The 137,557-nt window shown below is 37.8% G+C and overlaps 2 protein-coding genes, 1 long non-coding RNA gene and 2 pseudogenes across 4 annotated transcripts; 1 reads left to right on the top strand and 4 right to left on the bottom strand.

Moving 5' to 3' along the window:
• Window positions 1-18,805: 18,805 nt before the first annotated feature.
• LOC107154051 (sulfotransferase 1C2) lies at window positions 18,806-37,598 on the bottom strand. Of its 2 annotated transcripts, XM_048810255.1 has the most exons (9): window positions 37,456-37,537; window positions 35,176-35,211; window positions 32,264-32,435; window positions 31,706-31,831; window positions 26,354-26,451; window positions 22,036-22,162; window positions 21,443-21,537; window positions 21,138-21,318; window positions 18,806-19,157 (listed from the first exon to the last, which is right to left on the bottom strand). In XM_048810255.1, exons 3-9 carry the CDS (start codon window positions 32,412-32,414, stop codon window positions 19,045-19,047), a joined length of 891 nt encoding a protein of 296 aa, XP_048666212.1. In that variant the 5' UTR covers window positions 32,415-32,435; window positions 35,176-35,211; window positions 37,456-37,537; the 3' UTR covers window positions 18,806-19,044. The 2 variants fall into 2 exon arrangements, with proteins under 2 accessions (XP_048666212.1, XP_015355135.1); XM_015499649.2 differs by lacking the exon at window positions 35,176-35,211 and having other exon boundaries at window positions 37,456-37,598.
• Window positions 36,313-52,604, top strand: LOC125618816. Its single transcript, XR_007350182.1, has 4 exons — window positions 36,313-36,454; window positions 36,705-36,846; window positions 37,348-37,420; window positions 52,267-52,604. It is a non-coding gene; the product is annotated as an uncharacterized LOC125618816 (long non-coding RNA).
• Window positions 52,605-56,285: 3,681 nt separating this feature from the next.
• On the bottom strand, window positions 56,286-57,470 carry LOC107154050 (annotated as a pseudogene).
• Window positions 57,471-64,534: 7,064 nt separating this feature from the next.
• LOC107154048 (sulfotransferase 1C1) lies at window positions 64,535-83,521 on the bottom strand. Its single transcript, XM_015499647.2, has 8 exons — window positions 83,377-83,521; window positions 78,220-78,415; window positions 75,980-76,108; window positions 71,566-71,663; window positions 67,453-67,579; window positions 66,406-66,500; window positions 65,095-65,275; window positions 64,535-64,908 (listed from the first exon to the last, which is right to left on the bottom strand). The coding sequence occupies exons 2-8, from the start codon at window positions 78,389-78,391 to the stop codon at window positions 64,796-64,798; spliced, it is 915 nt and encodes a 304-aa protein (XP_015355133.1). The 5' UTR covers window positions 78,392-78,415; window positions 83,377-83,521; the 3' UTR covers window positions 64,535-64,795.
• Window positions 83,522-92,034: 8,513 nt separating this feature from the next.
• On the bottom strand, window positions 92,035-103,308 carry LOC107154049 (annotated as a pseudogene).
• Between the last annotated feature and the right edge of the window lie 34,249 nt (window positions 103,309-137,557).

Below are 137,557 nucleotides of genomic sequence, written 5' to 3'. Positions count from 1 at the left end.
AAAAAGTACTTAGTACTGTAAAAAGAGGCCATGACTGTATCAGAAGTTCTCTTCATAGAAATGAACTGCTCAGCTGGTGAGTACAGACAGGGAGCTGGGAACTCATGTGTCTGGGAGTAGAGTGTTGCTACCTTGTGTAGCCAGGGACCCACAGAATTAAGTAGCAGTGTAGAAACAAACGGTAATTGGCACAATATTTTTTTCTTAGTCATTTTTACTCTTTTTAAACACTGAGGCTTGTCTCAGCTGGGATCAGTAGGTGCAAAGGAAGAGTTTTGGTAGGTAGCTGAGCCAGTGTTGTGAAGGGAAGGAGCAAGTTCATAGGATCACTGTGGTTGTGGCAGTGGGAAGCAGAATGAGGGGTCCTTTTGGGAAAGTGGGACTCAGGCAGAGGAGACTGGGGCTCTTGGTCAATTTTTTTTTTTCATTTCTGGAGATTCTCACTGTAGGCCTAACATACATGATACTACATTTATTTGTATTTTAAATTCTGTTCATGTTACATGTTTCCTTGGCTTTCAGCATTTATAATCTTTCATAGTTTCATAGATTGAAAATCTCCCTTTGAATGATGCATCCAACTGAACACAGTACTCTAGATTTGATCTGAGCACTAAGAAAGATAGACAATAATTTCTCTTGTTCTAGACTGCCCTATTGCTTGTGACTAAAACATTCAGGGGTCACTCCAGGGTTTTTTGTTGTTGTTGTTTTGAGGTGTGTGTGTGTGTGTGTGTGTGTGTGTGCATAGAGTGTCACAATTCACAGATTAAGTTTTACATTTAACTAATTATTGTTAGGATATTCAGAGAATAAAGAAACACAATCTCTTCCCCCAGAGTAAAAGATAGGAGCTAGGGTACATACTCTAGTTTTACTAATTTTATAGGTTACTTCCTTTACACTGCTGTGATACAATTTTCCGTGGATCTCTATGGTTCTACCCTCTTACAAGAAGTCTGCGTTTGTTCTGGCTTTAGAAGACAATGTCTCTTTCTTAAGGAAAGAAGAGACAGACTTACTGATCATTACTAAAAATTAGAGGATGTTAAGCTCATAGTCCTTTATTCCAATACAGTACACTGCTAAGAATTAGTCTTTTCATTTTCCGTGGGAATCAACTTTTAGGAAAATGCTCTTCCACTTACTACTGCTCTTCTTATGTATAAAATGTTCTTTGTCTCTGACCCCAGAGTCTGGTATCTTCTGCCAGCATCCCTTAAACTATGGCAGGATTAATTGCAAATAGGATAAAAATCTTAAGCCTCAATTCTTGACACATGTCACTCAGAACCCTTTTGCCTCACTTTTACTTGGTCCCTAGTGCAGGGCCCAGGGTCAAGCAGACTTCAGCTCTCTCTTTATAGCATGTTGCCAGGAGGTGGTTGCCATACTTCTTACTTCTTGTTCTAGAACTTCTCCAAAATCCCCTTGCATCAAGAACCTGCTCAGTGTGCATGTATGCACGGCAGGGACATGTTGAAAACTCAGTACTCAGGGAACAGTCACTGGCCCATGTCATAGAATCAGCAAAAGCTAGAGGAAGAGCAGGACTAGGAAAAAGAAGAGGGCTTTTGCCTTGTGGATAGTTAATTGTCGGGTTACTCTCTTCCCCCAAGGAACAGGAAGGGCAACAGAACCCATTCAGAAAATTAGTAATTATATAGGACATTCCATATGTACCCTTTCAATACAAATGGAGAGGCCAAGAAAGCAGTTGGGTACCTGTCTCAAGTTTAGGGGCTATCTAGACCCCTTCTAGAAAATAGGTGATGGGTATTTGTACTGTTTTGGTTTCAATAAAATGGGAGCAAGGTCATCTCCTTAGAATAAGTTTGATTCTCATAGTAAATGGAAAATGCCTGAAACAGTTATTGTGAGAAGTTTGGAGAGTTGATAAATGGGGGCTACACAGGGTCAGCAAGTGTCCAAATGAGGATAGACAGATGACAGTTCTGAAATGAACAGCATAATTTTAAACAAATCTTAACAACTCAAAGATAGGAGGGGATACTGTGCAATTTTATAGTCAGAGAGCAGGCATAGAAAATGATTTTAAAAATGAGTTTCCAGTATGTTGATTGAGGCACCTATGGAATGTCAAATGATAAAACCCAGGTTTGTAAGAACGCAGCTGTAGGTGAGGTCAGAGAAAGAAGGAGAAAGGGACACAATCAATACTAGTAAACTCTGGTAAGAGTTTGGGGGAGGAAAAATAATGTTTCTTTTTTAAATGACTTTTTTGTGTACTGGGAATTGAACCCAGGGGCATTCTACCACTAAGTTATATCACAATCCTTTTTACTTTTTGTTTTGACTAAATTGCCCAGGTTGGCCTGGAGCTTACAACCCTCAGTCTCCTGAGTCACTGGAATTACACTCCTGTGCCACTGTGCCCTGGGATAAAAATTTCTGAGTAATTGATTGATGTTTTCTAGGCATTTGAGTCTATGCTTATTATTTCATTCCATTTATTTATTATAAAAAGATAAGCATATATTATTGACATATTCCTTTTACAAAAGGGGAAACTTTAATTTAGAGAGACTGCGGAACATGCTTAAGATCATGAAGCTTGCAAACAGAAGAGCTAGAAATAAAATCCAGCCTAACTCCAGAAACTGTATTGATATTTTAAGTGTTGTATAATTATTTGAAACTTAGACCTCCAGAGGAAGTGATATGGTGATTTCTTGAAGTCATCCCAGAAGAGTGAGAAATGTCCTACAGGTCTGAATTCTCAGCTTGCCTATTCCCAGCCCTTACTGTCTAAAGGATAGTCAATGCCTGTTCCTACCCTGACCACTGCTCAAAAGAGTGAATTTATTCTGAAGCAATCAGGCTAATTCCTGGAGCTGGGGTACAAAAGGTTTGTGGAGAAGGGTGAACTCTAGAATTCTATTCAATTATGCAGAATGAAGAGGAAATCGATGCTGGCTATGATAATAACTAGGCACCACTCAGTTTGAATAGAAGGAAGCAGGAGGGTTTATGAAATATTAAGGAGGTAAAGTGTCGGTGATGTGCTGTGGAAAAGAGAGGAAGATGTTTTGCCTTGGAAACTGATGGTGTATTTGATAAAATAGGAAACCAAGCAAAATATATTTTATAGTCCAAAGTGATGAGTTCTGTTTTCGATGAGTTGAATTTGAGATGCTAACAGGAATCCAAATAGTAGTTTAATATGCTCAAGAATAAGATTTAGCCTGAAGATACATACCTAAGTGTATAAAAAGAGTTGGAGTCATTTAATGGATGTCTCAAAGAGTGAACAGAAAAAACAAGAACAACAACAATAAAACAAAGAAGCAGCAACAACAAAAGCAAAGAGAAGAATTTAAAAATTCCTGAAGAAGAAGATGAGAGTAAATGAGAAAATACTGCTATAGAGGTAGGAGAAACAATCTGGCATGTTTATTATCAGAGAAGTTGAGGGAGGAGACCATTTCAAAGGATGCAGACAAATCAAGAAAGATATGGACTTAAACCTATTCAGGGCTTTAATGGCAATAAGGACCTCAGAGACTTTGGAAATAACACTTGCAATGGGCTTCTGTGGACCCCATTAAAGTGTGAATGAATGATGAAGAGTTAGAGAAGGTACCTGTCATCAGCTACTTAAAAGAGGAACAGTAAGTATTTATTAAATCAGGAGAGACTTGAGAGTGTTTAAATCCTGAACAGCAGCTCTGATTCAAGGAGCTGACATCGGAGTACACACTTCAATGTCTGCTCTTCTCAAATTCCCATCAGTCTTGAATTCCCTAATCCCCAATACAGCCCAGGATGGGGATTGGGGGAGAGGAAAACAGAAGGAGAGGAAAAGCACAAATGTTCACCCCTTAACAATAGGTGGAAAGAAAATAGATCAAATTAAAATGCATCCGTAGCAGTGGAGTCACTGAAAGGTGGTCGAGCAGTTTAGACCCATGGAGAGAAGGCCAGGCTTGGAATGGCAGCCATTCCGTGGATCCCACAGCTGACCAGTCACCTGAGAAGAAATCCAATACACACAACATCTTCCCACTTACAGATAGTTGGATTAAACCAGAATGAGTAACCTTGTGGTGGGATCTCTTAAGAATCCATCTAGAAAGGTTGTAGAGGAATTGCTACTAGTTATGACCCCTTCTCCCACCCATGAAAAAGGAAAGCAGCGTGGAGCAGACCTGCCCTGGAACTGCTGGCCTCACCCAGTGTTTTACACAGCTCTGTGGGCTCCTGGCAGTTATGGACATGGGAAGTAAGAGCTCAGATCCATGTGGGAAGGCAGTTTTTATCCTAGGCAAAGGAAAGGGAAAATGTCTGGATTGCTTATTTCCTTTGCTGTGCAGAAGCATTTTAATTTGATGATATTCCACTTCTTGATTTTTTATTTTATTACTTGTGCTTTTGGAGTCTTGCTAAGGAAATTGGTCCCTGTGTCAACATGTTGGAATGTTGAGCCTATGTTTTGTTCTAGTACTTGCAGAGTTTCTGGTGTAATTCCTAGATCTTTGATCCACATGGAGTTGACTTAAAGACAGGGTAAGCAATACAGGTCTTGACCTGTATTGTTTCATTTTTTTTACATATGGAGTTCCAGTTTTCTCCCTACCATTTTCTTAGAAGTCCCTTTTCTCCAACAAATGTTTTGGCACATTTGTTTAGTATCAGATAATTGTAGTTATGTGGGTTGATCTCTGTGTCTTCTATTCCATAGGTCTTCATGCCTGTTTTGGTGCCAGTATCATGCTGTTTTTGTTACTATAGCTCTGAAGTATATTTGGAGGTCTGGTATTGTGATGCTGCTCACATCACTCTTTTTGTTCAGGACTGCTTTGACTATTCTGGGCCTCTTATTTTTCTAAATAAATTTTAGAATATTTTTCTAGTTCTGTTAAGAATGTCTTAGATATTTTGATGGGAATTTCTTTGAATCTGTATAGTGCTTTTGATTTATGTCATTTTAATAATATTAATTCTGCCTATAAAGAACATGGAAGGTCTTTGCATCTTCTAAGCTCTTCTTCAATTATTTCTTCAGTGTTCTATAGCTTTCATTATAGAGGTCCTTAACATAGTTTGTTAGATTAATCCCAAAGTATTTTATTTCATTTGAGGTTATTGTTAGTGGAATAGTTATCCTAATTATATTTTCAGTAGGTTTGTTATTGGAGGAGAGGAAAGTGATTGATTTATATATGCTGATCTTGGATCCTGCTACACTTTACTAAATTTGTTTATCAGAGCTAGAAGTCTTCTGTTGAAGTTTCTAAATATCAAATCATTCATCAGCAAATAGAGATAACTTGAGCTCTTCTTATTTGTATTGCCTTAATTTTCTTGTCTTGTCTGAAAAATAGATTTTTCTGCATCTATTGGGATACTCATGTGATTCTTGTACTTAATTTTATTTATGTGATGAATTACACTTGTTGACTTGCATATATTGAACCACCCTGGAATGAAAACTCACTTGATTGTTGTACACTATTTTTTACAAATTTTTTTGGGGGGGTAATGCAGTGTTAATGTTTTACTAACATTTTTGCATCTATGCTCATGAAGGATATTGGCTTGAAATTTTCTTTCCTTGATGTGTCTTTGTTTGGATTTGGTATCAGGATGATACAGTATTTGTAGGATAATGTTGGCAGTGTTTCCTTATTTTTAATTTCATGAAATAATTTCAGGAGGAATTGTATTAATTCTTGTTTATGTGTCTGGCAGAACTTGGTTGAGGATGCATCCAGTCCTGGGCTTTATTTGTTGGAAAGCTTTGGAGACCTGCTTCAATTTCATTACTTGTTACTGATCTGTTTAGATTTTCTTTATCCTTATGGTTCAAATTTTGCATTTGATATATCTCTAGGAATTTGTCAATATCTTCAAAAATTTCTAGAATATTTTCTCCAATAATCATAAATTTTCAAAATAGTTTGATGATCCACTGGATTTTATTGGTATCTACGATGATATTTCCTTTTTCATCTCTAATTTTGTTTATTTGAGTTTGCTTTCTTTTGGTTAATTTGGCTCAGGGTTTATCAATCTTGTTTATCCTTCCAAAAAAACAATTCTTCATTTCATTAATCCTTTGTATTTTTTATTCTCTATTTTACTGATTTTGGCTCTGATTTTAATTATTTTCTGTTTTCTACTGAATTTTCTGTTGATTTGTTCTCCTTTCTCTAAGACCTTGATATATAATTTTAGATTATTTATTCAGTATTATATATTTTTTCTTTCTTGATGTATAAACTTAGTGTTATAAATTTTTCTCTTAGAACCATCTTTATACTTTTACAGAGATTTTGATATGTTCTATCATTTGTTTGCAATTTTTTTTCTATTTTTCCCCTGATTATTTCTGCTATCCATTCACCATTTGCAAGTAGATTATTTAATTTCCAGACATTATAATGATTTCTGTTTTTTATCTTGTCTTTGATTTCTAATTTTGCTCCATTCTCTATCTTTTTCTATTTACTAAGATTTTTTTGTGATTTGAAATACAATCTATTTTGGAAAATGTTCCATGCACTGCAGAGAAGAATATGAATTCAGTCATTGATGGGTGAAATATTCTATAGATGTCTGTTTGGTCCATTTGGTTAACAGTACTTTTAGATCTGAAGCATCTTAGTTTATGTCTGGATGATCTATCTGCTGGTGAGAGAGGTGTGTTGAAGTCACCCAGTATTATTGTATTTTGGTTTATTTGATTTTTAATGTTGAGAAGAGAGTGTTTTCTCTATGTAGATGCACCATTGTTTAGGGCATAAATATTTACAATCATCATGTCCTGGTGTTGGATAATTCCCTTCACCAGTATAAAGTGACATTTGTTGTCTTTTTAAAAATCCTGGCTAATGTTTTTATTTGTTATTTTTAAACATGCAGACTGTAGAGTGTATTTTGACATATTATACATACATGGAGTAAAATCCATTCCAATTAGGACCCCATTCTTGTGATTGTACATAATATGTAGTTACACTGCTGTGTATTCATATATGAGCAAAGGAACAATATGTCCAATTCATTCTACTGTCTTTTCTATTCCCATACCCCTCCCTTCCTTTTATCCCCCTTTATCTAATGTAATGGACTTCTGTTCTTTCCCTCCCTACCCTCCCTTGTTGTGGGTTAGCATCCATGTGTCAGAGAAATCATTCAGCCTTTCGGTTGTTGGGACTGGCTTATTTCACTTAGCATGATATTCTTCATTTCCATTCATTTACTGGAAAATGCCATAATTTCATTCTTTTTTTTTTACTTTTTACTATATTCTTTTTTTAAAAAATTTTTATTGTTGGTTGTTCAAAACATTACATAGTTCTTGATATATCATATTACACACTTTGATTCAAGTGGGTTATGAACAATCAATCAACAAGTACATGAAAAAATGCTCACCATCTCTAGCAGTCAGAGAAATGCAAATCAAAACCACCCTAAGATACCATCTCACTCCAGTAAGATTGGCAGCCATTATGAAGTCAAACAACAACAAGTGCTGGAGAGGATGTGGGGAAAAGGGTACACTTGTACATTGCTGGTGGGACTGCAAATTGGTGCAGCCAATTTGGAAAGCAGTATGGAGATTTCTTGGAAAGCTGGGAATGGAGCCACCATTTGACCCAGCTATTCCCCTTCTTGGTCTATTCCCTGAAGACCTAAAAAGAGCATGCTACAGGGACACTGCTACATCGATGTTCATAGCAGCACAATTCACAATAGCAAGACTGTGGAACCAACCTAGATGCCCTTCAATAGACGAATGGATAAAAAAAATGTGGCATTTATACACAATGGAGTATTACTCTGCATTAAAAAATGACAAAATCATAGAATTTGCAGGGAAATGGATGGCATTAGAGCAGATTATGCTAAGTGAAGCTAGCCAATCCCTAAAAAACAAATGCCAAATGTCTTCTTTGATATAAGGAGAGTAACTAAGAACAGAGTAGGGACGAAGACCATGAGAAGAAGATTAACATTAAACTGGGATGAGAGGTGGGAGGGAAAGGGAGAGAGATGGGAAATTGCATGGAAATGGAAGGAGACCCTCAGGGTTATACAAAATTACATACAAGAGGAAGTGAGGGGAAAGGGAAAAATAATACAAGGGGGAGAAATGATTTACAGTAGAGGGGGTAGAGAGAGAAGAGGGGAGGGGAGGGGAGGGTGGATAGTAGAGGATAGGAAAGGCCGCAGAACACAACAGACACTAGTATGGCAATATGTAAAATGGGAGTTCATAACCCAATTTCATTCTTTTTTATGGCTTCTTTGTCTCTTATGATTAATTTTGGCCTGAAATTTACTTTGTCTGATATGAGAATGGCTACCCCTGCTTGTTTGCAGGTACAGTTTGCATAATATATCTTTTCCCATACTTTTATCTTCAGTCTGTGGGTATCTTTTCCTGGAAAGTGAGTCCCCTGCAAACAACATATTTTGGGGGCTTGTTCTTAAATCCAATCTGCTAATCTATGTCTTTTCATTGAAGAGTTTAGACTATTTACAGTCAATGTTATTATAGGGAATGTTAGGTAGAACTTGACAGAGGCAATACCATTTTGAAATGTATTCCCCATCTTAGAATAAGAGTCACCTCATGGTCACTTTTAATTAACCTGACCTTAAGCCCCAGAAAATACTCTGTCATCATGCAAAGAAACCCAAAATAATACCTCATCATTATACAAAGAAAGGAAATTCCCTTTGTCTAATCCACTGAACTTCTATTTTTCCCATCTCCCTTGTTGTGTGTTAGCATCCACATATCAAACAGAATATTTGAACTTTGGTATTTTGACATTGGCTTTCTTGAATTAGCGTGTAAGTCTCCAGATCATTCCATTGAACCAGCAGAAATCATGAAGTCATTCTTTTTATGGCTGTGTAATATTCCATTGTGCATATACACCACTTTTTCTTTATCCATTAATCTGTTGAAAGGAAAGGAAGGGAGGGATGATAGGAATAGGAAATACAGTTGAATGAATCTGACACAACTTTGTTATGTACATATATGAATACACCACAATGAATGTCCACATCAATGACAACCACAAGTCTGGTATCATAAATAGAATAAGATATACTCCATGTTTATATCAATATGTAAAAATATATGCTCTTGTCATGTATATCTAAAGAGAACAAAATTTTTTTTTTTTTTTAAAAAAGAAGAGTAATTGCTATCTGGAACAGGAATCTTGAAAACACCTGGTTCAACATGAAATAGTGACAATAGTTACCACCTCATAGAATAAAGGTGGCAAACAAAAGGACCCTTCTCTGACACTTGAAATGGCCTAACCAAAAATATCCCCCATTCCCTCATGCCCCTATATCTAACTGAGGCTGTAAAAGAAAGATGGGTCTCAGTCTCCACAGGTGTGTCCCAAATAAACCTATGTTACTGATGAGCCACCTCTCCTCTCTCTTTATTTTCTTCATTCACTTCTTTCTTTCTGTTTGGTGCCAAACCTGGAACGGGTGTTCAAGTTTCCCACCACAAGTGGCTTCATTTTACCTCAACCCGGTCTCTCTATTTTCCCTCTCTCATTCTCCCTTCTCTCCCTCCAGGGGCTCTAGTAGGAACCACTCACATTGCTGGACTTCACATCCACCACTAGCCATCATCGCCTACTGGTTGAGTGATACCACTCCACCTTCATTCCTCTAGATTCCTGGAATCCCCGCTGTGGTTTTTCTCTCTGAAGATACTGTTCCTCTGACTGTTTCTATGACAAATCACAGTTCTGGGTGAGAGAAAAACCCTGCCACCACTGGGTGTCAATGACTTGCTTTCCTTGGGAATGCCCATTGAATGCCTGTGGTTCCATAGGTCATCCTGGAACAACCTTAGAGAAACCAAATTATTTTGTGGACACCTCTTGGTTTGGGCTTTTCTCTCTCCTGGAGTCCTTTGGGGCCCTCTTCAATCCATCTTGTTCATCATGGGACAGATCACATCAAAACCTCCATGAAATAATTCATTGGGGTGCCTTCTCACACATATCCAGACCCTAGGTCTCAAAGACACAGTGAAACCTAAAAGACTCATATTCTTCTGCAGTTCTGCCTGTCCCTAATACAAGATGGCCAATAATAGTCACCAGCTTGAAAATGGCTTTGAATTTGGCTTCCAAATTCTAAGAGATCTTGAAAACTTTCTTCACCACAATGGCAAATGGTCCAACATTCCCAATGTTCAGGTCTTCTGGGATTTCTCCAGACCTTCTCTCTGCCCAAACTACTCTGCCTTTCACTTTCTTCTTCTTAATAAAACACCCCTTCCATTATCCATAACGCCCCTTCTTCCCCTTCATCCCCTCCCTCTGCTCCCTCTGCCTCTCCCTCAGCCACTGATTTTGACCCTGCAGATGAACCGCCTCCCTCTCAGCCACAGAATCAACTCTCTCTTATTCCCATTCTCACCCACCTTACTGCTTCATTCCCTGCAACACAATCACTACCGTGGGCTTATCCCAATGGAAACTTCTGCTCCCTTCAAGGTCCTCCCCCTTCATGAGATAGTAGGAGTACAAGGCATTATATGTGTCCATGTCCTATTAGATGGACAATAGATAGAAGAATTTAGGCTGTTTTGTTTCAGATCCCATCACATTTTGAAAGGAATTCCTACACATTACCCAGTCCTATGACCTCTGTCACGTGGCATGACATTTATGTCATCCTTTCCTCATATCTTTCCTCTGAGGATAAGGATAACATCTTGTCAGCAGCTGGGGCCCCTGCAGACACCCGACACTGCCCAAATTCTGTCAATAACCCCATTAGTACCACATAAGTTCCCAGCACAAACCCTAGCTATCAGATCAATTCTGCTGAAAGCTTGAAGTTAGGTCATCCAATTACCTACATCCTGGCAGGCATGGAAAGGCTGTCCTAAGGCAGTCACCTAGGAAAAGATTAATGAAGTAACTCAAGGCAATGATGAACACCTTGCCCTCTTTATCTCCCAATTCAGAAAGAACCTGACTCAGAAGATGGCAGACTCTGTCTTCATTTAAATTTTATCTCCAGTCTGCCCCAGGTTATCATAAAAAAGTCACCAAAGGGGACACTGGAAATTGGAATGCACTCAGTGAGACTCTTCTCTCTCATATGATCACTTCCAATTCCCACAGGTCCACAGACACAAACCTCAGGTTGGCAAACATCCTTTACCTGATAGTGGACAGACTATCAACAGAGGATTGATGGCTGCTGGACTTATTACCCAACTACTATCACTCAATCCATGATCTGGGTAATGCTGTCAGTATCTGGTGGGCCCATCTCTTTTTTATTGGACATGGGGCAAATCTTGCAGCGCTACCAGAATTTTCTAATTTTCTAAGATTTTTCTAATTTTCTAATTTTTTCTAATTTTCTGAGATTCATTCACCTCTATTGTTAGCATTGGCAGAAAACACAGCACCCTTAGATAAACAGGTGCTTTATTCTGTAACCTATTTGACACTTCATTCTCTCACTTCTTCTTAATTATACCCCAATCCTTAGCACCTAACTTTGGTAGGGACATCCTAACCAAATTCAATGCTCCCATTCATTTTAATTTCCACCAAAAACCACCGTAACTCCCCATACTCCTCTGCCTCCTTTACCCTCTGATGCCGACCAGATGTTCTTCCAGATTCCTCTCTAACATCTCCGTCAATGCTCCTCCAAACCCACTGTGGCCACCCATCACACTCCTGTTAAGAGTTCTCTATAAGGAACCATCTCCTCCCTTTGATAATCCCACATCTTCTCAGACACCAAGGACTTTGAGGCTTTAAATTCATCATTTCTTGCCTTCACAAAGCTAACAGTCTTTGACCCACCAGCTCTCCTCATAACACCCCAATTCTGGCTGTCTAAAACCCCACGGTACTTTCTAACTAGTCCAGGATCTGATTAATCAGGCAGTTGTCCCAAATCATCCTGTAATCCCTAACCTTGTGCTCCACTCTCTCATATTCCCTCAACTACAGCTCACTTCTCAGTCCTTGATCTTCAAGATGCCTGTTTCACTCTCCCATTAGATCACTCTTCTCAGGATCTATGTGCTTTTATGTGGATGGACCCTGATACTGACTTCTCTACCCAGCTGACCTGGATGACCTTCCTCAGGGCTTTAGAGGCAGTTCCCACTTGTGCAGCCAAGCCTAATCTCATGACCTAATTAATCTTAATCTGAAACTCTCTCCTAGTCTCCTTCTGCAGTATATAGATGATCTACTTTTCTGCAGTCCTTTCCATGTTCTTTCTGCTAAACACATTACCTTTCTTTTAAATTTTCTAAATAAATTATGTTACTACACCTCCCCTCACAAGGCCCCAGTGACTCAAACCCAAGTTACCTATTTAGGACTCACTCCTCAGTTTTGCACCATTCCCACTTGTTGAGAGCCACGGCCAGGTCAAGATGGTGCCTGGCATTTTGCCAGAAGGGGCGATTCCTGCTGCCTTGGGTGCCCGCTATTTTTGAGTTCTCGGGGAGTTCTCCTTGAGTTCCCTTGAGCTCTCGCGGAGTTCCTAGAGAGTTCCCGTGGGTTGGTTGAGTTCCGGTTGAGCTCACTCGGAGTTCCTGGAGGGTCGCCTGGGTGGCCTTCGCCTCAGTTCCTTCCTGCTTGAATCTACAAGTGGCTCCACCTCCAGGTTATTTGTGCCCAGCCAGACTGCGGCACCCACTGCCTGTAAACAACTCATTCAGGACCTCCTGTTCTCTACTACCAAATGTGATTTTCTCTCTTTTCTAGAGCTAGCCGGTTATTTCCCCATCTGGGTCCCTAACTTTGGCCTCCTTGCTAAGCCCTTCTATCTGCTTCTCGCAGTGACCTTTCTGAACCACTCGACCCTTCTCTTCCCATTAACACTCCTTTCCAAAAGCTAAAGCAGGCCCTCTTGAAGTCCCCCACTTTGGACTTCCAGACTCAGAATAACCATTTTTTTTTCTCTGTGTCTCCACAGCCCAGATTGTAGCCTTGGGGTTCCTGTCAGATCTTTGAAAATTCCCCCAAGTCAGTGGATTATCTCTCAAAACAGTTAGATGCAGTGATTCAAGGATGGCCCCCTTTTCCAAGGTGCTTGGAGCTGCAGCCCTTTTAGACTCAGAGGACAACAAATTAACTCTATATGAACATATTACTATCTTCTCCTCTCACAACCTAAAGGAACTAAACAGCCATCTCTCTGTCCTACCCCACCCTCACCAATTCAGACTCCAAAAATACATGCTTCCTTTGTAGACAATCCACTGATATCTTTCTAACACTGTAAACCCATAACCCAGGCACCCTCCTACCACTCCTCTCAGATAACAACTCAGACCCCCTTCCCTCTTGCTCATGCCTTGACTTCTAGATACCATGTTCTCTCCCTTTTCCCATAATTTAGACGTTCCTTTACTCAATGTCCCTTCATGGTTTACTGATGGAAGTTCCTTCATAAATCTTCATTCTAATACAGGGTATGCCATAATATCCAAAGATTAGATTATACAGTCAGGGGCCTTACCTCCCCATACCATCTGCCAACAGGCTGACTTAATAGCTTTAACCAATGAACTCACTTTTGCTCAGAGACAGCGAGTAAACATATATACTGACTCCAAGTGTACCTTTCACATTCTTGACTCCCATACCTACTTAAGGCTGCAAAATGGATGGCTGTAGCAGTCACCCATTGCAAAGGACACCAAGCACCAACCAATCCCATAGCCAAAGGCAAGGCATTAGCTGATGCAGCAGCAAAGCAGGCTGCTGACAAGACCCTTCCCCCACTGGTCACCTCTGCTCTTACACGAAGCCTCAAGAAGTCCCCATCACACCCCTCCATACTCCTGTTTTCTCTTCCCTACTCCATCTATTCTGCCTCAGAATATAAAGTGTTTCTAACCTGGGACTCCCCTTAAAAATGGCTGGTTTCTAATAGATCACCAAAAAATTGTTCTCCCTCAGTCCCCAACAGAATCTATTTTTTTGGCTTTCAATTCCTAGTTTCACTCAGGATATTTGCCCCCTTTTACCTACTTGTGGTGGCAAAACCAGACCTCGTTATAAAATGAAATTATAAAAATGTTATGGTAAGAAACCAATTCTGAGGAAAAGGATCAGTTCCCCTCCTCTTCTCTCAGCCTTTCTTCAGGAAACCTAATTCGCCATGGGTCCTTACATTTTGGATTGTAGATAACTGTCTCTATATCCCATACTGCCCCCAATCCCCAGGAAAGGTAGAACGCACAAATGCCCTCCTAAAACTGCACCTGAGCAAACGAATGCTTGAAACTGAACTTACCTGGACCAAGCTTCTCCCTTGGCTCTTCTTCATTTATGAATCCTTCCTGAAAACCCCTCATCTAAGCCCTTTCAAGCTCCTCTATGGCTGTCCCTTTGTGCTCCAGGGTTTTCCTCTTTCTTTGGCCCCTCCTATTCCTGATACTTGGGCAGCCTTACACCTGAGGCAACACCTAAGCAGATAGCATGCAGAACAATTCCTTCCTGAACCTATTGACTATTCAGAGACTCCATTAAAACTACAGCCAGGAGACCTGATGCGGAGAACAGACTCTCTTACTCCCCTTAACCCAAAATGGGCAGGTTCATATCAGGTAGTCCTGACACCACCTGCAGCAGCCAAACTGAAATCCTTCCCACACTGGATACCCAATTCCAAGCTTAAAAAGGTAGCAGCTCACTCATCCCCCCTGAACAACGCACATCCCCAGCAGCCCTCCTTGTTGTATAAAATACTCTTGCTTTTTTCACAAGCCCCACTCCTAGACACTTCCCCCAGATACTCGGAGACCTAAAGGACTGAGATTATGCCTTATAAACTTATGTCTCTTTATTACCCAACTTTTGCCAATTTATTATCCTTACTACCCGGGACATTGCTTGGTATCTATTCCCAGAGCCCCTGAATACTCCAGCTTAAATTTTCAAATCCGTGCATCAACCATGGCTTAAAGGAGCTTATTGGGACTTCTCACATCTTCAGCTTTCCTTCTTCTCTTTCTGCCTCCTTTTTGTCTGGCCTTAATACCTCATTACATGCCTGCACTTATTAAAACCTCTGTTGACCTTCTGGTAAATTCCACTAACATATCCAGTTTCCCCTGCTGGATTTGTTTACCCCCATGAGCCCCAACTCTGTAGCCCAGCCAGTTCCTCTGACCACATGCACCGAGAAGACAGAACAGAATTCAGAGAATCAGCCATACGACACATTCCTTTTTGATATATGACTGCCAAATACTTTGCCTCACACATTACTATCCCCATGACAGGTCAGATGGGTACCCTTACTTAACCCCCTATTTCTCAGACTCTTCTCTGTGTCCCATGCACAGAAGAGGAAATCCCAGCAGCCTTCCTTTCTCTTTCTTTATGTAATCATACCTTTCCTTTCCCCAATCCCACTGCTGAACACAGTACCTAAAAGGGGCCCACAAGCAAACTTATAAGAGCTTTCATTCCCTGTGCTCTTTGGAGTTTACCTATAACCAAAAGCCAGTTCTTATTCTGCCAAGGTAGAGGTCCACTAACCAGTATGCCTCTAATAAACATAAAACCTAAGCCCTACAATGTAGAACACTGAATGCTCCTTCCTCTACCTGGAAAAGTATTCTTAAACCCCCAAACACTAAATTTTAATTGAAAAGTCCCATCTTTTGAACACCAATATTGATCTCCAGCCTCTTGGGGCTGCATACATGGCCACCACCTTTGCCTTTTACCAGGGGTGGATATGGAACCTCAATAGCCTCCAACTAAAACAAGTAGTCTCCTATTACATTTCTGTTGCCTTGACTATCATCAGGGAACCTTCTTCCTATGTGAAAAAAAAAAAAAAACACATCTGTTTACCCACTAACTGTACAGAAACTCGCACCCCAGCCTTTCTCACACCAGTCCTCCTATATTTCACTGAGAAGGGACCCATCCCAATCCCAGTATACACCCTACCCAGACTGAAATGAGCTCTCCCTTTTGCTCCTCTCCTGATATTCGTGGGCATAACTACAGCCGTGGGCACAGGAGTGGCAGGAGTAGGAGTTTCCACCCATCAATTTTGCAGTACTATCTAAAGAAATGGCAGCTAGCCTCAGAGAAATCTCAACCCAACTATTTATGCTTCAGGACCAAAGAGATTTGTTGGCACCAAGTGTCCTCCAAAACAGAGGATATCTAGATTTATTAACCACAGACAAAGGAGGTATCTGTTTCTTCCTACAAGAAACCTGCTGCTTTTACACTAACAAGTCTGGTAAGGAATGGCATTAAAATTAAGAGAACAGGCACCAAGTTGATCAGTACTCCTCCTCATGAACTATGAGATGGCTTTCTCCCCTGGCTATGTTCTCTTGGATAGCCCCTTTTGTCTTCCCAGTTCTCTGTATAATGATTGACCTTGCTATTGGGCCCTCCCTGTTTCAGCTCTTCATCTCCTTGTCACACAGAACCATCAATGCCACCACTAATCACGTGATCCAGAACATCCTTCTGCTGAGTAACAAGAGAACTGCTCAATATCAATGCCTGCAGGAGTCTTCGATTAATGCCCTCTCTCAGCAGGAAGTACTGTGCGAGACATCACTGCCCCCTCTCCTTTCACCCCTCCCTTCACTTCTTTTTCATAAAATTTAAATAAAAGGATGGAATGTTAGATAGAACTTGACACAGGCGACACCATTTTGAAATACATCCCCCATCATAGAATAAGAGTCACCTCATTGTTATTCTGACTTAGCCTGACATTAAACCCCAGACAATATTCTATCATTGCACAAAAAAATCTCAAACAATAATTTATCATCACACAGAAAAAGGAAATTTCTGAGATTGGAATTCTGAAAACACCTAGTTCAACATGAAACAGTGATCACCTCAAAGAATACAGGTGATGACCCAAAGGACCCTTCCCTGACAACCCTCCTAGCAATGGCCCAACCATAAAAATTTCCACACTCCCTCCTGCCCTTATATCTACCCCAGGCTGCAAATGGAAGATAGGTCTCAGTCTCCACTGGGCCCCCATCTGCAGGTTTTTACTGAATAAATGTGTGTGTCAGTGTTAAACTTCCTCTCTTCTCTATTTCCTTCATTTGCTTTTATCCTTACAGGGAGATGGTTTCTATTTCCTGCCATTTTGATTTATTTCTGATGTGTAATTCAGACTTGGTTGTCATTTGATTTTTCTTCTAGTGTAGTGCATCTCTATTCTGGTTTTTATTTTTATTTTTAATTTTTGCTTCATGAAATATTTCATTGTGTATGCTTTGTAGTGCAGGCTTTCTTTCTTGTTATGAATTCTTATAGCTTCTGTTTATTATGGAAGGTTTTACCAGGTGAATCTCTGAATCAATTTGCATACAGAGGTGAATAAGACATAGAACCAAATAACAAAAAAAATATAATCCAGTGAAGATACAGATGATTTTTTAACGTAACAAACATGTTAATTTGAAATTTACATATGTTTAAAGCTATGTGTTTTTAACTGTATGAAATCAATATAAACAATTGTTTAAAAGTTGGGCCAATGGAAGATTCTTTTTTTTTTCCAGAGAGGGATATTTTACCATTGATATTATTTAGAATTGGCAGTGCATGGTGATTGTGTTAGTCAGCTTTCCATTACTGAAACAATTACCTGATACAATCATTTACTTTGATTCAAACTTTTGAAGTTTTAGTCCATGATTGGTTAAACATATTACTTTTAGGTTTCTGGTATGGAGGCAGCATGGTGAGAATGCATGGCAGAGATAAATTGCTCATCTCATGGCTAAGAAGTAAGACAGGAAGAAGAGCCTGGGTTCCCACTATCCTCCTTGAGGGCATATTTCCAGTGACCTGGAGAAGTCCCACTAAGCTTTTCCTCTGGGGGTTCATCACCACACAATAGGGACACACTGGAATCCAAGTCTTTAACACATGGGACTTTGTGGGAAAGTTCAGGTCCAAACTTGAGCAATGATGAAAAGAAATCAGTATTTTATTTGGCTTAGTGCACCCTCTGATTCGGGTCTAAAAGACAAGGGTCAAAGTTTGGAGTTAGTAATTTGAAATGTGCCTTCCTTCCTGTATTCTATGCTTTCATTCGCTCATGCAACAAGTTTGTATTGGCAAGTGCTGTATGCATTAGGCACTGGGAGTAAAATGGTGACTAAGATATGGAACCAAACCCCAAGGGATTTACAATGTAGTGGGATGTACAGATAAGCAATAGGGGAATATATGGGAATTGAGTGCAAAGGACACCTAACTTGGTTAGGAAGTATTCCCCGGAATGTATGGCAGTGAAGCTGAGGCTCAGTTGTCTCCATGTTGAGCACCACACCTGGGCTGACATTGCTGACATCAGTCACTTCCCCTACTTTCTGCCTTCACCAGGATCTAACTTGGGCTCCCGAACACCACCCTCCTGCTGTTTCCTATGTGGCCTAGCACCTTGTCCCTCTTAATCATGTTTTAGACTTCTGACATTCACTCTCTGGCCTTTCCTTTCATTCTCTGCTTACAATCAGGGTGCTCAGAATATATTTTTTCAGGTCTGGCAGCACCAGGGTTGTATCCCTTCCCATTATTTCTCTTCCCATTGTGACCAGGAAGAACCTCCGGATTGAGCAGTGTTCCCCAGTGGTCAGATCAGACATCAGAATTTCATGTTGTTAGTATATATTTTATCTAATATTTGTGTATTTGTTCTCAAGATATTGTTATATTGCACCCTAGAAAATGGATACACTTCCCAAAAGAATGGGGATTATAAAAATCCTTGTAGTATTTAAGTCTTATATTTTACCTAGTTTATTAAGATGTCTTATTCTTAGTTTGGAAAAAATAGAGGAGAAAGTAGGCATTAGGCATGATCCTTTTTGCAAAGCTGTGACATATTGTTCATAATTACAGAGATGGTTTGCACCACAATCATAAACATTTCCAATGTGCTTTCAGAGATTCATCTGGCTGTGGCTGAGGATTGAAGACAGCATTTGTGTTCTTGTCTTCCAACTTTTTATTTACTACCTCCTCAGAGTTCCATGCAGAAGTTTATAGTGATTCCTTTCATCTTCTCCCTATATATTTCATCAAACTTTTCATTCTGGGCCACGGTGAAATGGTTTTTCCAATCCCCCACAGTTCCTAGAAGATGGAAACCAGATAGGAGTTGTCATTCTCTTATGGACAGACTGAGTGGACCCAAGTTAATCAGTGGGGCACCCACATTAGGCTTGGCCTGTCAGTAGCCTGACTCACCCAGTTATCCCTCAATGAACTCCATTCCATCTGCAGCTATCTGCTATGGGAAGCAGCCCTCTGAGGCTCAGTGCAGTAGGATGGGCTTCTAAATCTAATCATGACTGGTACCAGGAGCTGGTGACCCAGAATGACCCAGCCCACCTACGGTAGAGTCACACAGTGGCACTACACAGACATAAAAACAAATGCACTATGGAAATACACCACATGAAGAAATCTCAAGGTGTTATGTTGACCAAAGGCCCCAGACATAAAAAAGTGTACTGCGTGATTCCATATGTATGACATCCAAGAACAAGTAAAATCAATCTACAGGATAGAGATTAGAATAGCAGTTGTCTCTGCAGGTACATATTGATAAAAACAGGATATGAGAGGGTCCCTTTTGGAGTTATGAAAATGATATCTTGATTGGGGTGCTGGTTGTATGGCTACATATATATCAAAGTATGTTAAACTGTATGCTTAAGATCTGAGCATTTTTGTATTTAGATTATATATCAACATAAAAGAATTTGAAAATAGAAGGAGATACTATTTTTCACTAAGCAGTGATTAAAATAATTTTATATTAGAAAATGTTCTTTGTTCTACCAATGTCTCTTCTGAAAAAATTATGTAACAGAAAAGTATCAGGAAATAAGAACTATGCACAAAAATTTTCATTGTGACATTATTCATAAAGATGGAAACTGAAGGCAATGATAACTTCCCTAACACTAGAAAAACAGATGGGTGAATTATGAATGTTTATTATGCCACTTTGATATGACAGAGGACTTCTAAAAGCAGTGAGGGGCTTGGATCTATATGCCTTGCCCTGAAGAGATGTTTCATATTCTGGTGGGCAAATTTGTATAGGATAACTACATATGGTATACATATCTCTGTGTTTGTATGAGACAAAAGGAAGAGTGTGTATAGAAAGGTAGGTATGTAAGGGCCTAAAGAAGGGCTATTTGCAAAATCACCATCAGCTATTTGAAAAGAAATGGAATCATTTGATTTGTTTCAGAAGCATTGAGTACTCTTTTCGATTGGAAAGGGCAATGAAATAATTTCAGTTGCCTACCAAAAAATAAAAGGAAGAAGAAAAGACATTACAAAATAGTATGCAAACCATAGTTCCACTGTTGTGAAAAATAAAAGTCTATGCTTATAAAACAGAGAGCAGAAGAACTTTGGGGTGGTAGCATTTGGAGGAGATTTTCTTTAAAGAGATAATATTGAATTGATTTAACTTTCTATAATTTTAATGGATTATTTCTTACATAAAAGTGATGAAGTTTTTTTTTTTTTTTCCTTGAAAAATATATGCTGGGCCAATTAGAATCCCTCTTTTAAGAATTAGAAGCAAAAAATACCAAGAGGAGGCAGTTCTCAGCAGTAGTTACAGTTGAAAATCATGATGCAGGGCAGGTTTGACATGGTCATGACCAAGGTCTGAGCAGATATTGAGACAGCAGAAACTGTAATGTAAGTTAAAGTTACAACGGGCAGAGAGAGAGGAAATGGGTCATGACCGGAGATATGCATAATGTAGACAGTAGCTGAGCCTTTTAAGTGGTGGGTTCATAGAGCAAAGAGTTGTGACCTCCTGCTGCTTAGGTCCCAGATCATTAGGTAGGTCCAGGAGTCTCTGTGAATTCTTGATCAATAGTTGCTCCTGTCTTTATTCATTGACAAGGCTGCATTTCCTTTGCTAGTCACAGAGCTTTGTCTACTACAACAGGTTCAAGTACCTAGCTTTTTTAGAACCAGGTATCATGAATAGTCAATACATGGCTTTGGAATTAGTGAAACCCAGTATCTTCTTGTCAATGTTACCAGGCAGGCTAAGCATTTGTGACAAGCCCCACAAACCTTTTCTCATGAAGGGGGAAATGGACTGGTCCAGGATAGATTTGGGAACTGTAGAACGATTTGTCATGGGATTTTCCTTCATTTTCTCAAATGATGTCTCTTGGACAATTTTATCTAGCACGGTTTCATCCAAGTTCTTTCCCATGAACTGTGCCACTTTCTGAATTTCATGTTTTGGGTCCTGTGTGAGGGTGACATAGGAATGGAATGGATGAGTTTCAGAAAGCCATGATTCTTTCTCAGAAGTACAGCCCTGCATAGCTTCAAGTTTCTCTGGCCCTGGGTCTAAGTGGTTCTTTACTCACCTTCTTTATGTCCTCATAGAAGAGGAAGAGAACCTGATATCTGTCTTTCTTCCGCCACCATCCTTTCACATGGTCAAACCAGGAGCCCCAACCCACTGTAACAGACACAAAGAGCAGTCTACATAGAAATGGCACAGAACCTTCTGAGGGTCAGGATTTTGTTGATTTGAAGTGTAAAGGGGACAAATTCTGCATCAGATACCTCCTAAGAGTCCTAATCTGTTTGATTTTGATGGTCATGTGGACTGGGACGGGCTTGGGGTTATTTGTCCAAACATGTTACTCAAAGTGTCTTCCTGTTGAGGATGCACAAACATGCGTACCCTCACTGAGATAGCAATCCCTTTGGAATGAGGGTGCCTTAACAGAACCTGTGACCCAGAATAAAGACTTTCTAATCAGGTGGAAGATATTTACTGAGGGCTGTGGGTCTATAGTGGAAAAGCAGCCAAGCTGCTCTACCTGGTCCCCATCCATGGCAGGACTTACCTAAAGAGGAACATAAACTTCTAGAGAATCAAATGTTATGTCTGATTCTCTTGAATCAGTCTCACTAGAATGGGAATACAGGTACATGAAGCATTTTCTTTTACCTTTTCCATCAATGAAGGTTTCAAAATATTCTTCCCAGGTTCCAGGGTCAGGTAGCACTTGATTCATCCTTTGGAAATGGTAGTAGGAAACCATACAGTCTTTGGCATTTCGAGCTACATAAAGGAACTTTAGGGTAAGGAGACAGATGGATGAAAAATGGTATAGAAATGGATTTTCACAAAGTTCACCTGGGTTGAGTCTTCCTGAGGATATCTACACACACCTGTTTAGCACTTTGGAGCTGGCTGTGTGGCTTTGTAACCTCTCACCACTCTCCGTGTATCTTTGCCAATTATACTCTGTTTCCAACCTGGTCCTATTAAGTCTTTAATTAGCTAACCTGATCCCCACGGGTGGCAGGGAGCTAAATCCTCCTTTAGAAAGTATGACCTGTCGTGTGACTAAAAAATGCCACATGCATGTGGATGAGCCTTCTGACAAACTCATCTTGGTTTCCTAGTGAAACAGGATAGCTTCATGGTTAGGGTCTGGACTGTGGAACAAGAAAAGAGTTACTATCTTCCTTCTGGCCTCTCCAACTTTATTATTTCTATCTCTAGTCACTTCAGCTCTGCCCCTACAAAGCATCCTTTTATGTGTCACTTTGACCTCAAATTCAAATCTTCCTCTTCCTAACTTTTCATTTAACCAACTTTTGTCTCATTATTATAAAATGAGTGAGGTAGGTAAATTCACATTGATTGTATCAGCCCCAAAGTGGCCTCTCAACTATCCACCCAGGACCCATGAACAGTTATTTCAGTGCTGTGCTGATTTTCACCGTAAAACAGTGGTTCATAATCAGGGATGATATTTTCCACCAGAAGACATTTATCAATCACCAGAGACATTTTTAGTTGTGACACTGGGACAGTGATGCTGGATTCTAGTGAGTAAAGGTCAGGAATGCTGTACATCACTCTACCATACACAGGAGACAAAACTAAGATTTCATGTCATGCCAATCAGAATGGCAGCCATTATGAAGACAAACAACAATAAGTGTTGGTGAGGATGTGGGGAAAATGGTACACTCATACACTGCTGGTGGGACTGCAAACTGGTGCAGCCAATATGGAAAGCAATATGGAGATTCCTTGGAAAATTGGGAATGGAACCACCATTTGACCTAACTATTCCTCTCCTCGGTCTATACCCAAAGGATTTAAAAACAGCATACTACAGGGACACAGCCACATCAATATTTATAGCAGCACAACTCACAATAGCTAAATTGTGGAACCAACCTAGATGCCCTTCAGTAGATGAATGGATGAAAAAAAAAATGTGGCACTTAGACACCATGGAATTTTCTCAGCAATAAAAGAGAATAAAATCATCGAGTTTGCAGGTAAATGGATAGAGTTGGAGGAGATAATGTTAAATCCCCCCAAAACAAATGCTGAATGTTTTCTCTTATATAAGGAGGCTGACTCATAGTGGGGTACGGAGGGGGAGCATAGGAGGAATAGACGAACTCTAGATAGGGCAGAGGGGTGGGAGGGGAAGGGAGGGGGCACAGGGTTAGAAATGATGGTGGAATGTGATGGTCATCATTATCCAAAGTGCAGGTATGAGGACACAAATTGGTTTGAATATACTTTGTATACAACCAGAGATATGAAAAATTGTGCTCTGTATGTGTAATATGAATTGTAATGTATTCTGCTTTATATATAAATTTTAAAAAATAATAAAAAAATACATAGGAGAGTCCTTCTGCTCCCACCCACATGAAAGAATTATCTGGCTCAAAATATCAGTAGTGCTATATTTATTCATATCAAACTATCTTTTATATTCTCTATTCTGATACTTGGACATTTTGGAACCTTTCTGCTTTTAGAGGGAGTATCCTTTCTAGGAGTGGCTCATTCCAAGGTCTAGTAAATATACAGCCAACCAATCCAGAGCTCACTGTTCCACCTCCTCCTTTATGAAGCTCTCATACTCTGAACCACTATCCACCTGCCCACTCAACACAGGGCAGGTACCTGACAATTAGACACAGCCCTATGCCCCAGAGTCTGCTGAAATCGTTCAAACCACCCAACTCGAAGCCTGCCTCCTTGCGTCTCCTGTCCCCATCCTGCAGAAACTACAATAATGGCTCTTGTACATATTTTTATCTCATCTCTCTGCATCCTGACTGACCTGGTACTTCTCTATATGGCTCTATGTGGCATGCGGTACCTTCTGTTTCTAGGGAACTGTGAGCATAAAACACTCTTCATGACGGTCATTTCTATGTCTGCATTACTTACCACATCCCTTTGAACAAATCCCATTTGTCTTTTAAGCAAAAACAAAACAAAACAAAATTATAAAAAGGGCTGAGATTGAGAAGCCCTCCTTTCAAAGTTGGTTACTCTGCCACTGTTGTCTAAGTTCTCCACCAATGAACACGTTTCTTAAAATATTTAAAAAAAAAAAACACCTGAATTCTTAAGCTTTTAAACCTCAGTTGTCTTTCACTTTACTGTCCCTTGCCAGCTTGTGAATCTCTTCTCATATTTCTGACCTCCAGTCACAAGACTTCATCCCCTCTCCAAGTTCATGAATTTGATATTCATCTGTATTTATACTGCATATTAGCCTATTCTTGGGTTTTAAATTTCAATAACTGACATATATTTCTTTAATAGTTCTGTTTCTAATTATATCTTATACCTGTATTTTAATTTTGATTCAATCTTTCATTTCTTTGTACAACCTATTCTTCCTTCTTTCCTCCTTCCCTTTTTTCTTCTTTCTCTCTTTGTCTCTCTCTCTGTCTTTTTCTTTCCAGTGCTGTAAATGAAACGAGAACTTTGTATGCTAGGAAAACACCCTACTACTTCCCAGACCTCTTCTTTTATTTCTATAGGTGATGAATTGTTAAGTAACGTTCTTGAGGTGTAACTCTGCTGCTTGTTATCTGTCTATCTATCTATCATCTCTATCTCAATCTCAGTATCTTGGCTAATTCTGTATTTTGTAATGTGGGGTGGTGAGCTCAGGTGGGTATCTTGTGGGGCCTGGACAGAAACTGTATTCTTCCAGACCATGTATGTGCCTGCCAGGCATCCTGTGAACAGTGACAGTTATTATATGCTGATTTGACTTATTGTATTTTCTTAAACAGCATAAGGAAGGCCAATTTGAATCTCAAAGTTTTGAGAGAGGAGGACAGTGAGCACACATTCTCAGGGGAGCTAAGAGCAGGCTCAAGACAGGCTCCCTGGGTTGTCCTTCATCTTCTCCACCCACCATTGAGGATTCAACCCTTCAGTATCCCAGTTATTCTCCTTATTCTTCTGGTTCCTTATATCCTTGGCTTTGGCCTTGTGCCTTTGCAGCCATCAAAATTTAAGTTGTTGGGTTATCCAGGTCATCAAATTTCCCCAGACAGATCCAGGCCTAATTTACTTCTCTGAGTTTTATTTCCCTCTTCATTTTTAGAACTTAGGGACTTTCCTTACTTTTAAACCCATCTCAGTTGAACATTTAAAAAGGAAATTCTGCTATGTCCTGCAGCATTCATTGGTTGTATACAAATGTTTTTGTATACAAAACATCATCCTGGAAACAGAAGTGCTCACTCCTTACCCAGATTTTCCAAAAGGAAGCCATTGTATTTGATGTGAGTGCCCCCACCTGCACCCCTGTCATCCTGAAATTGCCTTCTTAGTCATTCCCATCTATTTCCACTGCTGAGAAAACAGTGCCCCATATTCAATTTGTGCTCTTGACTCCCTTTGGTTACCCAGTTCTCATCTTTTGTAGATCAGCAGGCATGTTTTACTGCCCTATGTTGTGACAGAAATTTAACAGGCACTGATGTGGATGATAAATAAAGTACCAGAATGAATAAAACCAGGAGCTCAGGGCTGTGGCCAAGTGCCTACTCAAGAGCATTCGTTGCTCCATCTGTCCATCAACTTTCCCTTTTGAAAAATCTGCAAGGCTTTTTTTTATTCCCCTTTCCCTCTCCCAATGGCCCAGCCTGTGGCCCCCTGTTCTCACTCTTCCTTTCACAGCAAGCCTTGCTCTTCAGAGCAGTGGATCCTCATGCCTCCCCATGTCTTATTCTCTCTAGAAATTCAGTACAGCTTCTGCCTTCACGTCTTGTTAAAACTGTTCACGGGAAGATCCTTGTTGAAACTGTTCACTGAACATAGAATCTTGCATTTTCCCTTACTGTTGAGAAGCTGTCAACCCTTCAGAAGTAGAGGAGAGGTAAAGATATGGAGGAGGAAGTTGTGAACCGGGGTCTGGAGGCCTCACTCTGGGTGGGCTTCCTCTCCTCCTGCCACCAGGTGGCTGAACTGATCCTACCTTGCAGTTGTTTTCCCAGAAAGATGGTGGCAATAACTGAGTAGGAAGGTGAGTCCTTAGTATCCGTGGAGCAGGCATCGCATTGGCTTTTTCCACACCTTTAAAATAATTCAAGAGGATACATCTGTATGGTGTAAGGACTGTGTGGGGACTTATGTCTCAGGCTCTGTCCGGAATGTTTCATTATGCACTTATCTCTCTGTTTGTTTCTTGGCTTTCTTTTGGGATTTCACAGTCATATTACTGATATTACTTTCATTCTGAAGAATGACAACATGATGGCTATAAGGGAGCTTCAAGTTAAGCTACTTCATTACTTCAAAGACAAGGAGATGGACAATTGTATCGTGTTGAAATGGAGCCCATCAGGACCAGAGAGCAGGGCTCTCACCTTCCAGCCAGCTAGAGCCAACCCCATGTGACTGGCCTATGCCCATCACTTTTTCCAACTCTAAAACCAGAGATATTTCCTGGCATGTAAGTCTTGATTTCTACTCTTTCATTTATACCATTATTGGGTACTTGCTGTATGCAATATTGTGTTGAACTGAGGTTTTGGGGAAAAGACAACAAGTAAAGCAAACATCTTCTCTCTAAGGAGTTTCAACTCTAGTGTAGCAATCAGAGGCTCAGGTAAATTGCCAGTGGACAGCCAAAGGAGTCAGTGCTGAAAATCAAAATTGCTCCAAAGATCTGGAGTGAATTGTGTGCTTAGGTGACACAGTTGAATTTGGACCTCTTGTATATGATGGGTGAAGATCCCTCTCCATGAAGGGTCAAGAATGCTGATTGCTGAGGGAGGGTATTTCTAAAATAAAGAAATAAGAAATGACATAAAATAACATGTTACTTTAAATGTGCAGCAGGGAGTTACACTTAGAAGTGGCTTCCACACAAACTCCCATTTTGCTGGCATGGTGTGAGGGCTGGCAGGGGATCAGGTCTCCTGTTCTAAGCCTGTAATCAAAGTGCCCTCAGCTGACTGAGGAGCTAAGCCCTCTTCTCTCAGTGCCTGTTTTTCAAGGATGGGCCTCATCGGGAAGGAAACTGGAGAAGATGCCTCCCTGTGCCTCTTGTCCTTTGTTCTGGGCACACCTGTAAACTATATTTTGCCTTCTAAAAGTGTGGTGCTGGGAGTGTTGTTCTGGATGCCAACTTCCCTCCATTGCTGTCAACCAGGCTCCTGGGCAATCTTTAAGTGTTATGGGAATGGCTGTTCTACTGGCCCTGAGGAGGAGGGAGTCTCTCTGCTAGGTCCCAGGAAAGAGAATGAGAACTGAGCCCTGCAACAGGGAGGGGCCAGGTCTGGAGCTGACATCCGTGTTATGGACAACTTGAAGCATGCAGACCTAGTACTTTCAAATCATGGCTGCTTTTGAGCCACTCCAATTGAGGAACAGTTCTTTTTGGAAGCTTGGCATGATCTCTCATCTCCACAGCTCTTCACATTTTCTCCCCAAACTTTCACTTTAGCATTAGCATTAACACTAACATTCTGATCATCTCAATTTTATTTATGGGGATCTCCAATTAAGTTTTAAGAAATTGGTATCACAATTTCACATAACAACCATCTTAACCTTTTTGTGTGTGTGCCTTGGACTGAACCCAGGACTCGGGCATGCTAAGCACATGTTCTACCACTAAGCTATACTCCGAACCCCATCTACACCATTTCTAAGTATACATTTCAGTGACTTTAAGTATGTTTGCATTGTTGTGTAATTATACATTTCCTGAACTTTTTTATTTTCCCAAACTGAATCTCTGTGCCCTTTAACACTAACTCCACAATTCTTCTCCAAGTCTCTGGCAACCACAATTCTGCTCTCTGTCTCTTTGTATTTGACTACTTTAAGTATTCATATAAGTGGGATCACAGTATGTGTCCTTTTTCATTTGGCTTATTTCACTTAACACGTCTTCGGTGTTCTTCATGTTACAGCATACATCAGAATTGTGTTCCATTGCATGTATATACTACATTTTCTTTGTGCTTGCTTCTCTTGGCTATTGTGACTAGTGCTGCTATAAACTCTGTTTGAGTCCCTGTTTTCAATTCTTTTGGATATCTGTCTAAAAGTGACATTGCTGGATCATGTGGTTCCAACATTTTTTTCTTTAAATAAGAGAGCATTCTAGTACTAAAAAGAAAGTTGGAAAGCCACTTTTAGAGGCCATTAAATTCATACTTCTCAGTAAGGATTCTCAAACTTGCCCTGCCTTTTCTTAGCTCTTCTCTGGTCTCCTGCTCAAACTCTGCCCTTCTGTTCACATGGGTCCCACTGCTCCAGGTCCCCTGTATAGAGGACATGTGTCTTCCCTACTGCTTTCATCTCTATTGAGGTTTGTAGCAGTTTAACTCTGCCTCATATATTTTTTCTAACTCACGAAATTGTTTTTCCTTACTTGTTTTGTGATTTTTGTAATGAGAACTCTTCCTTCTATTGGTCTTCATATTGCACCTACCTTTTAGCTATCATCTCAATTTTGTTTGCCGCCACCCTTCTTGTAGCTCCCTCTTCACTTGTTCCCTGGGGCATCAACTGTTTTATTGTAATCCTGATTAAATAGATGAAACCACATATGTGGTGCTTCAATTTGAATCTATAGGTATCTTCTAAAAGAAGAGGTCCTAGGACGTCCTTATAATGTTCAAACCACTGTACCCCCAGAAGTGGAAATGTCTGGAGAGGCTTTGGAAGAGGCTATGACTGACTAGGTGCACAGACATGAAGGCCAGAAGGAAGGCTGCAGGTTGTTGGACTCTCAGTTCCAACCTGGAGAGCAAGACCCAGGTAATCTGCCAGGAAGTCAGCCCTGCAGGCTGGTCAATTTCTTTCCTGGTATTTGTGGCTGTCATTTTTCTCCTTCCATACCTAATTTAATGCCATCTTCTAATTGGGAAGCCTATCTTCAGTTATTACCACCACTTCCCACAGCCAGATAGCAGCCCTCCTCCTCCTGAACCAGCTCGCCTGGTGGGTTTAGCCCAACTCCAACATAAACTCTTCTTCCAAAGATGGCCTATAGGAGAAAGAGCTTCTGTGGGGTTGGGACTCTGCATAAATCAGTCTGCCAGTTCTTCATTTACACTTTATCCTCTCTCTTTCTCTTATTAGTGCTCCAGGAAATCAGTTATTTCATACCACCCCAGGAATATCCCGCAGTTGCTCAGATCCCTGGTTGGGAAGCACAGTGTTCAAGGGCAGATGGAACTGCCAAGGGCAGATGGACCTGCGCTGCCTTTTAACTCTTTCCTCAGCTCCTTTCTGGTCTCCTGCTCAAACTCTGCCCCTCTGTTCACATGGGTCCCACTGCTCCAGGCCCCCTGTATAGAGGACATGTGTCTTCTCTCTTGCTTTCATCTCTATTGAGGCTATGGAACCCATTTTCATCTCACTGGCAGGGAGCAGGGGACACATGGAGTCAGTCATTTTTGGCCTTCATCATCTGCACTGAGGTCCTAGCCCTGGGATTTGAGCCATATATCATGTGTCTTATGAGAGAAATAGTTCAGCTTGCATTGTGGAAATAGCCCCAGGGAGTACAAAGTTAAATAGCTAATAGTTAAATAGTTCTTGCCTTCAAGGAGCTTGTGGTCTGGCAGAAGAGAGAGGCAATAGTCAACAAGGACAGTAACAGCTGATCATTCTGGTCCCCTCCAGGAGTGCAGTTTGGCCATGCTCCCCTCATTCTGCCCATAGCACTCCATGCTAACCTCTGACTCACCCACTGATTGTGACATACATATTGTCTGCATTTTTCTCTTCCATGGAACCATAACTTATTGAGGGCCAGTGAATGCAAGATGTCTTATGAGCAGTCCAGGGCCTGTAGTGAGTGTTGAACTGAGTGGGTTACTCCTAGATTTCACCTATATGTTGTTCGCACACCCACATGCATGAACATTTTCTCAGTCTTTCCAAATGTATTCCTGTTAGACTCTGTGCTTTTGGTGTGAAATGTCTTTGTACCTGGGATTTGGTCAGAGGGTGGAAGGGACCTTAGGAAGGAGACTGACTAGCTCGTTCATTGCCCAGTGGTGCCCATCCACTCCAGAGGTTTTGACCCTTGACTCACATGTATAAGTCGATGTCATCAGCTACCCTCCTCCTCTCAGGGGCACACCTCACCTCTATGGGCAAAGACTGTCTATCCTGAAATAAAACCACTGCCTGGATGAGTCTCCACTGAGTATTCATCTGTCAGTGGCTGGGAAGAAAAGAAAACCTGAGACTGTTTGTTCCTCCTTGGACTCAGGGCACCTTGATTCATAAAGAACCATCTTGGCTTCCATATGACATGCCAAACTGGGTGATTGGTTACCATGCTTCTTAAAAATTCTACAGCTGCTGGGATGACCTGAGGGAGGCTCTGTCTTGTTTTTTTCTGACTTAGTGATGGGACATTGTGCTCCCCACTGGCAAGAAACCTCATTAGAAATCTTGCTCAGGATTTTCTCTCTCTTTAATCTCCCCAATTGTCAGAGATTAAACAATGGTGACTGGGGCAGGATGTAGAAACAAGATCAAAAGTTGGGCTTGGTTGGTCCAAGGACCAGATGGCACCCTGGGGCAAGTGATTTATCCTGGAGAGGTAGCTGGCAATAATACTTTACAATGATACACCCTGACAGGCACTGTTTCAAGCTTTTTATATGTATTAACTCAGTTAATCCTCACTACTAATTGAGGTAGGTGCTAAATTCTGTGGTTATTTTGTGGCTGAGTAAATTGTAGAGACAGGTTAAATAACTTGGTAAAAGTCATGGGATAAGTGACATAGCCAGAATTTGAACCCCAGTTGTCTAGATTTACCCTACTGTGCAGTCAGAATCAGAGACAAAGAAAAATGGAAGATCTTGATTGCACATGGAATGAATCCCAGTTAGGCAAACAGAGGTTAGCCTGTATAGGGGGTCAGCACCCCACAGATAATTAAGAGATGGAGAACATCAGGCATTGGATTGCAAAGCCAGTGTCACCTACATAGGAACTTAGATCCAGAAGGACCTCAAGGGTATCCTGGCTTGGAGATACACCTGGACAAGGTTACAAGCTCTTCTGCATATCAATCAGACCAGGAACTTCATTTCTTAAAGCATTTGGAAAGGTTTGTTAGACCACCATCAACAGTTTTCTGAGAATTCCAGATTTCCATGCTAGAGTTGCATTGCTTCATTCTCATAGCTCTATTTATTTGTGTTCCCAAGTTTCTATTACATGGATCTCTGTAATGCTCAGCTTTGGGAAGCATCTCTCTCTCTCTCTCTCTCTCTCTCTCTCTGTGTGTGTGTGTGTGTGTGTGTGTGTATCTGTGAACTCTCTGGAGCTCACCAGAGGGACTCACCTGAGGGCTGGGGAGGCCGAGCCCACTCAATGAAAGGGTGGCGGTGTTGGATGATGGCTCGCTGACACTTCTCCACATCTGCATCCTGTTCAATCATGTCCACAATTTCCTGAATCCATGTTGTCCCTGAGGGTCAGAAGAGAAAGACAAGAAGCAGAAAACTATTAGATAATCTTCTTGAAGCTTCCTGAGGAAAAGGATGAAGGGACATGGAGATTGTTATTGGCTTCAAACTCCTCTGGGTCCAGGATCCTGTTTGCCATGAGAGATGGACGTCCATGTGGGACAGACTTTGGGTCTCTATTCTGAGTGGAGCAGCAAAGGAAAAGCTCACAATCACCCAAGAGCAGGGCAGGGCTGAGCACAGTAGGTGGGGCCTCCAGCACTGCTATGCTGCGCCCCTTCCGGGAATCCAGGGATGCCAGGCATCCAAGCCTAAGCCCCCTCCTCGAACAGCAAGGAGCACGTCTTCCATCCTGGGGAGTTCTGACTGATGTGGAAATAGCCTTTCTGACTTAGCAGGGTGAGGTCTCTGCTGTTTCCCTGCCCCACAATCACCGGCTTTCGGGTAAGTACAAATGAGAAGATCGTCCGGCTTGGCCTCAAACTTCTGGATCTGCCTCCAGTTGTCTACAGTGGTACTCTGCAGGGGGATCCCTGCCACCTCTTTCAGTTGTGATTGTTTTTTCAAATCTGAGGTGAGAGCCATAGTATCTTGTGATGGAGAGTCCTTATGGGAAAAGAAAAGAGCTTCCTTAAAAAAAATGGTTTTAAAATACACATAACATGACATTGAACATTTTAGCCATTTTTAATTATATAATTCAGTAGCATTAGTTACTTTCACATTGTTGTGCCCCCATAACTACTACCCACCTTTAGAACATTTTCTTTTTCTTAAATGGAAACACTGTACCCATTAATCACTAACTCCTCATTCCCCATTCTTCAGCCACTGAAAACCACCATTCTACATTCTGTTTCCACAAACACTAGATGTGTTAATTAACTAAAATCATACACTATTTGCCTTTTTGTGAGTGGTCTGTTTAACTTAGCTTAATAGCTTTATGATTAACCCATATTGTGGAATGTTACAGGACTTTCTTCCTTTTCGAAGCTGAATGATCGTCTTTGCTCATGTGCTGTATTTGTTCATCTATTACTTCATCCAGGGATGCTTGGATTGTTTCTACCTTTTGATTATTGTGATTGATGCTGCTATGAAGTTGGGTATATAAATATCTCTTTGAGTTCCCACTGTTCATACTTTGGGGTAAATACATAGAAATGAAATTCCCAAAATTAAACATAATTTTGGGAAAAACCTATTGCACCTTGTTCCATAGTGGTTATATCATTTCAAGTTCTTACTTGCAGTACACAGGGTCCAATTTCTCTATATTCTCACCAACTCATGATGTTTTCTAGGTGTTTAAAATAGCTATCCTGATGAGGATGAGGTTTTATCTTATTGTGGTTTTGATTTGATGTTGAACTTATTCTCATGAGCTAACTGTTCACTTCTTTGTAGAAATGTCTTTTCAAAGTCTTTGCACATTTTTACATTTGTTGTTGGTTGTTTTGAAAGAAGTTGTATTGAAAACAAGGGTTTTAAATGCACAAAAGGAGGAAGACAGAAGTAGTGGGCCATGTTACTCTTGGGATTTCAGAAGATATTTATTAATACCACTATGAGTGAAATGATAATGGTCAAACCCAGCACTTATCAAACACTTTAATTCGTCATGTGTTAGGCTAAATGCCTGTATAAATTAGTTCTTAGTTCTTGCATAATATGAGTGACAGAACTTTAGAGATTAAAGGGTCCTTACAGAAAATGTAACAGCAAACGATTGTTGGAAATTGAATAAAAGAAGCTGGTTCAGTGATTCCATAGAATGGGTGAGGGAACTGGCAGCCCAGCTTGGCCAAACCTAGCTTTCAAATTGCCTTTGCCTCTCACAGAGTCAAACCCCATAGCATGGTTTACATCATGAAATGAAAGACAATTGGACAGTTTATATCTCTCAGTAGAAAACACATTACCTTTGAAGTGGTCCTACCACATACATTGAACCCAAATCAGTAAGCAAATATTGGTTTAAAGGCAATTTATGTTAAAATATATCACAACAATGAAATGAAAATGTAGATCAATATATAAGACCAACAATCAATAAATGGAATTGCGTCAAATTAAAAAAACTTCTGCACAGCAAAAGAAACAATTAAGAACAAAAAGAGAGAAGAAAATCTTTCTAGCTATTCTTCGAATAGGAGTTTATTACGCAGAATATAGATAGAACTCAAAAAACACCAAAACCCAAAATCGAACAACCCAATCAATAGACAAAAATTAATTAAAAATTAATTTAAAAAATTAATTAAAAGACATTTTTTCAAATGAAGAAATGCAAATGGCCAAAAACTATATGAAAAAAAATGTTCAATATCCTTAGCATTCATGGAAATGCAAATCAAAACTACAGTCCAATTAGAATGATAATCATCAAAAATATAAATAATAATACATGCTGTTGAGGTTGTGAGGAAAAAGGTATAGTCACATATTGTAGGCAGGACTGTGAATGAGTACATCCACTTTGGAAATCAGTATGGAGAATCCTCAAAAGGCTGGGAACAGACTCACTCTATGACCAAGCTGCTCTACTAGTTGACTTTTATCCAAAATAATTAAGATCAGCATATTATAGAAATATATCCACACAAATGTTTATAGCAGCACAATTTACAAGCCAAGTTATGGAACCAGTCCAGGTACCTGTCAATAGATGAATGGATAAAGAAAATGTGATCTATCTATCTATCTATCTATCTATCTATCTATCTATCCATCCATCCATCCATCTGTCTATTCACACACACACATACATAAATACAATTGAATTTTACTTAACCATAAATGAAAATGAATTATATTATTTGCTGGTAAATGGACAGAACTGGAGAACCTCTAGCTGAGGGAAATAAGCCAGACTCAGAAAGTCAAGGATCAAAAATTTTCTCTTACATGCAAAATCTAGAGAGAAATAAGCAACTAAAGAAGGGAGAATCTCATGAAAATAGAAGGGAGTACAGTGGAATAGAGGAAGGGAAATTAGGAAAGGGGAGTAACAACAGAATAAAATTAACCCAACTATGTCATGTGCACATATGAATGTATCAAAATGAATTTTACTTTTATGTATAATTATAATGCACCAATTAAAATAAATCAATTAAAAAATGTAAACTACATGAAAGTCTACAGGACAATAATAAACTTACTTCAAATAAATGACAAGACATTTGAAAAAAAAATAAAGAGGAGTGAATATATTTTTTAAAACCACCTAAAAGGACATATTAAAGAAAAGACATGCACAGGAATGTTCACTTAAGTGATTAGACTTTGAAGAAATCTAAAGAAGGGAGCAGAGGATGTAGCTCAGTGGTATAGCACTTGCCTAGTATGCAGGGGACTCCAGGTTTAACCTCCAGCACTGCACAAAAGAAAAAAAAAAGAGTAAAACAATAATAAAAAAGTAAACAAAAAAGAACTTTAAAAAAGGAAGTGATTATCTTAAGTGTCAAGACAGTGGCCACTTCTAAAAAGTTAGAGGACAGAGCAAATGGGGGCTTCTTTTTAAGCTGGCAAGTTTTTATAATATACTGTCCTGGGTGCCAGATACAAGGATGTTTGCTTTATATTCATGTATTAAACTGTGAATTACTGTATTAGAATAGAAATCTAGATAATATCATGGGAAGGGACTGGCACATTCAGACAGAAAAGCAGGTGAAGGCTGTATTAGTCAGCTTGTGTTTTTATTGTAAACTACCTAAGTTAGGTTACTTATAAAGAGGTTTGCTTAGCTTACAGCTCTGGAGGCTGGAAGTCCAAACAACACTGGACAGGCCCTTGCAAGGGTCCACTCAGGTGTAACATACCATAGGGGAAGTATATGTGTATTTCCTGTGTGGTCTCTCTACCTCTCTGAAATTTGATTGTGGGGACTCCATCTTAAGGACCCTAAACTAATCTGATCACTTCCCAAAGGCCCTGCCTCTAAACACTATAGTAAGATAAAGTTTCCACCTTTTTAATATTATACATAATAGTTTGGAGATCAAACTCCTGCATGAGTTGGGGGTGGAGGTGAGGGTTAGGGGACACATTCAAACTTTATCAAAGGATCAGAGGAACAAGGAAGCAAGGTATCTTCATGTTAAATAATTTCTAGAGCTTAGAGCTTTAGGGTGGGGAGTGTATAGAAATGAGCATGGATGATGTTGCAAGGGCCTTTCAGGGTATGCTTTTATTCTAAGGGCAATAGGAGGTCACCAAATAGGGTGAAGCTGGAGACTGCCCAAGGTGACATGTTGCACTTTAGAAAGGTCACACTGGGTGGGGTACTGGAAGGATTGGAATGGAACCCAGTGGGAGAATTCTGCAGCAATTCAGGTGGAGTTGGTGATCATATCTTTGCTTAGTACTGTGGCAGAGGGGACAAGAAGAAGTAAGCAGACTTAAGAGATCTTAATGATTAATGTGAGGTGAAGGGGCGGTGGGGGGAAAGTCAAGCTTGTGAACAGATTTCTGATGGGGTAGCTGGGGAGTCAGAGAATTTGTTGCGAATGGGAGCATTGGAGGGGAGCAGTTTTTGCATGGCTAGGTTCAATTTGAGGGGGAATCTGAGCTGCCTGTGGGTCCTCTATATCTGGAACCCTTAGGCAGGTGTGAAGGTGGGTCTAGAGCTCTGGCCTGGGGATGGAGATTTGAGAATCATTCAGTCAACACATTGATTAACCCTGCTGGGAAAATCGTGAGTGAGGCAGGTGCTGAGGGCTGAGGTGTGGGAGGAGAGTGTGAGAGTCAAGAGGCACTTAGTTCTTAACTGCATTAGACTTATGAATTATGACTTTATATGATGAAATAGCCATATGCATTCAGTAGAAATATTACTTTGAATTTTGAATGTGAATCATTTCCCAGGATTACAGTATGTGGTAAAATCCTCTCATGATGCTGGACAATGGCAAAGAGCCGCAAGTCCCAGTCAACCCCATGATCACAAGAGGAATCAGCTGACACTCTACAGTGTGCTGTGTTGCTGCTGAGCTAGGATGGTTTGGAGGTAGGTTTTATCAATGTATTTTAATCTATTATATTTTTCAATTTATGATAGACTTATCAAGATATAACCCCATCATAAGTCAGCATCTGTGTATGGAAGGGCACCTGGAGCTCAACAGGCCACAATATGCAGGGTGCTGACAAACATGGCTGTCTGAGGACTAGGGAAGTTAAAGATGGGGCTGTCTAATGTGCTGTCATCCCCATGGCCTTACTGTGTTGGAGGCATTCACAGGGCGTGGTGGAACCTGACTGAAGCTCAGGAAAGGGGGTTCAACAGGAGTGTGGATAAAGCTGAGTAGTGCTGGGGAGCAGAGGGCCATGCCATGGAAGGAATTTCCGGCCCTTTTCACCTTCCCTCAGATCCCTTGCTAGGCTGCAGAAGCACTGTCAGAGGAGAGAATATTTCAGGGAGAAAGTTTAGGGAGTAATTACCTAAATTTCTAGATCAAGCAGTTTGACTGGTATCTATCACACACACCTTTCATGCCATTGTTTTCAGTTTCCTTAGGACCTGGCTTGAGTTAACCTATTTGGTAACACCTACATGGCAAAAGATGAAAAAATACAATGAGGTAAGTCCAGCATTTCTTTTGAGCCATATTCTTACCTTCAAGCTCCAGTAGAGAGTCAGCAGCCTTAAGACCTGAGCAAGGGTCAGTAGGCACAGGAATTACATTCCAAGGGAAAGGGTGGTGTTCCCTGGCTATCGCAATCACAGAGGCTCAAATTACCTCTGTGCTGCAGCTGAATGACCTTCAGCAGGTAGAGGCACTTGGGGAGGCTCTCCTATTGGTGTGGTACATTACAGTCATTACTGAAAGAGTCTGGCTGTATAGGGAAAAAACTCTGTTGTCACCTGCCTGACAAAGAATCACCTTTCATTGTACAGTGCTCACTTAACTGTGGCCTTGACTACTCTGCAAATTTCAGCTTTCTTGAGCTGAAAACTCGAGGCTGTCTGGAGGAATGTCTGGCAGCAGCACACCCCTCCTTTTTTTCTATGACCTCCCAGTGACGGCACCTGTGGGCGCCCACAGTTCTGCAGCAGAAGCCAGCACTTCATGGCTCTGGCTCCTCCCTCCAGGATTCTCAGAGAGGCAGAGAATCCACAATGGGCAGGGCCTGGAGTGTACCCAGGCTAGGCTTCAGAGAAAACAGGCACATGGCCTCCAGGTCCTCTCCTTTCTGGTCAGGGTCTGTGTGTGCCTGAGCACCCAGCCCTTGTTAATCATGTAAACCAGCAGCCCAAAGTTGATTTATCTGACTCTCTCCTCTCGCTTCAGTACTGATGCTGCCATGATGTACCGAATCAACAGATTACCAGCCACCCGGTTTTATCATCGTTTCCTAACCTGAATCCCCTTCTTTTCCCTTTAGCTAAAGATAAAGGGGGCTTAAAACCTGTGTGAAGACCGGGTTTACAGGATGCTAGTCCATTATCTTCAGTTTTGCTAGCTTACCAAGTAAATCTTTTTCCTTGCCCCAACAATTTGTCCTCAATTCATTTGACCCTTTTATAAGTGGTGAGTAAATAGACTTGGGTTCATTAATGGGGGGAAATGAAAGAGCTCCAAATAAGTTCCTGCTCCTTTGGTGATTTCTTTAGCCCAAGGTTCACTTTCTGAATCTATGAAATGTAGGAAATGGGGCTAGGATTGTGGCTCGGCAATGGAGAGCTCGCCTAGCACGGGCGGGACCCGGGTACGATCCTAAGCACCACATAAAAAATAAAGGCATTGTGTTGTGTCCATCTACACCTAAAAAAATGAAGGAAATGGTGATTGTCTCCAATTGTTGCTTTAAGCTTAAAAACAATAATGAAAACATCTTTCCTAGCCCATACTGCTTACAAATGTTGGTTCTCCTTTTCTTTCTCCTTGAACAGTATTCATCAACACCTATATGCAGAAAAGATACATCAAAAATCTAGAGTTTAGATATACATTTATTTAACCTTGCCTTATCTTTTAAAAGGCATGCAGTTATGAAGACAGATTATATTTTTGGTGACGTAGGCTACCTGGAAAATCAAACTGGCCATGCATTAAATACTCACTGACTGCTACTCTTCTGTCAACTCCCAACCTTGTTCTGACCTAGTGATTTCTTTCTGGAATTTAAGTGTAACTGAGAGAAGGATTTAGGATTAAAAGAAAGATACACCAAGTCTCAAAGGTACACCGATTCTCACATCTGTGAGCCATTGAAATGCTGAGTGCACTCAGGAATAGTTGTAATTCTTGAACAACATGCCCTTGGCCCTCATCCTTGTAAAATGAGGGAAATTGTCAAGCGCAAGAAAAACTTATGCAAAATTATGTGCTTGTTCCCTGGCTCCACCTCTAGTCCAGCCCCTAGCATAGGCCTCCTATAAATATTAATAACCCACTCCAATAGATTGCTTATTTCCCTCTGGATATAGCCTGCAGTCTCTCTTGGATGTGTATTCTTTGCTTTACCTCAAAGACATCTCTCTTGAGATTGCCCCCATTCTCCCTTGAATGTGTATCTATTTTCCTAAATAAACCTCTGTCTATAACTTTACTTGGCATGTGCTGAAATTCTTTTCCATTATGTATGCCACTGGTGCTGAGTCAGGTTCCCCCTCCCCTCTAGAAATCCTTGGACTCTTCCAGAGAATCTATTCTCCTATGATGTAACTGTGCACCTAGCTGCCTGTCCTGCCAAAGTTTGACATCTTTGACCCTGTACTGACATCAGACATCTCTTTTCCTCTCCTTTTCCAAAGGGGATTTTCTGTGTTTAATTGCAATCTATTTTTTCTTCTACTCTCTTCCCAATTCCCTTATTCCAGTGCTGTCAACACTCAACCTCATTTGATTGACTCAAAAGTTCTTAGGGCTAACTCATGATCTTTCTCTGCAGTTCAAATACCTCATGTCCAATTGTGTAGATGTCTGCAATACCAGAGCCACTTGAATGTATGCCACCCCTCTCTTACCTCATTCCCTTGCCCCATTTCCTTTCAGGTCCTGGGGCTGCCATCTTTCACACCTGAAGCATTACCTTGGATTCCTTGACCTATCTAACAATATCTTTTATCATCACATGTTTATTGAGGACAACTGTAAATAAGAAATAAACCATATAAAGAACTCAAAATGCTTAACACCAATAAAACCCCACAAATAACCCAATCACTAAATAGACTAAGGAACTGAACACACACTACACAGAAGAAGGAATATAATCAATCAACAAATATATGAAAAAATATTCAACATCTCTAGCAATTACTGAAATGCAAACCAAAACTACATTGAGATTTCATCTCTCTCCAGTGAGAATGGCAATATCAAGAATATAAGCATCAGTAAAGTTGATGAGGATGTGGGGGAAAAGGTAAACTCATACATTGCTGGTGGGGCTGCAAATTGGTGTAATTTGGGAAAGCAGTATGGAGATTCCTCAGAAAACTTGGAATGGAACCATCATTTGACCCAGCTATCCCACTCCTTGGTTTATACCCCAAAGACTTAAGATCAGCGTACTACAGTGATGCAGCCACATCCATGTTTATAGCAGCTCAATTTCCAACAGCTAAACTATTGAACCAACCTAGATGGCCTTCAACAGGTGAATGAATAAAGAAACTGTGGTGTATATACAGAATAGAATATTCCTCTGTCTTAAAGAACAACAAAATTATGGCATTTGCAGATAAATGGATGGAGCTGGAGAATATTATTCTAAGCAAAATAAGCCAATCCCAAAGAACCAAAAGCCAAATATTTTCTCTGATATGTGGATGTTAATTCACAATAAGGGAGGAGGCTCTAGGGGAAAATAGAGCTACTTTGGATTAGACAGATAGAAATGAAAGGAGGGAGGGGGTATGGGTGTAGAAAAGAAAGTAGAATGAATTGGACATTATTACCCTATGTGCATATATGATTACATGACCAGTGCAAATGTATATCATGTGCAACCAGAAAAATGAGAAGTTAAACTCCATTTATGTATCATGTGTCAAAATGCATTCTATTGTAATATGTTACTAATTAAAACAAAATTTAAAAATAAAATAAACCCATAGTTTTTAAAATCCCAGAATTTATAGTTTTAAGTACAGCTCTGGTTGCTCCCTCTGCATTCATATCAGTGAACTGGGATATTGCAAAACCTTCTATCAGCTCTCCTTTTCCCCAATCTCTTTCCTCTGATTTTTACCGTGTTCATCATATAAATTAGCTCAGTCCATAGCAGTTACTTCTCATCCTGTATGGCCCAAAGTCTGGTGCTTCCACCTTAATTCAAGGTCTTCTTTAATATGACACCATCCATGGCTGAACTTAGTGTTCCCTGGAGTCATCTTGTAATTTCCTACCTCTTTGCTTCAGTCCTGTTATTCTCCCTATCCAAAATATTCTTAATCAAATTTTATAGAGTCAAATGTATCAGCTTTAAAATCAAATTTTACTTGAAGCCTTTCTCAGATTCTATCTGAAAGTAAACTGTGCTATGAACTAGCTCTTATTTCTTTAAGAAATCACAGTTTTATTGAGGTCTAATTCACATCACCCATTTAAAATAGTTTTAGTTGTAAAACTAAAACTAGTGTAACCATCACTACAATCAATTTTAGAGCATTTTTGTGCGCACTCGCACACACACACACATACACACACAAAGTAAGGAGGAGGAGGAGGAGGAGGAAGATAAGGAGGAGAATAAGAAAGGGGAGGAGGAGGAGGAGGAACAGGAGGAGGTGGCAGAAACCCTGCACCATTTAATGGTTACCCTTCATTGCCCCTATTCGTCAACCTTAGGTAGCCACTAATTTATTTTGTATGTCAATTGACTCGTTTACTGTGAATATTTTATGCATACAAATATAAGTGGAATCATACAGTATGTAGCCTACATATGCTATTACTTGAATGTGTCCCCCAAAGTTTATGTGTTTGAAATGTAATCCCCAGTGCAACAGTTTTGAGAGGTGCGATCTTTAAGTGATTAAGTCTCAATAAGTTGTTATCATAACACTATTGTGTATTGTGAAAGTAAAGTTCATCCCCTCTTGCTCTCTCACATCATGTGATGCCTTCTGCCATGTTATCCCACCACAGGAAAGTCCTCTCTAGTTGTGAGCCCTCGAACTTGGATTTCCATACCTCCAGAGCCATAAAAATATATCTCTATTCTTTACAAATTGCTAGTCTCAGGTATTCTATAATACTAGCACAAAATAGAATAAGATAGCATGTGTAATTTGCCTTTCTTTAATAGCAGTTCCCTCTTTTATTTTAAAGAGAAAATCAACTAACTGCCCAATGCCCCCAGTTTTTCTTAGCTATGCTATTAAAACTTAGGTGGGACTAGATTTAGGGCTCTCTCTCTCTCTCTCTCTCTCTCTCTCTCCCCCCTCCCTCCCTCCATCCCTCCCTTCCTCCCTCCCTTTCTCTGTTCCCTGGCTATCAAGAAACTAGCAGTTTCTTCCACCATACACTCCTGATAAAACGTATTGGCTCACTCCAACCCAATAGATTATGGATTGAAAGCTCTGAAACTGAGGCAATATAGCCTTTTCTCTTTTAAAGTTGATTTATCTCAATTATTTTGTTATAATAATGGGGAAAAAAAAGACTATCACACTGGGTCCTGTACCTTGAAGCTTGACCTTCAGTCTGTATTTCTGGAGGCAAAAGCACCCGGTACTTTCATATATCACATATATCTTTGAAGCTCTGCAAAAGCCTGAAGGAACTCTGGGCCACATCCTTAAAACATTTATAATTCATCTTTTCCTCTAGGAAAATTATTCTGTTATCCTTGAGGTCTCATATTTTAAGTTTTAAGGATAATTTAATTGTTTGGGGTATGGAGTAGTATCATTTGTGTGTGTGTCTATGGTTCCGAGCTTTGAACCCAGGGTCTCATGCATGTAGCCTACGTCTACCACAGAGCTACAATCCCAGCTCATTATCACTTTAAAGGAAAACAATTTTTTTGTTAAAAAAGGTCATCTGAAATTTATTCAGATTTATCTTTTATGTGACTCACAATCCCACCCACCCACATTTCACAATTAATAGCATATTTTATATTCAATATTTAAGTACATTTTATCTATAGGACTAACTCAAAGAAAAGCTGCAAATACATTCTTCGTCTGACTGTCTCTCTGATTACTTACAGTTGGTGTTTAACAGCAAGCAGTGAATCACTAGGTGAGGAAGTTGGGGTCCAGACCCTGGTTTTTCCGAGAGGGCCCTAAGGAGGGCCCTCCTTCAGGGTAATTGACTGCCCTGACCCAAGATTAACTGGCAGCATGGGAAATCAATCACCATTTTCCCAATTACCAAGAGTGTGACCTTATCTTGGCAAAGCATGGCTCGTACATTGCTATAGCTTTCTTCCTCAAGAACTGATGTGTTTCGTATGGCCCTATCAGGACTCTGATTAATGAGTTTACTTTTGCCTACACCTAGGTGCAGAGTCAGGGTTAGATTTCTGTCCTGAATTCATTTTCCAAAGTGGGAGGAACTGATTGCATGAGGGCAATGGAAATCAGGCGAGAGTGAGAGGACAGTGTACTCTCTGCACTTCCTGCCAGAGAGTTTATGGGGCCCATTGGGTATGGCTATTAGTTTAGACATTTGTTCCTAGAACCATGTTTCAGTTATGGAAAGCCAGAAGGTAGTGAAAGCAGGTAAGGAAAGGCCAGGGATTCCATAAAAAAGATGAAGATGATCCCAAAAGACTCTCAAAATAAAAGAGAAAAAAACACAGCATATTGACTACTATCGTCCATTCATTCAGCATTAGTTGATCATCAGCACCATGGTAGGCACTGAAAACACAAAGAAATAAGAATTTTATAAGATCTTTGTATGACTTCTGGAATCTTGGAACCTATGAAATTGTTACTGCTCTCTAAAAATCTTATCACAAAGTGGCCTGTGACCTGTTCAGTCTCAGGGACAGGTAGAAATTCTAAAGTGAAAGGCCGTGTGGAGTCCTGACCAGAGAGAGAATCAGGAGGTATAAGCAGAGGTGACTGCTCTGTAGAAGAGAAAGAGGTAGACAGAGTTCTGAGGGTCCTGTGAGAAGAAGGAATAAGGTACAGGGGCAAGTGTGTGCTTTCTGTTTCTACTTTTTCAAATCTACTTTTCTACTTTTTCGATCTCTAGGTGGCAATCATAGTTTTCTTTCTAAAAATCTTCAAAGTCTTTGCCCTGTACATAGAAGGGATTTTAGTTCATTTTATGTTTCTATAACAAAACATCCAATACTGGCAATGGATAAATAATAAAATTTTATTCAGCTCACATTTCTGAAGTCTGGAAAGCTCAGGAGCAAGGTGCCAGCATCTGGTGAGGGTCTTCTTGCTGCATTGTAACATGGCAGGGGGCATTACATGGTGAGACCCAGCAAGCCTGCAGGATCAGGTCTCTCCCTTTTATAAAGCCATTAATGCCATAAGGGGGCACCTCCTTCATAATCTTATCTATTCTCATTCACCTCCCAAAGGCCTCACCTCCAAATCCATTAGCAAATGAATGTTGGGGTTAAATTTCCAGCACAAGAACTTAATGGGGATAAATTCAAACCTTAACAGTAGAGATCAGAATACATTCATTTACGTGACCAAGTAGTAAATACTTTGATTTTCTGATCAGAGGGTGTCAGGTTGCACCTATATAACTCAGTCATTGCAGTGTAAAAACAGCTGTAAGACAATACTACATGGATGAGTGGGCTGTGCTCCAGTAAAAGTTTATTTACAAAAACAAGTGGCAAGCTGCACTCTGGTACATAGAATAAAGAGTAAATTCTTGAACTTTAAACCACTTTTAGTAAACCTGTCTCTACTTGCATCTCTGATTGCCCCCTCCTTCATATTGTCCTGCCCCCTCCTTCATATTTAAGGCTTTAATGTTGCTTTTTTTGTTTTCTTTTGTAAATGTTTCATTTAGGTCTAATTTACATACCATGGAATTTATCCATTTAAAATGAACAGTTAATGTGTTGAGAGAAGAAATCCCATGCTTATTAGATACCTCCCCTAGCCCTTCCATCAGCCACATAGCTCTTGCCACAACTAATCTATTTTATGACTGTGTAGATTCACCTATTCTGGATATTTCATATAAATAAAATCACATAATAAGTGGCCTTTTGTGACTAGATTCTTTCATAATAATTTTGGAATTTCAATTTCACTGTCTTTTAAAGATTCATCCAGACTGCAGCCTATATCAGGAATTTATTTCTTTTTATGACTGAATAATAATCAATTGCATAAATATTTCGTATTTTGTTAACACATTCACCACTTGATGGAAATTGTTTCCTCTTTATGGTAATGTGAGTAATGCTGCTATATGCATATTTGTGTATGAAGTTTTGTGTGAACATATCCTTTTGGTTGCTTTAAAAAAAATTTTTTGACTCTATACCCAGGAGTGGAATTTCTGGATCATATGGAGCATTAGTCTGTTTTCTATTAATACAACAAAATACCAAGGCTGGATACTTTATAAAGAAATAATGTTCCTGTCTTGTGACCATAGGGCCCAAAGATCATGGAATCAGTCCTCTGGTTGCATGACAACAGAGCAGAGAAATGGAAAGGGAACTCTATGAATACAGAAGGAGCCAAGCATGTGGGGTCGCCTCACTTTATAACATATATCTTTTGAAAGCTAACTCATTCTGAGAGACCAGCATTAGTTTATTCCAATGACCTAATTAGTTTCCACTAGGTTTTACCACTTAAATGTTCCAACAAATTGTAGAAACCAAGATTCTTGCACATGAACCTTTTGGGTACAAACCATAGCAAATATTTGTTGTTTAACTTTTGGAAGGAGTTTCTTTATGCTATTTGCCCAGTTTAGCTGCATCATCTAACACTACATCCTGACTAACACTTTTTATTACCTCTTTTTTACTAGTGAGTATGAAGTAATATCTTTTTTTGTGTGTGTGATGCTGGGAACCCAACCCAGGGCCCTGTACATGCAAGGTGTGCACTCTACTAACTGTGCTATATCCCCAGCCCAATGAAGTGATATCTTATTGTAGTTTGAATCACGTTTTTTTAATGTGATACTCAAGACAATGAGAATTGTTTTCAAATACTGATGGTCATTTTTATAAATTTGGAGAAATGTCTATTCAAGTCTTTTGCTCATTTTTTTAAAGACTGTTATTCTTAACAGTTATATAATTGCATCTATGTATAATCCAGATTATTTTACATGGAAATATATTTCTCTCAGAGGCAAGCAAACCTGTGCCATATAGTATATAAATAAAAAGGGTAATACTACACACTCAAACAAGTATTTTAAATTTTTTTTATTTGTTCTTTTTAGATATACTTGAGAGTAGAGTGTAATTTAATATATTATACATATATGGAATATAACTTAATACACAACCTGAATATAACTTCCCATTCTTAAGGTTGTACATGATGTATAATTTTACTGGTTGTGTATTCATATATGGATATAGGACACATGTCTGAATAAGATAAGTAAATATTTAAAATATTAAAATAAATAAAATATTTTTTTTTAAATTCAAGATTCTGTTAAGAGAGGTTAACACTACAAGCTAAATACACAATTCTGAGTGATTCATATAGTCAGATACTGTTTCTTCTTTCAAAACATTAAGAAATTAACTAAGCCTCAGAAGATATAACTGCCCTCAAGATTTTGATCAAAGTGTTTTTTTTACATTAAAATTCATCATGTGCACAATTAAAATATGTCAAAAAATGCATCTGCAACTCTAGCTGATGTTCATGCTTAGTATGGGTTTATTTGACTAAATTAGATCATTTTAGGGAAAAAGAAGCCAAAACAAAGCATTTACTTTGAAATATATACTAAATAATATATTTATTAAATATATATAATAATAAATATATACTATTATTTCTAATAAAATAATATATATTTTATTAGAAATAATAATTTAAGGTGATAAAGGATTATTTATCATGTGAAAAATAAAGAAAAACATTAGAATGAGCAAACATTTTAAAACAACAAATATGGCAAAAGACACTTGCATTCATTTTTATTATAATTATCAATGATTTTTATTATTTCTACTATATTTCATCAGCTTCTGAAACACCTCCTGAATCACTCCAGTTCACGGCAATATGACCAGACAGGATGGGGCAATGTCATCAGTGAGCTTCTTGTTTATGCTGCTCTTCTATTTTTGTAGCTGAACGCCTTTTTAAATTGCTTCTGGAAGTGCACTTTTGGCATCACTGATTATAGATAGGGTTGGTCGATAACATTTTGGCTTATTAGCAGGCATAACTTATTTTGGAAGTGATGGAGGTATTAATGGAAACTGGACTTGAGGTGGTAGTAGGTGGAATTAGATGGAAGTAGGTGGAATTGGAGTTGGAATTGCCCACAGGTAGCATGATGTCTAAAAGCCTCAGATTTTGTAGAGTTTGGGGTTCTAAGTAATTTTCATTTGCCATAGCTAGCAAAGAGATGATGTCATTAAATTAGGAAACTTGTGATAATAAGTATTTCATAGAATTGACTTTTTCAAGTTATTATTGACTTCTTTGTGAGGTTATGTGGTATGTGTGTGTGTGTGGTGGGTTGGTGTTGGCAGAAGTTTAGAAAATTGCTAAGATCACATGTGCCCTGCTGTCATGGAACTTGCATTTGTGTGGGTTTATATCTATATTGCATATGTGTATTGAAGCAAATAGTTATTAGAATTCCTTGACTGTAAGGAACAGGAAATGGTCATGGTTAAATAAGGAACAAAAATACTTAATAGGAAGGATACGGTATAGTTCTCAAAATGGAGAAAAGAACCAGGACAGAAAATGAGGCAGCTACGGAAATTTAGGGAACTGTATCTAATGGGACAATCTCTCTTCAAATCACTTCTGTCAAAGTGAGTGAGCACCAGATACATTCTGTCTCTGCTCATAATTGAAATTCTGGAGCAGAGAATCTGGCTGGACTGCTTTGGGTCATGTGTTCACACTTTGGCCAGGAAAGGTGGGATTGTCAATTGACAATACCATGAAATTGTGTACATTTAGGGAGGGGTGTTTCCTCAAAGCAAAATCAAGGTGGTGATAACCAAAGGGGAACTGGTTTTGGAAAGGTGAACACGGTATATATGAACCAGAAAGGAACAAGATAAATGCATAAAGAGCGATAACAGAAGGAGGCATATATAAGCACTATGAAGGAAGCTTTTTAAAATTCTGAGGAAAGACGTGCATGTGCACATGTGTGTGTACACACACACACACACACACACACAGTGATTCATCTTGAAAACTTGCACAAAGGAAATGACATTGTTTTCCTTCTAAGAAGACATATTTTATTTATTTTTTCAAGTTGGTAAGCACTTCAGCATTTTATTAGTTAAGATAATCTTGGGGTTAGGACTCATTTTTTAAATTTATTTTTCTCTTTTTCCATATTTTTATGGCTATATTAAAATTCTACCTAATAATGGGATTTGTATGACATGGTTATACATGTATGCAATGTAACAATTTGATTTGGTCAGTGTCATTTTTCAGTACTTCCCCTTTCACTCCTTTCAAAACTCCCTATGGACCATTCCTGTACTCTACAGGTCTCCCTTCTATTTTCATGACATTTGCCCTGTTATGAGTTAGATATGAGGTGTGCCCCCAAAGCTCCTATATTCATGCAGGAATATTCAGAAGTAAAAGAATTGGATTGCAGGAGTAGTAACTTGACCAGTTCACCCAAGTTTGAATGGACAGGGTGGCAACTGTAGGCAGGTGGGACCTGGCTGGAGAAGGTGGGTCAGTAGGGATGTGCCCTAGAAATATAGTTTTATCTTCCCTATGACCCTTTTCCCCTTTCCTATCTCTCATTCCTAGCTGCCATGAATGTAGCAGTGGTCTCCATGAAATTCTCCTGCCATAATGTTCTGCCTCACTTTGGGCCCAGAGCAATGGACTCAGCTGAACATGGATTAAACCTATGGAACTGTGAACAAAAGTAAACTTTCCCGCTTTTAAGGTCTTTTTGACAGAAAAATGCAAAATTTGTTAACATGAAAATTGGTACTAAGAAGCAGTGGCTAACCTGACTATATGATCCAGAATCCTTTGGAGCTTGTTTGGGGGAGAATTTTTAAAAATCTGGAGCTGCAAGCTAGAAAAGCTTTAGAATGCTGTAAATGGAGCTTAATGGGAAATTCGGGTGGGAGCTCTGAATGCAGAGATAAAAACTGCTCATGAGGTTTCAGAGGGAAATAAGGATTCCTTTGGACATTTGACTAGAGTCCATTCATGTTACATTGTGTCAAAGAAGTTGTCACATCCTGCCCATGTTCTGAGACTTCAGGTGAGACTCTATATAAAGACGATAGACATCTTCTTGAGGAAATTTCAAGGCAGCAAAGAATCCAAACAGTGGTGTGGATATTGTCCCCAGCTTTTAGCCAGGTTTACTGTGAAAATTTGGGGCCAGAAATCATATCTGAAGAATTTTAGAAACTTCAGTTTGACTAGACAAGTGCATATAAATCTGTGCTCAAGAAAAATGTGACTTTTAAGGAGATTATGACCACTACAGAGATGTTAAGCACTTTGTACAGACACAATAGGAAAGATGGCTGAGGGCATCTCAGGAATTTGCAAGACAGCACACATTGCCTACTGGATAATGTGGAGGAAAGAAATCCTTTGAGAAAAGATCTTGGTGGCACCCTGCTTTCACCAGGGGGCCTAGGAAATTGTTTCACACGGCTCAGCCATGCAGGACCTAAGATACTGCTGTCATGATTACAGGGGCCCCTGGTACTTCCCCAACTGGTAGCAGACATTAACATCATCTACAGGGTGTCTCTTCTGCTGAAATACAGAATGCTCAAGGTCAGGGCCATGGAAGCTTCCACCAAGATTTCAATGGAATGACTGGGAGGCCAGGCAAAGTGTAGCAGGATCAAAATCCCTATTGGTTGACCATTAAGGGGTGATGCATGAAGTTGTGATCATAACAACAAAGCTGAAATGAAGATCCCAGGAATTAAGAGATGCCTGTAATATGAACTTACCACTGAAAAGATCTTCTGACTGTGCAGAGACTCAGACTATTGAGAACATGTGTGCACTGCAACTAGGAAGACTAAAGAGGCAGGGCTGTCCAAATCTTTTGGAAATCACATCTTACCACCAAGTTTCCCAGATGCCAGAGGTGGAGATATAAGGCTTATTTGTTTGGTTGAGTTTTGGTCGTGTTTTCGTCGTCCCATCACTTTTGTCTCTGTCTATATTTGTCCATTTTGGAATGGAAGATTTACTCTTTGCTTCTGTACATTGGATATATTTAACCTTTTTACTATTTATTTATTTATCTTTTTAAGGTTATGTAATTTTTAAATTTGTTCTAATTAGTTATACATGACAGTAGAATGTATTTTGGACACATCATATATAAATGGAGTGTAACTTCCTCATGGTACATGTTGTAGAATCACACTGATTGTATAATCATATATGCACATTCCTACCCCCATACCCTCACCCCTCTTTACTCCCCTCTGCCTAATCGAAAGTACCTAGTCCCCACTTATCGTGAATTAACAATAAATTTGTTTTTGATCTTTACAATGACTCACAGTCAAGAGTTTTCCTTGAGTCTCAGAGAAGACTTTGGACATGGACTTTTGGAACAATGGTAAATTGTTAAGACTATGAGACTCTTGGAGAGTGAATAAACTCATTTTTGTGTGTGTGTTTTGAGAGAGATGTGAGCTTTGGGGGACCAGGGATACAATGTTATGATTTGGACATGAGTTGTCCCTCAAAAGCTCCTGTGCTAATGCAAGAATATTCAAGATAAAATGATTGTATTATGAGAGCTGTAACCTAATTGGTTCATCCTAGTCTGAATGGACTGACTTGGTAACTATAGGCAGGTGTATCATGGTTGGTGGATCACTAGGGCATGCCCTGAAAGGGTTCATTTTTCCTGTGACCCTTTCAGCTTTTCCTCTCTTTGCCTTCTGAATGCAATGAAGGTAGCTGTGGTCTTCCACCACACTTTTTCTCCATGATACCTACCTCATTTGGGGCCCAAAGCAATTTAGACATGGAATAAACCTATAAAACTTGAGCCAAAATAACTTTCTCTCCTCTACGTTGTTCTTTTCAGTTATTTTGGTCACAATTAGAAAACATTGACTAACAATTCCCTCATTACTTTTTCCCCTTTTTTTCATTTTTTCTAACTTTCATATATAAGAGAAAACATAAAACTTGACATTCTGAATTAGGCTAAATTTACTTAATATATGATCTCAAGTTTCATCCATTTATCTGCAACGTACATGATTTCATTCAGAGAATGTATCTTCTAAGATAGCATATAGATTGTCAGAAAGGATCAAGACAAAGGAATAAAGTTAAGGGGATGGGAAGGTGGAGATCTATTTGGTTAATGGAGACCATTCTTGTTTGATTTCAATGTAGAGCAGCACTTTCCCAAGTATGCTTTTGAAATACTGGCGATAATTGAAACCCTATCAGGAGTCCCACAAGGTCAAAGTAATGTTCATAATAATAAGTTGGCATTTTTCTTTTCACACTCATTCTCTCAGGAATGTGCCCTGGGTTCTTCAGAGCTATATTATATGTGATGATGCCATTATTTTGATGATCAACGAAATGATGGAATAAGTAGTATGTGTTCCTGTGTTTAAAAAAAAAGGTCTCATGGAATTTCTAACATAAAATATATTGATGAACAAAATTTATTTGGACTCCTAAATAATATAATGTCCATAATACTGTGGTAACTTTTCTAATCCTGTTTCAAGGAGCATATGAGTAATCTGATAGCCAATAGGTAACTTTCAAAGTGTTTTGTGTAGCAAAATGGCATATTTGGAGCTTCCTTTAAAGGATAGTATGCTGGAAGACCACCAAATGGGCTGGAGAAACCATTGTGGAGAATGGGAGGGAAGTTACAAGGCTGCTATAGGAGCCCAGGCGAGGGATACATGCTACTGAAGCAGGAATGATAATGGGAAAGAGAAAAACAGCAGGCAAAACATTATGGACAGGTGGCCATTACTGGATGTGATGAACATGGGGCTTGCTAGAGAGTGAGATGTTAAGAATGCACAACTTTGATTGTGGCTCCTTATGATGGTCTATTTTTTATATCAACTTGACTGGGTCATGGGATCCCCAAATATTTGGTCAAACATTATTTTATATATTTCCATTAGGACATTTTTGGATGTGATTAACATTTAGACTGAGTAAAATGGTTTGTATTGGACCTTATCTAATTAGTTAATGGCCTAAATACAACAAAAGGCTAAACCTTATCTGATTAGAAGAGTATTCTTCTATTTCACTCCCCTCCCACCACCATTTTTTTTTTTCTTTTTACAGAGCTGGGCATCAACAGTAGATCTTGTGCATGCTAAGCGAGTTCTCTGCCACTGAACTGCACTACAGCACTCCCTGATGGCCTTGGAAATGGGACTCTTGCAGGCAGTCTTGTGGTCTTTGGACATACTGAGATGTTAGCTCTGTATATTTTGGACTTGCGGCTTTCATGATTGTGTGAATTGCTTGGTTATAATATATATTACATTCACATATGTATGTTTGTACCATGAGTTCTATTTCTCTAGAGAGTAGTTCTTGAAGAACAAATCTTGAGTGAATTTTCTGAATTGCTTCTATGTTTTTGAAAACTGACTCTCTAATATATTGACTTAAAAACATTAATGATTCTCTTTTCAGTAGTAAAGAGAGCATGATAGTCCATGACATGATCTGAATAAAGAGGTATAAAAAAAATCCCCTTTCTAAATTCCTAATCAAGCACAAAAAGCAAGAATCTGGGTGATTACATATATGGTACTTGCAAATATTCTGTTCTAAATTAATGCATATAAAAACATTGCTTCTAATGTTGCTGAACAAAGTGGGGAGAGAAAAAGTTGGGCCCAGGGCTGAGGCCACACAAATCTATCTGAAAGCTTTTCTGTCCTGAGAGAGATTTTTATCTCCCATAGCTGCAGAGTTTATTTTCATTAAAAATCAAACCCAGAATCTTATCCTTTAGGTGATTTAATTACAACTCACATTGAATTACCATCTTCACAGGATGTCTACTCTTAATGTAAGGACATTCATTTAGAAGAAATCAGTTGAATTTGGAAGATAAGTAAAGACTGAAGAACTTAGAGAAAATGAATCCCTAAATTCCAATGATAGTCTTTGCCAGTAGAAGCAACTTCTTCAAAATCATCTGAGGAGTTAACCTTGCATTACCTAAGGAAAAATAATAGCTTCATCCCCACACCAGCCAGTTGTATGGCAAAGGAGTGATCCTCTACTCAGGACCTAACCCTTCATTCCTCATGGTTCTAATCCTATAATTAGAGTCTGAAACCAGAAGGTACCAAGGTTAAGTGCAACATGTGACCCATGAAGAGGTGAACCATACTCCATAAGAACAATTTGAGTTTTCCAGTTTATACAAGAAAATTGAAGTTTACATGTGAAGCAAATATAAGATAGTTCCATGTGAGAAGACATGGAGGAAGACAACAAGGAGGGGAACACACAGTTGGATCTGGCTGAGTTTATTGATATGAGTTTACTAAGTGCAGTTAATTTTAGAGCTTGGGGACTTAGAAAAGGCTTTCAAAGTATATATGGTTGGCTGAAACATGACTTGAAAAATGGCTCACAGTGAATGAGTTAGAAGTGTCAGACCAGTCTTGATTTAATGTAGACATATGGATTGTAAGACTTAGAAGATTTCAATGTCAGAGTGGATTTGTCACTTAAGATCTTGTCACCCATATTTGGAGATATACTTTTCCTGACAACTGTGAGAAACAAATAAGTGAGGGGAGCCCTGGCATTCTTGAGGACTTGGTGATTGCTCTTCTCTGTACACAAGTCAGTATAGTAGGAACCTTGGCCACTGAATTGGGAATTCTGAATTCAGTGAGAGTAACTGAATACCAGGATTGCAGGAGCCAAGTGACAGAAACTAACTGTAAGGTAATGAGTCAAAGCAACAATCAGAAGGGTCTGCCTCATGTAGGACTATGGTGTTGGTTACTTGATCAAGGTGTTCCCTGAAATTAAATAGATAGGACTACTAAATTTATGTTCTGTTTAAGCAGGAAAGTTCTAGGTCAAGTGAACAAATGTCTAACCTGAATTATAGGATTGAAAATTTGTTGTCCCTCAATCAACTCCTAGGCTTGAGTTTGTTTACAGATTCACAATATTTTGAATGGAAGGGAAAGGGCCCTGGTACACTGCCAACATTTATATTGTTAGTGTTTCTCCCAGTATTCCTCAAAGGAACCTATGGTCTTTTATCAGGTTAAATGCAATGAGAAAAAGGAAATAATCAGAAATTTTGGAGACTACTGAACACATGGGCTCTGAACTAAAATTAATCCTAGGAGACTAAGCATCAGTGAGGTCTACCTGTTAGGCATATGGAGGTCCAGGGATCAGTGGAGTTTTACCTCAGTTCTCTCTCCTAGTGGTTTCACTATGTTCACAAACTCATTCTGTGGCTATTACCCTGGCTCTGGCATGTATAACTGGCATAGTCATAATCATCAACTGCAATGATTCCCACAGTGATTTCCTGACCTATGTATTTAGGGCTATTACGATGCAAAATAGTAAGTGTCATACAGTAGAACTGTCCCTTTCTAGAAAAAAGTCACAAGCCAAAAACAGTACCACATTCCTGAAGGGACTGGAGAGTAGTGCCACCATCAAGGACTTGAGAGATGTAAGGAAGGCGATTTCCATATCCTCATTCAACTTTCCTGTTTACCCTGTGCACAAAACAAATGGATCCTTTATATATAACCAGAGATATGAAAAATTGCGCTCTATAAGTGTAATAAGAATTGTAATGAATTTTGCTGACATATATAAATAAATAAATAAATTGGAAAAAAAACAGAAGGATCTTAGAAAATTACAGTGAATTATTCTAAGTTTAACTAGGTATTATCTTCAATTGCAGCTACTATACCAGATTTGGTTTCGTTGCTTGACACATCCTTGGCACATGGTATGCAGTTATTGATTTGAAAAATTTATTTTTATCCATCTCCTGTCAATTAGGTCCACCAGAAAGAGTTTGCTGTTTTCTAGCAAGGCCATAAATACACATTCTCTGTCCTTCCTCAAGGGTATATCAACTCTCTAGTCCTTAGTTTTCACTAGTTTGCAGAAATCTTGATCTCCTTTCCCTTCCATATGATGTTATGCTGGTCCATTCTGTTGATTGGACCTAGCGAAAAGATACTACTTCATACATTTTAAGATAGTTCCATGTGAGAAGGTAGGAAATAATTCTGATGAAAATTCAGATCTTCCTGCTAAAAAAGTTTAGAACACTGCAAAGTGTCGGAGATATGAGGCCTGTTGAGGTATCCCCTCTAAGGTAAAGGGTAATTTGCTGCTCCCTTACAGCCAAAACAATAGAGAAAAAATGCTGAGTAGAGCTCTTGAGATTTTGAAGGCACCATAATTTTTATTTTGATGAGTTATACCAGTCCATATGTTTTTATAGTGTGCTGTATTATTTTATTGTGTACTTCTTCCCTTGTTATTATACAAAACTTGAGGTAACTCAAGAACCGTGAGAGAAACAAGGAGAAAATAAAAAAGAGACGTCTAATGAAGGAATGGAACGCCTGCTAGCCGTAACAAGTACCTGCTCTTATTTGTGGAACTGGAACCTCTCTGACCTAATCAGTCTGTGGGGACATGGGCACATGAACTAGGGAGACAGACATGGGCCTGGTGCTGTGTCTACTCATTTCCAGAAGGCACATGTCTTCTACACCTTTTCTTAAGTGACGGAAGACAAACTACGTGAGAATCCAGTATTTAGATTCTGCCCATTTTGAGGTATTAAATGCATAAGGAAAAGATTACTTATGTCCAAGTAACATGCAAAATATGTTTTTAGGGGCTGGGATTGTGGCTCAGTGGTAGAGTGCTTGCCCAGCATGTGTGAGGCCCTGGGATCTCTCCTCAGCACCACATAAGAATAAATAAATAAAATAAAGATATTGTGTCTGACTACAAATCAAAAATAAATATTAAAAAAATTAAGGGCTGGGGTTGTGGTTCAGTGGTAGAGTGCTTGCCTAGCATGAATGGGGCACAGGGTTCGATCCTCAGCACCGCATAAATGTAAAATAAAGATAATGTGTCCACCTAAAACTTAAGAATAAATATTTAAAAAAATAAAAATATATATTTTTAAACCAACATGGTTAAGTGTTAAGATTTTTAGACATCAGAATATTTATTCACATAATTTTAAAGTCATAGCTAATCGTACTTTATGGTACTGATTTAAGTGATGCAGTTTTCACATTTGTGTCTTTCAGAGAAAAGGTAGATTAGTTGTTCTTGAACAACTCAATGCAGCTTTGCAAGAGGAGACATAGTTTCCAGCATGCTTTATTTTCAGTTCAGACACCTCAATTAGGTTCTTTCTAAATGCTGCCACTGTCTTCTGTTTGAAATTTATAAGCTCTTCTTTTGCAGATTCAGAAAGCTGTTCTAATTTCTCATAGCAATTCTGCTGGTGTTCCTCATTCAACTTGACATCTTTGCTTTTTAACTGGGCCTTATCCAGAGCTTTGTTTGAGTTCTCATAGTCGATGAAACCTTTGGTGCCTCTGTATAAGAGACCCTTCACAGCCTCTATAAGCATGTAATATTGGAGAAGCTCTGTCAACTTTAAATCTTCATCTGATGAGACTCCACCCTCTACTTTCCTAAGGTGTTCAAATTGTTCAGCAACTTCAATAGGTATTTTTTGATGATTGTGGGTTTACCTAAAGCCAGGCTATGCAAGCTGGCTGCAGTGTGAATATAATCATCAGCAACATTTGTATGAGATCTGGTCATTCTGTCTGCTTTAGTACAGGAATCCTTGATCCTGTGGGAATAGTAAATAAGAAAGTTCTCTTGCTGCAAGAAGTCATCCACCTCCTTAACTGCAGGAAAAAGAACCTCATCAGCACTTTTCACCACACTTTTAAAGAAGCCACCAAACATCTCTTTTTTTCCACCTAACACTTAGATCCTTATCGTATTCCAGGAAAACATGAAAGTTGTGATTTACTGAGAACAGAATGAGAAAAAGCTACTAAAGAAATACTTCAAGAGAGGATGTAATCTTCTTAAAGACAGCGAGATACTCAGCTTCCAGTTATTGCTTCATCTTTGCAAATTCTTTTTTGGTCATAGCCCCTCCACCCTCTCCTTGTTTCTGCATCTTTTCTGGAGGACAACTGAAATCTGATTTTGTAGGAGCAGGGAGAATAATAAGCCTAGTCTATGGCTTCAATGAGAGTATCATGTACCCACACAAAGTTTTGATGTTGCCTTGTGACAGAAAACTCTGGGCTCTGAAACGTGGGCTGTGGAGTCTTGGTGTGCACTGTCAACTTGACCTTATCTCTGTCACTGAGTGCATCAGGTATGTCAATCTGAAGTAAGGGTTCAACATTCAGGTGTACAGACACAGACCTCAGGTTGTCATGGTCCTCCTGCTGCTGCAGCTACTCGGGAACCATAGTCTTGGCAATGCAGCTCTAGAGCAGATGCTACCTGGCCTTACTCAGCACCACACAGAGACCACTGAGCAGAGGAGTGCGACATGGAGAGCAGCACTCATGCTCTTCCAGTGAGGTAAACTTTGACAGAGCACAGTCCCTACATTGTTGACCACAAAAGCTTCTGTGTTTGAGTGAGGCCCAGAACAGTATATGCAGTCTGCCTTGCCACATGATCCACCAGATACAATGGTGCTTGAATGGTGCTTGTAATATTGATTCTGTGAATTGCCTTAGGCAGGGCTCTAGGTGAATCATCACTCAGGTCTTCAGGATTTTTGAGCAAGTCACTGTAATCGCCCTCAGAGAACTATCTCCATTTTAGAGATAGGTCTTAGCCTCTCAGAGAGACTGAACATTTAACTATGGGCCACCAAGTTACCATGTGACCTGAGCTGCCCTCACAAACTGCTATAATCTTGGCCCCCCAAGTTATTAGGTTGCATGTGCAGTGCAGCATTGAATGGAAGAGGTATATATGAGATTGGATTGGGCAGGCCCTGATGGTGCAAGTACCATATCTAATGTATTGCCCTAAATGCCTATAGCCCCACAGACTACAATGGAGGCAAGGAAGAACAAGTCTAGGATACAGGAGATCTCCTAGATTTTCTCTTAGTATTATTATACTCTGTGAATATGAATTAGAATGGAAATCTCTTAGTATTATCATGACTTGTGGACATCAATGGGAATTATAACACTTCAATTCAGATTTAGACACTTTGGGATGAATGTTTAGGTCCCCTTCCACACACCAGGTAAAGATATGCTGAGTTCTTTGCTGGAGACAAAAAAGTATATGAAATGGGTAGTGAAAGTAGATACAGTTGACCCTGCATGTCCACAGTTTTTGCATCTTCAGATTAAACAAACCTAGATTGAAAATTGTGTCTATACTGAATATGTACTAACTATTTTTTGTCATTATTCCTTAGACCAAACAGTATACCAATAATTTACAGTGCACTGTCACAGTGTTAGGTATTACACATAATCTAGAGTTGACTTAAAGTACACAGGAGTATAGAGTTTATAGGCAAATACTGCAGCATTTGATGTAAGAGAATTGAACATCCATGGATTTAGGTATTCATGGAGGAATCCTAGAACCAATACCCCTGAGATACATGATCAATTAACACAATTGAGGACTGTAATTGTGTATGTTTGTGTATTCTCCCCTCTCTATATATTGTGTTCATATTCTTCCTTCCCATTTATTAACATGAGACATTTTGCCTTTATACCATAGTATTTAAGCATTTTAAGCTTTATATCATAGTATTTAAAATATTGGACATCAACAACAAGAACACTCAAGGAAACATTGCTCTCTTGAACAGCAAGTGGAAATCACCTGTGGTTCTCCCAGCTTGGATGACAAAAAGGAATTCACAACTCTGCGCTGGCAGGTCAATCTCACATGTGCTGCTTCTGCTGTGCCTCAGTATGACCAGCCCCATGTGTAACCTATATTCCTTTGACTACCAAGACTCTGGCTTCACAAGGATGCTCTGTGGTCATGTGGAGTTCAGGGGTCTTCATGGTGCCCATATAGTGCTCTACTGTTCATGTGGGATGCAGAAAAGAATTAATTCTCACTATAGATGGAATTATGCTGCTGGTGCTCTTTCAGATGCATGTGAATCCCCAACCCCAATACTCTGCCTCATCTCCCAGTCTGGCTCTTCTCTCTGCAGCCTGGGCCTGGCTTCCTTCAGAGTGCAGTCCTTTGAACTGATTCACTGTGCTGTGAGACTCCAAGAGCCTCCCTGTGGCAGCCCTCGGCAAAGGACTGATGTGTAAATAGGAAGCCCAGTTCTTGCCTCCAGGAGGGACGTTACCTGGAACAGGCTGAGATCAGGCTGAGGCAGGGACTTATGGAGCCCACATCCTTGCTTGGCTTCCATGTGGTCTCCCTACTCCCTGATGATTCTCTCTTGGAAGAACTTGCACCCAAATCTTACTGCCAGGGTCTGCTTCTGGGAGCCCAGCTCCAAACAGAGTTTTCCATGACTTCCTGAAGCTGTGAGAAGGCAGCCTCATTAAATAGCCTGTGGCCGATTGCAGTTTCCTTCAGGATTACAAGCAAGCTGTGACCTAATGTTCCAACAAATTCCACCTTCCTCCTCCCTGAGGCCCGGATAGAGTCCTGGGCTCATAAATATGTGGGTTGCTGGGAAGGGCATCTGAACTTTTCACCCACATCCTGCAAGGGCGAGGGAATAGGTTCCCCTCCAGAAGCCTGGGCTGGCTGAGAAATCAAAGCTAAGAAGTATTACTACGAGATAACCACAGGACACAGAAAAGTAGTTTCAGAGTGAGGGCAGCCATGGGCCAAGTTGACCAGATGGGTTCAGTTTCTAACAAAGAAGGGAGCCCACACTTGTTTTATTTATATCAGAAAACATCAAAGATTTTTGATAGAAAATTCTTCACGAAAACAGAATAAAGATGGGGGCAGGCAGGTTGCTCAGTTCCTAAAGGGTCATGCCCATCTCTGGTGATGCTTGGGGACCTTTTGGCAGAATGGAGGGGGAGTTCACTTGCAAAGGGCAATCTTGATAGCAGGGATTGCCACTGTAAGTTCCCAATTGATACTCCCTCGCTGGCTTCTATGCTATAAAGGTCCTCATGCATCTCATGGGTGGCTTCCCGCAGGAACTCATATTCAGCTATTACAGCCCACTGTTCATAGACCCTCTGGAGGAAGGCAAATTGGCCTGTTGTTCCCCTCACCTGCACTGTTCATGATTCCCTGTTGTTCACACATGGTGGTTGGGGATGTTCTTCATCACCTCAGAGTTTAGTGAGGCAGACAGTGGCCCCCTGGTTAAAGACATGATGGATTATGGAATTTTAAGCCTTGGTAGGCCAAGCGCTAGTTAGTCGGTTCAGTTTTTTCTCTGAAACTATGGATATAGGCCTGATCACTCTGGGGGGATGTCATTAGTGACTTCTCCTTGGAAACTTGTTTCCCACAACATTTCAGCAATTCAGTGGTTCACTGGGGATAACCTGATGCATGGAGAGCTGTGTACTCCAAACTCTTCTGGATTCTCTTCCTCTTCTGGATGGAGGCCATGTTCCTGTTAATTACTTGAAAATAACACCTTGTCTTTGCTACAGAATTCTTGCCAGCATGACCCACATTTACCATGGGTCCCTTCTATGTCCACCTCCTTACTCCTAGAACTCATGGCATGTATACCATTTCCCAACAGGTTGTCCAGTGTTGGAGGTGAGTTGAGGAGTTCCCGCCTCAGGAGCTCAAGAGATCTGGTAACCTGGACCCTCATTTTTCCTGGACAGTTGGGTGTTTTCCCCCTCATAAGCCTCACACAGATGTAATCCCCTCTCTGGTGATAGTCTCCTATTTTGAAGGAGGTCTCCTCAGTGCTCTTTGGGAAAGAGATTGGAAAGTTCTTATAGCATCTAGATTTTGGGACTTCCATGTGATCCTAAACCAGGACTTCTATCTTCATAAATATGGATCTGGAGAATGTCTGCTCACCCTCTCAGAGAAGTTCCAGTTAGATTGCACCAGAAATTCAGCTTGAGCCAGACTGCCTCTCTGGGGCAGAGGAGAAGGAATATAGGAGATAGATATATATATATATATATATATATATATATATATATATATAATCTTCACTTGAACCATGTTCTGAATATATTTTTATCATTTTGTCTCTTTATATAAGGCTCAGATAAGGCAAATCAGTGATGTTCACTCAAGGCAGATGGACATTTATGCAATCCAGGACTTCTGCTTTTCAGGGTTTGTGGGTGGTTGGTATAGACACACTTCCATGAGTTCAACAAAGACACTACCAGTGTAATGCCACATTATGTACAACCACAAGAATGAGATCCTAGTTGGAATGAGTCGTACTCCATGTATGTATAATATGTCAAAATATGCTGTACTATCATGTATATTTAACAACAACAAAAACAATAAAGTATATACCTGTTAAAAACATGCATTGTAATGTATACATACGAAATTACATTATATACATATTAATTTATAAAATGGCTGTTTAAATAAAGAAAAAAAAAACAAGAATGTTGGCTCACATGAGGCAATGCCAGTACAAGGCCAGATGCAGCCCAGTGCACAGGTAGATTTCCCAGGAAGAAGAGGTTTCCAAGAGGGATACCAAGATATTCAGAAAAAACAAGGACCCTTCTTTTTGCTTTGGTTATGATGAAGATGAAATATGAAATGGTTGATGATTTAATGAAGAGATTTTATAGTTAATTAAATGGAAGCCAAGGTGGGTTTGGGAGTCAGGGAAATTCAAGGATTAATCATGGAATAAAGCCAGCTTGCTAGGTTTCGGGATTTGTTACATGATAAGAAAGGATCCAAAGAGCAGTTAAATTGTGGTAGTGCTCTGCTAAGTGCTAAGTAGAATCAAAGAACTAAAAAATGTTGTCTGAAGAGAAGGTACTTTTCTTTTGGTACTAGGGATTAAATCCAGGGGTATTTAACCACTGAGAAAAATCTCCAGCCATTTTTATTTTATTTTATTTTTATTTTGAGACAGGGTCTTAATAAATTGTTCTGGGCCTTGCTAAGTTGATGACGCTGTCTTTGAACTTGCAATCTTTCTGCTTCAGCCTTCTAAGCTTAAGGCATTTTTAATCTATGGTGTTTTTTTTTTTTAGAGAGAGAGAGAGAGAATTTTTTAATATTTATTTTTTAGTTTTCAGTGAACACAGCATCTTTATTTTATTTTTATGTGGTGCTGAGGATCGAACCCAGCACCCGGCACATGCCAGGCGAGCGCATTACTGCTTAAGCCACATCCCCAGCCCAAATCTATGGTTTTATAGTGAAGAGGGGATGGAACACTAGCTAGAGACTGGGGGAGTCCTTATTCCACTGCATCCAACATAGTCTCTCTCTCTCTCTCTCTCTCTCTCTCTTTTTCTTGGTTTTCTCATCCAAAAAGTGAGATTGTTGAATAGTGAAATATTTCTGGCTCTCCTAATTCTATTTCTAATTTTTTGATCAAACTTCTTGTAAGTGAATGGTTACCAAGTAATTTTTCCATAACTATTTACAATTTGATCTTCCATGACTTATTCATTTAGGTGTGTGTGTGTGTGTGTGTGTGTGTGTGTGCGTGCGTGTGTGTAGTGTCTCATTAGAATAAAGGTTTTTTTTGAAAGGACCCATGAACGTTGAGCATGTTAGATTAGGAAGGCTATGTGGATGTTTATTGCCTCTATCATCGTTATTCGATAGGGTTGGGACCACAAATATTTAAAAATTAAATTAAACCATTAATTATTCTTTTTTGTTGGTACTAGAGATTAACCAAGATACGCTTGACCACTTAGTTACATACCCAGTCCCTTTTTTGTATTTTTATACAGGGTTTTACTAAATTGCTGAGAATCTCATTAAGATACTGAAGCTGACCTTGAACTCTCAATCCTCATGCCTCAATGGGAGCTAGATAATTATTCTTTGTAGTACCTAGAATATTCTTAAAAGGGCATAACAGAGCTTTAAAGAAAGAAGTTCAGAAATACTTTAATTGAAATTTTCGAGACGTAGGAGAGTGGAATTCATTTTTACAAAAATAAAAGTAAAAAATTTTACAAATTTCAAAAAAGTAAGGTAGGTTTTGCCTAGTTGAAAACTCCAGACATATTGCTTATATTTTAATACCTCTTATATGACTAGCCCACATGACATTAAGAAAGGGAAGTATTACGTGCTTTCTGTGTAAATTTTCAGGAAGTTCCTGGTATGTGAACTAAAGGCGTTCATGCTGGTCAACACTGCATAACGACCACAGTACTGGATTGTTTGTCATGTGGTTAATGATTTGCTTCCCTTAGAAAGTAGAAAGATGAAAGAACACAGATAGGGCTTAATTTGTTCTTGGGTGGAGATAATTTTCTTTATCGTTTGTTTAGTGGTATAGGAAATCACCCCTCACACAAAATGTATTTTGCTAACATTCTATAAAAATAATGCAGATGTTTGAATACCTTGTGCAAATGATGGCAGACATTTTTGTGAGACAGGTTTTAATGAAAAGGAGAAAACAGAACATGATTTTATGATTAACTTGACCATAAGGACAATTTTGCTAGAAGCCGTCTATTCAAGAAGTATGAAAAATGATATTTTCCCCCATAGATGTAAGATTCAAATCTTTCTTAAAATGTACAAGGGACTGGATATTTCATTTTATTTTTCCTAGGTGAATTTATAGTTCTTTTTTTTCTAAGAAGTTCATCTGAAATATAAAATCTCTTTCTGCTTTCCAGTCTTACTTTGGTCACAGAAGTTGGCTCAGGTTCTTGATTATCCTCTGTTTTTTAGCATTTGCTCTAATGCCCAGCAGTGGCCTCTTTGATCTTTATACCATTTCAGGTCATTCTGGATCAGACCCAGCTCACTGGGTTCCATTTTCATGTTATCCTCTGTATCTCATAGTCTAATATCAGAGTTGTGTCATCATTTTTCTCATTCTTGACCATCATTGTGGTTTAATATGTCCCCCAACCTTGTGTTAGACACTCAGTCTCCATCGAAACACCGTTGAGAGGAAGATCCTCATAAGAGGTGGTTAGGTCATTAAGGGCATTACCATAGGAGTGAATTTGGGGGTAGGGAGTGAGTTCCTAATGAAAGGGTAAGTCCCCACCTCTCATCCTTTCTTGCCATCACACTTTCCACCATGGAACGGTGCATCAAGAAAGTCCTTGCCAGATGTGAACCTTTCAACTTTGAAATTCCTACGCTTCAGAATTTTAAGAAATCGCTGTTCTTTATAAATCATCCATGTCAGTTATGGCAGCACAAAGTGGACCAAGACAAATGTTTAGAATAAAAAAAAAATAGTTCTTCACATTCTCCCTGGTACTTCTCATTCCCTTTGCTTTATTTTTGAATTTCTCTTGTGCTGAAATTCTGTTCTTATTTATTTATCTCTTTTCAGGAGTTTTGTCTTTGAGAAACCAGATAGCTGTAGACAAGTGATGGAGTGAAGTTGTATTTATTTTGCCGTAGTACAGAGTATATTTTCATGAAGCAGGAGTCCACACCAATGACCATGTAACTTAATTTAAAACTTTCTACCCAGGATTTGATTATGTTTTAATGAAGTATTATTATAGTAGTACAGGATCTACAGATAGTGTGGAATGACTTAGGATGGGAGGAAGAATGCTTTTAAGTATCATGGGGCTTAAATGGGTACAATCTAGTAATAAAGTCTGGGGCAGCACCCCACCTCCCCCACCAGCAAGTCTTAGATCTCCGTGCGAAAGGTCAGAGTGCTCCCTGCCATCTTCTTCTGGTAGTCCTTGTCAAATTCTTCATTTTGGGCCACAGTAAAATAGTTCTTCCAGTCACCAGGCATCCCTGAAACAAGGCAAAATCTCAGTGATTGCTGCAGGAATCCAGGGAGAATTGAGTGTACACCCAAGTTGTACAGTGGTTTTGCTGGCAAGAATAAGCAATGCAGCATAAAACACTAATAGAAAAATCCAAGTAGACATGAGAATTACAGGGTTTCACTTGGCATCTTAGGATATATGTCTCATCTACCTTTCCTCATAAAAGGGGAGATGGAGTGGTCCATGATGCTGCTAGGTAGAGTAGTATAGTTGGCCATTGGGTTTTGCTTCATTACATCAAATGAGGTATGATAGATGATTTTATTCAGAACTTCCTCTGTTATGTCTTTCTCTAGGAACTTCAGTATCTTCTCAATTTCCCTCTTTGGGTCCTGTATGTAGAACAATTACACAAAACAAATATTTTGGGGTCTTCCATTAGGGATGATATTCTGTTTAGATTAACTGCATTTCTAAAGAGATGTGTTAAGGGATTCATTCAAACATATTCAACAAATATTTCTCAAGTGTTACTAGTGAAAGGCACTGTACTACCCCAGATGTGCAGCAACAAGAAGATTGGGACTATTTCTATTATCAAGGAAATTACCCTGCAAGATGGAAATTGGGTATAAAATGACCAATTGAGGTTCTGGTGGAGAAAGTATGTGCTTCCTGCACCCAGAGAGAGCACCAGGAGACCTCAAGAGAAGGAGAAATGTCATCTTCTGGAGGAGATCAGGGAAGGTATAGTGAACAACGGATAGTATTGGTTAGTATGATAATTAACTCTAGTCTCTGGGCTATAAGAATTGGCAGCAAATGGTCTATCAGTTTAATAGAAGGCTAATAAAAGGATGAGTAAAAGGGATATCCAATTTACCCAGAAATTAACATGTTTATACCTTGCTTTTTTCTGATAAAAAAAGTTGCAAAAAAAGGAGTTATAGCTTTAGATTAAATTTTAGAGAACTTCTTAGCATGGTCATAGGTGGTAGTTTTGTAATTCAAGGACATTAATCCAGACTCACAAGGGTTGAATCTGCTATCCACTCATCCACAATGATCAGTTCACTGTCCTAATGTGTGATACTAATCCGCCAATTTCCTATGGACTAGACCTCAATTAGTGATGAGGGTATAGAAGAGAGAGAAGGAAGTTAGATTTCTTGAACAGAAATATGCACATTTGGTAATTAAGATTGCAAAAAATTTTTACAATAATCTCATGAGATAGAGATGATATAATTTTGTAGGTAAAGAAACATGGCTCATATGTATCAGGATTCAACAAGGTGATCTGGCTAGAAGGCACAAGCTATTTCTGGAGGAAGAAGGATCTTCTGGAAAGTGTGAACAAAAGTCAAGATAATTCTGAAGACAAAAAATGTGTTTAGAGCTGAGGAGAAAACCTAGCTGGAAAGAGTGTCATGGAGAGGTTCTTCTGTTGGTAAGTCCACATTCCAGTGTCCCTACATCCCAGGAACTGGGAGGACATGATGGGGATTATATTGCCCTTCACCTCTTTCATGTCCTCATAGAAGAGGTAGAGAATGCGATGCTGGTCCTTCATATCCCACCATCCCTTTACATGGTCATACCAGGAGCCCCATAGCACTGAGGAGGAGAGAGAAGGGACATCAATGTCAATATGAAACTTATCAAATGAGCATGACTTATCAAATAAAAGAGGAAAATTACTAAATACAACCAAAATACAAAGATACTGAGCAGAAGGATTCTTATTGCACAAGACAGAAAACTTGTCCTTTGAAAGTATTTTGGAAAATTGTGAAAAATATTCTGAATTTCCTGGGTTATATTTCCACCCTTGAACTTGAACTTGAACTTGACAATGTTTTCCACAAAACATTGTCTATGGCCAGGGAATAAAAATCTTTTCCTTGCATCACCACAAGTTGTATAGATCAATAAATATTGTTTCCAACATGCTGATTTTGAAAAAAAAAAGACTTTTATTTTAAAAAGTCTCTAATTACCTGCTCTTTGGGCATCTTTGTTTTCAGTGATGATAAATGGGAGGGAGAGAAGATTGCTGGGTGTCTTTTGTTGTCCCTGTGAACCCTCTTTTACCTTGCATCTTTGTCTACATTGCCAAGCACTTTGCAAGTTGACCTGCACAATCTGTCACCAGGGGCTCCTTTTCCCTCAGAATTATAGATGGACTTTATCTCAAGAAGCGTTGGAAGGCTTTTGAAAGCAGGAGGAGAGGAAGAACAATATATTTATTTCACTGATGCCTCCCAGTTGGCTCACTTTGTTGATTGCTACCTCCACCAAAGGCCTCAGCTCCTGTGAAGGGGACCTCTCCTATCTCCAGGAAACTGTTGCTCCTTCAAGAATACTTCACTAGTTCTTGTTGATTTCCCAAAACTCTACCCACAGCATTGTAAATAGTCTATTTGTTGACATCTCCTGGGAGACCTCATTCATGACATCTACTTCCTTGCAGGACCTTGACAGATACAATTCAGTGAAAACTCTTCTTTTTTGATGTCAATAGCTAAGTGAGTGAGAAAATAGGAACCCACAGTTTCCTTTCACTTACCTTTTCCATCTTTGAATGTTTCAATGTATTCCTCCCATGTACCAGGGTCAGGCACCATTGAATTCATTCTTGAGAAATGATAGTAGGACACCAGACAGTCCTTGGCATTTCTAGCTACATAGATAATCTGGAATCGTCCAGAAAAGGGAGAGAGAGGCAGAGAGTAAGCAAGATAGAAAATTATCACCATTTAGTGCTGAGGTTGTTGTTTTTAGAAAGCTGTTTTGGAGAATCTTGGATGATCCTATTGGAGTAATAGAATGTACATATGTTTTCTACAAAGTGATCATCTCTTCCAGTCTGCCTAGAAATTGTTCTGATTTGTAGCTGGTAGTCTTTGTATTACTATTGAGTACCTCTGTTTTTTAAATCCTAAAATTATCCTGGTTTGAACATAAATACTGTACTCATCCTAACTTAACTTGGAGAATAAGGTATGTTCATCTATTCAGGGTGCTCAAACAAAATACCACAGACTGGGTGTCATATAAAAACTAGAAAGTTATTTCTCACAATTCTAGAGGTTAGATTGTCTGGTCATGTCTTGCTTGCTCATAGATGACCATGTTTTATAAGAGTCCTAATATTAGGACCTAAGGACCTAATCATCTACGAAAGCACCCCCATTCTTAAAACCATTACTTTGAGGATTAGAATTTCAATATTTCAACTTGACAGGATCATAACATGTGAAGGAAAGGTTCTCTTTGGATTTTGATAAACAAGAAATCTAAATTATAAAGTGGAAGGAGCTAAAGCAATGAGCTTATTGTCCCATTCCTACAAGATGAATCCCAGGCTTATAGATAAATTATCATTTCTATGTTTTTATTCATGGATAAGATTGAGGACCTCTAAGGACAGTGCCAACTCTTCCTTTAGTGATGTTTGTGATGCTGATTCTTAAAGGAAAGGCAATGGTATGTCCTGGCAAGGAAAAAATGAACTCTTAGCTTCTTGTCTTGCTGTCCCCCTCCTGCCCTAACCACCTTGGCTCCTGTTCCAACCTGTGCTGCTTTCAGTGGGGTTCGGGAGGAAGAGCACTGTGAGGATGGGTAGTGTTCCCCCAAAAGGTCCATATGTAAAGAATTGGTACTTAGGGTAGAATTACTGGAAGGTGCTATGGACTTTCAAGAGATTGAGCCTTGTGAGAAGGAGGTCTTAGGTCATTGGAAGTGTATTCTCAGAGGGGATTGTAGGACCCTGTGTCCTGTTTTTTTGTCTCTCTGTCTCTCTCTGTCTCTCTCTCTCTCTCTCTCTCTCTCTCTCTCTATATATATATATATATATATATATATATATATATAGCTAAAGATGTGAAAACTCACTCTAATATGCACTTTTGCCATAAATTGCCCTAACTGGAGGTCTAACTAAGTGGGCTGCCTGGTCTTGTATTTGACCTTCAAGCCAAAATAGTCCTCCTTTTACTTCACAAGTAGCTGTGTCAGGTATTTCATTACAGTACTTCAAAGCCAACTGATACAAGCTCAATATTTTCTCAAGCACTTTTGCCCAGCATATCACTTTATCAACAGAATTTGTGTCCAACACAACCAATACTCAGTCATAGTTTCCTCTTGGTGGATTTCTCTCTCTCTCTCTCTCTCTCTCTCTCTCTCTCTCTCTCTCTCTCTCTCTTACATTCCCAACTGCATTTCACCTATTATTCTCTTAGTCCTGTCATGACTATTTTTCTGGCCCATTTTTTGCTGTTGGATTTACATCCAATATTCATGAACATAATTAAGAAACCAAAAAATTTGAGGCAACTACAAAGCCATGTATCAATATATTTTCTTAGATATTTCTTAATTTTTATGTCGGCTCTTGCTTTCAAGGCTTGAGTAACTAAGAGTATGAGTCTTGGGCTAGATAGGGATGTGTAGTCCAATGTTAAATCAATTTCCAAGAGTTTGTTGACCTGTATTAGTTTTGAATTGTTGATGAAACAAGTCACCACAAATTCAGTGTTTTAAAACAATGTAGATTTATTCTTTTATAGATATGGAGGTCAGATTTCACTGGGCTAAAGTCAAGGTGTAAGCAAAGCTGGTTCCTTTTGGTAGTTCTAGGGAAAAATTCATTTCCTTGTGTTTGACTTCTGGAGTGTGACTGCATTTTTTGCCTGCATTTTTTTGCCTCCTGACACCCTCCTGGATCACTCTAACTTCTTTATTTGTCACATTTCCTATTTCCTCCTTTGATCAGCTTTCTCCTGTATTATAAAGTCCTTCATGGTGATATCTAGGGCCTGAATAATCCAGGATAATCATACCATCTTAAGATCCTTAATTTTATCATACCTACAAGGTCCATTTTGCAATAATAACATTCCCAGGTACTGTTTAATAGATGCAGATATCTTTGGGCAATCACTCTTCATCCTATTATACCATCCTAAAATGAAAAGCTTGTACTAAGTTCTCTAAAGTCATTTCCTACTCAACAAACTCACAAATCTTAGTGCATAAAGAGAGATAATGCCATTGATATTTCTACATTATTTAGAAGACCTGAGTTTACAAAAAGAAGGTGTTAGTATGGTGATTAACCAAGGGCTAGTGTATCTTCTGACACTAACCCTACAAGATCTGGTAATAATACTGGTTTTTGAGCAGCAAAATTAGCATGTCATGAATGGAAGTATCTGTGGCAATAAAGCAAAAATTTTTCACAAGTCAAGGTATCTTGGGTGTAATCTCAGGAATGGGATAGAATTCCTAAGCATAGTCTTATGGCTGTCTATAATATTTTGTCTTGCTCCCCTTTCCCCCTTACAGGAATGGGAGACCATTTCTGAATATGAACAGCTATTCAGTAGTATTGTACTTTATTTGGAGAGAGGAGATGGTCAAGATAAAGAATTGGTGAGTCATAGAAACCCAGAAAACAGAACTGCATTTTGTATATGGGCACGGCACCAAGGACAGTGCTATAGCTAAACAGACATAACTCTTATGGTTTCTCATTGAGTTCAGTACAGAAAGTGAAAGAGCTTGTGGTTATCTTGGCAGTGAGAAACTTAACATCAACTCACTTTGTTTGCAACTTTCAGGTAATTGGGTTTCCCTAGGATCTTGCCCATAAGGAGATATTCTAGTCCAGTTAATATGAGCATCTGATTCTGCCACGTGATTGTACTTTCTATTGTAAATTTTAATTTGGTATTTGTTTTATATTCCATATTACATTGATTTCAAGTTTCACTGGTAGAGCACATATCAAAAGGAAACACTAATATAGTCAATGTACACTGCATTTGTGGGAATTGAACTAGGAAGTGTCAAAAATATTTTTAAAGGAGTACATAGAGGCATAATAGCACCTGGAAGCTTGCTTCATGAGATATGTTCTTTTTAAGTGTGGGCCAAGTTTCTAGATGCTAACAAAATCAGATTTCTCATCCTGAAAGGAAGAGAAATAGTTTTAAACACCAAAGTGGACATTATCTAATTGGAATAGCCAGATAGTGAACATGAGCATGGACTTCAGATTTTGACAATGGAGAATATAATTGACAAACTCAGCTGCATCACTCTGAATTTGCCACCATATTCCTTGAAAGGCCACATTTCTGAAAGGCTGCTCTTAGCTAAAGAGTGAGCATGATAGGGCTATCTAGGCAATCAGGACTCTCTGATGGTTGGCTTTGGTTGGAGAATCTGCATTGGTGTGGCTGCATTTTGTTCAGGGCTTCATTGCAAATGTCCCCAGTTCTCCTGACTTGCCCCACGGGATCAGGCCTGCATCACCATCTGATGGCTCTCTATGCTCCTTTGTCTCTACTTTCTCCCCACAGGTTTTTCCCCAAATAGATATTTGCATATCTAACTCCCCCATACCCTATGCTTGTTGGAGGACCCAAACTAAGATACCAACCTGCCTCAGGAAATGCCTGCTTTGTTTCATTGATCACTGCCTTTGAGGGTAGCTTAGTTGTCAATCAGAACAATTTCCCAGTATATTTCTAGAAATAGTATTAGGAAAGGAAGGTGGATCTAGAGTGGAGGGTATGGTATTGTGGCCTAAAGCCACCATGTTCTATGCAGTTCTCTGATTAGTTTCCTTTGGCTGTCTTTGCTTGTTTCTACTTAGAGTAGCAAATCTTACTTTTGAATTCTCTTTCCAGAAGGATGGTGGTAGCATCTGAACAGGTAGATGAGTCTTCAGAGTTCTAGGAGAAGGCATTTTATTGGCCAGGTCCAGACCTGGGAAATAAGTTGAACATTTCTCATCAGCTACATGGATCCAATAGTGTTTTGTCAAACGTTGGGAATCACATTGACCACATGACTGGCTTTCTGCCTTAAAGAATGATTGCCCATCAGTTTACTTGTCCATTCTGGTAGGGTACAACACTAATGAGGCACAGCAAAACATGGAGGCAACACTGTTTCCCTCTCCTGTTGAGCACTGATGTGTGCCTGGGTGGGCAGACAAAGAGGCTTTGGGAGGTTTAAGTTTAGTGAGAATAAGACTCAGGGTATTTGGTTCTTTGGGCATCTCTATTATTGCATGGAAAAGAGCTGCCTATTCCTCTGAAGGAGGGAGGTTACTGGGGCACCTCAATGGCCCTAGAAGCTCTGTCTAGAATTTCAGCCTTTCTTTCAGCTTTTACTTTCATAACCAAGTTCCTGTTATGTGCCAGCACTGAGTACTGTGCAGCAAGATATTTTTAACTGAAAAGTGGGGCTTTATAGTGATCAAGTCATTTTTCCATATAGTTAAATGTGGGAACCATGAGGGGAAATCATCAGTCTGTGGGTGTGGACAGCCACAGAGGTGGAGCTCTGTGAGAAACAGGAGACAAGCATGGCCAGCAAGACTGAGTAAGGCATAGACAAAATCATTCCCAGAAAGAGAAAGTCCAACGCTAAGTGCTAAAACACTGAGTGCAGGCTGGGATTGCTTAAACACTACATAAACTTCAGGGGAATGTTTGCAAGTAAAGCAGAAGTGTCAGCCCTGGAGAACAAACCTTCTGACAAAGAAGCAGATCTATGGAGAAAGGGAGGTATTAGATGGGAATATGGTAGAGAAAGGAAAGAAGGAAGGGAAGGGAGAAAAAAGTGAAGACCTTGTGGAAATGAAAAGAAAAGCAACTCTTGACTGTTATTCCTCCTCTTCCATCATCACCACTATCCACAAACAAAAGCACACAGAAGAGGCACTACAGATGCAAGAGGGTGCTTTCAAACTAAGGACTGTCTATAAAACAAACATAAGTGGAAAAGGGCCGAGTGTATTAATACCAAATTACTGTAAAAGTCAGAAAAAGCAAACCAAACACTTTCCCAAACCAACTACAAACCTGAAAACATGGTGCCACAACCTGTCAGACTAAATTCAATATTCCAAAACAGAAATTTGGGAGATATATATATATATATATATATATATATATATATATATATATATAAATAAATCAGAACTACAAAAAATAAGAGTAGAAATGAAAAAAAAAGATAGACAAGTACAAAAGATTTAAATGCAAACTTAATAGGAGATATTGAAGGAAAGAAAGAAAATTACAGTGACAAAATGAAAGAAGTGAAAAGAAAGTGTCCAAAGCAGAAGACAGGTGAGGAAGTTCCACAACTGGCATGCATTGAAGTTCCTGAGAAGCAAAAAAAAATAGTGGGATGGAACTAATTTTTAACTCCATAAGTTGAACAAACTTTCTGGAACAAGGCCTTTAATTTACATCTGAGCCATGGGAAGTAGATTTATAATGATCAATTCTGAAACATGCTGAAGTTATACATCTAAAGATAAGGACCTCTAGAAAACAGATGAAATGATTCATGAAGTTGAGAGAATACAACTAGCGTTGGACTTCTTTAAAATAGCATAAAAAACAAACAAACAAGGAAAAAGTGGAGTAGCATTTTAGAGAGGCTTTAGGAAAGAACTTGTGAGTAAGAGATACTGTAACCAGTGCAGCTGTGCTTTAAATACCAAAAAGTTGTAGAATAAATGATCACGTGTGCAAGAAGTCGGTAAATACAGCACGCAGGAGCCCTTCCCTCACTATCTGTGAGAATAAGTTTCATTGAAGCAAGAAACGACCCAGAACACTTTGTTAAAAGGACTTAAGAGCAATATTTCACATTATTTAGTACTAGATCTAAAATAATGCAAGTGAAGTCCTGGGTAAAATAATGTGTAGATCTTATAGATTACAATGAAGTAGGAATAATGCAACTCAAAATCTGAGTAATATCACCGGCTTCTGTATACGTAATGAGGGACTCAGAGGATTCTTTTGAAACCAGCATATCAGATCGTAAAAGACTACGTAAGAGAAAAAAATTTACATTTTTAGAGGTAGTAATTTATAGATAGATAAACACTGGCAAAAAGGTAGAAATTTTCCTAATCATAAAAAAATACTGCAACAAACAAAACAATAAAAACCCAAACAAAAAGTCCTGCATACACTTTAATAAAAGAAAAGAAAAAATCATATAAAGACAGTAAACATTATTATACACAGTAATTTCAAATGAAATTTTTAAATCTGACATAATTAGAAACAAAATTTTTGAATTTTGAATTTTTGAATTAGAACCAAAATTTTGAAATTTTGAAATCTGACATAATTAGAACCAAACCTATTAGTCATATCAATAAGAGTCAGTGCTCTTAAATTTAGAAGTATTAAGGTTTTTCAAATTGACTCATAAAAGGAAATCTAACTATATGCAGAATAGACCTTTCTAAAACACACTGACTACTAAAGGCCAAAATAAAGGAATGAAGAGAGATAAAACATGCAAATTAAAAATAAAAAGGGATTGTGATGCTATTAGATAAAGCAGGATTCAATTCTCATATGAAATGAAGAAGGAGGAGCTTTATAGTGCTAAAGACCCTATTAAATTAAGAAAATGTTATAACAAATATCTGGTATTATTAGGTATTATTATTTATATTTATATAAATAATAATAGGTATTATTATAGGTATTATTATTTTACAAATAAAAAACATTAGATTTTGAGATGCCTAATAACTTGTTCATGGTCAAGAATCCCAACCACTATTTCTAGCAGAATTGTTGGATTCCTGAGTCTATGCCTTCTCACTATTGGGTTATCTTCTGTTGCCAAAGCTCCCATTTATTACTATATACTTTATAAAAACATGTTCTTTATTCTCAACTTGATTACAGACTCTTCAAGAGTGTTGTGTCTTACATTTCTTACTATATTGGTGTGATGCATTATCTTTTTTGATATTGTTACTATATAAATTTGATTTAATTCTTTGGTAGACAGGTTTTAGATAAAATACATTTGAAGACATTCCCTTCATGAGCTGGTAGCAGAACGACACAGGAATGTGGCTTTTTAAAACATGTTAAAAACAACTGACACATGATCAACACAAAATTATATATTCTTATGGGGCACTGTGATAATGTAACATGTATACAACGTGTAATCATCAAGTAAAAATAATTAGCATTGCTATCTTTTCAAACATTTATTTATCATTTCTTTGTGCTAGGAAACTTTGAACTCTTCTGGTTCATTATAAGACACATAATGAAATTATTGTAAACTATAGATGACCTACTGTCCTGTATAGAATGCTGGAACTCTTTCCTCCCATTTAACTGTATTTTGATGCTCATTATTCAATTTCTGTCTGGTCCCCCTTCCTAACCTCTAGTGACTTATAGTCTACAATTTCAATAAAATTAACTGTTAAGTCCCACATATGAGCAAGAACATGCAGTATTTTTCTTTCTGTGTCTGGCATATCTCTCTGAACATAATGTTCTTTAGTCACATTCACATTGGGGCAAATGACAGAATTTCACTCCTTTATGGCTAAATAATATTTCAGTATCTATATACCAAAAAAAATATGGCTCAATGAGTGCTATGGTTCCTCAATCCTGCTATATTAGCTTTCCATCATGAAAACAGATACTTCAAATAATCAACTTATAAAGAGGAAATATTTATTTTAATTCACAGTTCTAGAGGTTCCAGTCCATGAGCATTTGGACCTTTTGCTTTGGGCCTATGATGAAGCAGCATCTCATGGTGAGAGTGTTTGGTAGAACAAAACAACTCACCTCATGGACAGGAAGGGCAAGACAGAGAGCAAAGGGCCCAGGTCCCTCTCTTTCAAGGGAACACCCAATGCTCTAAACCCCTCCCGCTTATGTCCTGCCTACCAAAGGTACTGTACCTTCTGTCAACTCCATATGGGGATCAAGCCTTCACTATGTGGACACTGGGGAGACATTTAGGATCCATCTGCCTTCTCTACACTAAAATGCTCAAGCATAAGGAAGGAATGTGTACCTGATGCTGACAAATCATACATCTTAGAAAAGGAATTTGGAAGTCTTTTTTTCCTAGTTGTCTGACTTAGATTATCTTCAAATTCCTTCTCAGTTTCATTTGGAAATACTTCCTAAGAGGCCTATGGGAAAATGATTTTCTTAGGTGAAAACTGACCTTGTATGTTGGTAATAACCTCTCAGGTCCCAGTTGGGCACACTTACCTGAGTTGAGAGGTGGAGGTAAAGACCACTCTAGGAAAGGATGCCGGTCAAAGGTGTTGGCCCTCTGGCACTTTTGCACATCTCCATCATTTTGGATCATGTCCACAATCTCCTGTGTCCAGGTTGTACCTAGAAGCATCAATTATTCTCAATTCCATTCACACATGGCACAGTTCGATCCATTTTCCTTGATTATTCAGTTAAATTTGCTTTTTCTGAACATGGAACAGGATCATCTCATGTGTCACCTTCTCTCGGTGCCAACCAAAGTGGGTGGGGTCCTCCTCTGAGCACTGGTGCCCCTTCATTCTCATTGTCATGATCTGCTCATAATATGTGTTTCTTTACAACACCTGTTCTCTGTATCCTTAGTATTTAGCATAGAAATTTGCAGGTAATAGACCTAGATTGGTTGTATAAATATTGAATCAAATGTAATGAGACATAAAGATGAATTAGCCAATATCCCTCCTTTAACAAGCTTACTATGTTTTTTTGGAGGAGAAATGGCAGAGACTGCTTATTATCTAGCTACTATTCATTTTTTTTCTTTCAAATTAAGAGATCCTCAAATATTAGCTGGACTTATAACTATTTATGGAAAAAGCTGCATTTTCAATTTTTCTTGCAATGACATGTGGCCAGGGCACTAAATTCTGGGAAGCAGTCTTTAAAGGAAGGTATAGAAACTAACTCTTTATTTCCGTCCTCTTTGATGGTATTTTGGAATGATGATTGGAACTTCAGCAATTTATACAGGACCATAGAAGCAAAAGCCACATCTTAAGGTGGTGGAGTAGAAAGTTAGAAGGAGTCAGGTTTGCTGATGATGGGTGCAGCCACTGTTTCAGTATTGGACTACCAATATAAGGACAACTTTTCTTTTGTGTTATTTTGAGTTTTCTGATACTTGTAGTCAACCTGAATTCTAAATGATACAGAAGAGGGATATAAATGGAAATATGGGTAGGCAAAAGTTAAACTATGGGAGGAAGGCTGACTTACTGCAGAGGGGGTCAGTAGGTTTAATTGAGGAGAAAGGTACAAGGCCTGGAATGAAGACTCAAAGCAGGAATGGAGTGTGCATCTCCATTAAGGAGGCAGGGCAAACCAGGAGAGGAAACTTCAAGAGTTAAGAGAGAGGTGGGCATATTCTCCATGCTGGAAAGTGTAAGAAAGGCCCACAGGAGGTTGAGAGGTATTGAGAAGTGGGGAATAGAGAGAAAGAGTGTCAGGACCATGATATAGAGGACAATATGGTTGACTGCATAATTTCCAAGGTGAGTTGAAACAAAATTTCTTCCTGAGGAACCATACAGGATGAAGTCCAGAACTAGGCAAGAGAAGTGTCCAAAGCAAATTAGTCAGGAAAGAAGAGTCTTGAGAAACTGAAAGCCCCTAACCTAGTTTAGGTGGGGTGCTTCAGAACCTATGAGGAAAGAAGCATCTTCCAAATATCTTCAGTGAATGCACACTTTCTTGCAATCTTTCTGGTTATGAATATCTAATATTTTTCTTATTGAGTCAAGTGGTCCCTGAGAGATTTTTTTTTTTCAAACTGGTTACAGCTTATAGTTCTTTGCTTCACTTGGTCACACTGTGTGGAATTAGAAATATAGAAAATGCAGGAGATCATCAGTAACTTCATCACAGTCTTTTCTGGTGGCCGTGTTTCCTATTTGTCTACTCTGCACAATCCTGAGATATCCTTTGCCTTTTTCCCCCCACATAATCCACTTCATTTTATAAGAAGCTGGTAGACATCATCTCCACTTTCCCAGATACATTCCGCCATACTCACATAGGTTTTAGACACAGTTATTTTAGCCCAGTATCTATTGGGCTGAAAGCATTCATTTTCTTGTCAATTTATTCCTAGGAGGAACATCTCAGAAATAGGGGCTACTGTTCATTCCAGGAGAGCTTAACAGAGAAGAAGGAGCTCCTGGGCAGCCACGATCTACTGGAAGAACTTCCACACTGTTTCTTAGATTCTGTGCTCTTACATTATTTTGTAATTTTTTTTTTCATTCCTTTGCAATTCTGGCCACCTCTTTTTTTACCAAGGACCCAAAGAAGAGGGATGATCTTGCATTTGCATTCATGAATAAGTCTTGTTTTCACTTTTTCCAGGGACCAGTCCTGGAGAAACACTATATTCTTTAAAATTAGGAGTCCCACTTTCAATATCATTGCTTTGCTAAAGCTGATGTCACCTACTACTATTTCTGCACACCCACCTGCCTTTGCATAGGTTGCAATGAGGAGATCATCAGATTTTGCTTGGAAATTCCAGATTTTGTCCCAGTTATCACTTATCAGCTTGGTCATGAGGATTCCATCAATTTCTGTGGTTTCTGATTGTAGGTATTTTTCCTCCAGGTGGAGATCTTTCATTTCTTCCAAGGACATTTTAATATGTGGACTTGACAGGTGCTTAAAAGAAAGGTATACTTTTGTCATTTCTAATACTTAGAACAGTCACTCCTTAATTTTTTTTCTTTGAAGAGAGGAGAGGTGCATGATAGGAGCTTATTATTGCTTTTAATATTTATTTATGTAAGAAAAGTCAAAGCTGTGGAAGCCTGGAGCATTTTGAAAAGCTTTATTTCAGGGTGTAAAAATGATAAAGATGCAAATGCATCTCAAATGGAGATAAACATGGGGAAGGAAAGCAGATCTGGGGAATTGTCTCCCTTGGGTTGGCACTTCAGAGCCTACCTGTCTGAGGCCCGAGTGACAAGCAGAGATATGAAGAGCCCATGGCAAAGGGCTCTTGTCAGGTTTTAACACAAAGAAGCCAGAATGGAATCAGAATACAGGTTGACTGGCTTTGAAGCATGTTGGAAGAGGGTGAATAAACTGCATTGGATCTGAGTAGCTGTAGAGCTTGGGGAAGTTATTTACACTCCTCTTGGGGTTCCTCATTAGACAATGACCATCCAGAGACTACACCGTGACAGAGTGAATGACAGAAATCCCCTTGGATTTCTACAATCACAGATTATGCAGTAAGTCTTCAAATTCTGACTGAAGAGTAATAAGCCAGCTAAGCATATAACCTCTATTTTCTAGGGGAAGTAACCCTGACTTGCTTCTTCAAAAGAATCAATATCATGTAACAACATACAATAAAAGAAGACAAAAGGGCTTGGGCAGAGGAGACAGTTCTAGGTTAGAAAAAAACTAAAGAGAGCTACACAAATGCAATTCAAAAAACTTAACTGGAATCTAAAATGGGAAAAAAAAGTTTTAGAAGGCATTGGGGAAATAGGACATAAACTGTATGTTTAGTGTTAGGATGAGAGAGAAGAATAGCCTTACCCTCAGAGGTATCAGCTGAAGTATACAGGGCTGCAGTGTCACAGTGCCCCCAACATCCCTTTAGATGGTTCAGTAAAATAGTGTGCATTCATATTTGCTTACTTGTACAAATACACACATCTGCACATAAATATGAGAAGGGAAGGGAGAACAGAAGTGGAAAACATGAAGAAAATATCTAGAAGCGAATCTGAGAGAAGATTCCCAAGTATTCTTCATACTCTCCCTGCCAATCTAAAGAAAAATATATGAGAAAAACAAAGTCCCATTTACTGTCAGACTACTGTGTTATGTGAGCACGGAAGAGGCAGCTTATAGTTTCAAATTTTTCAGTAGAATGTTCCTCCCTCTTTACAAAGTCAACACCGACACAGTGGGGGATTGTGTGTCACCCCCTTTCCCAAGGTAGGTTTTCCACTGGATTTGGTCCCTTAGCAAGCTCTGCATGTTCTGGGCTCTTGGGGTTTGGTTCCTGGCCCCAAGTCCCTCTGGCTGTCTGAATGAGAACCCTCCTATTCACTAGGAACTTACTTCCTTGTCATTTCTCTGGGTTTCCTTTACAGTTTCGCCAGCTCAGCAATGCTTTAAAGAATATGTATTTTTAGAAAAGTATTTTACCTAGCTTTTTAAAAAGATTTCTGAGCCAGGCAGGTGTGTGCCTGTACAGGTGTGTGCCTGTAATCCCAGTGGCTCAGGAGGCTGAGGCAGGAGGATCACAAGTTCAAAGCCAGCCTCAGCAACAAGGCACTAAGTAACTGAGTGAGAGCCTGTCTCTGAATAAAATACAAAATAGAGCCGGGGTTGTGGTTCTGTGGTTCAGTAGGTGAGTGCCCCCAAGTTCAGTTTCTACTAAAAAAAAAAAAAATTCCATAGCTGTATCTATTTTTATATACACTTGTTTTTATTTTTGGTTATGTCTAATGTACATTTTAAAACATTAATGGCTATATATCTGTGCTCCAGTTGCCAGAAGGTTTACAAAGCCTCAATATGCTGTTTTCCTTTCTGCTTTTGAGTGGACTTTTGATTTTGGATGGCGAGTTCATTTTCTGTGGGGCCATATGTCAGAATGCTATAAGGCCTGGCTCAGGGCCTTGTCTCCACTAGACCAGGTGGCTCAGGGATCTTACTAATTTCTGATTTGTTTTTGTGTTAATTTATTGTCTTGGGGGTTGCTGGGTCTAGCTAATGAGCTTAATGATTTAAATCTGTTGCACAGACTCACACTCACATATTCTGAGCACAGGATGACACAGTTGAGCATTTTTACTTTTCTCCTATGGTGGGGGTGGCAGTTTTTTCTAGAGCCCTTTCTAGAATTCACATTCGTATTAGACTGTTCATCATACTCTGCTCATCACAAGCTCCTCATCTTCATGAGGATTAAACACCAGCCCCATCCAGTGGGGCAGCCACTCCAGCTATGCTGTGCCTGGATGTTGGAGTCTTTTTTTCTGGGCACATTGGAATTTCCTTTTATCCCTGTACACTCAACTCCACATTTCAAAGAATGTTTTTTGTATGTATTTAGGATTTCTTAGTGTTTGTCTTTGGAGGGTTTTTCAAATAGTCTTGTCTTGCCTTTTATATATATATATATATATGTATATATATATATATATATACACACACACACACACACACACATATATATATACATATATATGAAATTTTATTATGAAAGAATATCTTGTAAGATATATATATATATATAATCACTATTTTTTATTTATTATAATTTGTTATGTTATGTATGACAGCAGAATGCATTACAATTCATATTACACATATAGAGCACAGTTTTTCATATCTCTGGTTATACACAAAGTAGAGTCACACCATTCATGTCTTCATACGTGTATTAGAGTAATGATATCCATGTCATTCCACCATCTTTCCTACCCCCATGTCCCCTCCCTTCCTCTCCCACCCCTTTGCCCTGTCTAGAGTTCCTCTAATTATCCCATGCTTTCCCCTTCCCACCCTATTATGAATCAGCCTCCTTATATCAGAGAAAACGTTTAGCATTTGTTTTTTTGGGATTGGCTTACTTCACCTAGCATGATATTCTACAACTCCATACATTTACCTGCAAATGCCATGATTTTATTCTCTTTTAGTGCGGAATAATAGTCCATTGTGTATATATGCCTGTTTTTAAAATCAGAACTGGAAGTTCCTTAATCTGTTATTTTTGGCTTAAGGGGAAAAAACAAAAAACAAACCTTTAATCTGTGAACTGGAAGAAAGGATCTATCTCCTTGCCATAAATGGTTCAAAGTTCTTAGACTGAGTAAAAACATAAATTGTATGTACCTAAAATATAAATTCTTAAATGTGCATCTAAACACATTAAGTTTAGTAAACATAATTTCAATAACATAGGAAAACAGTGATACTTAGCAAACTTGGCCACAGAAATTTATAAACAAACTAGCTTCTGCTTTTCAATTCCAGGAACCATATCTGTGTAACTTGCTCCTTCTGTGGCTGGTCTGATGCCAGTGCAGAGTGGGCACCTGATTTCTGTTATTGTTAAGTGACTTTGAGCTTATCCACCCACCAGATGGGAAGGCATCTTTTACTTCTTGAGTTACAGCTTGCTTCCTGCCCAGCCCTAGAGGGCTACACATAATCATTACTGCAGATATAGCTCTGGTCTGCAGATTTCCCTGTGGGAAGATGAAATTGGCACATGGAAAGCTCTCTTTAGCACTGGGAAGGAGAGAGTTTCATCCTGGGCTGCCTGGGAGTTTCAGGCCCCCTGGATCCAGCCTCTATCACACCTGAGACTTGGAGGTCTGAGTGAGACAGTACTCTCTTAGGGAACAAGAGTGCTTTCTGCAGAAGCCTGGTCTAGGTCACTGCCTGGGTGATGTGAATGTGCCCCGTTGGGTCAGGGATGCTCTTATTCTACATTCCATATGTTTACTGTGTCCTTGTGGACTTTTGCTGTGCTCCAAGGCAGGGTGATGGGCACAGAAGTCAACACTGGTGAGTGGCCTCTGTGGAATAATCTCAAGGAGGTCCCTGGGGCCTGGTCCCTTCATACACATCACAAATTCACCTGAGGGATGGGTCTCAGCTTTGAGATTCTCATTCCAGTGGAGCCTAGAGAGTGCTAGGAGGTCACAGGATAGTCCACTAAGTTGATGCTGTCAGGTGACAAAGATACTGTCTCCATAAACCAAGTTCATGCCTAAGTGCCTCTAGGGGCTTTTAGTACCATGTTAATCTGTTACTGGGGTGAAAGGTATTTCAGGCACCCTCTGAGCCTTGTTCATCTGAGATCCTGATAGTTCCAAAAGAGCCTCCTTCTGCCTCCTGTGGCCTTGGAGTAGCATGATGACTAGGGTCAATAGTTCAGTTGCTGGATTCCTACCTCTAGCATTGCCCTGCTGACCACCTGGGTAAGAGCTTTGTGAGACCTGTGAAGCCAGACTGTCAGATCCAAGTGTCTGTGGTTGTGTGGTCCAAGTTCCTTCTGAGGATGTAGGTGAAGAGGAAGGTATCTCTCTCTAGCTAGAGGAAAGGAAGGAGGATCAACCCTTGGTGATCAGTCCCTGTGGAATGACCTCAAGGAGGTCCTTGGGTAAGCAGACTCTGCAATCTGCTTACCTGGGCTCCTTAATCTGCTGTCTGTCTGTGCTTCTGTTCTTTTCAATAGGATTTTTATGAACAGGCAGTGCAAGTTGGCTAGAGAACCCTGATATCCTTGTTGTGTGAACTCCAATGAAGAGATCCTGGCCTAATCTTAAATCAGACACATTTTAATTGGGAGGCCAGCTTCCTCCATGAGGGTAGGCAGCGTGTCTCTCTTCTACAGGGAGGGTAAGGACCTGGCAGTGATTTGCTCAGAAAGCACTTAAGTTAACCCTTGAAGAAAGACTTAGTTATGAATCTAATAATTTTACCACAGAACAATGGAAAGAGGCCTTGGGAAATGTTGTACAAGAGGCAGAAAATTTTTTTCCCTCTTTTATAGACGAAAAAAATATTTTTCTCTTCTGTATTTCCTCCCTGATGAAAGCTATTCTGGTCATTCACTATGAGGATGTTCAGCCAGTACTCACCAGATTCCAGGTGGAGGTTCTCAAGACCTGGACTTTTGCTTTCTGCTTGTTGACTCTCCTCTCTGTTCTCTTGAAACTCTTCCTCCAGGGTAGCTCACGAGTCTGAGTTCCAAAACCCCAACAAGCCACCAGCACAGGAGGGCCTGCTGAGCAATTCTTGCATTAATCCTGTCCCTTCCTTCCTTAGATATAGGACCTGCTTAAGGTGTGCCAGGGATCAGGCTACACAACCGCAGTACTGAACAATGGAAGGAGGAGGTGAATGAAGGAACAAATGGAAACCCTGGTGGTGAACTCCACCAGACTTCCTGAAGGCACAGCCTGGCCTCGGTTCCAAACTATTCTGACCTACGGCTGCTTTTTCCTGGTACTGGCAAACCACTTTGATTTACAAGTTTGAAATTATTAGCAGTAGTAATTACGTGGCATGTGCTGCTTCATTTTTCCTTCTGCACTTGTAGGGTACATCAATAAATGATTAGGGACTTTTTCCCAACGAACCCTGATGTGTCCACAGAATCCTTCCATCAGAGAGTCATTCCAATTGATAAGAATTGGGTAGAAGATAAAACCTGTTTGCTATCCCTGGTTTGTGATGTGCATGATATTCTTAGAAGAATGAAAGCCGATGGCTAAAGATGCAGTGAAACACTTAATGTCTTTCTTTATTTCATTTTCCCACTAATTGATAATTTCAAATTAGGCATTTTATTTGATTTTTCTTATTTAACTTAATTACCTGGGTGTCTTATATAAATCTCTTACTATAAAATATCCTTAGAGACACACTGCATGGTAATCTTACACATTTGCTAAAACTGTTGTTGCTATTTTATTAGGTGTAGTTACATCTTTCCTAGTGTTGTTTTATATGTTTTTTTTTTTTGGTTGTTGTTGTTACACATGCAGTTTAAACTGTATTTAAAATTTTTAAATTTGATTTGTGAGGCTCTACAAGTTCATTTTGTTTACGTTAATTACCAAGCAAGAAACTTGCAGATCCCAAATGAAATAAGCCAAATGATTATTCCCTAAAACTCATTAAAAGCTAATAGATATTGAGCCCAATTCCTAACTGCTTTACTTATTTTATTATAATTTAAAATCTTTACCAAAGTCCTGTCCAACAGGTACTATCATTTTTCCTATTTTATAGGTAAGAGATCTAAGGTCCAGAGAGCATCAATAACTCATCTGGAGTCAGAGGCTAGTGCAGGATTTGAATCCAAACAGTTGAAGCTTAAAACATTTTAGCTACTTTATGGTTCAATCTACAGTAGAAAGAGATATCTCAAATGCAAAGCTGATTTGGGAAACTTGATGCCTACTTTAAATATACAAAATTAGATCTAGTTGATCTACTGGATTCTCCAGTTTTTGAAGCATTTATTTTAAAGAAAAATATATTAGCAAACATACAATTGTCTAAGTAAACTGTACTTCAAATTTTTATGTTAAATTATAGTGAAAGCCTACCAAGTTTATATATATATATTACACATGCATGTGTGTGTATGTGTGTGTGTGTTGTGTGTGTGTATTTTAAACTATTTTGAGTCAAGTGTATCCAAAAGATTCTTGCTTTAAGTAATAAGATTTTAAATTGTAAATACTATGTTTTGACCTCAGTTTACTCCAAGTTTCTGTTTGCTCCGGGGAAGAAGGGCAAAATGGAAGAAATAGTATATTGTTTTACTGGAAAGTGAAATTACTAATATTCATCAATTATTGAGGCCCACACCTAGAACTTAAACAATAAGATGTGTTTATTATGAATCACCAAAAAACATTCAGTCACTATATTGATTCTGCTGTCCATATACAAATGCCCCAGGACTTCTAACTGGACTAACCAATGGGAGGGATGGGGAACAAGAGGGGGGATAATGAAAGGAGACCAGACGGCCACTCACATTTGGCCTCAACATTTGAAAACAGCAAGTGACTATGTGTGCACTGTGGAGTGAAATAGAGTATAGGCATTTATTTATGTCGTTCAAAAATAGATGACTCTTGAGTCTTCTCACTGAATGCCAAAGGTAGATGGGTGGTCTTCCTTTGTTCATCTACCCATCCCCACCCATTATCCAACAGTGACTGAGCACATGTGCTAGGCACTACCTAAGTGTCAATGTTGTGGAGAGAAGTTTCCCATTTGATGTGAGAGACAGGTAACAATTAACAAGAGTCCAGTACGTGTTATGTCACAAGAAAAATAAGGAGAGCTAGTGATGGGAACCAGTGGTTGATCATCAATAAGTTATGAAAATTTTCTCTGAGGCAGATAGAAGGTGAAATTTAGGCCTTGGGAGGGGATTTTCAGGCAGAGGGAGCCACAAGTTCTAAAACCTGGGACTTGACCTGCTCTAGGAACCACAAGAGGCTCAAGCCTATGTGGTCTTGAGGGGTTGGTGGTCGAGGGTAAGATCAGAATGGCAGGAAGGGAGCAGCCCAAGTAGGCTTTGGGACTGGATAAGAGTTCGGCCTTCATTCTAAATCAAAAGGAGCACTTAGAAGACTGTAGGTCCTTGCTTAAAATCAGGGTTCTGATTTCCACTGGACAGAGAACACTGCCTGCTGTTGGAGAGTCCTTTGTAAGGGATAGAAATGACAATGGGGAGACCAGCTCAGAAACTCTTCTGCAGTGAAATAGTTTCTCTTAGGTCTCACGCCCTTGGCTCTAGATGTAATGTTTTGGCAATGGTTATGGGAATGTGTACTCTGGCAAATATTACTTAATGTTATTACAGGCTTGTGTTGTCCACTGGGAAAGAATAAGTCACAAAGCTCAGCTGCCTGGTCTGCTGGCCTCTATTCAGTGGGGCACCTGTGGTGTGTATCAACTTACCACTTGGACACCTGCAGGGATTATTGGTTTCTCTCCACAAAGAAAGTGCTTTCAGAGAAATCTAGACTTACAGGTCAGCTATCTTAGGGACTTATAGGATTTCATTGGAAATAAGTCCAACCATGTGTGATCACAAGAGGATTAAGGAATTGTTTACCTGCTCATGTAGAGGTAGAACATACCTCAGGCTATGAACTGACATGTTGTCCCTGAGGAGCGGCCTTAATGAGGCTGATTTCTGACTTCCTCCTTCTTTACTGAGAGAAGAGGAAAAAAATGCAGTTGAGTGAAATTCAGACAGGACTACAGTTTTAGGTAGGTCTGTAGTGGGAAATATGTATATATTTATAAATATATACATATATATATTTATTTATACTTAAATATACATTTATGTATATATTTTAAATCACCCAGGGGAGAAAGCAAACTTTGTAAACTTTGAGAGACGAAGTCCCACCTCCATGAAATCCAATTGTTGATTTCCTTAACAGATTTTCCTGTGAGGACTTAAGTTCCTGAGATGTGGAGCTGAGTCTTATCTGTGCATCTCCAGTGCCTGGTACTGTCACTAGATTGGAGCAGGTGGTTACTGGGCAGTGTATGGGAAAATAACTTAGTGGGCTAGAAGCATTGGAAATAGGACTTGGGTCAGAATAACTGTATGCATGCTGGAGGTGCGGGGGAACTTGTGACTCTTAAGGCAGGGAGGCTGCCTGGGAAGGAGAGCCTGGATCTGGAACTCCAGAGTTGAACTGGAACCACCCTGGCCTTGCCAGTTGGAAATTCATGATGGTGACATGGAGACTTATCCCAGGAACTCTGCAGTTAGGGCTCCCAGATAAGGGCTGAGTTCTCTCTTGGAATCAGGTGGGAACATGAGCACAGTGACACTATTCAGGGTGGTTTGAAAGTGTTTTACCCTTAGCTTTCAGCCACTCCTCGCATGCTGAGCAGGAAAGGAATCACCTCAAACAGAGTGGAAAAAAATCAACTCAGATATATTTGTAAAATGTCAAGAGAAAGCGCCACTTGAGTTGTAATCTTTAGCAAGAGGCTCTTCACCACTGTCTGGACCCTTCCGCCTAAGATCTTGTTATGGGTTGAATTGTGTCCCCACCAAATAATGTATTCAAGTCCTAACCCTTTTTACCTCAGAATGTGGTTCTATTTGGAGCCAGGGTCTTTAAATTATAATTAAGTTAAATTAGATCTTTAGAGTGAATCCTAATCCAAAATGACTGGTCTCCCTAAGAAAAAGAAATCTGAACATAGGCAGGTACAGAGGAAAGAGCATGTGAAGTTGCAGGGAGAAGATGGCATCTACCAGCCAACAAAGAAAAGGTCTCAGGAGAGACCAACTCTGATTACACCTTGATTTTGGACTTCTAGCTTTCAGAATTGCAAGACAATAAATTTCTGTTTGTAAGCTAACCAGTCTGTGGTGGTGTTTTGTTATGACAGCCCAAGTAGACTAATACAGACCTAAGACCTTTAAGACCTCACTGACACCTTCTTCTCTTTGACCTGTGGAACTGATCAAGGCTATTTGATGCTCTTTGTCAGGGTAACTGGGTAATTTATGAACAAGTGGAGTGATAGGGACTACTTTTAATAATTATTACAGGATAGTGGCTATAAACTTGTTATGTCCCAGGTGATCTGGATGCAGCCATCTCTCTTTTCTGTGCTCCATGACACCTGGCAATTTCCTCTGTGTGAACTCAGTAATTCTCTTAAGGGGCATCTTTTCCCTTTCAGTAAGGCCGTGAGCTTCCTGAGACCTGAGTTGTACCTTGTGGCCCTGCCTTCCCAGTCACCATGATGCCACATGCTGGGATTCAACACATGTCTGCTGAATTCATGAGTTGTCATGTACAAACTTGAGAACCTTATAGCCTTAAAACAATAATAAAGGTGGCTTTAAAAAATCCACAAAATGTAGAAAGAAAACCAAAGTGAACCTAATCCCATGATTTAATAAATTTGTTAGAATGAATTAAAAGTTAAAAGTAAGAAAAAATTTAAAAGCACAAAAGTGTATAGGATAGAAAGTAAAATTTCTCTATTCCATTTCACTCTTAGCTCTTTGCTCCAAAGGTAAAATATTCTCAACAGTTTCTAGTATATCTTTCCATTGAGAAATTTTACATTGCAAAAAAAATTAAAAATAAAATTAACAAAATATGTTTATATCAATATGAAAAGATTGTTAGACAAAGAAAATTTTGTATGTATAATAAAATTACATATTTCTGGAAGTAAAGATTTAATGTAAGTATGTAAAAAGATAAAAATATTAAAACGTTCATATGAAAAATATTTTGTGTGTGTGGTGCTGCGGTTGGACTCAGGGCCTTATACATGCTAGGCAAGTGCTCTAACACAGCTATAATCCCAGCCCATGAAAGAATGATTACATTAAACTAAAATGAAATTGAAAAATAAAAAAATAAGGGAGAGGAGATATTATTCTCTCCAAAGTTTGGCATTGTCATAAAAAATATATATTCTTAGTGGAAGAGAATATATTTATTCATAGCTTTAGAAAGAGTGAAAGTAGAATCCCAGTTTCTGGGAAATAGCATATTGTTTGATTATTGTTTGAAAAATTGGGAAAAAGACAGTTCCCCACCTGACACTATATACTATTATGGATGGACTGGAGACTAATGCTTCATAATGCCCCAAGATATGAATGAATATCTTCTTAGTCTTGAAATAAATATCAAAATCCATACAAGAAGATAATTATAAAGCCTGAAAATTTCAGAAAAGAGAAAATTATCTGCATGATAAATTATAAACATAGAAGACTGGAAAAATTAAATGCACACACAAATATATAATATATGAATAGATCCATACTTCATAAATCAATTAGAAAATTGTTGAACAAAAGAGTAGAGGCAACAGGAAAATCACTCACACAGAAGCTAAATCAAAACTGCTACGCAATAGCACAAACAGAACAAAACAAAACAGTAGGGTAACCAAAGTCCACAACAACTTATTATCTATTTCAAAATAATTAGAAGTGAAGACTTTGAAGATTCCAACACAGAAAAAATGGTAAATGTTTGAGAAGACAGAAATGCTAATTACCCTGATTTGACCAATACACATTGTATTCATGTGTCAAGTTATCATATTCTAACCTTTGAATGAATGAAAATTGTGTCAATTAAAAAATTTTAAAAACAAAATAAAGCAAAACAAAATATCAGCCCTTGTTATGAACTGGAATCTCAGTATTATGCCCCTTATTTAATACCTGCAAGGATATGCAGATATAATGTTTGCCAGAGACAATTTTCATATTAGTTGGTCATGAACGGATGAATTCCAAGGGTGGTAGATGAAATGTTCTAATTTATTCCATTTAGTTGGCTTTCACTTAATAGAGAATTCTGAGAGTCCAGCAGACCACTGTGGAAGCCCAGGCCCAGCCCAGGCCCAGCCCAGATCTGCCTACACCGACATGGAGTGGTAAAATAGGCTTCACCTTTCTTCGGTTTGTTGATCTGCTGTTTTCTTTATGTATTTAGGTTCTATGATGTTGGATACATATATATTTATAATTGTTTTATCTTTTTGGTGAATTTACCCTTTTCATTATAATGATACAGATTTTTAGTTAAACTATATTTTTGTTTGACTTCAATATAGCTAGCACTGCTGTCTTTTGGTTCCTATTTGTGTGGAATGCCTTTTTCCATCTGTTCAATTATAAGCAAAATGGAACTAATGAAGGAACTGGTCTCTTGTAGCCTATGGTTGAGTTTTGTTTTTGTTTTTATTTTTTCCATATTTTTTACTGGTTCATTATGGTTGCATATAATGGTGGGATTTGTTGTTATATATTCATACATGCATACAATATAAAAGTAGAATTTGGCCAATATCATTATGCAGTATTTCCTCTTTCCCTCTCCTCCTGCCTCCTCCTGGTCTCTTTCCTCTTCTCTGTCTACTCCATGATCTGCCTTTGCTTTTCATGAGATCCCCACCACCCTCACCACGTTTCTTTACCTTTTTCTTCTCTAGCTTACACATGTGAGAAAAAACATATGACCCTTGACCTTTGGAGTTTGGCTTATTTTACTTAAAATAGTGATCTCAAGTTTTATCCATTTTTCCTACAAATGACATAATTTCATTTTTCTTTATGGCAAAATAAAACTCCATTGTGTGTATACTACATTCTCTTTATCCATCTACTTGTAGATGGACATCTAGGCTAGTTCCATAGTTTTGCTATTGTGAATTGTGCTGCTATAAACATGGAACTGCTTGTATAACTGTGTTATGGTGACTTTAATTCTTTAGAATTAAAGGAATGGTATAGCTGATTCGTATGATAGTTCCATGCCTAGTCTTTTGAGGAAGATCCATATTGATTTCCATAGTGGTTTTTAGTATTTTACAATCCCACCAACAATGTAAAAGTTCCTTTTTTCTCCACATTCTTTCCAGCATTTATTGTTTGTATTCTTGATGACTGCCATTTTGACTGGTGTGAGATGAAATCTCAGTGTAATTTTGATTTGCATTTCCTTAATTGCTAATAATGTTGAACATTTGTTCATATATACATTGGCCATTTGTACTTCTTTTTTTGAGAGTATCTGTTTAATTCCTTTGTCTATTTATTAATTGGGTTATTGGAGGTTTTTGCCATTAAATTTCTGAGTTCTTTATATATTCTTGATATTAATCCTCTGTAGCTAACACAGATTTCATCACATTCTGTGGGTTCTCTCTTCACATTCTCAATTGTTTTCTTTGTATGCAGTAGCTTTTTAATTTGATACCATCTCATGTATTAACTCTTTTTTTTAGTATTTATTCTTTATTTTTAGATTGACACATATTTTTATTTTTATGTGGTGCTGAGGATCGAACCCAGTGCTTCATGCGTGCTAGGTGAACACTCTACTACTGAACTACCACCCTAGCCCCTAATTTATTAACACTTGAAATTATTTCTTAAACTTTAGAAGTTCAATTGAGAACAACATCACCTGGACCTATATGCTGCAGTGTTGAACACACATTTTCTTCTAGGAGTTGGATAGTTTCTGGTCTTAATTCCTAAGTCTTTGATCCATTTTGAGTTGATTTCTGTGCAGGGTGAGAGATTAGGGTCTATTTTCACTCTTCTACATATGGGTAACCTGTTTTCCCCACAGTATTTGTTAAAAAGACTATCTTGTCTCCAATTTATGTTTTTGGCACATTTATCAAGGATCACATGACAATAGATATGTGGGCTTGTCTCTTTTATTCTGTACAATTGGTTTATGATTCTGTTTTTATGCCAGTACCATGTAGTTGTTGTTACTATAGCTCTATAGCTTAATTTGAAATCAGGTATTGTGAAGACTCCAGCATTGCTCTTCTGTTTTCAAATATGTTCAATCACTCAGTTTCTCTTTATTAGAGATTTTAATTCATTTATATTCTAAAAGATTATTGATAGATAATGCTTACTATTGTGTTTTTTGGTTAGTTTATTGATTCTTTGTTCTTTTATTCCTCTCTGTATTCTTTTGTGATTTGATGATTTCTATCATAGCGTGCTTTCAATCTTTTTATTTTCTGTGTTTCTACTAAAGATTCATACTCTGTAGGTACCAAGAAGTTTATATAAAACACTTTACACTAATGATATTAATAATAGGACATGTTACACTGATAACATCTTTGCTTTGATCACTTGCACAAACTTTGCACTTTTACTCCTCCAATTTGCTTTTGTAGCTTATATCTCTTGAAAATAATTTGGAACTTTTAAAAAATGTTTTTAAATCTTTATATTTGAGATGTAATTTTCATACCAACATTTCAGTAGAGTGTTGTGGGTTTGACTATATAATTACTATTACCAGTGAGTTTTATTATTGTCATATATTTTCATATTGCTGCTTATTGGTCATTCCCTTCAGCATGAAGGATTTCTTTTAGCATTTCTTATAAAGTAGATTTGATGGTAAAAAAAAAATCCTTTACTTTTTGTTTATCTGAGAAAGTTTTGATGTCCTCTTAATTTTATTTTACAACAGGATACATATTCTTGGTTAGCAAGTTTGTTCTTTATTCCTTCCTTCCTTTCTTTCTCTCCCCCTTCCTCCTCCTCCTCCTCCTCCTCCTCCTCCTCCTCCTCCTCCTCCTCCTCCCTCTCCTCTCCTCCTTCTCCTCCTCCTCCTCCTTCTTTCTTTCTCCCTCCTTCCCCACACCCCCCCTCAAATATCAAACCCAGGACCTTGTGCATGGTACTCTAATGCCCTACCACAGAGCCACAACCCCTCCTTTAAATTTTTAAAAATGCTATCCTATTTCTTCTGGTCTCTGGATCCTGTTGACGATTTTGTTAATATTATTGTGCATGTTTTCTTATATGTAACAAGTCACTTTTCCCTTGCAGTTTTCAAAATTCTCTCTTTGCCTTTAATTATTTTTTGTCAATTTGATTGTAATGTGTTCTGATGTGGAAGAGGATCGGTGCTTGTCCTTTGCAGTCCACCACCTTTTCACATGGTCATACCAGGACCCATCAACCACTGGAAGAGAGAGGCAGGAACACTGTTAGTTCTCAGTATTGGGGTAAAACCAAGGCAATGGGATGATTTAGACACTTTGAAATAGGTGTCTGTTGTTTTATTAAACTTAGTAAAGGGGAAGGAATTTCCTACTTATGAAATCAGTCCATCTTTATAGTAGGAAGCAGCGATGCACTTACTGTACGTGATTTTGCCCACATACATTTATGTATAGGGATTCATTTTAAATCATTTAGGTGATGAAAGTCTTCACCTATTCCTAATAAAGAGTACTTAGTTTCAGATTCAATTGCCCGCTCAGGCAGTTAAGTCTTAGGGTCTTCTTGTTGCTTGTGCCTTCCAGCTGCCTGGTGGAATCTGCAAATGCATTCTCAGTAAGAGATTTCACTGCTGCAGAAAGAGAGGGCCCTTGAGAACTTCTATTTTCACTTAAGGTAAATAAGGAATAAACATTATTTTCACCAATTTTTAAAGAATTGGATGGATTCCGGAGCTAGCCTGTATTGTATTTTAATTTCATGCCACTGATGTTTTTGTGCATCATGGCATGATGGGTTTGATTCTGGGCACTCATTACAAACACAATAGTAATCTCAACAGTGTTTACTATGTTGTAAGAATTGTATAAAGTGGACAAAGACTTGATTGAAAGATGATTGAAAATATTGTTCAGAAGAGAAAATTCCAAAGACCAAGTAAGCAGGTACATGAAATATTCTCTTCTGAATCATTATGAGCAGAGATATGTGTTTGCAGTTAATCAAAACCCTGGTATGTATCATGCTGACTGATGCACATGTAAGTCAGGGGAGTCCAGAAGCATAAGGCTAATAGGAGAATCAACAGGAGTGTGTGTGTGTGTGTGTGTGTGTGTGTGTGTGTGTGTTTCTCACTACCAGGGTAATTGGTTCCTGCAATTGTGTGGCCTGTAAGTTGACATGTAAATCAGTCTGGAAATTCAGACAGGATTTGATTTAGTCTTTTTTAAATTTTTTTTAGTTGTGGATGAACACAATACCTTTACTATATTTATTTATTTTTATGTGGTGCTGAGGATCGAATCCAGTGCCTCACATGTGCTAGGCAAGTGCTCTACCATGGAGCTTCAATTGCAGGCCCTTGATGTAGTCTTGAAGCTGAACTCTTTATTTTTTGAGAAACTTTAGTTTTTGCAGTTAAGATTTTCAACCGATTGGATGAGGTCCATCCTCATTATTTAGGATAATCTCCTTAAAACCATCTGTAGATGTTAATCACATCTACAAAATTCCCCATAGAGGCAATTGAATTGGTGTTTGATTAAATAACTGGTACTATAGACAAACTGATACATAAACCTAATTATCACAATGTAAGACCTGAGAACAATCAAAAGAAGCTTGGTTCTTTTTTTCTTTCCCATGTTTCCTCCTACCTTGACTATTCTAATAAATCATCTGCATAAAAGCATTCATATGTCACTTAATGATGTGGCATAGTCTGAAAAATGTGTTGTTAGATGATTTCACTATTGAGCAAACATCATAGAGGCTATGACATCACTAGGTAGTATAATCTTTTGTACCACCATATGTGGTTCACCATTGACAGAAACTTTATCATGAGGTACATGACTGGAGTGGAAAATCCATTCACTTTGGAGTACTAGCTAGGTTGATACTTTTTCTTATTTTACTCTTTTTGTCTCTTTTGTTTCTAGAGAATTTGTTCTAACACTGTTTTCTCTATTGATATACTTGAGAGACATGCTTGATGGAATTCGTTCTTATTGATTTTCTAAATTTACGTTTTTTATCCATATTATAGTCATTTTTTCCTTTTATTCAAGAGACTATGGTCAGGTTTGGTTATACTGATATCTTGGAGGTAATGCAAAATCTTTTGTATTTGGAAATTTAATTAAATTTAATAAAATAAATGGATTGTCAATAGGGGCTCTGAAGTATTGTTTTGCAGAATTTCTGACAAAGTATTGTTTTTGTCCTTCCTTTCTGTTTATTATTGGACAGAAGAAACTAATCATTGTCAACTGATCCTACTTCCTGCCTGAGTCAATTCTAGTCCCTGACAGATATTTGCTGAGACAATCAGACTGCTAAAGGACCGAGATCTTTCAATATCACAACACAGACACTTCTTTTATATAAGCTTTAAGCATTTGATAGATATTAATTAAATGAAGCAGATGCCATTTTCATTCATTTGTCTATTCTATCGACTGTATCTACAATAAGATACTTCATCGTACTTCTACATCAAAGCTTTTAAAGATGTGTGTAGACAGTTATCCCATACTAAATCACCCCTTATTACACTTTAGTATCTGGGTTCATCTACATGTTGTTTCCTTGAGATAATCTTATGAAAGTTTTGATATCCTTACCATCCTGAATGGATACTGGTCAATTCTGGCCAACTTCTTTTTTGAGTGCTATGGCCATAAGGGATTCCTTGCCCTAGAGGTGTGATCTCCTGAGCTGAGGATGAAGGATCTCACTGCTGGGTCAAATTGGAAGACTCTGTAGAGCAGATTTCTAAGACTGTACATTCTGATCTAGAGGAAAGGCAGCATATGGTTGTGATTGTGAAGCATATGAGTTTTGAGACTGTGCAAGGTGGCCTTCTAATTCAACAACAGTGGCCTTCCCACTGCTCTAGGTCTTTACGTATGAAATAAGTCTCCTCTCTTCCTTATTTTTGAAGTTGATAGTTTGAAACTCAAATCAGGATTTGAGAATTTTTACCTTTGTGTTTATAGGTATACCCTCAGATGACCTTAACTTACATTTGCATACATTTTAGAGAAAAGTTCCTTCTTACTGGCTTCCCCAGTCACAGGTCCCCATGGTAAGACCTGGTCACTCAGGATAATATCCTATACTATTATCCACCAGATTTTAGAGGTGTTTATTTTTAGAATCTCCAGAGAGATAGCACAGCACAAAATAAATTTGCACTCACATTTTCCTGACATGAAATTCTCACAAAATTCTTCCTAGCTCTGAGTGTCAGCTAGCATTGAGGTCATTTTATGAAAGTAGTAGAAAGCTACCAGGCAATCCTTGGCATTTCTAGCCACATAGATGATCTGAAATCAAGTACAGGAAAGGAAACCAGAGGAGAAATACTGTAGGAGAGTATTCCAATACAATAATAATGTCATCTCTTTTTCAGTATGTAGTGTTTTATGCATTATTTATTAGTTAAAATAGTAATAAAATAAACTAAGCCTCTTTGATCCTAAAATTTGGTAGGACATGAAGAAATCCAAAGGCAAATGAGAGCGTCCCATCCTCCAAGGATCATATATCATACAGGAAGATGACCAAAATCTGGGGGGGTATTACAAATAATTGAAATCTGATATGACATACTGAGTAGTCACAGGGGAAGAAGTTAGTAAGGATTCCTGGGGGAGATGGAGTTGAAGTCTTGAGGTCTTAGTCATATCTCAAGGAATTAATAGGAATTTTCCAGCTTTACATTTAGGGAAAAATTGGGGAGTGAGAAAACAGTTTTATATATACCATCTTATTTGATTTCCATATATGTTAAAATTATGTAAAAAGAAAAGGGGAACCATTATTCTTTAATTGATGAAGTAACTGAAATTTAGAGAATCTGAGGGCCTTTCACAGTAATCTGTAGTTAGTACATGATGGGGTCAGTCCTGGAACAGAAAAATTGGGGATGGATCCAAGCAATTCCTTCATTACATATATGCACAGTGACGAGATTCTCAACTGAAGAATGTCTCAGAGAGTTTCTCAAAGTTTAAAGTGGTTTTGCTGATCTATCTATCTAGATATGCTTATGTATACATGCATATTTTCATAGGCAGGTTACACTTGGCTGCTTCTTGGGAATTCAGGAAAATTAGGAAGAGTGGCCTGGTAATGTGATGAGTGGGTATTTATAATCTTTCATTCAACAAATGCATAATAAATGCTATGTTTAAGGTCATGTTCAGAATAAAAATTTGAACAAGACCAAGTTACCTATTCCAAGGAGCTGACAGTCTGTATCAAAGAGACAATATGGGAAAATGTTAATGCACCATGATGAATACAATGACTGGCACATATGCACACTTAGGTCAATGTATATATGTGGGCCGGAGGGGAAGTTTCTAAGCAGATGATATTTATGCAAAGACCTGAAAAGCAAGTAGGGATTAGCTACGTCAAGATGGGAGAGGATGCTTGAGTCTCATGAAAAGCATGATGGGAAGATCCCAGGTATGAGGAAGCATTGTGTGTTAAAGGACCTGAAGGATTTTCAGGATGATTGCTGTGAGAACTGGGAGTGTTGTTGAGGGCTGGTTAGAGATTGGATTGGAGCTGAAGCAAGGCACAGATGACTAAAGGCATAACAAATCATAGAAAAAAACTTGAACTTCATCTCCAGCCAACCTGTGGATGTGTTTAAAGCAGGTCTCTAAGTTTCTGACGATGTTTAAAGCAAGTCTTAGATTCTCATTTTAGGAAGAGTATGAGCTACGAACATTAGGAGGCTCTGGTGCCCAAATCTAGGGTTTGATTTCTTGACCCATGAACAAGTAGACTTGGGAATGAAACAGCCTGGCTGAAGCCACTGTGGAAGTCCTGTTCAAGGCACAACATATGGCTTTGGTATCTTATGGAGAAGAGGGTTTGTAAGTGTTAAGACAAGAAGCAGCCAGGCAAATTGGGAGACAAAAGAGAACAGTGACTTGGGTATTGGCCAAAGTGATGTTGTATAATGGAAAAATTAGAAAGATTCTAAAGAATTGATCAAACTTTACTGGAGATTACACATGGAGGCAAGGGAAGTAAAAATGATACAAGTTTTGAATTTAGTTTACTGTGTGGATTTCGGAGACCTGGAAACCTTGCTGGGTAGCAGATCTTGCACTTTGCTTCCAAGGGCAGGGGAAATATCCTCTAGTACGTTGGCAGAGCAAAGCAAAAGTCTTTCGTTTTTAAACTTGTTTATCTCTATTCCAGGTTCTCCCTCCAATTTGTAATAATACAGACTCTACTTTGAAACATGTGGCTAAGGAGTTATCATGCAAACTCAGAGGAAATAGAATATTAGAAGCCATGGATGTCTGTAGATTTCAAACATACGAAATACTTGATTTCAAGAAAAATAGCACATTATTTTGAAAGACATCTTCACTTATGTCATTTATATCACCAAGTTAGAAAAAGTTTGAAAACCCCTTTCTTTACCTTGCAGTTCTGTTTCCAGATAGATGGTGGCAATAAATGAGAAGGAAGGTGAGTTTTTAGCATTCGTGGTGAGGGCATTTGAATAGCTATCTCCAAATCTGGAAAAGCAATGAATATTCTCCATTTATTCTTGCCACTCTTGGAAAATCCTTTAATTTACATTTGTATATTATTCTAATGAGTTATTTCATTTTATTTTATTTTTTCACTTAGAGACAATAACTGTATATTCGCAAGGACATGTGAAATATCCCTTCCTAGCCTTCTGCTAAGGCTTTCTTGTTTCATCTCATTCTCTGAACTTTTGCACTTTCAGGAAAGTTATTTAGCTTGCTTGATAGTTCTGTGAATGTCCATCATAATCTATTCTCCTCTTTCTTCTCTTCTTTGCTCTTTTTCTTCAGAAATCATCCATATACTTTTACAATAGCTCAATGCTAATTTTCGAGTTTTTCACTGATTTGAGCATAAAAAGTAGAAAGAGAAGGAGAAGGGTATTTGCCAGCAGCTAACTGGGAAGGAGACAGACAAGAAATAGAAAGGATAACTTGTTGAAAAGCTAAAGTTCATCAGCTGAGAACATTAGAGGCTCTGGTGTCCAAATTCAGGGTTTGACTTCTTGACCCAGAACCAAGTTGACCTGGGAACGAAATAGGCTGGCCCAGGCTGCTGTGGAAGTCCTGTTTAAGGCACAGCATGTGACCTTGCTATCTTATAGTCAAAGCTTTTTCAGTCTCGCTGCATGTTACTCACCATGCTTCTCTTTATGAGGGTATTTTACTTCAAGGAAGGGGTGTCTTTCCAGAGAAGCAGCTCCCCTGAATTTTGCCACGTCGCCATCATTTTGAATCATGTCTAAAATTTCTTGCATCCAGGTTGTACCTGAAAAACATCAGAAATATTCTCTAATTTTTAGGTAACTGGCTTTTCATCTGAAATAAATGTATATTTTGGAGAAAGGCAGTAACATGAGAATACTTTGAAATTAGATTAATGTTGCAGAGACAGAAAGGAAGCTTTCTTCCCTTCCCTGAGATAGGAGGTGGTCACAAAATCCCTGTGGTATAATCTAGAGCACTTATTCCAAACTTTTTTATGAAAAATTTTAAACATACAGAAAACTTGGTAAAATAATATTAAAAAAAATACAAATACTTCAAGTTTTAAAAACATTTTGCTCTGTTGGCTTTGTCTATTTCCATCTATCATCTTTATAATCTGTTTCAAATCAATCAATCACTTACCTATCTGATCTAATCTAATCTATCATCCATCATCCGACAAACTGATCTACTTCAGAGTAAGTCTCTGATAATGCTTCATGTCTAAGGACACAGCATGCATCTCTCAAAATGACATTCTTCTACCATGTTTCCTACATGTTTCTCATCATATCTATTTTACAATGATTCCTTAACATCATTAAAAACACTGTCTTCATTAAATTCTTTCCAGTTACCTCCTAATACCATTTATAGCTTTTTTTTTCCAATTAAATTTCATGGGCTACCTTAGTTTTATCTCTCAGTCTCTAATCAACCTCTCATTTCTTCATGATGTAGATTTTTAATCAGTTATCTAGCTATCTTGTAGTTATGCCTTTATAATCCAGAATTGTCTGATCATTTTCTCATAATATGTTTAACCTGTTCCTCACTTCCTTTGGTCTTCTGTAAACTGGAATTTAAGTCTTGATTAGGTTAAGTTAAAACATTTTTTGGCGAGAAGACAGGTGATGCTTTATACTTTCTTTCATTATGCCAAGAGGTACCTTATGTCAAATTTGCTCACTCTTAGGATACTACTTTTGATCATTCTGTAAGTATGTGGCCACAAGATATTGCTTGTAAAAATACATATTTTCATTTGCTATTAGAAATTAAATAGTATAGTGACATTTTGGTACCACATGACTAGCCAGATTTCCTCTGATTTTATCTAATCATTATAGAATGCATTGATGATCCTGCCTGAAATACTTTCCATTATGGGTTTCAAATTGTTAATATTCTAATCTTATAATCTCTTCTTCTCTTTTTCCTTATTTATTTATTTATTTATTTTATATTTAATTGATTTTATTTTTTAAGTACATGACAGTTGAATGCATTACAATTCTTATTACAAATATAGAACACAATTTTTCATATCTTTGTATATATAGTATGTTCATGCCAATTCATTACTTTATACATGAACTTTGTTTATTTTTTTTTTTTGCATTACAATTCTTATTACACAAATATACCACAATTTTTCATATCTCTGTTTGTATATAAAGTAGGTTGACACCCAATTTGTGTCTTCATACATGTACTTTGAATAATGATCTCATCATTTCTTCTGTGAAGTAGATCTTATATAAAGAAAAATGAGCCAATACTGTAACTACAGGGAATTTAATTCCATGAGACTAACAATTATAAACCAGGTTAAATGACAATATCTATCATAACAATAATTATTATCAGAGATAAAGATAAATATTTTTATCCATTTCAATTATTTAAACAATCCCAAATATGTATGTTCCGAATAACAGAACTTCCAAATACATAAGACAAAAATTATAAAAAATAAAGAAGTGGAGAAATCCACAATATTAATTAAAATTTTCAACAACTTTCACTCAGTAATTGATAGGACCAGTAGATAAAAAATCAGTAAGGACATAAAAGATCTTAACAATTTGTCAACCAATGTGAATTAATAACAGTTTCAGAGAACTATACCCACTATCACCAAAATCTGCATTGTTTTCGGTGTACATGAAATATTTTGGGGGGTACCAGGGATTGAACTCAGGGGCACTTTACCACTGAGCCACATCCCCAGCCCTTTTTTGTATTTCATTTAGAGACAGGGTTTCACTGAGTTGCTTAGTGCCTTGCTTTTGCTGAGGCTGGCTTTGAACTCACAATCTACCTCCCCAGCTGCTGGTATTACAAGCATGTGCTACTGAACCCAGTTAAACATTTGTAAAAACAAGGATGATAGGATAGATTCTAAAATGAATCCTCAAATAAATATAAAATGATTGAAATTATACAAAACATGTTTTTTTTTTTGGCCCTGTAGTTACAGTATTGAGTTACCTGCTTTTTGATATTTGCCTCTCTTCATTTTTAAGCCAATAATCTGCATCAAACTTTTATTATGCTTCATATATTTCTGAATTTTTGATCTATTCCATCTCTCTGACTTTCTCTTCTGTTTGTAAGAGCTCAAGTAATTTCATTAGGCCCACTCAACTAGTCCAAGATAATCACCCTACCTCAAGGTAAGCCAATCAGTAACTTTCATTATAGCTGTGCAAAATCCTTTTGGGCATGAAATATAAAATAACCACAGGTATGATGCCACAGGACTAAGATTATAATGACCAAAATTCTGCCTATCAGGATGTTTGAAACACAAAATTTCACAGTCTTGTGTGATCTTTAGGAATTATTTGGCTTCTTGGTAGTTCCTGGCTTGATCACATGAAATTTGGTCCTGTGCACATGCAATTTAGTATTCACCGGTATCCTCTAGGGCTCCCCTATACAGATATCGGTGGCATTTTTTTTTCTATTTCCTTCTCTCTGGCACTCTGCCTTGCAAAGTAGTCATTGCAAACTCCCATAACTCTTATCTTTGGCTCTTGAACTTAGTGACTGAGTTCCTTGACATGACTTCCTTAAATTCCCTGTTACTAAACCAACTTCAGAAGGGTCTTAATACTGAAGAATTGGGCAAATGTTGCCCTGTGAACGTCTAGAGCGTTCGGGTCCCTGGGTAAGGGTCGCGAAATAACCAGGACACAGGGGATGCAGAGCCAAGGCAGCAATTGCAACTGCTGCTGAGGTTTACTTGCAAGTTCCTTTTATATTCTTCTTCTAACAAAGCAAGCAATTCTTCAATAACACTTTACCCACATTGCCCAAATATCATGCCTCAGAGGATACACAGAGCTAGATTCAGACTGTTACTTTTCATTTGATAAGTACCCTCTTAAAGTTCTTTGTAGACATTATCTAATCCCCTGAGGATGCATTTGTTTCTTTAGAATGTACTGTTCCCAGGATAAGTATGCAGGAAGCTTCTTCCTCTTGGCCAAACCATGCAGAACTTGGGCCTTGCGATAAGGGGAAGAGAACGTTTCCTCCTCCTAACTGAGGTTTGCCTCAGCTGACCTAAATCACAGCCACAGCTCTTGCAACATGTCAGGCCTGAGGGAGCTAAACTCTGCACACTTAAACCCCAACATTGCCCAATATTGCCAAACAGTGGTTTTTTATTTTATTTCTTTCAGTTTCCTAGTTGACTGTGATTGGAGTACAAATCCAATCCAATCCCTCATCATATTCTACTAATTAGGGAGATTATTCTTTTGAATATTCAAGATTCTTCTGATGTGATCCCATTAATTTTGAGTATTTATTTGCTTTCTAATATACACAATGTCCTAGATTTGCCCTGTATAGTCTCTCTCCAGGACAGGGAGTCACACTGGGGACTGAGATTATAATTCCCCAAAGAGCCCTGATACTTTTTGGTAAATTACAGTGTTAGAAACCAAGATCTAGGCACTAGGGGTATCTATTGTTGTTGGATATATTTGTTTATAAGAATTTTTAGAGAATAGAAATTCAGTGCATTTTTAAATCAAGGTCAAATCCTTGAGTTTCTCTAATGAGACTTAACTGGAATAGAACATAAAGGTTTAGTTGACAACTTCTAAGAACTTTGGATATTTAGACAAACTCTTTTTTAACTCTCTGGGATGACAATTGATATCTATGTTATGGTATGTTTTAAGGGAAAGACTGCTCTGACTAAAGGATTATGGTGAAAGAAAAATCATGCCTCATTCAATTTATTGAACTTGATTTTTTCTAAGTCATTTGTTCCTGAAGGGAGGCATTAATGATGCACTTCAAAGCATTTAGAATAGTGTTTTGGTCATCAGGAGAGAGAGCACTATTGGAAATTGGTGTCCAAAGGGCCAGGAAGCTAAATTTTCTATAATACTAGTGGAAGATCTTCATATAGGCAATTGTATCTCTCCAAATCCCAGTGATGTTACATTGATCACTACATATTATCCATTCATGTCCAAAGATTTAACATTATTATATATTTTAATAAATTTTCCTGACTTTGGGTAAGTTGCCAGAATAAGGTCATCAGGTTGGGCTTGAAAATTACAGACTTTATTCCATATTTCTTTTGATAGTACTGGCAAAGGTACTCCATCCACTTCTATAATGTTCAACAAATTTGAATTATTTTCCAGAGGATGAGCATTCTTCTCAATCTGTGCCATTGGAGATCCAAGATTGCTATTGTCAACCCTATTTAAAATAAATTATTGTGTTTTACGGCTGATAGTAAAGGTTCCCATCTTACTGTTGTTGACTTGAATGACATAAAATAAATTAAAGCTAGCATAAAAGTACATCTAACAAGTTACTCTGTTTTATTTATTTCATCTTCACAGGAACTCCATAAAACAGGTAATACTATTTCTGTTCTTTAAAAGAAGAAGCTGAAGTTGTTGAGGCTAAGCAATTTGGTAAATGTAAGACAACCAAAAGACTTACCATTGAAATAGTCTTTTTCCCACTCTGTTTTAGCAACAATAGTGCCTGTTGGTTGGTCAAATAATATTATAATAATACCTCATATTTTGCTTTATCATTTTCAAAATGCTATTTCATGTTATTATAAATGAGACAATATTGAAGAAAGATTAAAGCAATGGTTTTTCAGGAATTTTCTAGAGCCAATTCTCTGATAGTGACAAATATTCAAAACGGAGGATTTTCTATAAATTTTTTCACTTGTAGGATCATTTTTCAATATGAACCACAGGTTTACAGTAAGAAAAACTCTTACATATTGATTAAATTCTACTAACTGGAAGACTGGGATTATTGATTTGTAACGGGACATTTAATTCTGCTGTACACACTGAGTTCCTTATACCACCTGGAAAAAGTGCTTTCAGAATCAGTCTTATGTCACCAGAAAATAACTTATATGTTAAGATGAAGAATGGCAAAAGATGTATTTAGGGTCACGGTAACATAATATGCAAAAACATGCACACTCAGTATGTACAAAGCTTTTCAAATAGTTGACATGAACAAATGTTAATTCTCCTTTTCCTGAGAGAAAATATTAAACCTATAGCAAAATATCTAGAAGAATGTATTTCTATAGTTTGCTAATTAGTGTTCTGGGAGAAATGGATTCTATGGTAAAGTGCACTTGAGAAATTCTGAGAAACACAAAGTGAAGGAGTTTTGCTTGATGTAGGTTGTCGGGGTGGCCTTTAATTCATTAATGGTTATTTTGAGCACCTAAGAGAAGATTTTAGTTTGCAGTACTTCTCAATCCTGTAACTCTTTTCGGAATGCAGTTCTCAAGGAATTTGCATTCTTTAGGACACTGTGTAGGAATTTCTGACCTTGTGCAGATAGAAAAACAAAGATAGTTTTAGAAATGTTTCTTGAATTTTTGTCAAGTGGCTATTTTCTGTGGTTTTTCCCACAAGTAGTCTATATCAAATTGAGGAAATTTTCTTCTACATTTTTGAGAGGTTTTGGTTATTATATTTTTTGTTATTGTTGTTGCTTAATCATCAAGAGATATTAAATTTTTATATCACCCTGAAGGTCATGCCTATGCTAAATTACTTTGATAGGTTTTTCTGATGTTGAACCATTCCTACACTAGTCTTAGATAAGACTCTTGAGCCCACTCAACTTTTGCTCACTCTCAACCTTTGCTCTTGAATCATCAAATCCAAGGAAATGCTCACAATGTCACTTATTTTGGCATCCAGAAGCAATATAACAACCTTTTATGGACTTCATTTCAAGGTGCAAAGTGATTGTTTTCCCTCTGCAAATATGGTATGTGCAATGTGTCCTCCTAATGGAAGCAGGACAAAGTGTCAGTTTTTCTTTGACACATGCCAGGCTCATTAAAACCTATACATTTCAGGATATGTAATGTGTTTCAATAAATTGTATTTGTACACATTGGTACTCAAATTATCCCATCTTTAGCAGTAGGATCCTTTTTAAGTTGGCTCTGAGTGCTTTAGTCCTGATCTGAATTGTTAACAGCTTCCTTGTTGTGTGTTATGACAAGAGGTTTTAGGATCTTTTTCAGTTTGAAATCAGTCACATCTCCAAATTGCCCTAGCTTCTTTTTGTGGAGAATGAATAGGAATATGGAGCCTCCATCTGTGTAACAGTAATTCTAATTGACCATGGCCTGGTCATTGGTTTCCAAACCTTTTCAGTGGTCATGTTAAGAATATGCAGATTTTTGAGGAGAGAATACTTAATGAGTTCACATATGAGATTTCCATTTTAAATTTAGGTCTCCAGGGGCTGGGGATATTACTCAAGTAGTATTGCTTTTGCCTAGCACTCGTGAGGCACTGGGTTCGATTCGCAGCACCACGTAAAAATAAAATAAATAAATAAATATATTGTGTCTACCTAAAACTAACAAATAAATAAATAAATAAATATTTTTAAAAATAAATAAATAAATTTAGGTCTCCAGGCTCTCACTTAATCACTTAAACTTTTATTTGTATTATCTTACCTTCATGCCAAAAGCCCTGAATTTAGAAAACTTTATTTAAAAATCAGTGTAATTTTACTTAAAGACAGTCATGAAAATCCTAGATAAGATTCATGTAGTAATAGTTCAACATCTGAAAAACCTTTCAAAATAATTTATGCTAATTATAAGTTAAATAAATCTATATGATAAAAATTAATATCCTCACTTAATATCTCTTTATTAGCATGACAGTACCAAAAACAATAATAGCAAAACTTATCAAAAACTACATAATAATTAGTATTTAAGAACTTGCTGATAAATTCCAAGTTATAATAGCGCATAAATCTACTGAGAGTGGGATCTTATATATGTTATGTTTTCGTCTTTCACCAGATAACATACATTTTTGTTAAATATTTGAATGGCACTGGGCCTCTGCTACTTGAAGATTATGGTTTTTGTTTACAGCCAGCCAGATATGGATTAAAATATCAGGTTGACTTCATTTAGCTCTTCATCTGTAAGATTACTTCTCCCATTTCCTTTTGAATCTTTTTTAGTCTCATCTCTCTTCATGCAAGCAAATGCTCATCTTTTATTGCATGCTCTCTACCTTTTTAGTAAAACTCTTAGCCTATTAATCATAGTTTTTTTTTAATTTCCAGTCTGATAACACCAAACTTTTGTATATCTGAGTCTTGTTCAGTTTTTTAGCATGCATGTAATTTTTTTTGAAATATGTATTGATGTGTTAAACATAAGGAACTGAAGTAAATAGGCTTGTATTATTAAGTGTTATCTTTATCTGGCTAGAAGGTAGACTGTGTTTCTAGTTTGCTGGGCCTCTGAGTATCAAAGTCTACAATTTCCTGTAGTGTTTTTATTTTTGTTTTCCATTTTGTCTTTGAGTTTCCCTATAAATATCTCTAAAAACACATTTTCAATTAGCATACAATGTGGGACAAAAGGAGAGACATAAAAAATAATTCATAGACATTATATTGAGAACATGGAAGTCAACAGGAAACTTTTGGAAAATCAGAACTCAAACCCAGAGAAATATCATATGCAAAGTGATTGAGCAAAAAAAAAATCAAGAAACCAGAGAAATTGAAGATACAACAAAAAATGTGTAGAGCCTGCTGTCTTCTTGCAATTGCAAATAGTTTTTCTAGCCCCTCCTTTTAATGAGGATGTAAATCTCTTGGGAGTGCTGGCAAAATGTAGGAGTTTTAGTTACAACCCCTGGATTACTTAGCATAAGGTCTCTTCTTTTGTGTCCATGTAGTCAATAAAACCCAAATCTTCATCTTTGCTATTTAAAAGAAGTCCGCAGGAGGTTGTTGGGAAATATACTAATAAATTCTTCTTTATTAATACATTAAATAAGGAGATTTAGTGGCAGATCTATGAAATCTGATTCACGTTGACCATAACAGAACCTGCCTTTTAACAATCTCCCCAGGAGCTGCATTAAAACTGGAGAAGCACCTCTGTACATAACCCAGACAAGCAGCAACTTTGAGTCCCCACCTATCCCCCATACCCACCCACCTCCAAGGCAGGGTCAGAAGCAGCCAAAAACATCTTAGATTTCAGTTCTTTCTTTGTTACCAATAATAAGGGATTTCCATTTCTTTTTCCTATTGAGCTTAGCCGTTCATTTAAAGAGATACTTATTAGATATTTCCAGAATTTCTGGATGTTGCAGTGGAAACTTGTGTAGATCATTTAGATTGCCAAATAAGGGAAGCCAGAGCTCCACCTTTCTTTTTCTTGAGGATTTATTTCCTATCCTTTTCTACCTATTTACTGAGCATCTATACTTTGCCAGTACTGTGTTAAATTCTGAGAATAAACTGTATCAGTTCCTTTAGAACTAGAAATGGAAAGGGTTGCTGCAAGAATGGAACAATAAAGAAGGAAGTGGAAGCCGAAGATCTGCTATTACTGTGTATGTTACCCTTTCTCAAGGTAAGAGGATAAAGCTACTGGAGAATTGTTAAACAAAAATGTCATACTGCCACCTAGGGGCCTTTTGGGGAAAGAACGAAGGCCACAAACTGCAATGCATGAAGAGAGTGTGAGGCTGGCAAATTTGTCTGACTTTGCGTTTCTCTACTTTAACCCAACATGTTAGTGATCAGAACATCATATGCCAACAATATTTGCTCTGTCAAAGTAGCTAAAGGAGACAGGACACTCCAAACGCTGACCCTTGAAAACTGGTTAAAATATATGCACCAGCATTCTACCTGTGCTCCCACAGCTCTGGAGTAGGTCAAGTTGGCTTAGAACCAAAAATATTTAGACAGAATGCCTCTCCTTGGGAGAGGAGTAAAAGCAGTACTGCTCTTAAGTACTGTATTAATAACAAGACTGCTGTTAAGTACAATCTTTGGTCAGAAATAAAGATTAAAGAATGTGTTTGATCTCTCCTTGGTGTCAAAAAACTTCATGTCATTCAATGAAAATAATTAAAACAAGAACTATCCTAGAAAAGGGTCTTAATTCTACTGCTTTGGGTGCTGGAAATGGAACCCAGAGCTTTATGCATGTTAAGCATGAGCACTAACAATGAGCTACACTCAGTCCTGATTTTAATTTTGGAAATTTCTAAGACAAAGGTTCTTCAATTTTTTGTGTGCCATGGAACCCATTTGTAGTGTAGAGTCTAAGTTTACTTTATCAAATTAATATTTTAAATGCATAATATAAAACATATGAAATCTCCAAGAAAGGTTAACTGAAATATAATTATTAAAGCATTACAAAAACAAATGTGAACATAATACTCTTAATGCTTCTTTATTAGTATACTAAATAAGAAGATTTAGTGGCAGATCTATGAAAACTACATAATTTAGAAGCAGTCATGAACCTACATGGTATTTTATAACTGTCACAGGAGAAGATGCGTGCATGCTTTCTTTGGGAGACAAAGTAAATGTAAGTAAAGAAGTAATTGTTTCCTGTCCATTCTTATACATTGCACTGAGTTTTATTCTTGGTCCTCTAAGACAAATAAGGAGTATACATTTTTTTAAAAGAGAGCAATTAAAATTATATATATATATATATCAAAAGAGTATATATATATATGTATACGTATGTATACTTACACATACATGTATATATATCATGTCAGAAATAAATGTTGAGAGGAAATTAAAGCCAATTTGAGGGCACATCTACTGCAGGTGGCAATTCTTGAGCTAGTAAAAGGGAGCAGGAACTACCAGGTCTCAAAAGGGGAGGAAGTCCTAATTAATCTTTTCTTTCTGTGTCTCAATTCCCAGTTAGCAGTTTTAAGATGTCCAGTGCTCTGGTATCCACTGGTACATTAAGAGAGCTCCAGAAATCCAGCTGAGGCAGTGGCTCTTGATGGAAATTCTGCATTAGCCTGATAACTGAAAATCTGGAGTGTCCAACCAATTTCATTGGAGACATGCTGTTGGGATGCTTGTGGCACATAGGGATTTTCTGACACAGAGAAATTGTTTCCTTGGTGACCCCAGGAACTTACCTCTTTCCTGTATCAACTATGTATGTGAGAAAGTGTCAACTCATTAGGCAAAAAGAAAAAAGAAAAAAAAAACTGGCTAGAAAATTTGATGAATTGGTGTGTCAAGTAGACAGCTGTGGCTTATATTTACTTTACTGTAAGTACTTGGTTCTATTAAAAGGACTCCAATAAAATATTTTAAAGCAAAAGTAATGGTAGCGAACCTTTCAAGCAAATGTGAGTACAAGATTAGGCTAGTACAGGGGACATGACAAACTGTTTTGGAAGGCCTTTGATGCAGGGGCCAGCAGGACAAGCTGATAGGTAAGGGGCATTCCTGGATGATAGGAAGGTGTTTTGCTCTGCAGAGACTGACTGGGAGTCCTAGGCCTAAAGGGGAAGCTATTGGAGTTGCAGTGAAAATCCCTTAGGAATCAGAAAAAAAAAAAAAAGGCTTGAGGAAAGAGAGAGAAGTTGCTAGAGGAGAGAGATGGATGAATGGATGGAGATCAGCAGCAAGAGGTGAGGATTAACTTTATTTCCCTCTAGTAAGAGAAGGATGCAACACGCCTAAGCCACCTCTTCAGGTTGAGGTGAGGGCTTGGTGGACTCCAGGATGGAGATGCATCTACCAGTACACACAACCTGTAGGTACAGGACCCAAAGGGATCTGGGACATCCTGTGTTTAGCAGGTGTCATAATAATCACCATGCTTCATACTTTGCATTTATGCCTTATTCCATTTGCACTTCAAAAGAGTAATTAGCATTAGTTCATTGATTTAAAAATAAACTTAGTTTCAGAGTAAGTGACCCATCAAAGTTGGGATTTAGAATTAGATATTGGTTTCAGAGGTTTACATATTGCCATCTGGGAGAGATCTTGTAATTCCAAGCTTGCCTCTGGCCCTTTTCCTGATATGGGTCAGATCTACCCTTCCCCAGGCCCAAACTTGGCTTAGAATAGAGCTCACCCACACTCTGGTGCTTTACTGAGGTGCTCAGAGGCTCAGAGAGTGGTAAGGCAGGATGGGCAAACCCAGCGGGTCCAGCCTTGGTTTCCAAGGTAGAGGTCTTATGCAAGAGCAAAACTATGCTGAAAGAGCTTGCCTCACCGTGTTGTTTTTGTTTCCTGGTACTTGTCCAGGGTTACTCTGAGGATGCCACACTTCTTGGCCTGTCTCAAACCAGAACAAAGGATCTACACTCAAGCTTGACACCCAGGAAGATTTAATACAAAACAGAAACAAAGGTTTGTTATTTGTTTTAATAAGTGCAAAGCATGTGACATTGGATTTGCTCTTAAATTCTGAAAGAGCTATTCAGAACAATTACACTGAAAATATAATATGCAGGTCTAATTGTTGGGCATTTTCCTAGTCTGATCTTTCTTTTGGGAGTTTTCTGCAGAGGGAACATGGTGATGCATGGTTGCCCCATGGGAGGTAGGAAGACCTCCAGAAGTTTCTGCTGTAAGCTCATTCTCTATTGTTGTCAGGTGTCCCAACTACTCTGATGCTAACTATGACTTTGTAATTTAATAGTAGCACTAAGCAATGGAAATTTCTTCAGTGGTAAGTGGGAAAAGAGAGGCACAGAAATATGGCATAATCTAAATTATATGTGGAATCCAAAGTTAAACTCATGGAATCAGAGAAAAGAATGATGGTTACTAGGGCAAGGAAGGTCTGAGAGACATTTTCCAAAAGATACAGAATTTCAGTTAGGCAAGAGGAAAGCTTTGGAGACCTTTTTATAATGTGGGCATTGTAATTAATGATATATTTTATCTTGGAATCACCAAATGGGTAGATTTAAAGTGTTCTCACAACAAAAATGATAAGTATGTGTGGTAATGATATGTTAATTTGTTTGATTTGGCCATTCCACAATGTATGCATATTTCAAGACATGTTGGACACCATATATATCATATAATTTATCAATTTTAAAAAATATGTAAATTTCTTAAAATACCTAATTGCTGATGTTAACATAATTGCTATCATTGAATAACGGATTAATCTGTGCTAAACTGCAGAAAATTTATTTTAATTCCTACAATAAGTACAATATGTAGGTACCTCTTTACAGATAATAAATCTAAGAGTTAAAGGGCCTACATCATTCACCAATAAGTCACAAAGCTGAGATTTGAACCTTGGCCTCTCATCCTCAGATTAAGCTCCAAACTGCTACACAGGTTCCCCTGTCAAGAGGAAAGGACTCCTTCTTGCAGGCTGAAACTCTAGCCTGTTGCCATAGCAAAATGGAATTGTAAAGCACAAACGTTCCTTAAAACATCTTTTTTTAACCATTTCAGTGCATTAAGTAAAAAAAAGGGTCAAGTTTCTTCTTCACTACTATTTTCTCAGTGGTGAGAACCAAAGGTCTTCTGAAGGTGTATGAAACATTTGGTGTATGAAACATGTAGAGGAAGCCTTACCTGAGTTTCTACTCTGTGCAAAATAAATGTTCTATTTTTCTTGATCTCCCTTATCTGAAGAGCACAAACATTAAGGTATTTTACATGATTAATAAGGATTGAATGGCTCCATTCTTTCCTACCTCCCATGGTGGACAGGCCATAGAATGAGACTTCCGAAATCTGGCAAACCTTACCTGGTAGATCAGGAACCAGACGGAGGTAGCTGCACCCTGGCTTCAAACAAAACCAGTTGATGAAAACCCACAGCTAAGACCTGGGGACAATGAGCAAGCCAGCATCCAGCAGGTGAAGATGTTCCTGATTGTCCAGAGCTTTTAAAGCCAAGTTTATCAAGTTGGCTTAAAGCCTTGAAGTATGTGTCTCCCAGAAGGAGGACTTTGCACCACCTGGATTTGTTCTGCCTCCATTGATACTGATGCTCTTCCCCAGTTGCAAATGTAGTTTCAGCACTGCTCTCTGTGGTGAGCAAAACGTTCAGCGATATTTTCTCCCTGTTCTGCAAAAGCCAGGTGGGTTGTGAATGAGCAGGTGAATCTGGACTAATAAAAGCCAATAATCCTTTCCTTAGTGGGGTGGCAACCTCTGAAGGGGGATTTCATATACATCTACCCAAGGGCTTGCAAGTCCAGCTCCCAGGACGGAACATTGCACAATTATTCCAGCCTGTCCCCTTTGATTCCTGTGGAAGATGCATCCTATTGTTTCTTCCCAAAACTCATTGTTAGAATTATTTGAAAGTCCATTTTGAATTGGAGAAACTCCATTTTAGGAGTCACAAAGCCTGTGACAAAAACACAAATGCTCACGTATCAATGTGCATATGACATGCATTTGTGAGAGAGCATGTGCATGCGTATTTACAAGCAAAAGAAATATTGGAGACAGGGACACATGACAAAATCTGTGCTTGTCAATAAGCATGAGGAAGGGAGAACATAGTCTCTAGAACTTTTAGCCTTGCACTTCTCAGCTGCTTCTTAACACAATTTTCAATTACTTAGCTTATTCAGTTATTGATTTTACTCTTCTTTTTATATACAGTACTACTTCATATCCTATATTTTAAAAAATTATGCAGAATTTATTATAAAAGTTCTGTGATTGCATCCTTCAGTCTTCCATAATACAAGACCCTCAGGTACCACTGCCAACTGACAATTTGAGTTATACTTTGGGACAAAGTCATGTTTGTATCTTTTTCTAAAATTCCATTCCTAATTAATAAGCAGTGGAACATAGCCCATCAGAGCGTGTCCTCTGAAGTCAAGTGGCTTGGTTCACAACTACTCCTTCATGTACTGGCTAAGACCTTGGGAGGAGTCTTCATTTTTGGGGGGGTTGGTCTTTTCTGAAGTGCAATACTAATAACAATCATATGCCTCTTGCATGTTTGGCTATTGTTAGGTTTAAACTACTGTTTGGCAAGTTGGTTGTAAGGATTCAATGACTTAGTATACATACAACACTTTGAACAGGGCCCAGAGCAAATCAAGCAATGTATATGCTTGTTAATATCACCTGTACTTTGAGTTGCTGGGTGGATGGCCTTAGCTAAATCAGCTGTGTGAGAAAACTGACAGAAGGAGGATGATCAAGATGTTCTCCTAATACTTGCACTTTTATTTACAAGATCTTTCCAGTTCTGGCCACATAGGTAGCCATTCCTCCTAAAAGTCTTTTCACAAGATGAGCATATCAAAACAGGGAAAATGTGAGTGTAAAATGAGATGCAGTTAATGATGTCACCTACCAAGGAAAAGAACTACTTGGGCTAACAGAACAGCCCTGGTCTGCTATGATGTATGGTCACTCTGTCATGACAGAACTGATGCCCAGAGGAATTTGATAATTGCTCCTGAAAGTGTTCTTGGACAGAGCTGCTTTGGCTCCAAGGATATCTGAAATTGTCACAAAAGGGATCTCCACATGCACCAATGTTTTGTTGTGTGGCTTCCTACTTTAAGAGAGGACCTGAGTATGCAGGGCCTCCAAGTTAGAGAGTGCTTAGTCCACCTGCTTCTCTTTGTCCCTCCTGCAGTTTCCTTTTGCTACTTATAGTTGGTAATTGCACCCAATGTCTGTGTGCACCCTTTTGTTTTGTTTTAGTCAATTTTAGCACTTTTCTACTCAAAATTTCAAAAGGCTTAGAATAGTCCCTGAGATACTCCACATTTTTAACACTTCTTATTTGTGACCCATTTTATCTTTATGCCCATGTAATTAAGAGCCTGTAGCACACTACCTTGTCTTGGAAAAATGATTATTTACTCAATGCATCCAGACCCTGAATTTCAGGCCTTCTTTGACTTGCTTCTGAACCTCAAGGGTATTCATCTAGAGTTTTTATATGTGATGTTTGCTGTTAGATTTTTGTTTAGACCCCTTATTAGGTAAACTTAAACCAAATTAGAACTGAAAACCAATGTAAAATTTTAAAAACTTTAGAGCATAACATAGGAAAATGTCTTTATTACCACAAAACATGGAAAAAATTATTAAACAAAATGTAAATTCCAGGTGTAATAAAGGAAATTTTATATGTTCTCCTATAATAAATAATTCTGATAATTTAAAAAGTGTTTTTGTGACATACATGGTTCATTCCTTGTGACATACATTTTTTTTATAAACAAGAAAAAATTAGTAAAATTTGTGAATAATCAGTTAACAGAGTGAGAAAATCTGATTTCAAAATAACATAAGGGGAAATGTCCAACTTAATTTAATAATCAAAGATCTATAATTTTTTAATTATTCATATTATTTTAATTGAATAATCAGAATGTTCCTATAATTTTGAGTATTTATGAGGTTCTGGGGATATTTCCATAATAGAGAATAAGATGGGATTTTCTGTTTGTTCTGAAGTTAGTTTTAACATGAATATTTTCTTGGAATTTGCCAAATTTGCATACATTTTCAAGTAAATGGGCATAACTTCCTTCATCTTATAATATTCTTGAATTATTTTTTACTCTTTGTAGGAGCTGCATGAGACTCTGTTCCATTCCTGATGTTTTTATTTAATCAAACAATCATATAAAATCTTTTTCAATTTCATTGATAATGCCAAGGAATCAGATTTTGACTTCTGAGGAAAATAGGGTCTTCAACCATGTCAGTAATATGTCATTTATTTTAATATTTATTTACTTTCAAAGGGTTTTAAGCAATTTGATAAAAATTATGTTCTGGTCTTGGTCATGTTAATATTATATCAACTTCTGTACTTGGTTTTCAAAAATTTTCCTGATCCTGTTGGAATATTCTGTGAAAGTGAATAAATTTTCGTGTCTAATAAATCATATTTTTGCCTTCTTTAATATTTTATTTCACTTTAATTTGTTGAAATATTACTTTGCTTTCAGAATTACCTTTTGGATTGCATACGTATCTTACATGCAAACTCTGCTTCTCAATCTTGGTCCTTGGTGAGCTGAGTGGCACATTTGGAAACTTTAGTGTGGGTGGCCTTTCTAGTCAGCAGGGGAGGTCCATATTACTTCCTTACCCCTCTTCTATCAATAGGACAGTGTTTGGCATGACTCCAAGCTATAATCCACACTGGTGGGCCTTCCAGACATTATTCTTAGCACTCTCTGGATCTGAACTGCTGGGATTACTGGCTATCTTCTGTAGAACACTCATGAGGATGTGAGTCAGAAGGTTCCATGTGGAGCCATCAAAACTCTATTTGGAGTTACTATGACTTCTGAGGGCACAGATCCATGTTCAATGTTTCCTTAAGTCCTCGGTGTTTAAGAAGTGATATTTGACTCCTAAGACCATAATCACCCATCTAGGATCCTCAGAATTGCTGTGCTCTGCACATCCTCTCATGTTTTAAGGAAATCCAATTAAGATATGTTCTAGGGGCATGGAAAACTTTCAATAGTCAGTATGTTAAGAGGTAGCTTTAGTCAACTCTATTATCTCAGGATTTTCCTAGCCATCCTATTGACTTTACAAATGCTGACCTAGAACAGTTACATAGCTTCAAACTTTTCTTAGTTGAACATCAATAATATTTTTTATGCTAATCATGCCAAATAATAAATATAGTTAACTATTTTTTGTCAAATACAGAACAGAATATTTTTTCCATATCAGTGACTTTCTTGTATGCAATGAGAAACATTTTATACTTCAATTGAGTTTTAAGAAAAATATCTATATCTGTAGTGATTCCCCCCATGGAATACATTTATGGGGAAAAGTATATATTTTGGAAATCTATGACATGCCTCAAATGAGTGTATTATTTGACATGCTTTTATTTTAACAGCTTTATTGAGATATAATTTTCATATAAATCACCCATTTAAATTGTATAATCCAGTGTCTTTTAGTATATATTCATAGTTATGCAATCTCATCATAATCAATTTTAAACATTTTATTGGTCCAAGAAAGAAACTCCATAACCCTCAGCACCATTCCCCCTTTCTCTAAACTCCTGACGTTCTTGAGACAGTGGGGTATTTGACACTCTGTTATTGTTTTCGACCCTGTTAGCTTCAAATACACTTCTTTTTCATGCCCTCTACTAATCATTATTATTAATTAACTGGAAACTGATTTAAAACATTCAAAAGTAGATACAACATTGGACTTATTTTTTTTATCTTTTTAACTTTTCAATAAGCTTAAGGACATGGCAACTTTTGTATAAACTGTGGGGAAAGAAAATGTATAGATCCAGTGTCACAAGGAAGAGCATGTATTTTGGCTGACAATCACATTTACCTATTCATGATATTTCAAGCCACCTTTTACTTTTTAACTTCTAAATTAAAACCTTATTAAATGTAAAAATATTTATAATTTTAAGTTATTTTTACAAATTTGGATTGAATTCGCAGAACATAAAGTTAACCACTCTAAGGTGTACAGTTTGTTGGCATTTAGTATGTTCCATAGTGGTGCATCACCCTTCATCCAATTCTGAAGCATTTTTATCATCCCCTCCCCCCAAAAAATATCATGATCATAAAGCTGCCCCTCCCTGTTCCCTCCAACTAGCAGTTCTGGGCTAACCCCTCATTTTCTTTATCCCTCTATGGAATTTAATTTTCTTCATACTTTGTATAAATGAAAACATAAAATATATGACCTTTTGAGTTGTCAATAAATCATTGCTTTTTTGGCTAAAAAGTATTGCTTTGTATGCACACACCACATTTTGTTTATTCATTGATCCATTAGCAGAAATGTGAGTTGTTTACATATTTTGGCCATTAGGAATAGCATTGTTATGAACATTTCTGTATAAATACTTATTTGAGTACCTGTATTTTTTTGGTGGCAGAAGGGTGGTGGTGGTGGGTGGGTAGGTATGTACCAGGGGCACTTAAGCACTGAGCCCCATTCCCAGCCCTTTTTATATATTGTACTGAGAGACAGGGTCTTGCTGAGTTGTTTAGGGCCTTGCTAAATTACTGAGGCTGGCTTTGAACTCACAATCCTCCTGCCTCAGCCTCTCCAGCTGCTGGAATTAAAGGCATGCTCCACCTTGCCTGGGTGAGTTCTGTTTTCGCATCCAGCAGTAGCATTGCTGGGTCATAGTAATTAGTTCTTTATATTGTGGTTAAAAAACACAAAACATAAAATTTTAGACCTCTTAACCAATTTTAAATGTACAATTGAAGAGTGATAAGTATATTTATACACTTACTTTATATTTATGTCACAGCTCTCTAGAAATTTTTCATCTTGCAAATCTGAAACTGTGCTTACAAACTCCTCTTTTCCTCCCCACCCTCAGTTTCTGTTAAGTACCATTCTATTTTCTTCGTTTATGAATTTGTCTACTTTAGATAACTTAAATAAATTGAATCATATAAGTATTTTTGTGACTGATCCTCAAGTTATCCATGTTTTAGCATGTGGCAGGATTTACTTCCTTAAGACTAAATAACATTCTATTGTGTGAATACCACACTTATGTTTATCCACTTATCCTCGATGGATTTCTTGATTTTGTGGATAACACTGCTATAAACATAGGTGTGAAAATACATCTTCAAGATCCTGCTTTTGATTCTTTTGTGGAAATGTGCATAGAAGTACAATTGCCGAGTCTATTTTTGAGGAGTGATCTTTTTTAAGTGGTTAAACCATTTTACCACCAGCAGTACCTGAGACCAGTTGAATACAGATGTGCGGATTTATTTCTGGGTTCTTTTTTCTGTTCCATTGGTCTATAAGTTTGTTTATATGTCAGTACTCTACTGTTCTGATTGCTGTAGTTTTATAATATTCTGAAATCAGGTTGTGCTATGTCTCAAGCTTTGCTCCTCTTGCTCAAGTTTCCTTTGGTTAGTGGCAGTCTTTTGTGACTTCCTATGTATTAGGATTGTTTTTCTATTTCTTTAAAAATGCCATTTTGATAAGTATTAGGAATTCAGTCATTTCACAAGGTGTATATATTTTAAAATATAACTTTAGACATTGTGAATATATAATTTTGTGAATTAAAATATATTAACATTTTAAATTATTTCGATAAAAAATTTTTGGTCTGGTGGCAGACAAGTTTATTATAATATATCTTGGTGTGGCTGTCTTTGGATTTATACTGATGGAGTTCCTAGTCTATTAAGTATTGTTCTTATAAAAAAAGAGTGTTGGGTTTTCTAAAATGCTTGTTTTACATGGAGGTGGTCACATAGATTTTCCTTCCTTCATAATGTGGCATATTACATTTATTAATTGGTTTTAACTCACTGAAATACCCTTGAATTCTGGGATAAATCTCCATCAGTCATGGTGCATAATCTTTTGAAAATGTTACTGGATTAAATTTTCGGGTATTTGTAGAGAATTTTTTTTATGATATCTTTATGTAGCTTTGGCATTAGGGTAATTCTTGCTACACAAAATGAATTAGGAAATGTTCTCTCCTGTCCTATTTCTTGGAAGAGTTTGTGAAGAATTGATGTTAATAATTATTTGAATATCTGGTAGAATTCATCAACAAAGCCATCTGATTTTGTTTCTTTTTGAGTCAATTTTGGTTGCCTGGGTTTCTATTTCATCCATTTTGTCTATTTTATCCAAGTTGTCTAATTATTGGAACTATAATTGTTCATTCTATAATCTCATGATTAATTTTCTTTCTCTAAGAGCAGTAGGTTGTCTACATTCATTTCTGAATTTAGTAATTTATGTCCTTTTTTATTAGTCAATTTGGCTAAAGGTTTGTTAGTTTTTGTTGATCTTTACAAAGAACAGATATTTGGTGTCATTGATTTTTCCTATTGATTTCTGTTCTTATTTCGCTTATCTCTGTTCTTTATCTTTGTTATTTCATTCATTTCCTGGCTCTGGATTTATTTTGTTCTTCATTTTTTTGTTCCTTCACGTGGAAAGTTAAACTGTTCATTTTAGACTTATTTCTTTTTTAAATTAGGAATTTGTACATATAAATTCCACATCTGAGCTCACCTTTCATTGTATCCCACAGGTTTTGTAAGTATTGTTTCCATTTTCATTTGCCTTAAAGTACTTTCTAATTTCCTGCTAGTTATTCTTAGATCCATTGGTTAATAAAGAGTTGCTTTATTTCCACATATTTTCCATTTTTGTTTACTTTATTGATCTCTAGTTTTATTCCATTGTGGTTGGAGAAATCACTTAATTTAAATCTTTTTTTTTTACATAATGATGGATTTTTTAAAATTACATATTCATACATGTGTATGATATAACAATATGATTTGGCCAATGTCACTCCTCAGCACTTCCCCACCCCCTGGTCCCTTTCCTCTATGGGTCTCCCTTTGATTTGCATGAGATCCCCACTCCACCCCACAACTTTTCTTTTTCCTTTCTAGCTTCTACATATGAAAGAAAACATACAACCCTTGACCTTCCAACCCTTGACTTTCCAACCCTTGACCTTCCAAGTCTGACTTATTTCCCTTAATACAATAGTCCCAAATTCCATCCATTTTCCTGCAAATGACACAATTTCATTCTTCTTTGTGACTGAATAAAACTCCATTGTATATATATCCCAAATTTTCTTTATCCATGCATCTGTTGATGGACACCTAGGCTGGTTCTACAGTTTGGCTATTATGAATTGTGTTGCTAGAAACATGAGCATACATGTATCATTATGCTATAATGACTTTATTCTTTAGGATAAATAGCAAGGCGTGGTATAACTGGGTCATATGATGTTGACATGCCTAGTTTTTGAGGAACCTCCATACTGATTTCCATAGTATGTACTAACTTACAGTCCCACCAACAGTGTAAAAGTGTTCCTTTTTCTCTCTATCCTCTCCAGCACTTATTGTTTGTATTCTTTTTTTAATTTATTTCTTGCATACATGACTATAGTGGAATGTATTACATTCATAATTATCTATTCACAGCACAATTTGATCAAACATATGGTCTATGCTGTAAAATATTCTATACACTGTTGGGAAAATGTATCTTCTCTTGTTTGGGGGTACAATGTTCTGCTTATGTCTGTTAGATCTAGTTAGTTTATAGTTATTCAAGTCATTTCTGTATTGTTCTTTTTAATCTAGTTGTCCTATATGGTCTCCAATGTTTCCAGCTGTCGTTATAGGACTCTATATTTTCACCTTCAGTTCTGTCCATTTTTCTTTATGTGTTTTGGGATTTCATTGCTGGGTTTGTATATTTATAACTATAAGATTCTTGAAGGATTGACTCTCTTATAAAAAATGACATTATTCTTTGTTTCTTGTAACAGAATTTGACTTAAAGTCTATTTTGTTTGATATTTATATATGGACCCAGCTCTCTTTTGGTTACTATTTGTATATCTTTTTTTTATATCTTCACTTATAACCACACTAACTGTTTTTGGTTCTTAAGTGCATCTCTTTTGAGTAGCATATGATTGGATCATGTTTTATTTTATCCATGATATCATTTTATTCCTTTTAATTAAAGAGCTTAAATGATAACTTAAAGCAGTATTGATAAGAAAGAACTACTTCCATATTGCTATTTTTTATATTCTACATTTACTTGCATATAGATTTAAATATTTTCATATAAGTAAACAATAAAAACTTTTATATAAATACATAATATCTGTGCTGTAGCTGTAGCTCAGTGGCAGAGTGCTTGTCTAGCATGTGTGAGGCACTGGGTTCAATCCTTAGTACCATATAAAAATGAACAAAATAAAGGCATTCTGTCCATCTACAACTACAAAAAATTAAAAAAAATAAATATCATATTTACATATGATCGGTATATATTAATATACTAATACATATAATGTGTGTTAGTGTATTTTCCTTAATTCCTACATTATTGCTGTCCTTTGTGTCTAATTTTTTTGTAGTGTAGTATTTTGATGCCTTTTGAATTTGTTTAAGTGGATTTTTAAGTCATTCTCTTGATTATCCTCTACATCTCTGTTCTTCCTTTATATTGTTGTTGCCACAAATTACCTCTTTATACATCATGGGCCCAATTTCGTATATTGTAATTATTGTTTTGGGTATTTTTGTTTTCGATCAGATAGGAAAAAAACCTTGAAAACCTTAAATACGGTAATACTGCCTTTTAATGTATCTAGAAAATGAACTTTCCTTTGCCAGTGTTCTTTATTGTTTTGTAAGTCTCTCAAAAGCCCTACATGCTTTCATTTTGACTAAAGAAATCCCTTTAGTATTTCTTATAGGGAAAGTTACTGTTGCCAGATTCCCTAAGCTTTTCTTCATCATGGAATGTCTTCATCTTCCCTTCATGTTAAGGATCGTTTCATTAGATATAAAGGGCTTGACTGACGTTTCTTTTCTCTCACCACTTAAACATGTCATCCTACTGCCTTCTGGCCTCTATGGTGTCAGCTGAGAAATCAGCTCCTAACTCATTGGAGAGCTCAGTGTGTATAATAAGGCAGTTTTCTCTTGTTGATTTCAAGACTATCTCTTTGTCTTTGGACGGTTTGATTTTAATATGCCTTACTTGAAATCTCTTTTTGTCCATTCTTCTTGTAATTTATTGAACTTCTTGGATGTATAGATACCTGTCTTTTAAGTAATTTGTGAGGTTGCTTAATATTTAAATCTTTTTTCTGCCCTTTTTCTCGTCCTCTCCTGGGGCTCCTATTGTGTCCATTTTAGTATGGTTGATGTATCTCACAAGTCTCTTTGGTTCTGTTAGTGTTTTTCATTCTTTTCTCTTTCCACTTCTTGGTCTGGCTACTTTTAATTGATTTGTCTTCTATTTCTCTGATTTTTTCATTGTCCTTATCCATTGTTGAAAACTCAGATAAAAATTTTAATTTAGTTATTATACTTTTTAGTGTAAAAATTTCTATTTGTATCCTTTAAATTGTTTTCTTTATAGATATTTCTATTTATTGGTCTCTGTGTTATTCTGATTTCCTTTGGTTCTTTTTCTCCATAAGCCAGTTTATTTAAGTCTTTGCCTAAGAAGTGTCTAATATTTATAATCTTGGTTCTGATATTCACTCAAGCATTTTAATGCAGTGATTCAGATTACATTTAACTGCAATTTCTATAAGAATGAAAAAATAAAATTAAAACCATGCATTTGTTTCACAGATTGTTTTGTCATAAAATCCTCTAAATGCTTGTTCGTTCAGAAATGATCACATACCATCTTTTCTATTTCTTAATTTCTTTCTCTGATCATACATTATGCTCTATTCCCCAATGAGAAAGTAATTGCCTTACTTCAAGGAAAACTCCCCCAATCTAAAATTTCACCTCCTCCACAGAGCATTTCAGAAGCAACTGGATGTCCAAATATATACATGATTTTACTTGTAAAGCAAAATCATCTAACACAAATTTTTATACAAGCCTACATGTTCAAGAAATTCCGGGAGGGATTAAGAGTGTGATTGCTTGGGGTTTTCAGAGTGTTTGATAAATTCTTCCTGTGGTGCCTTGTTCTGCTCCAAAACTTATCAAAATATTTGCTGTTTATTTCTATAACTTTGAAAGAAGAGTAAAACTATTTAAAAACTCTAAAAAACAACAACAAAGGATGTTGGTAGAATGTCCGATGCTTGTGTCTCTTCTGAGGCAGTTTTTAATCTATTTTATGAATGGCCATACTTTCTTATTCTTTTGCATGCTTTGTAATTTCTTGTTTTAAAAATGGATTTTTGGGGTATTATTTTGTGAGCACTCTAAGAAGGAGAAGGAGATTCTTCCCCTTATCAAGGTTTGCTTTGTTCCTTTCCAGGTGTTTTAGTTTTGGTTAGTGAATTTCTAAGCTGTTTTTTTTTAAAGACATTATTTCTTGGGTATGATCTCTGAAGTTTGTTCTGGTAGCTAGCAGTCAGCCAGTGATTTGGCCAAGCTCTGTTGATCAGGTAAAGCCAGAAAGAAATAAAGGAGGAAAGTTCTCTTAGCATTTGCTTAGTCAGGTTATTTTCGAGTTTGCCTTTGGCTTTGCTTCTTGTTTGTAACAAGACTGAAGGTCAATTAGTGGGGAACACTGGCATCTTCTCAGATGTCTTCTAAGCACCCATCTTACCCTGGGAGTGCATGTGGCCCTCTAAGCTCCCTGGAATACATTCCCTAATTGCCCCCTGAAATTTCTCTTCCCAGATTTTACTCCTTTTCCTTCTCAGTATGTCTATCATTTGTCTCAGCTGTAACCCTGCCCTCTACACAGTGGCAGGTTGTTCACTTGAATGGCTACTTTTCTGTCCTATGAAGGATCTGAATTAGGTGAAATGACATCAGCCTCAAAGAAGGCAAACAATCATTTAAGAATAAGATCTGTTCTGCTGCTTCTAGAACTGGGTGTCTGGGTCCCAAACTGGAATGTGGGCTACCATCTTCAAGATCACTGTCACAGGCATTTCCCCTAATGAATCTTTTACACCCTAAACCCATTTTGGTGCCAGCTTCTTAGAGGACTAGAAATCATAAAGTGGTACCAGAATCTGTCTGATAAAACAGGTGGAAAGACAGGGTGTGAGGATTATCTCATGCTCCACCTGGATAGCAAGAAGCATCTCAAATGCAATGCAGGGCAGGGATAATATCTAATCAAGCTAGTAAGTAGGGTGACTCTAACTTGTTCTGGTTTGCCTGGAGTCTCCCTGTTTTAAAATTTTAAGACCCACTCTTGGGAAAAACCTCAGTTCTGGACAAACAGATGGTTGTTAACCATATTGGTGATCATATTGCAAAATATTTCACATATGTTGACCTGAAAAAATGTATTGGTCATGGAAGGAGGAGGGGAACTCCTTTGGTGTGATGATTCAGATGTTAAAAGGTATGGTGGAACAAGCTTACAAGTACAATGAAGTTATCTGATTACTTCTGTGCTATGTTGATGCAGCCTCTAATATCAGGAACTGATCTTACACCCATGGCGAGGCCTCAAATTGTTAGAAGATTGGCTGGTGCTCATAAGGTGACTCTTGTTTTCTCATTGCATATAAACCATCTCCCAGAATGACATCATCAGACATGGTCACTTTGAGACAGTGATAAAGTGAGAAAAAGTAAATAAAACCTAAGCCGCTATGCAACTCATAAAAGGCCAACTGTTTCTCTCTCCTGTCTAATAGGAGCAACTATTGCTTTTTTACTAACCACAGTTTTATCTTTGCTATAGGCTACCTTATCTAGACATAATACTAGCATAGACTAAAATTCTCCCTTCTTTCTGAGAGCATCCAATTTAAAGAAAACTCTTACTTCCTTTGATCCTTACTGAAATTACCCAAAGAAAGCAGAAGTCTTATACTTTGTCCTTTTCAACAACTTGTGACTGAGACTCAGTGGTGTATATTCTGAGTCTCAGTCACAAGTTGTTGAAAAGTCATAAACCCATCTTGTTTAACTACAAGAATGTTTGATGTTTGGCTGGAGGGCATTGACCAGACCAGTACCCTACAGAAGGATAGTGAGAAAACAGGGTGCTTTTAACAGGCAGACAGCAAACAGTTAAAGGCCAGAGGGCCTCATCAGTTCTTTACAAAGGGGCCCTTATCTATTGCAGTGGAAGAATAGACACAGAGAGGGGTCAGACCTAGGATCTAATAAAGTTGAAAGAGCTCCAGAGACATGTAATCCAGCTAAGGCATGCTTGTTGTGCTCAAGTCAGAGCATTTGTTAGGAACACCTGGGATCCTGAACTATGTGAGGGGACATCTCAGTGGATCCTCCTGAGGAGTTTGATTCTGTAGAACTAAAGCTTTGAAGTTGATTCTGGACTCAGAACTGTTGGATGCTGAGGTGGCCTACTCTTCTAAGAGCTATCCCTTTGCCCGTGTTGTAAGGCAGAGCAAGGTTCTTGTTCCCACCAAGTAACATGTACTACCGAAGAGCCACTCTAACAAGGAGGCTAGCCGTGCTAAAAACTTGGTTTAAATCCCAGTGTAAGTCTAATCTGAAAAGAAAAAAAGATCATTCTCCAAAGTAATCACAACAATTTGACAGCAAGTACTGGATTGGATTTTAAGGGTACTTGACCAAGGAAGAAAGAATGTAAGACTTTAAAAAAAGAATTCATTGAGTGGGCAATTTTTTGGAGAAGGTATTTTAATTCTGCTATGCTTTAGATTTGAGTGTGGTTTGTCCCTGAAAGTTTCATGCATTTGAAGCTTGGTCCCCAGTGATATTAAAATATTGTGGGTCCTTTAAAAGATGGGGTCTAGTTGGAGGTCATTATTAGCACAGCCCCACTCTCTGGATTCCTGTCTTTTCTACATGGTCTCTCTCACATGTGCTTGTGCTATGATGGCATGCATCAAGAGGTCCTCACCAGACCTAAACTGATTCCAATGCCATGTCCTTGAACCTCCAAAACTGTTAGCTAAATAATTTTTTAAAATAAAGTACTCAGCTGTTATGGTTTGGATCTTAAATGTTGCCTCAAAATTCATTGATTGAAAGTGTGGATGCCAGCCTATAGTGCTCATGAGAGGTGGTACAAATGTTAGGAAGTGTAGCCTAGTGGAAGGGGGACTATAGACCAAAAGCCCAACAAGTAGTCAGCTTAATGGAAATGGTTGCACTGGATAAACTGTTGTTGGAGTAGATTAACACTGTCTTGGACACATGGTGTTCAATGCTGAATTGGAGAATGTATATATTTTTAGTAGAATAGACACATTATTTGCATTCTTGTGGGAAGAACCATATTCAAGAACAGTTTTCCCACAGGATTATGTTGGTTCATCTTGCCTTTAGCACATAATTGATCAAAGACATCCAGTCTATCTGTAAATAGTGCAGATACCATGCTGATCCATTCTCTTGAGACATCATGTTGATGAGACAGGGTAAGAAAGTGGCCATGGAGTGTTGGGAAAACACATGAACTGCAGAGATTAAGTAAAGGAGATAAGACCTAGGAGATTCAGAGATCTACATCTTCAATGAGGTTTTTAGGCATCCAGATATCAGAAGAATGGTAGAATGTTCCCTACATAGACAAAGGCACATTATTGGTGCATCCTGCCTCTCTTACCACAGTGAAGGAATTTGAGCACTTGGATGACACAGTCTGCTCTTAAGGGCTTGGAACATAGCCATCTTGAAGTTTGTCTTGGGGCAAGAAAGGGTTCTATAATAGGCCCATGCTGTAAGGGACACTGTCCTATCACTTGGTCTTTAAAATTTGGACCCCTATGGTGCTGGGAACAGATGCAGAGGAAGAATCACAACACAGGTTTTGGCATTTGCAATGGGACCTCACCACTGGCAGTGGGGAATTAACCTCCCTGGGAAATAGTTCCTCTCATGCAAATGGGCTCTGTAATGATGGAACACCTGGGCACAAGGCATATGTGATCACATGTATGAAATTGAACACTGTGAGTCAGGTCTACCACACTCAAACGTAACAATAAGATGTGCCCTTTATATGTTGAAAAGGGAATACTCAATGTGAGGCTGTGCAAAGTCAGAGTGAACTATTTAAAAAGCATCAGGGCCTATGTAAGATGGACATCTGCTCATCACTGGAAAGTGATAGCACTGGGTTGTGTTTGACAAAGAGGAATCTGTCTCTCCTTGTGCTTGCCATGAGATGATGGCTCTCTAGAACTAGCACTAAAAGGACTTCTCGGGCCTTTCAGCTCCTATCAGTGTTAGTAAAGAGAGAGGGCCTAATGGGCCTGGGCATAAATGGCTAAGGTATCTGTATCACATCTGGAGTGCCTCCACAGGTGATATTGATATTTATTTGTATATATTCCATATTTGAATTTATTTATTCATTTGGTTTTGAATATTTATAGATTTATAAGTCTATGTTTTTATAAGGTAGCTATATGTATTCTTTAAAAACATGTATTTGCATTTGTGTATGTATGTATTCATTAAAGAAATTGTATTAATGACTTTTCTTTTAATTTTCATGGTAAGGCTCCCCAGACCATCACAGAGATTCTATAATTTGTACATTTTCATATTTATATGTTATGCATGTAGATGTCCCATAAACAGATATAGTTGCATGTGAATTCATACATATGCAAATATTTATTAAGCAAGGCTATTTTTCATGAGGAGGCCCCACAGGTTTCAGCCTCGCACAGATGAACTAAAAGATCAGAAATTCTCCCAGGACTGTTATTTCTTGGTTCTGCCTCTCTGCCTAGCTTTGCCCTTTGTGCAGAAGCAGTTCAAAGGCTCATCATATCCCACAGCTGGACAAGACCATTCTCCATGGACAAGCAGGAATCCTAAATTAGCTGTATTATTCATCCATCTACCTGAGAAGTCAAGTCCAACACTGCCTCTGACATGGTAGCAGTCTGTCACATGTTCTCTTGGTGAGAAGAGCTTGTCACGTGGCCTCAGTTCTGAAGTGTTCCTCCCAAAATGGAAAAGCCTCAGGCACCTAATTCCTCAAGTGCCTTCAGTCAAGGTAATCCTCAGTCCTACCACCTGCTGGAGATTATCTAGATCTAGCTAGGGGAAGCCAGAACCGGATATATCAGGAATGTGCAGCCTTCAGCATCTGGGGAAATTTGCCTGGCCCTCAGATTTACCCAAATAACCACAGTGCAGTCCCACCCTGGCAGTACTGCCCCCAAACCAGGTGTCATTCTACCTCAGGCCTATTTGGCCTGCTTTCATGGCAATCTGAGGGCTGAGAATGATCTGAAATTCTCACCAGGGAAGAGTCCCTGCTTAACTTACTCTTTCACATAAACCACACTGTGTGATACTTTGGGCGTACAAAAGATGGATTTTCAAAAGCTTTAGGAAGAGAGGTAATTTGCCTTTGCAGAGTGATACATTTGATTGCATCAGGTTAAAAGAAACTACCCATGAACTTGCCATAAGTCCAGGGCTACCTGGAACTGGAAGTGAAGAGAATCCCTCAGTGTTGGATTAAGGCATCTATTGCTACTAGTAAAGGACAAAGGGTCAAAGGGTCCCTGGCATGAATGTATGAGGGGTATATATCAAATAGGATGTTTTCTGAATATATGTTGATCTTATTTATACAGCTTGTATATTAATATTAAATTATTGATAAATTTCAGACATTTATAAATGCATCTTAAAACTGATATAGATTCATAAGGTAGCTGCATAGATTTATTGAAATATTTATAAATGTATTTATTCATATAAAAGCCTATTAATGTCTTTTCTTATTTCTCTCAGAATCTGGGTGCTTCGACATAATAAACTATTTTTGCTGAGGAAGCCAAATAGTTCTCAGCCTAGCATTAATGAGCTAAGACAGGTAGAATTCTCACAGGTTTGGTGGTGGCCCAGGGTTCCTTGTCTGGCCTTGGGTGTGAGGCTCTAACTAGGTCTTCAGCTCTGCTGCAGAATTGGCATCACTATTTTGCCATCCCATGCCCCCAGCAAGACTTCAAATTAGGTATATTCTTCAACCTTTTGCCTTTGGATACAAACCTCCATTCAGCTTCTGATGTCTTAACCTTGGTATGTCAAATGCTTTGGTAGTTAGAAGGTCTTGAAAACCATCAGAGCTCTGAAAAGCTCTTTGCAAAAAGTTAGAAATCATAGGCACTGGGCTCCGCTCCTTATCTGTGTCTGATCAAGGCAATTGTCAGGTCAGTCAACCAGGGGGAGTCTCTTAATCCAGAAGGGGGCAGCCAGAACTGACTAGATCAGGAGTGTGTAACATTAAGCATCTAAACAGTGCAGTCCAACCTGGGCGACACTCTCCTTCCAGCCATGAGATGTCTCACCTCATGCATATTCACAATGCCTCCATGGCAACCTGAGGGTTCTGTTAGCTGAAATTCTTCCCAGAGGGAGCATTATCCCTCCAAAGAAAGTAAACTTTCTTTGGCATCCTGCTATATGATCCTCTTTTGGGTATTTAAAGAATTTTTTTTTTTTAATCCTCATGGACAGTTTTGGGAAGAGAGGCTAACTCTATGCAGAATGATGTCCCTTTGGCTGGATGTAGTTAATGAAAACTGCTCAGATACTTGCTATCAATGAAGGGCCACCTGGAATTGTCAGTAAAGGAACTACAATTGCTTTGGTTTTGGTTCTCCATTGTTCTCATTAGAGGAAGAGGAGGCTCAATGGGCCCTGGCAATAATGGATGAGTGTACATGTTTCAGATAAAACATCTCTAGCAATTAGAGAAATGTAAGTCAAATCTACTATAAGATTTTATCTCTTTCCAGTCAGAATGGCAACCATTGAGTACAGGCAACAATAAATGTTAGTGAGGATGTAGTGAAAAAGGTACACTCATATATTGCTGGTGGGACTGCAAATTGGTGCGACTACTATGGAAAGCAGTATGGAGATCCCTCAGAAAACTGGGAATGGAACCACCATTTGACCCAGTTACCCACTCAATTCACAATAGCTAGACTGTGGAACCAAACTAGGTGTCCCTCAGTAGATGAATGGATAAAGAAAATGTGGTATATATATTCAATGGAATATTACACAGCCTTAAGGAAGAATGAAATTATGGCATTTGATAGTAAATGAATGGAGTTGAATATCATTCTAAGCTAAATGAGCCATTCCCAAAAAAACAAAGACCAAATGTTTTTTCTGATATGTTGATGCTAATTCACAAAAAGGGGGGCACTAGGAAAGATTAGAGTTGCCTTATATTAGATAGAGGGAAGCGATAAGAGAGGACAGCATACAGTGATAGGAAAGATAATAGAATAAACTAGACATGATTACCTTATATTTATATATCACTGCATGACGAATGTGATTCTACAACATGTACAACCAGAAAAAAAAATGAGAAATTACACTTCATTTGTATATGATATATCAAAGTGCATAAATGCATTTTACTATCATGTATAACTAATTAAAACAAATTTAAAAATTTTAAAAAATACTATTACATAGGAATGATTAATTCTAGTGTTCCATAAAACAGCAGGGTGACTATGGTCCACCAAAATTTATTGCACATTTCAAAATAACTAGAAGAGATGGATCTAAAGTTTCTCAACACAAAGAAATGATAAATGTTTGATCATGGATGTATTTATTATCTTGATTTGATATTGCAAAAGTATATGCATGTTTCAGATTATCATATCCCACAAATGTGTACAATTATTGTGTCATTACAAATAAAAAAGAAATATTGTTTAAAAAATTAAGCTTCAGATTTGAAGATAAGAAACCTTCCATGAAAAACAAAAGTTTAAAAATTCACAACTAGAAAGTCAGCACTACAAAACATAATAAAATATTTTATTAAGAAGAAATAAAGATTACAAATGAAAACCAGCAGAGGGCGAAAGTACACTACAATAACAGTATATCAAAGGAGAATCTAATTCAACTTAAAAACTAGAAATAAACTAAATGTCAGGAATTAACATCTCTAAATAATAAAATAATGTATATAGCAATACACTATATATTATTACAATAACATATTGTTATATAATATTATATATAACTATATAATGACATATAATGATATTAAATAACTATAATAATATATAACAAATTATATAATTATATAATAATATGTTATAATATAATAATAATGTTAATGGATTCAACTCATTAATCAAAAGACATAGGCTGACAGACTGGATTAAAAAATAAAACCCAAGAATATACTGTCTCCAAGATTCTCACATTATAGGTAAAGACATCCACAGACAGAAGTTGAAAAGGATAGGCAAAAATATATCATTCACATGAGTCTCATAAACAAGCAGAGGTTTCTATTCTCATATTCAATAAAATGGACTATAAGCCAAAGTTAACAGAAGAGACAAAGAAGGCCATTTTATACTGCTTAGGGGACTCATAAAACAGTAAGAAATAGAAGTCATGATATTTATGCCCTAAACAATGGAGCATCTATTCACATCAAACAAACCCTTCTTTAATATCAAGAATCAAATAGACCACAACACAAAAATACTGGGTGACTTTAACACAGCTCTCATCACTGGATAGATTATTCAAATAAAAACTACAACAGCTATAGAACTAAAACATACAATTAATAAGTTAGATGTAATGGACATAGAATATTTCATCCATTGGTGACTGAATAAACTTCTTCTCAGGTGCACATGGAACATTTTCTAAAATAGACAATATTTTAGGACACACAACAACTCTTAGCAAAAACAAAAGATGGACATATACCCTGCATAATATCAGATTATAGTGTAATAAAATCATAAATCAATGATAAGATAAAAATAGAAAGTAATATAGCACCTGGAGATTAAATAAACCACCATTGAATAATAAATGAATAAGAAAAGATATTAGAGATGAAATTTAAAAATATAGAGAGGTAAATGAGAATAATGATACAACATCAAAATCTCTGATACAATATGAAGGTGGTTCTAAGAGGAAAGTTCACAACATTGAGCTCATAGAACAACAGAATAGAAAGATACCAAATAAATAATCTAACATTACATCTCAAGGCCCTACAAAAAGAAGAACAAATCAACACCCAAATCAGTAGAAGACAAGAAGTAATTCAAATCAAAGCAAAGTTAATGAAATTGATACTTTAAAAATTTTTAAAAATTAATTAATCAAAAAGTTGGTTCTTTGAAAATTGATAAGCCCTTAGGGAAAAAGAGAAAACAAATGGAAATTACTAAAATCTATGATAAAAATGGAAATATCACTACAGACACTACTGTAATACAGTAATACACTATTGTAATACAGATCATAATCGGAAGCTATTTTGAAAATCTACAATAAACTAGAAAATCTTGAAGATCTTGATAAGTTCCTGGAGACATATGACCTACCCAAATTGAACAAGGAGGATATAGAAAACTTATATAGATCGATTTCAAGTAATGAGATTGAAAAAGTCATCAAGAGCCTACCAACAAAGAAAAGCCCAGGACCAGATGAATTCTCAGCTGAGTTCTACCAGACCTTTAAAGAAGAACTAATATAAATATGTCTCATATCATTCCACAAAATAAAAAAGAAGTCTTTCAAATGCATTTATGAAGCTAATATTGATACAAAAATCAAAGACACATAATGAAAACTTCAGACCAATATACTTGATGCACATAGATGCAAAACTCTATGGGAAATCACATACAAAAACACAAGGTCAGAATTGTCACAGAAATAAACCCACTTCTTGTTACCAATTTCTGTTTTAGCCAGATTTTTGTCACTATGACCAAAAGACCTGAAGAGAACAATGTAGAGGAGGAAAATTTTATTTTGACTCATGGTTTTAGAGGTTCAGTTCATGATTGGCTGATTTCATAGCTCTTGACCTGAGGTGAGGCAGAGCATCATGGTGGCTGGGCATGGCAGAGGAAAGAACTCAGGATATGGAAACCAGGTAATAGAGTTTGCTCACCAAGGACAAAACATAAGCCTCAGACACCTCCCTCGTGACCTACTTCCTTAGTTACATCCTACCTGCATACATTTATCACCCAGTAAATATGTATTAGTGGATTAATTCACTTATTAGGTTCAAGTTTTCATAATCTAATCATTTCAATCTGAACATTCTTGTCTCACACAAGAGCTTATGGGGGAAACACCATATCTAAACTATAACTGTTATTTTTTTGTATTGTTTCATTTTAAAAAATTTTTAGTGTTTTAATTAGCTATACACTACAGTAGAATGCATTTATGCACTATGATATATCATACATAGGTATAATATCTCATACATAGGTATAATATCTCATACATAGGTATAATACCTCATTTTTCTGAGTGTACATGTTGCAGAATGATATTGATCATGTAGTCACATATATACATACAGTAATAATGTCTGTTTCATTCTACTATTTTTCCTATCCCCACATCCCCTACCCTCATCCCATCACTTCCCTCTACCTAATCCAAGGTAACTCTATTCTTCCCTAGGGCCCCCCACCTTATTGTGAATTAGCATCCACATATTAGAGAAAATATTTGGCCTTTGCTTTAGTGGAATTGGTTTATTTTGTTTAGCATGATAGTCTCCAACTCCATTCATTTACTGGCAAATGACATAATTTCATTCTTCCTTAAGGCTGTGTAATATTGAATATATATACCACATTTTTTAATTAATTGCTTATGACAATACAATGATCTTGACATATCACACATTTGAATCCAATGGGGTATAATTTCTCATTTTTCCCAGTGTACAGGTTGCAGAATAATTTTCTTTATACATTCATCTATTGAGGGACACCTAGGTTGGTTCCACAGTCTAGCTATTGTGAATTAAGCTGGTATAAACATTGATATGGCTGCGTCACTACAGTATGCTGATTTTAAGTTGTTTGGGTATAAACCAAGGAGTGGGATATCTGGGTCAAATGGTGGTTCCATTCCCAGTTTTCTGAGGAATCTCCATACTGCTTTCCATAGTAGTCACACCAATTTGCAGTCCCACCAGCAATGTATGAGTGTACTTTTTCACCACATCCTCGCCAACATTTATTGTTTCCTCTACTCTTAATGGTTGCCATTCTGACTGGAAGGAGATGAAATCTTATAGTAGTTTTGATTTGCATTTCTCTAATTGCTAGAGATGTTGACATTTTTTATATATTTGTTGATTTATTGTATTTTTATCTTCTGTGAAGTGTCTGTTCAGTTGTTCAGTTCCTTAGCTCATTTATTGGTTGAGTTATTTATTATTATTATTATTTTTGTGTGTGTGTTAAGTTTTTTTAGTTCTTTATATATCCTAGAGATTAATGCTTTATCAGAGGTGCATTAAAAGACCAAATCTAAGAGTCAGATAATGAAGACAAAGTATACAATCTGAAAAATAAAGTGTTGGCAAGGATATGGGGAAAAAGGTACACTCATACACTGCTAGTGTGACTGTAAATTGGTGCAGCCAATATGGAAAGCAGTATGGAGATTTCTTGGAAAATTGGGAATGAAACCACCATTTGACCCAGCTATCCCTCTCCTCGGTCTGTACCCAAAGGACTTGCTATAGGGACACAACCACATCAATGTTTATAGCAGCACAATTCACAATAGCTAAACTGTGGAGCCAACATAGGTGCCCTTCAATAGATGAATGGATAAAAAATGTGGGAGGTATATACAATGGAATATTACTCAGTAATAAAAGAGAATCAAATCATGGCATTTGCAGGTAAATGGATAGAGTTAGAGAAGGTAATGCTCCGTAAAGTTACCCAATCCCAAAATGTTGAATGTTTTCTTTGATATAAGAAGGCTGATTCATAGTGGGATAGGGAGAGGGAGCATGGGAGGAATAGACAAATTCTAGATAGGGCAGAGAGGTTGGAGGGGAAGGGAGTGGGCACGGGGTTATAAATGATGATGGAATGTGATGATCATTATAATCCAAGTACAGGTATGAAGACACAAATTGGTGTGAATATACTGTGTATACAACCAAAGATATGAAAAATTGTGCTCGATATTGTAATACATCCTGCTGTCATATATAAATATAAAATAAATAATAAATTTAAAAAATAAAAAATAAATAAAAATTGAAAGCATTCCCACAAAACTGGAACAAGACAAGGTTGTCCTCTTTCACTACTTCTATTCAACATCAACCTTGAAACTCTAGCCAGAGCAATTAGAAAAATTAAAGAAAATAAAGGGATACAAATAGGAAAAGAAGAACTTAAACCATCACTATTTGCTGATGACATGATTCTATATCTAGAAGATTCAAAAAATTCCACCATAAAACTGCTAGAACTAATAAATGAATTCAGCAAAGTAGCAGGATAAAAAATCAGCACCCCTAAATCAAATGCATTCCTACATAACAGTGATGAATCTACTGAAAGAGAAATCAGGAAAACTAATCCATTCTTAATGGCCTCAAAAAAATAAAATATAATAAACACCTGGGAGTCAATATAGCTGAAGAGAACCATACAGAGCCTAACAAATATGGATAAGAGTGCATGGAAGGTAATGTATATTTCCTTAGCTTATGATGATATTACTCTTACACTGTATATTCATATTATTCCATGATGCATTCCTGTTTCAGAACATTTAAAAATGTAACATAAATCAATATGTTTTGTGAAGTAAGTTCATGAATTTATTAAATAAATGTATTTGCTATTTTATGTTTAATTTTGAATTTATTCATATAAACTTGTATTAAGGGTTTTTACTGAGTATTGTGAAGAACTCTAGATTGATAGAGATACATATATATATATATATATATATATATAGGAATAATACTTGTGGAGTGTCCAGTTGGAATCTGGGTCCTTGAACCAAACAAAAAAAACTGAGCAAGACATCAGAAGTAATAGGTAAAGCATAGATTTATTAAAGATAAAAATAATACTTCACAGACTTCATAGAGTAGAACCAGTGTACTCCCTAAAGCATAGTGGACCAATGGAGAGAGAGAAGCTTAAGGTTTTATATGTTGGGATGTGAGGCATTCCTCTCGGCATGGACCTGATGGAAGACCCTGTCCCATTTTTTCCATTACTTTATGAATCCTAAGTGGAATACTGCCTGCTTTATCCCAATTAGTTACTTTATTTTTACATAATTAGAGTACACAATCTTTGACGGGAGTTACTATGGGCAATAAGACCCAGTGGTGGAAGTAGTCATAGTAATGGGACTTATCGTAAACAGGGACATGCTAACTCATTTTCCCTCTTGTACATGAGCCATTTTTCTTGTACCCTGCCTCTACCACGTTGCTATCCATAAACTTCTAATAGGCACAGATGTATATACTTTAAATACATACAGACATAAAAATTTATATGGTAAATATGTGTTTAATTATGTTCTATTAACAAATGTACTGATGTCAGTGAGTAGATGGAAAATACAAACAACAATAAGTGTTGGCAAGGATGTGGGGAAAAAGGTACACTCATACACTGCTAGTGTGACTGCAAATTAGTGCAACCAATGTGGAAAGCAGTATGGAGATTTCTTGCTGAGTATGACCAAAATGTTTTAGGCAAGCACTTAGGAACTAAAACATATCAATTAATTATCATAGGGCTTTTGGCCTAAGGTTCCAAGGCTGGCCCTAGGACTAGGGCTCTGTATAACATATTAGTCAGTTCATATACAATTCACATTATTTTCATATTTTGTACCTAGATATGACCTTTTTCTTCTGACCTTCAATTAGCTACATACTTCATTCTTCTGTGAGAAAAGCTCTACATTTTGAAAACCTTGATATGTCACATGTTTTATTGGTCAACATGTCTTGTAAAGCACTTTCAGCTGTGGAGTGTTCTTCCAAATATAGGATAGCATTCAGTAATCTGATGCCCAAGCTGTAGCTGATCAAAATAATTATCATGACAGACAACGATGAGAGAATTTGTGGATCCATCTAGTGTTTCCATATCTGACTAGATCGGGAATGTGTAGCCTTCAGCTGTGATGGCCTCCTATATACAAAGTGCAGGGCTCTTCTTTAAGCCAGTTGTAAATGTACTTCCTATATACTCACAATGAGGTTTCCCATTACCTGAAATTCTTCTGAGGAAAGAGTCAACCCTCCACCATCTTCTTAATTGCCCCTTCTATGATCCCCACTTGAGTGTTCATAAAGGTTTTTATGCTTAAGAACATCATTTTGAAATTAGAGGTCACCTCTTCATCATGAGCAATGACATTTCCATTGTCTCAGGGAAAAAAAGAACTGCCATAATGCTTCTTTTCAGATGAGGACCTCCTAGATCCCTCAGGAAAGACTCTATCTGGACTTTAGTTTTTGATCCTCATTTTGGTTATTGTAGAAATATGTTTCTTTAGGTTACCATAATATTATTCATACATTGTATATTTATATGTATATATTGATGCATTTATACTTTACATTTAAATGTAAGTTTATAAATTGGTAGATTTTATAAGTTTGGAATATGAAATTTTTATACCAGGAATTTAAACCAGAAATAACCACTGAGTCATATCCTCAGCCCTTTTTATTTTTTGAGACAGGATCTCACTAAGTTACTTAGAACTTTACTAAGTAGCTGAGGCTAGATTTTAACTTGTGATCCTCTTGCTTCAGCCTCCCAAGCCACTGGTATTACAGGTGTATACAACCACACCTGGCAGTAGATGGAATTAAATGGACTTAACAGACATCTATAAAATATTTCATCCAATTACAGCTGAATACACTTTCTTCTCAGGTGCTTAATGAATCTTCTCCAAAATAGACTAAATTTTAGCCCATAAAGCTACTATTGGCAAAAAAAAAAAAAAAGTAATTGTTTTTTTTTTTCTTATCAGGTCATAATGAAATGGGTAAAAATACAAAAGGAAGTCAAATTAACACTGTAAATTATGTAATTTTACACCTATACGATATAAAAATACCTGCCAAAAGATACTAGAGCTAACAAACGAATTTGGCAAAATAGCAGGCTACAAATTCAACAGACAGAAATCAATAGCTTTCCTATTTACCAACAATGAGTCTGCTGAGAAAGAAATCAGAATAACAATTCAATTCACAATAACCTTCCCCCCCCACACCAAAAAAAATATACTATGTATAAATCTAACCAAGGAAGTGAAAGACCTCTACAATGATAGGTATAAAATATTGAAG

The sequence above is a fragment of the Marmota marmota genome, unplaced genomic scaffold, assembly GCF_001458135.2.
Source record: "Marmota marmota marmota unplaced genomic scaffold, marMar, whole genome shotgun sequence".
NCBI lineage: Eukaryota > Metazoa > Chordata > Mammalia > Rodentia > Sciuridae > Marmota > Marmota marmota.
This window is presented reverse-complemented; position numbering and strand designations above follow the sequence as displayed.

Excerpts from the sequence above, each read along its gene's own strand:
- LOC107154051 (XM_015499649.2), bottom strand. The coding sequence starts at position 32,414 with ATGGCTCTCACCTCAGATTTGAAAAAACAATCACAACTGAAAGAGGTG. Across the intron at positions 26,452-31,705 it reads TCGGCCTCCCCAGCCCTCAG|GTGTGGAAAAAGCCAATGCG; the intron begins GTGAGTCCCTCT and ends ATTATTTTAAAG. Across the intron at positions 21,319-21,442 it reads TCTATGAGGACATAAAGAAG|GACCCAAAACATGAAATTCA; the intron begins GTGAGTAAAGAA and ends ACCCTCACACAG.
- LOC107154048 (XM_015499647.2), bottom strand. The coding sequence starts at position 78,391 with ATGTCCTTGGAAGAAATGAAAGATCTCCACCTGGAGGAAAAATACCTA. Across the intron at positions 76,109-78,219 it reads TGCAACCTATGCAAAGGCAG|GTACAACCTGGACACAGGAG; the intron begins GTGGGTGTGCAG and ends TGATGCTTCTAG. Across the intron at positions 71,664-75,979 it reads ACCTCCACCTCTCAACTCAG|GTCTGGACCTGGCCAATAAA; the intron begins GTAAGTGTGCCC and ends CTTATTTCCCAG.